The sequence below is a fragment of the Oncorhynchus kisutch genome, linkage group LG6 (genome assembly GCF_002021735.2).
Source record: "Oncorhynchus kisutch isolate 150728-3 linkage group LG6, Okis_V2, whole genome shotgun sequence".
In the NCBI taxonomy this organism is placed as follows: domain Eukaryota; kingdom Metazoa; phylum Chordata; class Actinopteri; order Salmoniformes; family Salmonidae; genus Oncorhynchus; species Oncorhynchus kisutch.
The window spans coordinates 54018988-54163166 of NC_034179.2; the positions used below are offsets into that span (position 1 = coordinate 54018988).

General features: G+C 42.3%; 4 protein-coding genes across 6 annotated transcripts; 2 read left to right on the plus strand and 2 right to left on the minus strand.

Annotated features, from left to right (window-relative positions):
- The first annotated feature begins 10152 nt into the window (after positions 1-10152).
- Positions 10153-12062, plus strand: LOC109892174 (POU class 4 homeobox 3). Its single transcript, XM_020484613.2, has 2 exons — positions 10153-10272; positions 10563-12062. Exons 1-2 carry the CDS (start codon positions 10153-10155, stop codon positions 11457-11459), a joined length of 1017 nt encoding a protein of 338 aa, XP_020340202.1. The 3' UTR covers positions 11460-12062.
- Positions 12063-19186: 7124 nt separating this feature from the next.
- Positions 19187-20416, minus strand: LOC109892987 (uncharacterized). The gene is made up of 4 exons (XM_020485937.1): positions 20159-20416; positions 19939-20001; positions 19664-19765; positions 19187-19518 (listed from the first exon to the last, which is right to left on the minus strand). Exons 1-4 carry the CDS (start codon positions 20315-20317, stop codon positions 19417-19419), a joined length of 426 nt encoding a protein of 141 aa, XP_020341526.1. The 5' UTR covers positions 20318-20416; the 3' UTR covers positions 19187-19416.
- A 44-nt stretch (positions 20417-20460) lies between these two features.
- Positions 20461-69336, minus strand: LOC109892985 (RAD50 homolog, double strand break repair protein). 3 transcript variants are annotated; one of them, XM_031826939.1, is made up of 27 exons: positions 62135-62251; positions 61567-61788; positions 59079-59230; positions 58716-58799; positions 58332-58483; positions 51960-52145; positions 51017-51221; positions 50398-50526; positions 49859-50024; positions 47795-47988; positions 47423-47629; positions 46982-47164; positions 46275-46432; positions 45995-46170; positions 45643-45880; positions 45046-45235; positions 39284-39410; positions 36890-37083; positions 36563-36673; positions 35921-36013; positions 35718-35831; positions 35421-35548; positions 33430-33654; positions 24044-24129; positions 23488-23633; positions 23215-23348; positions 20461-21096 (listed from the first exon to the last, which is right to left on the minus strand). In XM_031826939.1, the coding sequence occupies exons 3-27, from the start codon at positions 59205-59207 to the stop codon at positions 20910-20912; spliced, it is 3942 nt and encodes a 1313-aa protein (XP_031682799.1). In that variant the 5' UTR covers positions 59208-59230; positions 61567-61788; positions 62135-62251; the 3' UTR covers positions 20461-20909. The 3 variants fall into 3 exon arrangements, with proteins under 3 accessions (XP_031682799.1, XP_020341525.1, XP_020341523.1); XM_020485936.2 differs by lacking the exons at positions 61567-61788; positions 62135-62251 and adding an exon at positions 69318-69336; XM_020485934.2 differs by lacking the exon at positions 61567-61788 and having other exon boundaries at positions 62135-62268.
- A 39261-nt stretch (positions 69337-108597) lies between these two features.
- Positions 108598-111804, plus strand: LOC109892175 (D(1)-like dopamine receptor). The gene has a single exon (XM_020484614.2). It carries the CDS (start codon positions 110025-110027, stop codon positions 111342-111344), a length of 1320 nt encoding a protein of 439 aa, XP_020340203.1. The 5' UTR covers positions 108598-110024; the 3' UTR covers positions 111345-111804.
- The last annotated feature ends 32375 nt before the right edge of the window (positions 111805-144179 follow it).

Genomic DNA, 144179 nt, shown 5'->3' on the forward strand with positions numbered 1-144179 from the left:
GATTATTTCACTTACAATTCACTGTATCACAATTCCTGTGGGTCAGAAGTTTACAAACACTAAGTTGACTGTGCCTTGATACAGATTAGAAAATTATGTCATGGCTTTAGAAGCTTCTGATATGCTAATTGACATCATTTGAGTCAATTGGAGGTGTACCTGTGGATGTATTTCAGGGCCAACCTTCAAAGTCAGTGACTGCTTGACATGATGGGAAAATCAAAAGAAATCAGCTGAAACCTCCAAAATGTAGACCTCCACAAGTCTGGTTCATCCTTGGGAGCAATTTCCAAATTGAAGGTACCACATTCATCTGTATAAACAATAGTATGCAAGTATAAACACCATGGGACCATGCAGCTGTCATACCGCTCAGGAAGGAGATGCGTTCAGTTTCCTAGAGATGAACGTACTTTGGTGCGAAAAGTACAAATTAATCCCAGAACAACAGCAAAGGACCTTGAGAAGATCCTGGAGGAAATATGTACAAAAGTATCTATATCCACAGTAAAACTAGTCCTATATCGACATAACCTGAAAGACCGCTCAGCAAGGAAGAAGCCACTGTCCAATACCGCCCTAAAAAAGACTATGGTTTGCAACTGCACATGGGGACACTTTTTGTAGAAATGTCCTCTGGTCTGATGAAACAAAAATAGAACTGTTTGGCTATAATGACCATCGTTATGTTTGGAGGGAAAAAGGGGGAGGCTTGAAGGCGAAGAACACCATCCCAACCATGAAGAACGGGGGTGGCAGCATCATGTTGTGGGGGTGCTTTTCTGCAGGAGGGACTGGTGCACTTCACAAAATAGATGGCATCATGAGGCAGGAAAATTATGTTGATATATTGAAGCAACATCTCAAGACATCAGTTAAAGTTTCGTCGCAAATGGGTCTTCCAAATGGATAATGACCCCAAGCATACTTCCAAAGTTGTGGCAAAATGGCTTAAGGACAACAAAGTCAAGGTATTGGAGTGGCCATCACAAAGCCCTAACCTCAATCCTATAGAAAATTTGTGGGCAGAACTGAAAAATTGTGTGTGAACAAGGCCTACAAACCTGACTCAGTTACACCAGCTTTGTCAGGAGGAATGGGCCAAAATTCATCCAACTTATTGTGGGAAGCTTGTGGAAGGCTACCCGAAACGTTTGACCCAAGTTAAACAATTTAAAGGCAATGCTACCAAATACTAATTGAGTGTATGTAAACTTCTGACCCACTGGGAATGTGATGAACGAAATAAAAGCTTAAACAAATCACTCTCTCTACTATTATTCTGACATTTCACATTCATAAAATAAAAGTGCTGATCCTAATTGACATAAAACAGGGAATTTCTACTAGGATTAAATGTCAGGAATTGTGAAAAACAGAGTTTAAATGTATTTGGCTAAGACGCATGTAAACTTCTGACATCAACCGTGTCACTGATAATCAGTGGTTCTACATGTCACTAAACTACTACAATAATTTCCATACTGGTACAGCAATTATGTCTGTTTAGACTGGCATCTAACACTGTCAGGTCCCTAATGCCTTAGTCCTACTTGTCTTACACTGGCACAATATTACTTATTTACTTACTCTTAACACCTTTAAGTAACAAGGAGGGACTTATTTTGTCAGAATACCTCCTACTGGCACCTAGTGACAGCTAGATTTGACACATTTGTGTTATCACATGGATTTCATGCTATTTTCTGTTGAGCAATGTTGTACATCTTTCTATATATGACAGCCTACCGACTCCTGATTGTTATAGCTCTGTTATAGTCATGTTTTGGTACTGAATAAGCAGGTTTGAGATTACTGAGCACCATATCCACACTAAGTATACAAAACAAACACTTTCCATGACAGACTGACCAGATGAAAATTATTGATTTCACCTGTTAAAACCCTTTTCAGTGTAGATGAAAGGGATTTCTAAGCCTTGAGTCAATTGAGATTGAATGGCACGCATACACAATCCGAGGGTGAATGGGCAAGATGTTTAAGTGCCTTTGAACGGGGTATGGTAGTAGGTGCCAGGCGCACTGGTTTGAGTGTGTCAAGAACTGCAACGCTGCTGGGTTTCTCACACTCAACAGTTTCCCATGTGTATCAAGAATGGTTCACCACCAAAAGGACATCCAGCCAACTTGACACTCCTGTGGGAAGCAATGGAGTCAACATGGGCCAGCATTCCTGTGGAACACTTTCGACACCTTGTACACGGTGTATATAACCACATTATAAACTGGGTGGTTCGAGCCCTGATTGCTGATTGGCTGACAGCCATGATATATCAGACCGTATCCCACTGGTATGACAAAACATTACTTTTTACTGTTCTAATTACATTGGTAACCAGTTTATAATAGCAATAAGGCACCTCGGGTATGTGGTATATGGCCAAATTACTACGGATAAGGGCTGTATCCAGGCACTCCGCGTTGCGTCATGCATAAGGACTGCCCATAGCCATGGTATATTGGCAATATACCACACCCCCTCGGGCCTTATTGCTTAATTATAGATGTATTTGTATGACAATGGGAGAACAGGTTATTCCATGACACCCACCCAAACAGAATTCCAACACAGGGAGAACTTAACTTTGCTTCAGTGACATTGACATATTCAAATGTTAATGAATAATGCATGAACATTCCTTACTTTAGGAAGTCAAGTGAAAACACTCAGAGTCTATTTGATTTAATGCAAGCACTGTTGGGTTCCCCGTGGGACGGAACGTCAACCACCAACCTCAGCCACTCGTCATCCTCACATCCCCTGTCGCCCGGGCGATGAGCACTCTACACGCACGTGCCAAAGAGTCCAAAGTGGAGACAGACTAGGAGACCGGAGAGGCAGACAACAATTGGAGGGTCATTTGGAGGAGGAAATCTTTAGAGCTTTACAAGGGAGAGGAATGCTGCTTTCACATCTCACCACAAACAAATCCATAAAACATGTCAGATACAATTTTCAGAATGGGAATGCACACAGATGACAAGCCAACAATACACCACAATGACTACTGAATTATGCATACGGTTATTAAGAAGTCAAAGAATAAGAGTTCATGTGATGTGAGAGAAGGACATTATACTTCATTCAGGGTAACATCTTGAATAACACGGCATGCACAAGACGTCGGCTGGGAAAGCGTCAAGATAACATCAAGTGGGCCAGAATGAAGATAAAACCATGCAAGTCAAGAAGCATCTCCGTCACCAAAGGTAAACTATCTGACAAAAGATTATTCATCGATGATGAACCAATACCAACGGTGTCTGAGCAGCCCATCAAAAGCTTTGGAAGATGGTATGATGCAAGCCTCAAGGACACAGACCAAGTCCAGGTGCTAAGGCAGGAGACCGTCAGAGGCCTCGAGAGCATTGACGAATCCATGCTTCCTGGTAAGCTGAGGCTTTGGTGCCTGCAGTTTGGACTGTTACCCCGTCTAATGTGGCTGCTAACTGTGTACGACATTGCCATCACAGAGGTTGAGAAGATGGGGAGGATGAATTGCTCCTACACGAGGAAATAGTTAGGAGCTCCACAATGCCTCAGCAACATTGGCCTCTAAGTCCTTGAGCTGCTTCTCTCTGGTCTGGTAGAGTTCAAATGCACTAAAGTAAGACTAGAGATGACACTGGCCGTCTCAGGAAACAGCATCGAGAGATGCTTCACCAACCTTGTCAATGGGACAGAAGTGGATTCCAAGGGAAGCAGTTCAGCAAGCAAAAGCAGCCCTCTGACACGGGGACAACGTAGGGCAAGTGCAACAGAGAAGTGGAGGCTTCGGTCTCAGAGAAAGTCGGCCCTACTGGCACAAGGCAACATCTCCAGAGAGGCGGAAGCTAGTTAGGTATGAAGTGCGCCATCAGGAATAAGCAGCAAGGTGTGCCAATGCTTTCTCACAAGCAGGGGCAGTGGATGAGGTGGGAGAACATGGAGGGCATAATCCTTGACAGATCGACATAATGTGCTTCCGTCACCCCAAAATCCCAACCAGTGGTTGGGTAAAGATCCATCATGCCCCCTGTGTTCAACACCAGCAACCCTCAGACACCTGACTGGAAGCAAAGTGAGCCTCTCCCAAGAAAGGTACTCCAGGAGGCACAGTAAAGCCCTGAAGTGCCTGGCAGCATTTTTTTATTTTACCTTTATTTAACTAGGCAAGTCAGTTAAGAACCAATTCTTATTTTACAATGGTGGCCTACCCTAGCCAAACCCTCCCCTAACCTGGACGACGCTGGGCCAATTGTGCTCCCCATATGACCCTGTGCAACGAAAAGCATTTGTCCATAGAGGGCAAAAACAAAGGAAGCTCTCTCCAAGGACAAAGGCTGGACAGCTGAATGCGACCCGAGACTGGAAAATCTGTCAGATTCATCAGGCATACAGTGGCAAGAAAAAGTATGTGAAACCTTCGGAATTACCTGGATTTCTGCATAAATTGGTTATAAATTGTGATTTTATCTTCATCTAAGTCACAACAATAGACAAACACTGTGCTTAAACTAATAACACTCAAGTGATTGTATTTTTCTTGTCTATATTGAATACACCATTTAAACATTCACAGTGTAGGTTGGAAAAAGTATGTGAACCCCTAGGCGAATGACTTCTCCAAAAGCTAATTGGAGTCAGGAGTCAGCTAACCTGGAGTCCGATCAATGAGACGAGATTGGAGATGTTGGTTAGAGCTGCCCTGCGTATAAAAAAACACTCACAAAATTTGAGTTTGCTATTCACAAGAAGCATTTTCTGATGTGAACCATACCTCGAACAAATGAGATCTCGTAAGAGCTAATTTGAAGATTTGTAGACTTGTATAAAGCTGGAAAGGGTTACAAAACGATCTCTAAAAGTCAGTCCACATTAAGACAAATTGTCTATAAATGGAGAAAGTTCAGCACTGTTGCTATTCTCCCTAGGAGTGGCTGTCCTGCAAAGATGAGTGCAAGAGCACACTGTAGAAGGCTCAATGAGGTTTAGAAGAATCCTGGAGTGTCAGCTAAAGACTTACAGAAATCTCTGTTAACTTGCTAACATCTCTGTTGACAAGTCTAGGATATGTAAAACACTAAACAAGAATGATGTTCATGGGAGGACACCACGGAAGAAGCCACTGCTGTCCAAAAAAAGATATTGCTGCACATCTGAAGTTCGCAAAAGAGCACCCGGATGTTCCACAGCGCTACTGGTAAAATATTCTTTGAACAGATGAAACTAAAGTTGAGTTGTTTGGAAGAAACACACAACACTATGTGTGGAGAAAAAAAGACACTGTACAACAACATCAAAACCTCATCCCAACTGTAAAGTATGATGGAGGGAGCATCATGGTTTAGGGCTGCTTTGCTGCCTCAGGGCCTGGACAGCTTAGTATCATCGACAGAAAAATGAATTCTCAAGTTCATCAAGACATTTTGAAGGAGAATGTTGGGCTATCTGTCCACCTATTGAAGCTCAACAGAAGTTGGGTGATGCAACAGGACAATGACCCAAAACACATAAGTAAATCAACAACAGAATGGCTTCAACAGAGGAAAATATGCCTTCTGGAGTGGCCCAGTCAGAGTCCTGACCTCAACCTGATTGAGATGCTGTGACATGATCTCAAGAGAGCGGTTCACACCAGACATCCCAAAAATATTGAAACAGTGTTGTAAAGAGGAAAATTTAAAAATTCCTCCTGACTGTTGTGCAGGTCTGTTCCACAACTACATAACATGTTTGGTTGAGGTTATTGCTGCCAAAGGAGGGTTAACCAGTTATTAAATCCAAGGGTTCGCATACTTTTTCCACCCAGCACTGTGATTGTTTTCACGGTGTTAAATAAAGACATGAAAATGTATAATTGTTTGTGTTTTATTAGTTTAAGCACATTGTGTTTGTCTATTGTAGTGACTTTGATGAAGATCAGATCAAATTTTATGACAAATTTATGCAGAAATCCAGGTAATTCCAAAGGGTTCACATACTTTTTCCTGCCACTGTAACTGCTACCCACCTAAGACCAGACCTGGTACTATGGTCCAACTCTGTGCATGCTGTCTGCTTAGTGGAGTTAACAGTGCCTTGGGAGGATAAAATGGACGAGGTATACGAGAGGAAGAGGCTGCAGTATGCTAAGCTTGCAGCAGATGCCGAACAGGGAGACTAGACTGGAAAGTAAGGCTTTGCCCAGTGGAGGTTGTCTGTTGTGGATTTGTGGCAACATCTACCACCAGGTTGCTGAAGGACCTTGGTTTCCACGGCCAAGCCTTACGCCAAGACATCAATTCAACGTCAGAGGCTGCTGAAAGGGATAGCCAGTGGCTCTGGCTGAAGAGAAAATACCCCAGCTGGGTCCCAAAGTAAGCGGGAAGGAGACTGGGTAGGTATAGAGGGGGGTGGTTCTGGGACGCCAGAATTAACTGTTGAACCCCAATGAAATATCTTCCCTATCCCCATCCCCGTCTCAACAACATCAAGCAAGTTTTAGGAAGGTGCTCTTTTGACACAATGGATTTATAACACAATGTACTGTGTATTCAGAACTAATCTCTGAACATCTTTGCACCTCAGCTTGACAATGATACAAGTATAAAGGGGAGTTCGAGGAGTCTGACTTCCCTTAAAGTAGGCCTACTGTATACAAAAAGACTATGTACCCTGCCAAGGTGCTCTCTCTCTCTCTCTCTCTCTCTCGCAACAGGTCCTTGTGAGAAAAGACCTTGCCTGTTTTAATCTCTATAATGAATAAGAACATGCCAATGTGGTAATGGATGCCTGCCACTGTGCTGCTGAATTATTCACTGTCTGGGGAACCGGAGGAAAGGTGGCTCGGATCAGATGGAAGCACTGTGTCACTGGCCTGCCTGGCTCTTCTTTCTACTGCTGGGAGAGACAGTCAGCCTGCCACATGAGATATAATGCACTAAGAACAGGTGTTCACCTGGATGGGGGATAGAGAGCAGAGCAAGGTACTGCCCAGCCAACATTGCTGTTGTGTGTAGGTGCCTTATGTATCTACAAGATCCAGTAATCAGATTTAGCCAATGTAGATAATCATGAACTGACACTATCCCAATGCAATGAAGAGGATTAAGACCAGACATATCTGTAAATAACAAGTGTGTGTCCTATTGGATGATCAGCATAAAAGTTATCACTATTTGGGTCAGTCCAATAATTTTGGCTTTAGCCTGTTGGCTATCTGGGAAATACAGGTAGCTGCCAAAATAAAGGCAACACCAGTAAATTAGGTATACAAGTATACTGAAAGCAGGTGCTTCCACACAGGTGTGGTTCCTGCGTTAATTAAAGGGATACTTCAGGATTTTGGCAATGTCCTTATCTACATCCCAGAGTCAGATGAACTTGTGGATATCGATTGTATGTCTCTATGTCGAGTATGAAGGAATTAGGTGTAGTTTCGCAAGCCAAAGCTAAGTAACTTTAGCATAATGACTGGAAGTCCATGGGTATCTGCTAGCATGCAGATAACCATAGACTTCCAGTCATTGCGCTAACGCTAGTTAGCATTGCACTAGCACTAGTTAGCAACTTCCTTCAAACCCCACACAGACATACAAATGGTATCCACGAGTTCATCTGACTGCAGGGAAGTACATAAAGAGCCTCTTTGCCAAAATACAGAAGTATCCCTTTAATTAACTCAGGAACCACACCTGTGTGGAAGCACCTGCTTTCAGTATACTTGTATACCAAATCAAATCAAATCAAATGTATTTATATAGCCCTTCGTACATCAGCTGATATCTCAAAGTGCTGTACAGAAACCCAGCCTAAAACCCCAAACAGCAAGCAATGCAGGTGTAGAAGCACGGTGGCTAGGAAAAACTCCCTAGAAAGGCCAATACCTAGGAAGAAACCTAGAGAGGAACCAGGCTATGTGGGGTGGCCAGTCCTCTTCTGGCTGTGCCGGGTGGAGATTATAACAGAACATGGCCAAGATGTTCAAATGTTCATAAATGACCAGCATGGTCGAATAATAATAAGGCAGAACAGTTGAAACTGGAGCAGCAGCACAGTCAGGTGGAAGTTGAAACTGGAGCAGCAGCATGGCCAGGTGGACTGGGGACAGCAAGGAGTCATCATGTCAGGTAGTCCTGGGGCATGGTCCTAGGGCTCAGGTCAGTTGAAACTGGAAAAGCAGCATGGCCAGGATATATACCTAATTTACTGGTGTTGCCTTTATTTTGGCAGCTACCTGTATTTCCCAGATAGCCAACAGGCTAAAGCCAAAAGTATTGTAGTAGCAATTAACATTAACAATTAACAGCCTAATTCTGATATTTTTTTCACTCATTGGTTTTTTGACCAATCAGATCAGCTCTGAAAAAGCGCTGAGGTAAAAAGATCTAACGTGTCAAAAGATCAATTAGTGGAAAAAAATATCAGAATTGGGCCTTTGCCTTTGGTAACTCAGCCAAATGAGCATAAGGGGTATAAAGTGTGTGTCTCACCAGATCTCAACCTAATTGAAGACATATGGGAGATTATTTTCCACCAACAAACACCAAATTATGGTATTTCTCATGGAAGAATGATGTTACATCCCTCTAATAGAGTTCCAGACACTTGTAAAAGCTATGCCAAGGCACTCTGAAGCTGTTCTGGTGGGTCGTGGTGGCCCAACGCCCTTATTAACACACTTTATGTTGGTGTTTCTTTAACTTTTGGCAGTTACCTGTATGAGCAAATAGGAGAGGGCTGTAGTTTCAGAATAATTGTTAAAGTAACTGGCCAGTGAAAATCAAACTTTAAACTTTATATTCTGTTAACTCATATCCAAATAATGTCGTTAACATCAATTTACCAGCTGTTGCTTGAGAGATAGTCATGGGATTTATACATAAACCAAATCATATTTACAAGCGAAATAGATTGCTCTTTCGTTTTTGAAAAAGTATGTAGTGTGAAGTACAATTGTTCTTCATCTATAATTAGAAAGTTTGATCAATGAAGAAAAGTGTGACAATGTTTTTCTGTTTCTTTTAATGTATTTTAATGTTTTAATGTATTTCTGTTTCTTTTAATGTTTTGAAAAAGGTTTAGTACATAAATTGCATTTTGCACAGTTTCACATTCTCAGCATAAATTCCATTTTGCACAGTTTCACATTCTCAGCATAAATTGCATTTTGCACAGTTTCACATTCTCAGCATAAATTCCATTTTGCACAGTTTCAGATTCTCAGCATAAATTCCATTTTGCACAGTTTCAGATTCTCAGCATAAATTGCATTTTGCACAGTTTCAGATTCTCAGCATAAATTGATTGGGTAAGGGAATTCTATTTGTGTTGGCTATTTCATCTACACACTTCAAAATGTCATTTTTGTTACACAACTTGTGTGGTATTAATTTGCCTCACCCTCCGATTGTTGAAGACTGGATGGGGCAGGTAGCCTAGCGTTTAAGAGCGTTGGGCTAGTAACTGAAAGGTCACTGGTTCGAATCCCGGAACCCACTAGATGGAACGTATGTCGATGTGCCCATGAGCAAGGCACTTAACTCTAATTGCTCCATGGTCGCGGTCAACAATTGTTGAGCCCTGTCCGTGACCTCACTCTCAATGGAAGGGGGATATACAACAACAACAAAAACGAATTTACAATGTAAGCGTGTGGAATATGTGAACGCCCATGTTCCCTCATTTAACTGTGGGAATCACGAGACTGGTGCTTGAAGGTAACAACTCTCCTGTTTTATCCTTGATGCAAAGAGAGAAGAAACATGACACAATTAAGAAAAATAGACTGCTTATATTCTCTGTGTTCATTACATTAAGCCTGGAACCACAAGTTAATGTAGACATACAGAGGCCTAGATACAGTAAGGTATTGAGATTATTGAAATGACGTCTGCGCCCAGTGGGACATGCCTAATAGGCCCAAACGTTTTGTTTCATGGGCCATTTAATTGCGTTCACTTCCAAGCGCGCATCACGCTTGCGCGCAGTGCCTAGGCCATTCCCATGATTTGTAACTTGTAAGTTGAGTGAAGGGGCAGGTGGGGGGAGAGAGAGAGAGAGACAAACCGGGAGGTTCTGCCAATTGAAATAGCTCAGTAACAGCAGCGAGCCAGAGAACCGAGCCTGCCTCTATGTCAGGGCCACTTACCTGCAAGGTGCGCAACGAAGATGATGACCATGAACGGCAAGCAGCATTTCTCTATGCACCCGGTGCTGCAGGAGCCCAAATACTCTGGCCTGCACGCGAGTTCGGAAGGCATGCGCAGGGTGTGTCTGCCTGCCCCGCAGGTATGTTAGTCATTTATTTGAGGCACAAATGTATAATAAAAAATAGACATTTAAAAGGTTTTAAGTGGATCAGAAGGACTTTATTATCCACTACCGTCCTTGTTCTTTCTCTCTCCCTCACAACCCCTCCCTCTCTCTCATCCACATGTCTATTTAAGCAAAGCTGCTACGTTCATATAAATTTTTATGACCTGTGCTTTGAAGAGGGTTCTCCCTGTTCCTGAAATGTTTTTTAATCTTGAGTTGACAGAATTCCCCACTGACTTCAATATGCGCACTCTTGCTTGCAGCTTCAGGGCAATATATTCGGTTGCTTTGATGAGAGTTCACTGGCACGCGCGGAAGCTCTGGCGGCTGCTGACATTGTCTCTCACGGCAAGAGTCACCCTTTCAAGCCTGACGTGACTTACCATACCATGAGTAGTGTCCCCTGCACCCCCAACTCCTCTACGGTGCCCATCACCCACTCCACTACCCTGACCCCTCACCACCACCACCACCACCTCAACCAGAGCTTGGAGGGGGATCTCCTGGATCACATCTCGTCCAGTCTCTCTGTGAGCGGGATGGGGGCTCCGGATTCCTCTATGATGGCCACTCAAGCCCACCAGCACCACCTCCAGACCATGGGTCACCTTCACCAAGCTATGGGCATTGGTCATCCGCACTCCTTGTCTGTGCACAACGGAATGTCGTGTGTCAACGACGTGGAGTCGGATCCTAGGGAGCTGGAAGCCTTCGCCGAGCGGTTCAAACAACGGAGGATAAAGCTTGGGGTGACCCAGGCGGACGTTGGCTCAGCTCTCGCTAACCTGAAGATACCTGGGGTGGGCTCTCTCAGCCAGAGCACTATCTGCAGGTTCGAGTCCCTCACCCTCTCTCACAATAATATGATTGCGCTAAAACCTGTCCTCCAAGCCTGGCTCGAGGAGGCTGAGGCTGCTTACCGGGAGAAAAACAGCAAGCCAGATCTTTTCAATGGCAACGAACGCAAACGAAAACGCACGTCGATAGCCGCACCTGAGAAACGATCTTTGGAGGCATATTTTGCTATCCAGCCCCGTCCCTCTTCGGAAAAAATAGCTGCAATTGCTGAAAAACTGGACCTTAAAAAGAACGTGGTTCGTGTGTGGTTTTGCAACCAACGGCAAAAACAGAAAAGGATGAAATATTCTGCTGTGCATTAGTTCAAATAATGCCTAAAATACGACATTTTGAAGAGATAACGGGGATCTATCAACATCTCATGCCTGACTGGAATTTACTACTGAGACTCTATAGGATTTATTTAAATTTCAATTATTTCGTTCACTTTTTTTGTCCTGTTGTTTAGTTTGGAATTAAACGTATCGTGCTAAAGGTCTCTTGGAGGAAATGTTCGTTGTTGATTATATGACTGCCTATAACACCTCTTCAATCACATAACTAAACTATAGGGCCTAACAAATAGAGGAAGAACATGACTTCTCTCTCGTGTGATATGTCCTGTTGAATGCTCATAAAACCTGTTAGTTGTTTGGACAATTTAATCAATTACACTAACCATTTTGACGTTTAGGATTCATATTTAAGATGGAATGAATGTGTGTTCACTGCATAGGGGTAACACAACCACCAAAAAAATGCTAATAAATGTGCTCTCTTTGTGAACTAGCTGAACTTTATTTAGCGTTGTGTGTAAACGAGGCAAATACTATTCACATTATTTATGACGCAACACGAGTAGATTTTTTTTAATAGGCTAATTTTTAATAAGGCATGTCGAACCGGCATATTTTGTCATGGACTATTTTGATGTGAAAAATGTAAAACAGTTTGGAGTATCACTGAAATACTATGAGTATTTTTCTTCACTCTTGGATTTCACTTGACAAAATGAGTGACGTTCAAACTTCATTAATAAATCATTGAATATTTTCTCAAATTCCATTGAATCAGCAATTTATTATTTCGATAAAATTTTGCATGATTATTTTGTGTTTTAGTCCAACTGTAGAGAATTAGACATTTGCAGGCTATTACCACTATTACAACAGGCTATTACCAATTTAAAAACATTTAGGTTGAGCTTAAAGTAATTTTGCCATTTGTGTGAGGTTATGATAGTTAAATACAATACTATCTATTTTGTTTCTCGGGTTGGACTAGGGGAGTATTAACTCAGGGTTTGTTCCTGGTCTGAATAAATCCTGCCTCAAGATACAGGCGATACAATCATTGTAAAACCATGAGTTTCACAGAGAACATGACTTGTTTAATTTAGGAATTCCCAATTCTCTGCTGCGATTAAACACGACTCATATAGCACATAAATATGATTGAAAAAAAGTACATATTTCATTGCTGAATGATAAACCAAAGTCAAAAACAATGCAACAATTATATGCACATATCATTTATGTTTTCCTTTCATTGACGCACTGTTACCAGGACATTGGTCCTAATTAGATTGGTTAATAATTAATGCCCTTGTGTCACTGGGTAATATCGTGGGGTTTGAAATTATTAAGTAATGATGATGCAATATTAATTATATATTGGTATAAAACGAAGCTTGGAGCTGTGTGGAGGGCTGACAGTGTATGGGAGCTCGTGACTCGAGGGATAGAGGGGACTCTCACAATGCCAGGTAAGGATTTGAAGATTTCAATGTATCTTTTAAACCAGTACGAAAGTCAAGAGAATTTTCCACGGTTTTTTATCTGTGTGTCGTTCCCCCTGCCCCTTTATATTCTGAGTTTTTGTACTCAAGTTAAATATATTATTATACTAATAACAATACAACAGGAGTTTGAAATAGTATGTGAAACTACTATTATTGTTTGAACTTGTAATAATACCAACTCACTTCATTATATTTGTCTTTATTCTCTTCCTGATGAATAAGTGCAGTTGTATGAGTCATTTAGTATTGGATATTTTTTCTGTAAAAGTGGAACAGCAGGTCGAGACTTTAAATAAAATCATTATTTGATTCAATTTGTGCAAATTCGATGTATATATTCATTTTAAGTAAAAACAAAAATAACATATTGTTAAATATACTGTAAGTTATTCACTATAACCTGAAGTTACAGGCCACGCACGGTATTCTCCCAAGTGTAATAGGCTCTCTTGGATATTTTAACCAGAGGATCAATATTTTGCATTTGAAAATAAAATCTGTGGATTTGTAATGTTCTCTTTGATCTTAAAATGTGATTAATTGCTTAGGCAATGCGTAACTTATTTTAATAAAGGAGAATTTGAAGGAGGGGCAAAAGCAACATAATAGATCGTATACTTGCTCATGAGGATAACCTAATGGACATTTTCTCTCTTGTTCTGTGTCTTGGGAACATGTGATATGTGGCTGCAGCTTATTTATCCTGGTTTTAAATCAGGATAAATAAGCTTCACCAAAAAGTGAAATGCTTATATTGTTCAATCTAACTGTTTTGTTATAATTGTTTTCATGTGTTTCTGTTTTTTTTATTTTTACAAACTTTAAAGAATTTCAGAATATATTTCATCTTCCAATGTCTGAAGATGTACCATATTAATGTTAAAGAAATGACTTGGAGAGGAAGGTTAAATATTTTTTGGGCTAGGAAGCGTGTGTAAATTATTGATCGCTGTAATACCCCTATTGATATCATAAACCTCTTGCTATGAGGTAAGTTGAGCTGAAGGTTAGCAAAGACAGGGAGCATGTGGCGAGTGAGGCCCGTTCTATTATTCATTCCCAGTTGGAAAGTATTGCAATTTCTCATGCAATAATTGAGCTGCACTACCCCCGCATATTTATTTATTAAACATTCCTATGTGCATTTTCACTTGGGTTCAATTGAAAATTTTGCTGCGAAATATAACTTAAATAAGACTCTGAAATCTTAAGAGTATTTTTACAAAGTCAAGGAACAATATTTTTTTATGAAAAATTTAAGGTATTGCATAATTAATAACTTAGATAACTTTAGAACTTCATAAGTTGACTTATAAATATATATTTGGACCACATCAATTGAATCATCAAATATTACATTTTGATGTGGTGGGTGGTGGGCTTGTTATGTCTGCATTTGTGGGTGTGAGTGAGTGAGTGTTTGAGAGAAAGAGAGACGGGGGGGAGAGAGAGAGAGTTAAGGTTGCTTGGGATGTTTTCATGGACTGGTGAGAGACGGTGCTCGACAGAATGGGGATGAGAGCACTGTTTAATTGCGGCAGACTGACTCCCGGACGGTGTTCTGCACTGTACACCCCTCCTCTCCCTCTTAGCCTATCCTGGTTGGTTAAGTCTTCGGCAGTCCCTGTGAGGAGAGCGAGTGGGGTAGGTAGGGGCGATGGCAGAACCAAGACACCGCCATCTCAATTATTCATAAAGTGCCAGTAGCAACAAATGAGAATGTGACTAATTTGGAGGCAGACAGCTACCTCTGTGCATTTTATTAGCCTTCTCCTACTTTTATCACATGCCAAGCCATTCCAGGAATCAGCCCACAGCTCTTCCCAAGCATGTCATCGAGTCATCCAGAGGGATTCTGTTACTAGGAAACACGAGGCTGCCCTTCAAATGTGAACTTCGTGCGTCCTCTATTCCTTCCATGTCCTCCCTCTCTCTACCCCCCACTTTTCTTTGACTTGCCTTTTCCCTCAGCCTGGGTTTTTCATGAACCTTTCTCTCTGGTTAATGCATTTAATTGAGATGTTTCAACAAAGGTGACAAAGGTGTGTATGTATGACCGTGGATACTTGCCATGGCCACTGTATAATTTACCAACATTATCAAAAACAATCCTTCCCACCTTGGCTACCATCATATCCGTGTACATTCATACATATTGTACAGTACTAACCAGTTGCATACAGTACATATGACACCCAGGCGGGGATTGTTTTTGTCACTTTTAGAATCTCTACATGTGAGGAACCTTGTTACATAACTATTTCAAAGGTTCTTCTACTGGGAAATAAATTGTAAAAAATTCCATTCAATCTATATTTGGGTATTTGTTTCATTAGTCCACTGTTGATACAGTCCCAAACTGTTTTGCATGTCAGCAATCAAGTTTTCAAGATATAGAACTTTCAAAACACAGAAAGTGTCACAGTATGATGCATTTTGCAACATATGATATCTTTTTTTTAAGCACACTGAAATATTAACTGGGCTACATGGAACCTCTTCCTCTCTCTTAATACTAAACAATACAGCTAGCTGCCCAGAATTGTCTCTCTCCATAGGCTCTTGAATGGCCTCTACATTATGCATGGTGCATTGGTTATATCAGGCAATTTGTCCCCTGACCTCCCACACAGATACTCTGTTCTTCATTTCAGCACCAGCACAACAGAGACTCACAACAGTCCAGACTACAATCTATGGTTACCCTTGGACCGAACACCTAAATTCTAAAATTTGACAGTATGCAAATGTGTGCTGCTGCATGTGTGCAATTCGCTATCTGTAGTTACCATCACTGTTTGGATACAATTTGTTACTAGGGAAAACACAGTACTGAAGATACACATTTAAATCTGTTCTTATAGCTCACATGAAATGATAAATATGTGCAAAGCCAAGAGCATAAGTATATTTTCTTTCTCTATTTTGTAGTTTTGTTTTACAGTCAAGTGTATGAAACAATGCTTGAATGTCTTCTTTCACTGTGCCACCCAATTTAAACAGTCAGAGGAGAGGGGGCTTCTGAGAGGACATATAGCCTGGGATACCACCTGCTTAATTCACCGCCCCCAATAACAGTATTATACACCGCATGCATAATTTAACAGCGCTCCATTATAAAAGTGCCCTGAGAAATGAGATTAACCCACTCAGAAATAACTCACACTGGCGTGATTTCCTCAGAAAAGCACTTGAAAGAGCTCATGAAAGCAGAAACCAGATGAACACATCTCTTCACAGTCTTTAGAAATCTTATCCAAAAAGTGAACCGAGAGAGGGAGAAAGGTAAGAAGCTTTCAAAATAGCACGGCCATCTTGTCACGCCTCTACTTCTCCAAGTCGATCACATCAGATGGGTTCACTTTGTGACCTGTGGAGTTTGACAGTAAGGTCTTGTGACAACAGGCGCCCATAGAAAGCGTCCAAACCAAAGCACTAGAGTGGGCTGCAGGCACATTATTGTCAGGAGTTCATGCTGTCACTCTCCATGGACCGACTTTTGAAGAGACATGAAAACAGTGCGAGTCCATAGAGGGGCCCCGGGTTATCCTACAGCAGATGCAGTCATTGGTCCCCTGCTCCCCAGGCCTGAAGGCTGCCCTGGGGCTAAACTCCCCAAAGCACAAGATGAAAAACCCTGCCAATGAATCAGGGTGAGGCGTACAAATAGCTAGTATTCCTGAGCTCAATTATGTGGGGCTTTTATATGTGGTTCTACCTGCACAGATCAGAATCGATCTGGGAAGCCTGTGTGATCAAATTGAACCGAAGGGCAGATTCCATAGCCTCTGGGCACCAGCTCATTACTGTTTTATCAGGGATTCCCTGTGGGATTGTGATCCTAACTGTACTATAGAAAGATAGATAGGGAGAGGGAAACCTTCCTTCATATTCAGTTAACACCTTATTTGGATAGTTCATCTGTAGATGTTGTAAAGCTACAACCACATTCAGCTGCGGGCCAATTTTTTCTCGAGCGGATGGTCAGGGGGCCGGAACACAATTACAGATCATTTCTAGACTGCAAATTGACCGCAAGAAGCCCAAACAGATAACATTGGACTAAAACATCATTTTAAACCTTGCTTAAATTTGTATTAGATCACATCTCTATTATGTGTGGGAATACTTTGTAATAGATTTCCAAAATTAAAATGTATTGGAGTGGATTTTCGGGTGTTTTTAGTCTTTTATGTCAAAAAATAAATATATTTTAACATAATCTTTGTTTTCTTGCTCAATTGTTTTTGGGGGGGGCCAAATAAAATCACCTGCGGGTAAATTGGCCGGCAGTTGGGGAACACTGCTCTATAGACTATCAGTAACATTTCAACTATCTACTAACCATAACCTTAACGCTTACCCTTATTCTAAACCTAACCCTAGCAAGCAGTTGCTTGTCAACAGACAGTTTGTTGATAGTGTGACCATCTGTAGAGCATTTACAGATGGACTATCCAAATTAAGTGTGACCTCTGCAGCTAAGCCAAAGAGGTTTCCTTGAGACATACAAATAAGGGCAGGCAAGGATGCTCAACACTCCAGAATATATCAAACTAAATGTATCTCACCCATGTTTACCTTTAACAAATGATGAAATATTAAGCAAAGCTGAATAATTTAGTATCTCCATGAATAGTCATATTCTCTCTGCCTCAATGAGTTCATAGGTCAGTGAGAAGCACCACCAGCAGGCCGCAGTGTTGCACTGTAAAAAGTGGCAGTGACAACAGAGGGAGGAAGCTGTTGGTTTTATTTATACTGAACAAAAATATAAAACACAACATATAACAATTTCAAAGATTTCACTGAGTTCCAGCTCATATGAGGAAATCAGTCAATTTAAATTCATTAGGCCCTAATCTATGGATTTCACATGACTGGAAATACAGATATGCATCTGTTGGTCACAAATACCTTTAAAAAATGTAGGAGCGGAGCAGAAAATCAGTTAGTATCTAGTGTGACCACCATTTACCTCATGCAGCACGACACTTAAGTTGATCAGGCTGTTGATTGTGGTCTGTGGAATGTTGTCCCACTCCTCTTCAATGGCCGTGTGAAGTTGCTGGATATAGGAGGAAACTGGAACACGCTGTCGTACATGACGATCCAGAGCATCCCACACATGCTCAACGGGTGACATGTCTGGTGAGTATGTAGGCCATGGACGAACTGGGACATTTTCAGCTTCCAAGAATTGTGTACAGATCATGCTGAAACATGAGGTGATGGCAGAGGATGAATGGCACGACAATGGGTCTCAGGATCTGTCACTGTATCTCTGTGCTTTCAAAGTGCCATTGATAAAGTGCAATTGTGTTCGTTGTCTGTAGCTTATGCCTGCCCATACCATAACCCCACCGGCACTATTGGGCATGCTGTTCACAACGTTGACATCAGCAATCCGTTCGCACACGCAGTGCACGGTTGAGGCCGGTTGGATGCACTGCCAAATTCTCTAAAACGACGTTGGAGGCAGCTTACGGTAGAGAAATTAACATTAAATTCCCTTGCGGACATTTCTGCCATTTGCATGCTCCCTCAAAACTTGAGACATCTGTGGCATTTTGTTTGTGTGACAAAACAGCACATTTGAGTGGCATTTTATTGTACACAGCACAAGGTGCACCTGTGTAATGAGGTGTAATCAGTTTCTTGATCGTCCATCCACCTGACAGGTGTGGCATATCTTGGCAAAGGAAAAATGCTCACTAACAGGGAAGAAAACAAATCTGTTCACATTTGCGAGAACTTGAGCGTATGGAACATTTCTGGGATATTTTATTTCAGCTCATGAAACCAACACTTTACATGTGGCATTTATATTTTTGTTCAGTGTAGTAATGAGATAACACATGAATGGTTGCATGCCAGTAGTGAAGCTCCTGCTGCCTCTACTGTATGGCCTCCCTTCAGAGCTCACTTTGCATCAATTCAGTGATCATTGTCCAGGGAAGGAAGGGAGTGGCAAAGTGCATTCACTTCAAAAGCTCTTCAGTCCCAGCATTTACAGTATGCCCCACCAGATAGATGTAGAGCATCTCACATCAAATCATGGCTAGCAAACACAAAGTAATGGCGATTTCAAGGGCCATGAGAATACAGTTGAGTAAGATGTTAGTAAGTTTAGCTACTGTTTCACACCAGCCCTGCCATTTCAGTGGAAATTAATGACCAGTCTAACCTGACCATTGACAATTCATGGAAATCCTGGAAAATGTGTAAGTTAAAAACAAGACTTTGAACTTTAGTCATGAAAAACCTTTATTTCAGTACAAATATTGTAATATAAAATGATGCATATTATTAACAGGTGTGCATTAGATTATCAATATGCTACTCAGGTAAAATAAAAAAACATTATATAATTAAAATACTTCCCTTGGTAAAGTCATTTAACGCCACTTTAAACTTAAATAAAACGGTCAACAAACAATAAATAAGCAGATTAGCATTGTGTTGAGATGGTGTAGATCTCATGGTTTGGAGTTGATTTTTTGGCCACATTCTTTTAGGTCGAGGAGAAGTCTCCTCAGCTCCACCTGGTTGTCTTGGCTCTTCACAACGGTGCACTTCTGCTGTAATAAGAGAGCATCATCAAACGTCAACACCAAAGACACTCTCTCACCCAGCGCATGTGCCTTCATTTGGTCACGTCTTAAGAGGGAGAAACCACTGCAGGTCAATGAGCTGCTTTATTAATAGAACACTTTAGTAACTTACAAGTTTGTTGTAAACCCTCAGATGTCGGACAATCTTTCCCTCCTCACCAAACACATCATTTTTCACGGAGGCCAAGATTGTCTCAGCTTCGCAGAAGAACTCCTGTAAAATAACATTTGTTTCGTTCACGAAAGTTTCCACATATTCAAGCGCCATACATAAACATATATATTTTTTACATTTTTTTTTTTACATCAACTAAATATTTTTCAATTATACATATGATCTTATTAACACCAAAATGTCTAAGGGGGCAGAACATTTAGTCACATCACCTTGCACTTTGTGGTGGTCGCAGTCAAATGTGTTACATCTACGAGTAATGTTTCCAGAAGTTCCTGGAGTAAAAGACAACTGTGAGAGGTTTGTTGCACACTTTTAAAATGACAAAACAACAAGACAGAGGAATCCTATAGAATATAAGAACAGCGTGGCTCTTTGCCATTGTCAACAAGCTAACCCAAAGTTTGTTGTAGCTGTTTGATCAGCTCTTACCTCTGACAGAGTGTGTGTGTATTGTCCGGCCAGGCTAATAATTGCCTCTAAATTGGAATCGTGACTTCTATGCTGCCGGTGCGCTGCAGCGTTGGCCGGCAGAGTTCCAGAGTCAAATAGCACCATCGCAACAGAGAGGAGAAGGATCGCCGTCTTCATCTTTGGTTGGGTTGATTTGCCAAAGCTAAGTAGTACTAAAGAAGTCCTTGTACTTCAGAGAAGTTGAGGTGCAGCAGGTAATAATTTAATGCCAAATGTGAGGACTACTCAGTGAACAGATTATTTATACACAGGACCCAGGATATTTTCCCCCCACACATTTTATTGCAGTGTCAGCTGATACAGACTCAAATATACAGTTTGAGACACATTATGAATATCTTGATTGAGATGTGGTTGATTAGCAAGCGTCACCAAGACCAGAGGCGTTTCGCCGAATACCGGATAAAAGTGGTAATCAACGACAGGGCCTCAAGGTCTTATCTACCAATTAACTTCATCCTGCCAAAGAACAGAAATCCCTCCTAAATCAAAGGAAGCGAACAGAAACTACTATGGTCTTCTTTAGGCACAGATCCCAACGCCAACTGGAGTACAGTACTGTAGTGCAGCTTTTTTTTGCTCTCAAGTCAACTAAGGCATTTTATATATATTTTTTTTAAAATAAAAATGTGTAGTGCCATGTGCCTATTATAACAATCATGGCCTTGATAGACTAGTATCAATCAAGTCTTTGGATGGTGTCTGACACTCAGTGCAGGTAGGAGGTGAGGGAGGAGACACTGCACTTGGTGATCTCAGAGCACTGGTCCATGTTCTTCCTGATACGGTAGAAGTGTTCCACGTAGTTGGAGCGCCCCAGGAGCTCCACAAAGTCCTCGTCATGGGTGATGATGAGCAGCTGGAAGTTGCGCTGGCGTGAGCGGCTCTTGATGATTCTGAGCAGAGAAAAGTAGTGTCAAAATATTTGTACAATAGTATTCCTATACTATTAACGTACTTTTCTTCAATGACAACACCCACTGCACGAATCAACACCCACTAAAAGGGGGCCGAGCGCTAGAATGAAACTACTCTGGTCTTTAGGAGGGCCAAGTCATTGAGAGGTGTAGAAGAGTCATTATAGACATACTGCATCTTCCAGCGGGCTGGATATAAGGGCTGGTAGAGCCCCAGACTAGACTGGATTTGAGATGATGAAAAGACCGTACGCTAACTGCAGAGAGGGGGAGGGAATCGATATTAGATACATCAATAGATATTACTTTTGTGGTCAGAGAGCCCAATGTCTGAACCAGTCAGGTTGTCTATGGTAATACCGATGGGCTATACCAGGTCTAGCGTGTGACCACGATTATGTGTGCAAAGTCAATAAGCTGGGTCAAGCCAAGGGAGTCAAACAGGACAAGGAATTCAGTGGCAAAACTGTCATTGCCAGAGTCAACATGTATGTTGAAGTCCCCCAACAGCACTAAGGAGGAGCACAGAGTGGTGATGAGTTCAGTTAGAAACCCTGGGTTAGATTTGAATCAGACAGTTCAGTCAGAAACTCTGGGTTAGGTTTGAATCAGACAGTTCAGTCAGAAACTCTGGGTTAGGTTTGGGACAGCGGTAGATGAGATGATACAAAAATTGCTGGGGTGATACGTTTCCAGATTGCAAAGGACTTGGCCCAGCAAAATTAGATGACAACTAGAATTAATGTGCGTGTCCTATGCTGAACTATACAGCTGAAATCTGGAATTGTGAAAGCTTCCCATAATGTTTCTACATGAAGATACAGTGAGCTCCAAAAGTATTGGGACAGTGACAAATATTTTGTTTTGAAATTATATAATGACTGAGGTTAAAGTGCAGACTGTCAGCTTTAATTAGAGTTTTTTTTCATCCTTATCGGGTAAACCATTTAGAAATGACAGCACTTTTTGTATATAGTCCTGCCATTTTAGGGGACCAAAAGTATTGGGCCACATTTACTTACATGTGTATTAAAGTAGTCAAAAGTTAAGCATTTGGTCCCATATTCATAGCACGCAATGACTACATCATGCTTGGATGCATTTTCTGCTCGTTTTGGTTGTGTTTGAGACTATTTTGTGCCCAATAGAAATTAATGGTAAATAATGTGTCATTTTGGAGTCAACTTTAATTGTAAATAAGAGAATATGTTTCTTAATGCTTCTACATTCAAGTGGATGCTACTACCATGATTACAGACAATCCTGAATGAACAGTGAATAATGAAGAGTGAGAAAGTTGGAGGCATAAATATCACCCCCCCCCCCCCAAAAAAAAAAATGCTAACCTCCCCCTTATTGTAATGGTGAGAGGTCAGCATGTCCTGGGCATATGATATTTGTGAATCTAACTTTCTCATTCATCATTATTCATCACTCTGGACTATCCATAATCATGGTAGCATCCACATTAAAAGTGTTTAGTAACATATTCTATTCTTATTCACAATAAGGCTACCTGGGGCGTTAAGACTAGTAACTGAAAGGTTGCAAGTTCGAATCCCTGAGCTGACAAGGTGAAAATCTGTCGTTACCATTCATTTCTATTGGGTGCAAAATAATCTGAAACACAAACAGCAAATGCATCCAACAAGTTTGTAGAGTCACATTGTGTGCTTGGAATATGGAAGTGAATTTGTCCTAATACCTTCATTCCCTAAAATGGGGGAGAGGACTATGTACAAAAAGTTGCTGTAATTTCTAAACCGTTCACCCGATATGAATGAAAGTACCCTCAAACTAAAGCTGAAAGTACCCTCAAACTAAAGCTGAAAGTACCCTCAAACTAAAGCTGAAAGTACCCTCAAACTAAAGCTGAAAGTACCCTCAAACTAAAGCTGACAGTCCGCACTGTAACCTCAGTCATTATATAATTTCAAATCCAAAGTGCTGGAGTACAGAGCCAAATCAAAAAAAGTGTCACTGTCCCAATACTTTGAGCTCACTGTAGTTGAGCTTTACTTGGAGTGCATAAGTTTGCTCAAAGCAGGGGAAATGTTGCCATTCAGATGTAGCAGGCTATTGGACAAATGGACTCACTCCACAAGGGCGTGTGCGAGGGACTCGATGTTCTCCCTGTCTAGGTTGGTTGTGGGCTCGTCCAGGGCCAGGATGCCACAGTTCAGACAGAAGGTCTCAGCCAGAGCCAGACGGATGATGAGGGAGGCCAGGACCTAAACATACATGCACACTGACACGTCATCAAATTTACCAACACACTGCCACCCCAATATCCATAAGGGGATAATTAATGCCCTCTCTTATAGCTATCTCATGAGCTATAGGAAGTAGGTAAAGCATCCAGCACTGCACCTTCTGGCCGGCACTGCAGCGACCCCTCATGTCCAGCGCCGTGTCTCCCTTCACCATCACCACACGGTAGTTATAGGTCCTCCTCTTCACTCCCGCCCCAGAAGAATTCTCATCCACATCAGAGCGGATCTCCACATACTCGATGTCTGGAGAAGAGCAAGGGAGGAAGAACATTTAGACTAAAAATCGATAATAACATGATGAATTGATACAGTATGGGGTGACAACACAGCCGCAAAGAGTGGTCATTATGCAGCAGGGCTGCCCAACCCTGTTCCCGGAGAGCTACCGCTCTTTAGGGTCTCACTCCTAATCTAGCACACCTGATTATAAAAACAAGTTGGTTGACAAACTGAATCAGGTTAGTTACAATTTCTATTGGGCAGTCCTGTTAAAACAGCATACTGCTACACCCTGCTAAAGTGATACAAGATGGATGGGGGTTGGAGATAATGTTATAACTTCAATAAAAGTATCCAATTTATGAAATATATATTTCACGCAGGCACATTATTTCAGTTGAGCACTTAAACTAAAACCACACTCGCTCAGAGACCTTGTCCTCGGTATGTGCTGCGCCAGAGGTCCCGGATGATTTTGTTGATCTCCTCCATCTTCATACTGTGAAACTTCATTATGGTTCTGTAGAAGAGGACAGTGGGTACAACTGAAAATGGGCAAAACTCTGGATAAGATGACATTGGCATTGATGCCTTTCAACAGGATTAGACATAGGCCTACCAGTAAGTGATAGAAAAACTTCAAATAAAGATTAAGAGAGGGATACAGATTTTAAGACTGGGTGGGTGTAGAGCTGGGCCAATGAACCGTAAAACATAGACACCGACCACTTAAAAAGGACCTTTCACTGACAGTTATTTACGATGAGTAGCCTATACTAGAAACAATTTGAAGTTTGAAATTAAATAAGTCTGCCAATATGGGTGACTGCTAACAGGACATTTAAAGCTACAAATTTCAAAGTGGTAGTAGTAGATTTAAGGGTATCATAAAATAGTAACTGTTGTGGATATTAATGTTAAACGTATCATTCCATTTCTAGTTTGTGACAATTCAGTCAATTTATCAAGATATGGATTATTGTCCGCGTCACCCAGTTCTAGGTGGGTGCAAATAAAAAAAGATTACCAGGCGTTACGGTTTCTCTTGAAATCCCGGCGACATTTGGTATGCCCAGAAATACACTATTATTCTGCTTACTAAATTAAATCTACAGGATGTGACCATATCTGTAAATTTCTTAGAAAGCTGTGATTACCATCACCATGAGAAGCTCATTGGGCTTGGTTTAGGTAACATAATGGGACAAGAGCTCCTTCGTATCAATCTATTACTTTTCATGTTCAATTGGCCAAATAAGAAAATGGCTCACTAAATGTTAGTCAATGACTTCTCCAGTCTCAACGTCAACAGTGAAGAGGCGACTCCGGGATACTGGCCTTCTAGGTAGAGTTGCAAATAAAAAGCCATATCTCAGACTGGCCAATAAAAAGAAAAGACAGACAAAAGAACACAGATACTGACAGAGGAACTCTGCCTAAAAGGCCAGCATCCCAGAGTCGCCTCTTCACTGTTGACGTTGAGACTGGTGTTTTGCGGGTACTATTTAATGAAGCTGCCAGTTGAGGACTTGTGAGTCATCGGTTTCTCAAACTAGACTTGTACTCTTGCTCGGTTGTGCACCGGGGTCTCCCACTCCTCTTTCTATTCTGGTTAGGGACAGTTTGCGCTGCTCTGTGAAGGGAGTAGTAGACAGCATTGTACGAGATCTTCAGTTTCTTGGCAATTTCTCACATGGAATAGGCTTAATTGCTGATGCTCCAGATACTCAACTAGTCTAAATAAGGCCAGTTTTATTGCTTCTAATCAGGACAACAGTTTTCAGCTGTGCTAACATAATTGCAAAAGGGTTTTCTAATGATCAATTAGCCTTTTAAAATGATAAACTTGGATTAGCTAACACAACGTTGCCATTGGAACACAGGAGTGATAGTTGCTGATAATGGGTCTCTGTAGATATTCCATAAAAATATAGTCATTTGTATTTCTGATCAATTTGATGTTATTTTTAATGGACAAAAATTTGATTTCTTTCAAAAACAATGAAATATCAAAGTGACCCCAAACCTTTGAACGGTAGCATATATATATATTTTAAATAGTATCATGGACAAAAGACAATGGCATTCATTCACTTCCAACTAAATGCAAACTCACAGGGTTGACTCACACTGATTTCATGGGCTCTACTGTATGCTCTGCATGGGATACATGATAAGAACCAGAGAGCTGATCCTCCCTACCACCGCTGTGCTGCTGGCTTGCCTGCTGATGGCACTAAGCCAACGAAGATGATATCTCAGTGAGAGAGTTGAGCTGTCACTTCCTCTCAAGACCTGCATTTATGCAGGCTACTCATTCAGTCTACCATCGATAAGGCAATAGAATGTTAATATATGCACTGTACTTGCACTGTGTATTCGGAAAGTATTCAGTTGCCATCCCCTTTTCCAAATGTTACGTTACAAACTTATTCGAAAATGTATTAAATACACACCCCCCTCATCCACACACACACACACACACAATACCCCATAATGACAAAGCAAAAACAGGTTTTTGCAAATTTACTAAAAAACATAAACAGAAATACCTTATTTACATAAGTATTCAGACATTTTTTTTTGAGACTCGAAATTGAGCTCAGGTGCATCCTGTTTCCACTGACCATCCTTGAAATGATTGAACAAGGTAACCAAGAAGCCAATGGTCACTGTGACAGAGCTCCAGAGTTCCTCTGCAGAGATGGGAAAACCTTCCAAAAGGACAACCATCTCTGCAGCACTCTACCAATCAGGCCTTTATGGTAGAGTGGCCAGGAGGAAGCCACTCTTCAGTAAAAAGCACATGATAGCCCGCTTGGAGTTCACCAAAAGGCACCTAAAAGACTCTCAGACAATGAAATACAAGATTCTCTGGTCTGATAAAACCAAGATTGAACTCTTTGGCCTGAATGCAAAGAGTCATGTCTAGAGAAAACCTGGCACCATTCATACGATGAAGCATGGTGGTGGCAGCATCATGCTTTGGGGATGTTTTTCAGTGGCAGGGACTGGGAGACTAGTCAGGATCGAGGGAAAGATGAACGAAGCAAAGTAGAGAGAGATCCTTGATAAAAACCTGCTCCAGAGCACTCAGCACCTCAGACTGGGCCGAAGGTTCACCTCCAATAGGACCCTAAGCACACAGCCAAGACAACACAGTGGTGTCTTCGGGACAAGTCTCTGAATGTTCTTGAGTGACCCAGCCAGAGCTTGGACTTAAACCCGATCGAACATCTCCAGAGACCTGAAAATAGCTGTGCAGCGACTCTCCCTATCCAACCTGACAGAGCTTGAGGGAATCTGCAGAGAATGGTAGAAACTCCCCAAATACAGATTTGCCAAGCTTGTAGCGTCATATCCCCCATAAAACTTGAGCACCAAATGGTGCTTCAACAAAGTACTGAGTAAAGGGTCTGAACACTTGTGTAAATGTGATATCCTTTTTATATAAATTTGCAACAATTCCTAAAAAACTATTTTTGCTATGTCAGTCTGGGGTATTGTGTGTAGATTAATTATGGGGGGAAAAAACACCTAAATCCATTTTAGTACGCTGTAACGTAAGAAAATGTGGATAAAGGGGTCTGAATACTTTCCAAATGCACTGTATTACTGTCATTGTGCAGATATGTATTTGGTATTTTATTAAGATCCCCATTAGCTGTTGCAAAAGCAGCAGCTACTCTTCCTGGGGTCCACACAAAACATAATACAGAACATCATTAGACAAGAACAGCTCAAGGACAAAACTACATACATTTAAAAAAAAGGCACACAGCCTACATATCAATGCATATACGAACTATCTAGGTCAAATAGGGGAGAGGCGTTGCTTTATCTGTTTTCTGAAACCAGGTTTGCTGTTTATTTGATCAATGAGATGGAAGTTCCATGCAATAAGGGCACTAAATAATACTGTACGTTTTCTTGACTTTGTTCTGGATTTGGGGACTATGAAAAGACCCCTGGTGACAAGTCTGGTGGGATAAGTGTGTGTCAGAGCTGTGTGTAAGTTGACTATGCAAACAATGGGATTTTCAACACATTTGTGTTTCTTATAAAAAATAAGTGATTCAGTTAGTCTCTACTCAACTCTCAAGCCAAGAGAGACAGGCATGCATAGTATTTATATCAGCCCTTTGATTACAATTAAGAGCAAAACGTGCCACTCTGTTCTGGGCCAGCTGCAGCTTAACTTAAGTCTTTCCTTGCAGCACTGGACAAAACTAGAGCCTGCACAACTTGCTTTGTGGAGTGTGGTGTCAAAAAAAAGCAGAGCATCTCTTTATTACGGCTAGACCTCTTCCACCTTCGCAACCATTGAATCTATATGTTTTGACATTGACAGTTTACAATCTAAGGTAACGCCAAGTAATTTAGTCTCAACTTGTTCAACAGCCACACCATTCATTACCAGATTCATCTGAGGTCTAGCACTTAAGGAATGATTTATACCAAATACAATGCTCTTAGTTTTAGAGATGTTCAGGACCAGTTTATTACTGGCCACCCATTCCAAAACAGACTGCAACTAAGGGTTTCAGTGACTTGTTGGGGATAGGGGGCAGTATTTTCACTTTGGATGAATTGCGTGCCCATAGTGAACTGCATCCTACTCTGTCCTAGATTGCTAATATATGCATATTATTATTACTATTGGATAGAAAACACTGAAGTTTCTAAAACTGTTTGAATTATGTCTGTGAGTATAACATAACTCATAGGGCAGGCAATCTTCCAAACAGGAAGTGAAATTCTGAATACATGTCTAATTTCAAGTCATCGCCTCTTCACTTCCAAATAAGATATGGATCTGGTAGCACTTCCTACGCCTTCCACTAGATGTCCTCATTCAGTAGAACTTGGAATGGAGCTTCTGGTGTGAACATTCACCGAATGGGAGGGGAAATAGTCACTGTCTTGGCAGAATGCAATTTCCCTGTGGCGCATGTCTGTTGATGTCACCATCGTTCCATTTGGCTGCAGATGAAAATGTATGATCCAGTTGGAACGTTATTGGATATATATGAAAATAACATCCCGAAGATTGATTCTATACTTAGTTTGACCAGTTTATTCGACCTGGAATATATATTTTTGAAGTTTCGTCTGAGTTCTCCTGGACCAGATTCAGCTTTTGGGCACGTGAGCTGAAAGTGCTAGCAATTGCAGCTAATTGGACACTATGGAACAAAACAACGATTTATTGTGGAACTAGGACTCCTTGCACTGCATTCTGATGAAAGATCAAAGGTATGGGAATATTTATGATGTAATTTCATATTTCTGTTGACTCCAACATGGTGGAGAAATATATTTACGTCTGAGCGCTGTCTCAGATTATTGCATGGTAGGCTTTTTTCACAACGTTTAAAAAAAAAATCTGACACAGCGGTTGCATTAAAACCTCTTAAGTCGACCCCCTCCTTTTTCGAAAATTCTGTTAAAAATCGCGCAACATTTCAGCGCCCTGCTACTCATGCCAGGAATATAGTATATGCATATGATTAGTATGTGTGTATAGAAAACACTGTGTGTATTCTAAAACTGCTTAAATCACGGCTTTGACTTGAACAGAGCGTGTGTTTCAGCGAAAAGCGCAAGAAAATCTGGTCACTGAAAAAAGTATCAATCCGCCACTTGCACCTATTGTTGAATGGAAACTAAATTACATAGGGCAGAGATTGCAATTCCTACAGCTTCCACACGATGTCGCCAGTCTCGTCATTTCTGGGGTCTTTATTTCTTGGTCAAACCAACCTGAGAGATCACTTTCCATCCGGTCTCCGACTGGAAGGTATGGAAGAGAGATTTTGGAAGATGATTTGAAATCGTCGAGCTATTGAATACACATCGCCCCGTGATCATTTTGATAGATTATTAACGTTTACTGATAACTAAAGTTGGATTAGAAAAGTATTTCGAAGTGTTTTGTGAAAGTTTATCGACGACTTTAATTTTAAAAAATGACGTAGCGTTTTCAAACTGTTTTTTTCTGAATCACACAGTTTCCATAGATGGCTATTTTAGGTATATATGGACCAATTTAATCGAAAAAAAGACCCAATAGTGATGTTTATGGAGCATATAGGAGTGCCAACAAAGAAGATCGTCAAAGGTAATGAAAGTTTTATATTTTATTTATGCTATTTGGGTAGCGCCGGCTACGCGAAATCTTTTGTTTACGTAGCATTCAGGTATTTCGGGGTGTTGCATGCTCTCTTATAATAGCTTCTCATGCTTTCGCCGAAAAGCATTTTAAAAATCTGACTTGTTGCCTGGATTCACAACGAGTGTAGCTTTAATTCAATACCCTGCATGTGTATTTTAATGAACGTTTGAGTTTTAACGAGTGCTATTAGCATGTAGCGTAGTGCATTTGCATTTCCAGATGTCTAGGTGGGACGTTTTCGTCTCAGGTAGGAGCAAGAGGTTAAGAACCAGTGTATCTTTAATTATATGAAGAACATGTATCTTCAGTCAAAGTTTATGATGAGTATTTCTGTTATCTGGCGTAGCTTTCTATAATTCCTCCGGATATTTTGGAGGCATTTCTGAACATGGCGTCAATGTAAACCGATATTTGTGGATATAAATATGCATATTATTGAACAAAACATAAATGTATTGTGTAACATGTCATATGAGTGTCATCTGATGAAGATCTTCAAAAGGTTAGTGATTAATTTTATCTCTAATCCTGCTTTTGTGACTCTTTCGCTGGGAAAAATGGCTGTGTATCTTTTTTGATTTGGTGGTGGTCTAACATAAATGTTGTATTTTCGCTGTAAAACATTTTAAAAAAATCGGACATGATGGGTAAATGAACAAGATGTTTATCTTTCATTTGCTGTATTTGACTTGTTATTGTGTGAAAGTTAAATATATCTAAAGAATATTTTTTAATTCCACCTTTTCAGCTGAATGGGGGGGGGGGGGGGGTCCCCTCGGGGAACGCCTTGCCATAACAGGTTTTAACTGTGGTTGCTGGTGCGTATTTGGTTGAATCATCAGCATACATGGACACACATGCTTTGTTTAATACCAGTGGCAGGTCATTGGTAAAAATAGAAAAGAGTATAGGGCCTAGAGCGCTGCCCTGCAGTACACCACACTTTACATGTTTGACATTAGAGACGCTTCTATTTAAGAAAACCCTTTGAGTTTTATTAGATAGATTGCCATAGTGTAGATTCAGAGTTGAGGTTGAAAAGCCATAGCACTTAAGTTCTCAACAACAGGTTATGGTCAATAACATCAAAGGCCGCACTGAAATCTAACAGTACAGCTCCCACAATCTTATTAACAATTTCTTTCAACCAGTCAGTCACTTGTGTCAGTGCAGTCAGTACATGTTGAGTGCCCTTGTCTGTAAGCATGCTGAAAATCTGTTAATTTGTTTACAGAGAAATATCATTGTATTTGGTGAAACTATTTTTTCAAACAGCTTGCTAAAGCTGGCAGCAAGCTTATAGGTCTGCTGTTAGAACCAGTAAAGGCCTCTTTACCACCATTGGGTATCGGAATTACTTTGGCTTCCCTCCAGGCCTGAGGACAAAGATTTTGATCTAGGCTAATTACCCCGTTGCACAGAGTGAAAACTTGTAAACTCAAGTATTATCTTGAAGGGCAGAGAAACAGTTTCATGTAATGACTCACTTAATGTCAAAAGATCTTCTGTACATTTTGTGGTAGGATAATTCACCCACATAAGCATGACTAGTGAGTCCTGATTAGTGTCACATATCCTGGCATCAACACCTAAACTATTGAAAACAGGAGCATTACGCACAGCAGTTGACCTTTCTTTTCCTTTATTGGATTTTAAGAGTGGTTACCAAGTGTTGGACACACCTACTCATTCCAGGGTTTTTCTCTCTCTCTCTCTCTATATATATATATCTATATATATATATCTATATATATCTATATATATCTATATATATATATATATATAGAGGGCTATATATATATATAGAAAAACCCCAGAATGAGTAGTCCATTACTATATATATATATATATTTTTAAACTATTTTCTACATTGTACACATATGGAATCATGTAGTAACCTAAAAAAGTGTTAAACAAATCAAATTATATTTTATATTTGTGATTGATTTGTGATACAGTTTTGCACACTCTTGGCATTCTCTAAACCAGCTTCATGAGGTAGTCACCTGGAATGCATTTCAATTAACAGGTGTGCCTTGTTAATTTGTGGAATGTCTTTCCTTCCTGATACGTTTGAGCCAATCAGTTGTGTTGTGACAAGGTAGGGGTGGTATTCAGAAGATAGCCCAATTTGGTAACTGACCAAGCCCATATTAGTGCAAGAACAGCTCAAATATGCAAAGAGAAACGATAGTCCATTACTTCAAGACATTAAGGTCAGTCAATCTGAAAAATTTAGTGAATGGGTAAGTGAATGGCCAAATTGTTGCAAAGAAACCACTACTAAAGGACAACAATAAGAAGAAGAGACTTCCTTGGGCCAAGAAACACAAGCAATGGACATTAGACTGATGGAAATCTGTCTTTTGGTCTGATGAGTCCAAATTGGAGATTTTAACAGCCATGTCTTTGTGAGACGCAGAGTATGTATGGTTCCCACTGTGAAAAATGGAGGTGTGATGTGTGGAGGTGCTTTGATTGTGATACAGTCTGATTTATTTCGAATTCAAGACACACTTAACCTGCATGGCTACCACAGCATTCTGCAGGTATACGCCATACCATCTGGTTTGCGCTTAGTGGGACTATCATTTGTTTTTCAACAGGACAATAACCCAAGACACACCTCCAGGCTGTGTAAGGGCTATTTGACTAAGGAGAGTGATGGAGTGCTGAATCAGATGACCTGGCATCCACAAGTACCCTATCTCAACCCAATTGTGAAGGATTGGGATGAGTTGGAGTGAAGGAAAAGCAGCCAACAAGTGCTCAGCATATGTGGGAACTCCTTCAAGACTGTTGGAAAAGCATTCCAGGTGAAGCTGGTTGAGAGAATGCCAAGAGTGTGCAAAGCTGTCATCAAGACAAAGGGTGGCTACTTTGAAGAACCTAAAATATATATTTTGATTTGTTTAAGACTTTTTTGGTTACAACATGATTCCATATATGTTATTTCATAGTTTTGAGGTCTTCACTATTATTCTACAATGTAGTAGGTGTGTCCAAACTTAGTTTTTTGTTAGAATTTTACCCCATTTTTGTGGTATCCAATTGTTTAGTAGCTACTATCTTGTCTCATCGCTACAACTCCCGTACGGGCTCAGGAGAGACGAAGGTTGAAAGTCATGCGCCCTCCGATACACAACCCAACCAAGCCGCACTGCTTCTTAACATAGCACGCATCCAACCCGGAAGCCAGCCGCACTAATGTGTCGGAGGAAACACCGTGCACCTGACACCGCGGCGGGCCGGACACTACGCGCGTCCCGCCACAGGAGTCGCTGGTACGCGATGAGACAAGGATATCCCTACCTGCCAACCCCTCCCTAACCCGGACGAGGCTAGGCCAATTGTGCGTCGCCCCACGGACCTCCCGGTCGCGGTCGGTTACGACAGAGCCTGGGCGCAAAACCAGTCTCTGGTGGCACAGCTGGCGCTGCAGTACAGTGCTCTTAACCAATGCGCCACCCGGGAGGCCCTGTGTCTTTTAACTGGTACTGTATATGATCAGAATAAATTTTATGGTTACACACCCTGTAAGTCAAACACACATGACTGCGTCTACAACCATGAGTCTTAGTGGAAATGGAACTATCACCACCACCGAACCACCCTCCTCCCTACCCATCCCCGTCAACAACTCACTGGTCCAGGGCCTTGTAGTAGATGTCCAGGTCCTTGTTGGCCAGCTCTGTGGTCCTCATGACGATCATCCTGTCCCGAAAGCGTTCGTCAGCCTTGCCGTACTGGTCCTCGCGGAGCTCCTTGCGGAAGCGGATGATCTCCTCCTCAAAGCCCTTCTGTCGGCCCAATGCTACGCTGCGGTTCTTCTTCAGGTCGTCCACGCGCTGCTCAGACTCCCTGCGCTCGCTGAGAACCAGGGGAGAACTTTTAAGTTCCATGCTCAGAACATATGAAAGCTGGTGTTTCCTTTTAACTGGTTGTTCCTTTCAATATTCCCAGGTAAGAAGTTTTAGGTTGTAATTATTCTAGGAATTATAGGACTCTCTCTCTCTCTATACCATTTGTATTTCATATACCTTTGACTTGGATGTTCCTATAGGCACTATAGTATTGCCAGACTAATCTCGGGAGTTGATAGGTTTGAAGTCATAAACAGCGCAATGCTTGAAGCACAGCGAAGAGCTGCTGGCAAATGCAGGAAAGTGCTGTTTGAATGAATGGTTACGAGCCTGCTGCTGCCTACCACTGCTCAGTCGGACCGCTCTATCAAATCATAGACTTAATTATAATCTAATAAAACACAGAAATAGGTCATTAATATGGTCAAATCCGGAAACTATAATTTCGAAAACAAAACATTTATTATTTCAGTGAAATACGGAACCGTTCCATATTTTACCTAACGGGTGGTGGCAACCCTAAGTCTAAATAGTGCTGTTACATTGCACAACCTTCAATGTTATGTCATAATTATGCGTAATTCTGGCAAATAAATTATGGTCTTTGTTAGAAAGAAATGATCTTCACACAGTTCGCAACGAGCCAGGCGGCTCAAACTGCTGCATATGCCCTGACTCTGCTTGCACAGAACGCAAGAGAAGTGACAATTTCCCTAGTTAAAATAAAATCATGTTAGCAGGCAATATTAACTAAATATACAGGTTTAAAAATATATACTTGCGTATTGATTTTAAGAAAGGCATTGATGTTTATGGTTAGGTACACATTGGTGCAACGACAGTGCTTTTTTCGTGAATCCGCTTGTTAAATCATCACCCGTTTGGCGAAGTAGGCTGTGATTCAATGATAAATTAACAGGAACTGCAACAATTATATGCAACGCAGGACAAGCTAGATAAACCAGTAATGTCATAAACCATGTGTAGTTAACTAGCGATTATGTTAAGTTTAAAAAATCAATCACAAGTTTAATGCTAGCTAGCAACTTACCTTGGCTCAAATCAAATAAAAGTTTGTCATGTGCACAGAATACAACAGGTATAGCAGACCTTACAGTGAAATGCTTACTTACAGGCTCTAACCAATAATGCGGAGGGGAAAAAAAGTGTGTGTAGGTAAGTAAAGAAATAAAACAGGTAGCCAGCCTGCCATGCAGTCCCCTCGTGGAGTGCAATGTAATCGGCCATAATCTGTGTCCAAAAATGCTGATTACCGATTGTTATGAAATCGGCCTTAATTAAATCAGCCATTCCCGATTAATCAGTCGACCTCTAAAAGGGACTGGTGTCCCCAGAGATTCTGTGTAAAAAAGGTTGTATGAGCTGACACCACCACCTCTCTGACTCTGTATTCTCACTAGTAACCAGGGATGAAGGCACACGTACAGCCTTATGTGTTGGCCTAGGGTATATTCTGGAGGTATTTCAGATGGGTCACTTTGTAACAGGAGTCCTACAAGGGTTGCATCTCCACCCAGAAGGACTAGGTCATATGAACCGACACCACCAACATGAATCTTTTAAGACACAATCCAAATTCCAGCATCTGATTATTAGTTCAAAATTCAGGCAGGTATAATACAATCAATTCCATATTATCTTATGGAACCTGGGAGGCATGGATTAGCATCAGAAGCATACGTGGGTTTGAACATGTTGCGTTTTGGGACCACTCCCGGGTGCAGGTGAGCATGGTCAAGGAGGCGTTCTTACTTGCGTAGTTGCAGGACCTGCATGTTCCCCATATCCTTCGCCACAGCCTCTCGTTTCTTGGTCACGTCCTTCAGCTCCTCGATGCGCTTCCTCAACGTCAGGTTGTCCTGCAGCCAACGCTCTTGGACCTTCAATCATATCACACGGTCACCCAGATCTCAAGTTCACAGATTTCACCCAACACTACCACTTGTTTTCTTTGCTCCTTCATAAAAGCACACTGGTAACTTACTGAATGGGGGAGCAAAAGGAGAGACAGACATAATTAGGGAAAATATATATGCCACCTGAGCTCACCTTCTGAGTGTCTATGTCTTGCCTGATGTTTCCACTGTCTTTGTTAATCTTCTCCCGTTGCTTCTCTGCCTCATGGACCTGAGTGTTGGTCTCTCGGAGCTCCCCCTCTTTTTGCTTCAAAAGAAACACATGACAAAATGTGTCAAAAGAAATTGAGACAATGCTTATGACAGGATGAGGAACAGAACCGAACCAATGTTTACCTCTTTGTAATCATCCTTGCCCTCTTCTGTGTATCCGGTAATCTCTCTTTCAAAGGCGGCCATGCTTTTAACTTTGTCTTTGATGCTATTTATCTGGGATGGAGGGAATGAACAGGTGGTTAGAAGTGCTACTTTGAAATAAATAATAACGATCTTGGCATGATTGAGACATGGTATGCAATTAAACCTGTTCCCAGACACTTCCGTGAAGAGTGTGAAGAGTCTGGTGGACAAACACGTCAAACTTGGCCTTTGTTAGCCAATAGAGAAATACCGGGAAAAATTCCTGCCGCATAGGCATTAGTTTAATCTACCAACCAATCATCTCCCACAACACCTCCCCCCGAACCCTCCCCATACGCGAGCACAACCACAAGTACAGCGGCATGCCTCGCAGTTGTGCGATGTCACTCAAATTAAATAACATACTTTGTTCACTATCACACTCACTATGGCCAACTTTGAATCGTTGATGTACCAGGCTTATATGCGCAATAGCCTGGGGACGAGGTTAGTAGGAGAGACATGAAGTGACTGGAGAAACACTGTTATCAGACTTAATATGCAGTCCTCCATTAGCACTTTGAAAGGCAAGACATGTTGGACAGTTAAATAATACAAACGAGAAAGAGGTGGTGGTACCTTCTCTTGTCCCTCCTCCTGCCTCTGCTTCCTGCGCTCCATCAAATCCAGCCTCTCCTGCTGCAGCTTCTCCAGGGTGGTGGCCAGAGGGGACACCTGCTCCTTAGCTTCCTGAACACAGGGAGCAGATAACCTTGATACACTGATAAAGCGATACACCATGACCTTCTCTTATTACTAAGACTACAAAACATCACAGCCAATACAGAAGAAAACATGTTATAACCGTCAAACCACCTGCTGCTAGACAGTTCTACCAACACTGAGGTTTTAGTAGGATTCCAGATAGTTTCCTCAGACAGGTCACTGCTCTGAGTGGAGTTTTACCTTGATCTCTCTGTGCAGAGCCTGAATCTCAGTGGTGTACTCCACACACTGCTCCTCCAGCTGCTGCTGCTTCTGCATGTTACTGGAGATCTGCAGCTTCTCCGCCCGGGTCTCGTTCATGCTGCTCTTCAGGCTCTGGATCTGCTCCTGCTGGTCCTGGATGAGTTTACGCTTCAGCTCCATCTTGCTGGATGCTGCAATGAATCAAATAACATTGGAATTCTTTGTAATACAGTATAAGGGTGGAATAGATTGGTACAGTAAGGGGAAAAAGTATTTGATCCCCTGCTGATTTTGTACGTTTGCACACTGACAAAGAAATTATCAGTCTATAATTTTAATGGTAGGTTTATTTGAACAGTGAGACACAGAACAACAACAAAATCCAGAAAAAAGCATGTCAAAAATGTTATATATTGATTTGCATTTTAAATGGGGGAAATAAGTATTTGTTGTACCCCTCTCAATCAGAAAGATTTCTGGCTCCCAGGTGTCTTTTATACAGGTAACGAGATGAGATTAGGAGCACACTCTTCAAGGGAGTACTCCTAATCTCAGTCCACAGAAGCAATCAATCAGATTCCAACCTCTCCACCCTGGCCAAGACCGAAGAGCTCTCCAAGGATGTCAGGCACAAGATTGTAGACCTACACAAGGCTGGAAATGGACCAAGACCATCGCCAAGCAGCTGGGTGAGAAGGTGACAACAGTTGGTGCAATTATTCGCAAATGGAAGAAACACAAAATAACTGTCAATCTCCCTCGGCCTGGGGCTCCATGCAAGATCTCAATTGGTAACACACTATGCCGTGAAGGACTGAAATCCTGCAGTGCCCGCAAGGTCCCCCTGCTCAAGAAAGCACATATACATGCCCGTCTGAAGTCTGCCAATGAACATCTGAATGATTCAGACGACGACTGGGTGAAAAGTGTTGTGGTCAGATGAGACCAAAATGGAGCTCTTTGGCATCAACTCAACTCGCTAAGGGGACAGGACAACTTCACCGCATCAAAGAGATGATGGACGGGGCCTTGTACTGTTAAATATTGGGTGAGAACCTTCTTCCCTCAGCCAGGGCATTGTGGATGGGTATTCCATAATGACAATGACCCAAAACACACAGCCAAGGTAACAAAGGAGTGGCTCAAGAAGAAGCACATTAAGGTCCTGGAGTGGCCTAGCCAGTCTCCAGACCTGAATCCCATAGAAAATCTGTGGAGTGAGCTGAAGGTTCGAGTTGCCAAACGTCTGCCTCGAAACCTTAATGACTTGGAGAAGATCTGCAAAGAGGAGTGGGACAAAATCCCTCCTGAGATGTGTGCAAACCTGATGGCCAACTACAAGAAACGTCTGACCTCGTGATTGCCAACAAGGGGTTTGCCACCAAGTACTAAGTCATGTTTTGCAGAGAGGTCAATACTTATTTCCCCCATTAAAATGCAAATCAATTTATTAACATTTTTGACATGTGTTTTTCTGGATTTTTTTGTTGTTATTCTCTCACTGTTCAAATAAACCTACCATTAAAATTATAGTCTGATCATTTCTTTGTCAGTGGGAAAATGTACAAAATCAGCAGGGGATCAAATACAACTTATACTTCACTACATTCCTAAAGAAAATCAGGTACTTTTTAAATCGATACATTTTCCCTGACACCCAAAAGCAGTCCTTACATTTTGAATGTTTAGCCGGACAGGAAAATGGTTAAATTCACACACTTCAAGAGAACATCCCAGGTCATCCCTACTGCCTCTGACCTGGTGGACTCACTAAACACACATGCTTAATTTGAAAATTATGTCTGAGTGTTGGAGTGTGCCCTTGGCTATCGGTAAATTTTAAAAATGAAGGAAATGGTGATGTCTGGTTTGCTTAATATAAGACATTTGAAATGATTTATACTTTTACTTTTGAAATTAAGTATATTTTAGCAATTATATTTACTTTTGATATTTAAAACCAAATACTTTTATAACTCAAATAAAATTTTACTGAGCCACTTTCACTTGAGTCATTTCCTATTAAGGTATCTTTACGTTTACTCAAGTATGACAATTTGGTACTTGTTCCACAATTGCCGAAGTCTAAGACCAAGAAGAAATTCCCTCTTGGGCCGAGGGCAGACACTGGTTTTGAAGATTGCACGGGGGGCTACTTCATCACGTGACCATGACCGACTGATGTCAGCTTCACCTACACTGAATTGATCTATAGGCTACTGTATGTCATCAGAGATGTAATATGTACATGAAGAAACAACAATTCCCTTCACTAACAGCTACAGTAGATTTACTATAAGGAAATCCAACTTCCAGTCTGGCATTTTACAGTTGCTCAACAGGTCTTGCGGAGGAGGCCCCAGTGTAACATTATCCCCAGGCAGCTCGTACTTGTGTCCAGGCGATGCTGGGTCTCCTGTTTCTCCTGGTTGACCTGCTGAATGGTGCGGCTCAGGTCCACTCCCTGCAGCTTGGCAGCTTGCTGGGCTATCTTCCTCTCCACATCCTTCAGGTCCAGCTAGAGACCAAGGACACACACAGACAGAGGAGGTTACCACAACAGTCAAGGATGGAATGAAGGAGGGTAAAGAGAGATGCACAGAAAGAAACTAGGGATGGCCATTTGAAACGATTTCGCTATTTGAATAGCCCCCCCAGTAGTCGAGATGTATTAACTTTAAAAATAAAATAAAATGGGGACTTGCTTGCTCGACTCGGGAGAGCCGGTGCGCTGCTTGTTTCAGCAGAAGGGTGGGGGAGCGGCGGGAGAGGAGCAGGTGTGTGTGTTGCACGGACGGAGACAGAGGGAGATGAAGTAGCCAAACAAAAACGCGCTTGTTAGAACAAGTTGTTGCTGCCATAGGTTATGTATCATACCATCTGGTAGTGCCTTGTCTTGACCACATCAGATTGATGTAAAGAAGCTAGCTAGCTAGCTACAGTAGCCAGCTAAGTTAGCAGTACGTCTCATTTTTAAATGGGACGCAGTTATAAAAATTGTCATAAAACTGTTATTTTATTCAAATGTCAAATGCAAATGGATCTATCCTTATAGGCTACATAGCAATGTCACAGATGTATTATTTTATACAAAGCCTTTTCATTGTTAAAGGTGCAAAATGCAGTAGTGCTGAGCAATTAGTGCTTTTCTAGGTCGGTTCGGTTTCAGTTATAAAAACAATACATGGTTTTCGATTGAAGTTATATTTTTTGCTTTACATGAAATGTATTATGAAATAATGACAATTATCTTAGAGCTTTTTAAATGGAAATTCCAAAGCCAAACATAGTGAACATCCAATAAGGACTGGGCCGTATACAGTATTTTACAGGTTTGGGTTTTTGCTTTACCTTCTATAATGATATTCGAATGTTTGGTTTGTTTAATGTGATACGCTGTGTAACGTCTGTTTTTATAGCTTACTCCGCTACTTGAGTCTTTTCTCTCCACTCTCCATACTGTTTTCCACACAGACCAAGCCCCACCCCCTGGCACTCAAGGAGCGCATTTGTTGTTGCTCGACCACGAGACACTTGCTTTCAGTCTGCGTGGTCAATGCACCACATGCAACAATGTTGATGACTACAATGCGGTTTCCACTTTGATTCTTAATATAAATCCACAAGTGTAGCTAGCAAGCTGGCGAACTAGCTAGCAAGCTAATAAATATACTGAGTCAGACTAAACATAGCTAGCTATACAGCCGGATACAATGATTGTCTAGGCCTAAATCAGCATGTTTGTGCAACAATATCAAGATCAAAAAGGAATTATAAAAAATATTTAACTAGGCAAGCCAGTTAAGAACAAATTCTTATTTACAACACGACAACACTGGGTCAATTGTGTGTCGCCCTATGGGCCTCCCAATTAAGGACTGTAGTGATAACTCTTGCACTGAGATGCAGTGCCTTAGACCGCTGTGCCACTCAGGAGCCCTGGAAGCCTGAATATGTTAGCTACATGAAGTAGTTAAGATTATTATTATTATATATTTTTTTACATAGCCAAAGATGATAGGGTCCCCTAGGAAACCCTGACCAACACTTTGGTTCCTACCCTGTCACAACAACTCCTCCCTGGCATTTTCATTCGTTGTAATGTCAAACACTGTATTCAAAGTGCCCACTGTGATATAGATTTTTTTTTACACCTTTTTCTCCTCAATTTCACGGTATCCAATTGGTAGTTAAAGTCTTGTCCTATCACTGCAACTCCTGTACAGATTCGGGAGAGGCGAAGGTCGAGAGCCATGCGTCCTCCGAAACACAACCCTGCCAAGCCGCACTGCTTCTTGACACACTGCTCGCTTAACCCGGAAGCACCAATATATCGGAGGAAACACCGTACACCTGCCGACCGAAGTCAGCGTGCATGCGCCTGGCCGGCCACAAGGAGTCGCTAGAGTGCGACAAGGACATCCTGGCCGGGCAAACCCTACCCTAACCCGGATGACACTGGTCCAATTGTGCGCTGTCTAATAGGTCTCCCGGTCGTGGCAGGCTGCGACACCGCCTGGGATCAAATCTGGGTCTGTAGTGATGCCTCTAGCACTGCGAAGCAGTGCCTTAGTCCGCTGCCATGCAGTACCTTAGTCCGCTGTGCCACTTGAGGCCGGACCACTTATCTTCTAACTATAGAATTAGAAATAATTATTTTTTCCATAATTCCAACAGTTCACCCAAGTGTTTCGATCTAAATGGCAATTGCAACAAAATCGGTTAAAAATAAGTTCTAGATTCTTTCCCCATATCGTTCAGCCCTATGAGGCAGTGTGGAAATGATCTCAAATGAGTGCAGGAAATGCAGAAATTGATGAAGGCAGAATTTTGTTGTATACCGTTCAATTAAATGTCAACCAATCAGAATGGAGAGAGACCCCTTGAAATACTCACCCAGCCCTCTCTCTCTCCATTCGTCTCTGTCAGGCCCACATGGGTAGACATCAATAGAAAAATAGGAAATTACTATGAATCTCTCTTTTCTTCAATTTTGTATATCTTATCCTTTTTAATTCCTTAAAGTCATCATGTCATCTATGCTCAAGCAGTAGCAGCCAGATAACGTCTCTGTACTTCCCACACGGTTCTGTCTTTAGTCATCCTATTTCACTAGACTAGCTGCAGAGCTGTCTAACGAAATCATTTTACTAGTTCATCAAATCGAAAGCATACTTTCATGAACTATCTAGGCCTGAGCCGGAAAAAACAGGCGTAACAGATTCCGGTCATTTCAGTAAATTACCACATTTCTGCTCTGAACTACCGTAATTTCCGGACTAAAAGCCGTTACTTTATTCCCACACTTTGAACCTCGCGGTTTACACAATGACACGGCTAATTTATGGATTTTTCCCGCTTTCACAAGATTCATGCCGCCAAAAAACTGAGCACCGTCACATAATGTGACGTAAATCGAGCGCGCTCAAACTTCCCATCATTCTGATTACAGTAGTAATTTTGTCACCCTCATCATGGCAAAGACACGGAGAAATGCATATGATGCAGCTTTCAAGTTGAAGGTGATCGATTTGGCTGTTGGAAAAGGAAATAGAGCTGCTGCACGGGAGCTTGGCCTTAATGAGTCGATGATAAGACGTTGGAAACAGCAGCGTGAGGAACTAACTCAGTGCAAAAATACAACAAAAGCTTTCAGAGGGAAGAAAAGCAGATGGCCCAAAGTATTTGCAGCCACTCGACATCAGTGTAAATCGTGCATTTAAGGTGGCGCTCCTTGTTCAGTGGGAGGCTTGGATGACAAGTGGGGAGAAATCCTTCACTAAAACGGGCCGCAGGCGAAGAGCATCTTATGGTCAAGTATGCCAGTGGGTCCTGACAGCGTGGAGCATTGTCAAAAAATCCACTATCATCAACGGGTTTCGAAAGGCTGGAATGCTGCGTGTTGAAGGGGCAGCATGAGCTCAGCGGGGAATTTGCCTCCGGATGAAAGTGACGAGAGCAACAATGAAAACGATCCAACATCGGATGAAGCAATTCTGAGGCTATTCAACTCCGACACCGAAGGAGATGACTTCAGTGGTTTCAGTGCACAGACTTTCTTGGTAGGCTACTGTTTTAATTTTTGTTACAAGCCGTGTTTCATTTAAAGGCTGTGTAAAGTTAATTTGTTTCAATGTACCGGTAGGCACCTGCGGCTTATAGACATGTGCGGCTTATTTATGTACAAAATATATATTTTTTAATAATTCAGTGGGTGCGGTTTATATTCAGGTGCGCTTAATAGTCCAGCAATTACGGTAGGTTGAATATTTGCTTAATGAAAACTACAACTCCTTTCAGCCCCAAAAAATCAGAGCATAAATGGAATTCCAAGTAATTTAACCAATGTTGGTCAATTAGTGGATTTTATAAGCACAAGAAAATTTTTACAAAAAGTATTATATTTGCTTTGTTGTCAAACTGAAATGAGGCAATGTATACTAAGTGTACAAAAATAATATATCCTAATATTGAGTTGCACCCCCTATGAACCTCTGAACAGCCTCAATTTGTCGGGGCATAGATTATGTGTCGAAAGCCTTCCACAGGGTCGGCGGCCCACAGTTGTGTCAAGATGACTGGATGTCCTTTGGGTGGTGGACCATTATTGATACACACGGGACAATTGTGTGGAAAAACCCAGCAGCGTTGCAGTTCTTGACACACTCAAACTGGTACACATGACACCAGACCCTCAGTACTTTACTCAGTACTTTGTTGAAGCACCTTTGACCGCAATTACAGCCTTGAGTCTTCTTTGGTATGACGCTACAATCTTGGCACACCTGTATTTGAGGAGTTGTTCCCATTCTTCTCTGCAGATCCTCTCAAGCTCAGTCAGGATGGATGGGGAGCCTCGCTGCACAGCTATTTTCAGATCTCTCCAGAGATGTTCAAATCGGGTTCAAGTCCAGACTCTGGCTGGGCCACTCAAGGACATTCAGAGAATCGTCCCAAAGCCACTCTCCTTTGTTGTCTTGGCTGTGTGCTTAGAGTCGTTGTCCTGTTGGAAGGTGAACCGTCGCCCCAGTCTGAGGTCCTGACCAGGTTTTCATCAATAGCTCTCTGTACTTTGCTCCGTTCATCTTTCCCTCAATCCATCCACACAGCATGATGCTGCCACCACGCTTCATTGTAGGGATGGTGCCAGGTTTCTTATAGACATGACACTTGGCTTTCAGGCCAAAGAGTTCAATCTTGGTTTCATCTGACAAGAGAATCTTGTTTCTCATGGTCAGAGTCCTTTAGGTGCCTTTTCGCAAACTCCAAGCGGCCTGTCATGTGTCTTTTGCTGAGGAGTGGCTTCTGTCTGGCCATTCTACCATAAAGGCCTGATCGGTGGAGTGCGGCAGAGATGGTTTTCCTTCTGGAAGGTTCTCCCATCTCCACAGAGGAGAACCATCAGGTTCTTGGTCACCTCCCTGACCAAGGCCCTTCTCCCGATTGCTCAGTTTGGCCAGGCGGACAGCTCTAGGAAGAGTCTTGGTATTTCCAAACCTCTTCCATTTATGAAAGATGGAGGCCACTGTGTTCTTGGGGACTTTCAATGCTGCAGAAATGTTTTGGTACCCTTCCCCAGATCTGTGCCTCAACACAATCCTGTCTCGGAGCTCTTTGGACAATTCCTTTAATCTCATGGCTTGGTTTTTTGCTCTGACATGCACTGTCAACTGTGTGACCTTGTATAGACATGTGTGTGCCTTTCCAAATCAATTGAATTTACCACCAGTGGACTCCAATCAAGTTGTAGAAACAGCTCAAGGATGATCAATAGAAACAGGATGCACCTGAGCTCAATTTTGAGTCTCATAGCAAAGGGTCTGAAAAACAAAAATAAGGTATCTGTATTTTCTCTCTCGCTTTGACAGAACTTTTTTGTATTTAATCCATAATAGAATAAGGATGTAACGTAACAAAATGTGGAAAAAGTACAGGCTTCTGAAAACTTTCCGAATGCACTGCATATCATTAAACAAAAAAATAAATAATAATACTCTCACAAGAAATCGAATACTACCACCGTTTGGATATTCGAATAACCTAGCCCATCCCTGAAAGAAACACAGAAATCATTGACATCTCTATATGGTGACTTTCACATTAAGAATGAAGATCACACAGGCCGTGTTATGTTAATCGTTATGTGGTCTGACCTGGTATCTGTCCATGAGGGAGATGTCCTGCAGGCAGGCCTTGGCTGTGTCCTCCTCTGACATCAGAGTGGACAGCAGGGTCTCCTGCTCCTCCACATCCCCCTTCAGCCTCTCAATGTCCCGGTTCACGTTCTGCAGCCGGTTCCTCAGCTCAGGAAGCTCCTTCTCCTGCAGCTCAGCAATAGACTGCCTGGTGGTTACCACAGCACAGAACAGGGCCTGGGTCAGCAACTCATGTGGATCAACTGAGATGAGAGTAGGATATGGCTTAGGTGGAGAAAGGGTCAAGAGAATGGGACATGAGCAGTGGAGCAGGACATTTACAACAGTTCTGAGTGATAATTCTTCTGCCCCAGTCAAACAGCAGCAAGCCATACAAAATGACATATGTTTTTTCTTTCACATCCATCTATTATGAAGTACCAGAACATGATCCTCTCTCACAGGTTATGTGCAGCGGCTGCCTGATCAAGATGTGTGCCTCTGCATTGTACAGGCATCCACTACCATCTAGTGGAAGAAATGCAACCTAATCCAAAAGCCTATCGTCTACAATGAAAATACACAAGCAGTAAGTACTCCCCGATCCGTTCTAACCTGACAGGTTTGAGAGCCATCATGTCGTCCTTCCTCCTCTCCTTCCTCTTCAGGTCCTGCTCGGTGTTCTTCAGCTTGTCAGGGACCAGGCGCAGCTTGGACTGCATGTCGTTGATGACGTCCTGGAGCTCAGCCTCCGAGGGGAAGATGCGCTGGCACACGGGGCAACAGGGCTCGCCCTCCTCTGTCAGCTGACTGATGAACTGAGTGTACACGGCTGTGGCTCCCGCCAGCATGGCTGAGCACGCACACACACACAGGGTTAATAAGATCTGACATTATTTAAAACAGATCAGAAAATATACCGTACCAGGCAAAAGCCTCATATTCAACTCGTGGGCCTGTTAGTTACCTCTCTGCTTGGAGGTCTTCTCCAGGTCGTCCTGCAGCTTGCCCAGGTCCTGCTGGAAGTCCTGACTGCCACACACGTTGAACATCTTCTCCTCATAGCTGGCCAGCTGCTGCTCCTTCCTCCTGATCTCTGCTGTGATGTGGCTCTTATTCTGCTCCCCCGACGCCAGCTCCTTACTGCAAGCACAGAATCACATAGACCTCAGCAACTTCTTACTGTAACAACACGAAGACAGAGCAGATACTATATTAATTTGGCCATGTTTGACAGAAGCACTCACTTGAGCTTGGCTAGTTTCTCCCTGGTGGAGTTGATCTCTTTGGACTTGGCGTGGATCCAGTCCTCCAGCTCCCTCTTCTTAGGGAAGTGACCCAGCAGGGACACCAGATCCTCACTGTGCCTTGACTTGATCTTCCTCACCTGATCTTCTTTATCTGTCTGAGGGAAGAAGAGAGACCCACAGGCTCATGTTACCCCTGGCCAGGTTGAGAGTGACCTCTTGTTCCTCGTCATGGGTCAGGTTTGGGCCACAAACTAAACAACGAAGCGTACATCTTGTATACATCTTGTATACTCAGGTAGTTGTGTGTATACTGAATATATATATAATATATATATAATATATATATATATATATATATATATATATATATATATATATAATATATATATATATATATATATATAATATATATAATATATAATATATATATAATATATATAATATATATATATAATATAATATATATATAATATAATATATATATAATATAATATAATATATATATAATATAATATAATATAATATATATATATATAATATAATATAATATATATATATATAATTTTTTAAATCAACAATGCAGACCTGCACAAGGCTCACTACATTTCTCACATCTCAATTGTGTAGATTGACAATCTTTTAAGCTGTATAATGTCATTTAGCATATGCCGGTATCTTTAATTCTTCTTCTGAGCTGACACTACCTTATCCTTCTTGAGCATGTCCATCTGTGTGCGTGTGGTGGTGTGTGTGTTAAGGGTCTCCATTTCACGGTCCAGCCGACGCTGTGTGCGGTCCAGCTCAGCTTTGTCCTTCTGGAGCTCCAGCACCTCGGCCTTCAGCCCATCCACATTGGAGCTCTGCACCGCGCTCTCCAGCTCACGCTCCTGCAGAGAGACACCACAGATACACACAGGAATATCATGAACTTCAGTTTCCCCCAACTACTACTTAGAGGCAGGACTACTATTCAACATGTAGTCGTTTGCAGCTCTGGATGTTCCTTCGGTTGTCTAAGAAAATCTACGGGGACACTAATTTAAACCCAGGCGTAAACCACATCTAGTAAATACTCCGGAACTTTATCTAAGGGATAAACAACACATTCACAGATAAAAATCGCAGACAATGTGTTGTGCGCCTACCGCTTTGGTGAGCTCTGTCTCCAGTTCCTGCAGCCGGGAGGAGGAGCCCTCCAGTCTCTGTAGGTCAGACTTGACGTTCCTCAGTTCCTGCTGCTTCTTAACCTGCAGGTCTTTCTTCAGCTCCATGGTCCTCTCCAGACCAGTCTTTTTGTCTCTTATCTCATCGATGCTCTGCTGCTTCATGGCCTCCTTCTCTTGTATATCCCTCTGGAACACAGTTTGGAATACAGATGAATGGCTTGGAAGAACAAAGTTATACAACATGAATAAGGCCAGGAGTCAGTTTAGGTTCCGTTTCCTGACCGTTAAAACTAGATCAATGGAACAAAGCTGCATCTTTCCAAACTTCGTGTGGACGGGACTTTCTCTTACCATGACCTGGTTGGCGGCCTCAGTCTCCTGGTCGAGTCTTTCTTTGACCTGGCGGTTGAAGCTCTGCAGCTGTCTGTCATTGAAAGGGGACCGGTCGTAGCCCTCCATCTCCAGATAGGCTGCCAGGGCTCTCACCTGGGAGTCACGAGCCTTCATGTTCTGGGCATGGCGATCAGCCTCCAGCTGGAGACGACCTTAACGGAGGAGAGAAACACAACACGATCAATATCAGAGTAGCACCACTAACGATATTCAACATGATCTATTAGGTTTATTGGTTGCGTGTGTAGACCAACCAATACACATCAGTCTCGTGCAGGGTTTTCCCAAACTCGGTCTTGGGGCCCCGCTGGCTGCACCTTTTGGTTTTTGCCCGAGCACTGCACAGCTGATTCAAATAACCAAAGTTTGAGGAGTCAGTTATTCAAAACAGCTGTGTAGTGCTAGGGCAAAAACCAAAACATGCACCCAGTAGAGGCCCCAGGTCAGAGTTTGGAAAAACCTGGTTTAGTGCAGGGGTCTCCAACAGGTAGATCATAGCCCACCTATGAGTTGCTTGCCAATTCATTCTGAAAGTACATGCATTTTTTCACATGTTGCATGTAAACTGTGATAAACCTTCTGGCAAGTGTAGTCCCGTGTGGCTCACTTGGTAGAGCATGGCGCTTGCAACACCAGGGTTGTGGGTTCGATTCCCAAGGGGGACCAGTATGAAAATGTATGCTCTCACTACTGTAAGGTGCTCTGGATAAGAGTGTCTGCTATATTACTAAATGTAATGTAAAATGTACTAACCAATCAAAGCCACATTGACATTATTCTACCCCTGGTTAGCCACCATGTATCAATATCTCCAATTAATTTCCAGCAATATTGCACATCTGTCTGCCTGTATGGTGCTCGTGCCTCACACACACAAACTATGAAATAACACATGTAGTAACCAAAAGTGTTATCTTCCATCTTCATGAGGAATGCTTTTCAACAGTTTCCACATATGCTGGCTGCTTTTCCTTCACTCTGTGGTCCAACTCATCCTAAACCATCTCAAATGGGTTGAGGTCAGGTGATCGTGGAGGTCAGGTCATCTGATGCAGCACTCCACCACTCTCCTTGGTCAAATAGCCCTTACACAGCCTGGGGGTATGTTTTGGGTCACTGTCCTGTTGAATAAAAAATGGTAGTCCCACTAAGCACAAACCATGCGGTAGCCATGCTGATTAAGTGTGCTTTGAATTCTAAATAAATCATTGCTAGTGTCACCATCCCCACACCATAACACTTCATCATCCATGGTTCACAGTGGGAACTACACATGCGGATATCATCTGTTCACCTACACTGCATCTCACAAAGACACATCGGTTGGAACCAAAAATCTCCAATTTGGACCCCAAACCAAAGGATAGATTTCCACTGGTCTAATGTCCATTGCTCCCGGTTCTTGGCTCAAGCAAATCTCTTCTTATTGGTGGTTCACACAGTCTCCTCTGAACACTTGATGTTGAGATGTATCGGTTTCTTGAACTCTGTGAAGCATTTATTTGGGCTGCAATCTGAGGTGAAGTTAACTCTCAAACTTATCCTCTGCAGCAGAGGTAACTCTGGGTCTTCCTTTCCATCTTGTGGGTGGTACAGACTTCCCCCAAAAACCGTGTCATATTAAAAATGTTTTGCATGTCAGAAATCAAGTTCAAGATTTATAACTTTCAAAATAAATCTGGAATTTATCTTTAAGCAATGAAATGGACTCTTCCACCTTTCGCTTTTGTTGTTTCTCTATGAATAATTGTAATATTGAGAATACAACAGAAAAAAAAACATGTCTTATACACCAAGGACCGGGAAAGAGCTGCAGGGTAAAGAAAATAAAAATGTGCCGATTTGAAAGCTCGCAATAAGTATTTTTACATTTTAGTAGCTCACATACTAGAAAAGGTTGGAGACCCCTGGTCTAGCGCATCGATAAAGCAAATAAACACTGACAAACTAAAATATAACATGACTTATATGCACCAACATAGAACTCTTCATGGTTATAGTGTAGTCACTCCAATGTCACACCTTGTTCTACTAGAAGGTCGGACTGGAGGCGGTTGAGTCTCTGGCACTCTCTCACGGCTCGTTCCATCTCCCTCTGGCACTCTGTAAACCTCTTCTCCTTCTCCTTCACTGTCCTCTGGTGATTTTGGTACATCTCCTGCAGCTGCTCATCTGAGCCCTGGAACACCTGAGTTCGGCCACACAACAAGGCTTTAGTTACACAGGCCACACAGATGGATTGGAACAGGTCTTGGAAATGCCAGACACAACCATTAAGGAAAGATGCATGAAAGGGAGAGAGTTCCAAAATGTTACAAGATATTGTCTGAATAAAGATCTGTACTGTACCGACTTGTCATCTGTAAATTTAAAGCTGCAGAGTCCAATTCGTTATCTAATAGCACTGAGATTATAGTGCTTTTCCTATACGCTAATTAAGCTCTTCTCAAAATGGACAATTGGTTCTTTGTTAGCAGGTGTTGGGCTCACAAACACACTTATAAAGGTGTTCTCCATTGATGTGAATGGAATAGTGTTCTGGTGAAATGCGTCTGTCACACCTGCTCCATTTTCTCCTCCAGTTCCTGGTTGTCTTCCTCCATCTGCTTCTTCCTGCTGTCTAAAGCCTTGATGTCGTTGTCGAGTTTCATCACTTTTCCCAGATTCTCATCAATGTCAACCAGTCGGTTCTGAAATAAAACAGGTAGAAATACTTAAAAAGCGGTATAAATCTAGACCTTTTCCATTGCATGCCTACATTTAAAATGGATAAATTGGCTTCTAAATAACGATCTATAAAACACTTACTTTTCTGCTCTTCTGCACACCAATATCTCTACCTGTACATGACCATCTGATCTTTTATCACTCCAGTGTTAATCTGCAAAATTGTAATTATTTGCCTACCTCCTCATGCCTTTTGCACACATTGTATATAGACCCCCCCTTCGTTTTCTACTGTGTTATTGACTTGTTAATTGTTTACTCCATGTGTAACTCTTTGTTGTATGCTCACACTGCTATGCTTTATCTTGGCCAGGTCGCAGTTGCAAATGAGAACTTGTTCTCAACTAGCCTACCTGGTTAAATAAAGGTGAAATAAAAAAAATAAAAAAATAAAAATAAAGATGTAAACCATTCATCTTGTCTAGAACTAATTATCTATGGAAGAGGTCACACCTCCAGGGGTTCGATCTGGCCCTCTATCTTCTGTACGGCATCTTTGGAGGAGGCCAGCTGGGTCTCCTTGCTGGCAAGCAGCTCCCTGATCTCGAGGGCTTTCTCCTTGTTCAGCTTCAGGAACTTCAGCTCCACCTGGCACTCTCTCACCTCGTTAGACTGCTTGAGCATCAGCTGCCTCAGCGTCTCCAGCACCTTGATGTACCTGACAAGGGGAGGGAGGGAAAATTGTTGGTTCACAGCTAAATCCTTTATATCCATCAGGGTTGGAGTTAATTCCACAAATTCCTAATCTATTTAAAATACCTCTCGCTATAAATTCCATTTAATTCAAATTCCTCTCAATTCCATAAATTCCATTCCCAATTCAATACGATCCCCAACAATTCCACTAATTCCAATTTAATTCCCTTAGGCTTTCAGGCTGATCATGTCACGCTTGAAACAGCTTTGCTATACTGGAAATATAGATACAAGTGGAAACAAACCGTGGAGTAAATTTTTGATAATATTGAATCCCAATTCAATTAATTTCCAAATATTCATATTTTTACAAATCAATTCAACTGTCTAATTCAAATTCAAGAATTGAATAAGAATTTCAAATTAAATTCCCTGGTGAAATCAAAAGTTTATTTGTCAGGTGCGCCGAATACAACAAGTGTAGATAGGTAAGTAAAGAAACAAACAGTAAAAAGACAGGCTATATACAGTAGCGAGGCTATAAAATGTAGCGAGGCTACATACAGACACCAGATAGTCAGGTTGATTGAGGTAGTATGTACATGTAGATATGATTAAAGTGGCTATGCATATATGATGAACAGAGAGTAGCAGTAGCTAACATGCTGTTGTGAGTAAAGCAATACTAACCACAGAAAAGACAGCTAAGTTCCAATAAAATGGGCAGAAGTGTGACTGAACAACACTACTCTAAGAGTACCTTGTGGCTGAGAAGATAGCATCAAATTTGTTCTTGAGGGGCTTCCCTTCTCCCAGGGGCCAGTTGGACTCCTCTTGGTGACAAAAGATGACATGGTCGAGGACAGCTTTAGACACACCCAGGGCTGAGATCATCTCTCTGTCCAGCTCTGCACATTTGGAGCTCAGGCTCACCTTCTCTCCATGCCTGGGAAAGCATCAACGTTTAAAAAAGGTCCAGTGCATTCAAAAACACACACCTTCAAAAGTTTGGGGTAACTTAGAAATGTACTTGTTTTTAAAAGAAAGGCACATTTTTTGTTCATTAAAATAACAAAATGATCAGAAATACAATTTAGACATTGTTAATTTTGTAAATTACTATTGTAGCTGGAAATGGCTGATTTTAATGGGATATATACATACGTGTACAGAGGCCCATTATCAGAAACCATCACTCCTGTGTTCCAATGGCACGCTGTGTTAGCTAATACAAGTTTATAATTTTAAAAGGCTAATTGGTCATTAGAAAACACTTTTGCAATTATGTTAGCTTAGCTGAAAACCGTTGTGGCGATTTAAAGCAGCAATAAAACTGGCTTTCTTTAGACTAGTTGAGTATCTGGAGCATCAGTATTTGTTTGTTTGATTATAGGCTCAAAATGTCCAGAAACAGAACTTTCTTCTGAAACTCCATCAGTCTATTGTTGTTCTGAGAAATGAAGGCTATTCAATGCGAGAAATTGCCAAGAAACTGAAGTTTTCATACAACACTGGACTACTCCCTTCACAGAACAGCGCAAGCGGTCTCTAACCAGAATAGAAAGAGTGGGAGTCCCCAGTGTACAACTGAGCAAAAGACAAGTACATCAGTGTGCTTTTCTTTAAAAAAAGAAGACATTTCTAAGTGACCCCAAACTTTTGAACGGTAGTGTATATAGAGTACTATGGATGCACGATATATCGGTGAACATATCGGAATCGGACGATATTAGATAAAAATGCCAATGTCTAGTATGACGCCCGATGTGCAAAACCGATTTCAAAGCTGACGTGCATACCTATATAACGTAGGTACATGATGTAATGACGCCATGTAAAATATTGCGCTATATCTGCAACACAGCATTCCTAAACTAGCTCACAATGTCTGCTGTGTGGATCGAGCAGTCATTTGAAAGAGTAATAATTTCAGCGAGACAACTCAAAGGCGAAATCCATTAAAGCCAAGATAATGGAATTCATTGCCCTTGACAATCAACTGTTCTCTGTCGTGGGTGATGTTGGCTTTCGCTGACTGGTCGAGCCCCAGTACACACTACCAAGTGCTCCATTTTTTCACAGTAATAGCGTCACTGCTATTAGCGCCACGACATATATACTATGGAACGCCATTTGGGTCTTTGCATGTCAAAAAAGATACAGTAGCACTGTCAAAGCTGTACAGAAAAGTCTGCAAACAAGCAAACACCGGCTATGAACGATGCGTTTACAATAGTGTTGGCAATAAAGCATAATTTGTTCAACCGCAACTTCTGGGGTAGCTTGCTATCTAGCTAGCACCAATACAAACAGCCTGAAAACAATGACCAGTAGAAACTGCAGTCATTTTCATTATTCTTAGCAATGATTCAGGAATCCTTGTGATGAAGTATTAGCTAGTTTGCCACTTGTTGTTCGCCTATTGAAATTGAACTTCTGTTCATGAAAATAAATAGCCAGTCAGCAACTTAACCCTGTTGCCCAAAGCTAACTTTATAAGCTGCCAGCTAGTTTCATCTGGCTAGTGAGGCTCGACCGCACCAGGTTGAGTTGTGAAGCTAGCCACAATAAGGATTAGGCACAATAGTGGAATTTGCAGTTTGCCTTCAAAATAAAATAGTGTGTAATTTACAGTAACGCAAATGAATACAAATAGTACAATTATGCCATACTTCTATTTTGAAGGCTAACCACAAAGTCCACTATTGTGGCTAGTCCTTATTGTTGCTAGCTTTACATAGATGGTCCGACCACCATTAATCAAATAACGGTCTTATAAATTAGGGTTATTTTAGATGATACCTAGCTAGCTACTGAAACAAGTGTCATGTATCTTTTCTCACACGCAATGACCCAAACGGCTTTCCATAGAAATCCTGGTTGAAAATGAAACGACTGAACAAAGTAACAGCACAGCAAGTAAGTGAAATAAATAGGTTTTGATTATGTTTCTGTTAATGGGGACATACGTCAATGCCAATAAAATTACTTTTTGGCCAGGGTGTGTGTAACCTTTATTTAACTAGACAAGTCAGTTAAGAACAAATTCATACTTACAATGACGGCCCGGACAACACTGGGCCAATTGTGCGCCGCACTATGGGACTCCCAATCCCGGCCGGATGTGATACTCTTGCACAGACGCAGTGCCTTAGACCGCTGCGTCCATGTGTGTGTTTTAACTATTTAACTGTTCTAGAATGCTTAAAAAGGCAACTAACATTGTAAATATCGGTATTGGCTTTATTTTATTTATTTATATCGGAAAAGACCAAAAATGTCATATTGGTGCATCACTATACAGTACCAGTCAAAAGTTGACACACCTACTCATTCAAGGTTTATCTTTATTTTTCACATTGTAGAATAATAGGGAAGACATCAAAACTATGAAATAACACATATGGAATCATGTACAGTCGTGGCCAAAAGTTGAGGACAAATTTTAATTTCCAAAGTTTGCTGCTTCAGTATCTTTAGATATTTTTGTCAGATGTTACTATGGAATACTGAAGTATAATTACAAGTATTTCATAAGTGTCAAATACTTTTGACCATTACATGAAGTTGATGCAAAGAGTCAATATTTACAGTGTTGACCCTTCTTTTTCAAGACCTCTGCAATCCGCCCTGGCATGCTGTCAATTAACTTCTGGGCCACAACCTGAATGATGGCAGCCCTTTCTTGCATAATCAATGCTTGGAGTTTGTCAGATGTTTGTCCTCCCGCCTCTTGAGGATTGACCACAAATTCTCAATGAGATTAAGGTCTGGGGAGTTTCCTGGCCATGGACCCAAAATATCGATGTTTTGTTCCCCGAGCCACGTAGTTTTCACTTTTGCCTTACGGCAAGGTGCTCCACCATGCTGGAAAAGGCATTCGTCACCAAACTGTTCCTGGATGGTTGGGAGAAGTTGCTCTCGGAGGATGTGTTGGTACCATTCTTTATTCATGGCTGTGTTCTTAGGCAAAATTGTGAGCGAGCCCACTCCCTTGGCTGAAAAGAAACCCCACACATGAATAGTCTCAGAATGCTTTACTGTTGGCATGACACAGGACTGATGGTAGCACTCACCTCGTCTTCTCCGGACAATATTTTTTCCGGATGCCCCAAACAATCGGAAAGGGGATTCAGAGAAAATTACTACCTCAGTCCGCAGCAGTCCAATCCCTGTACCTTCTGCAGAATATCAGTACTGATGTGTCCTGATGTTTTTCCTGGAGAGAAGTGGCTTCTTTGCTGCCCTTCTTGACACCAGGCCATCTTCCAAAAAGTCTTCGTCTCACTGTGCGTGCAGATTAGAGGTCGACCGATTAATCGGAATGGCCGATTACTTGGGGGCCGATTTCAAGTTTTCATAATAATCGGACATCGGTATTTTTGGGCACAAAAAAAAACTTTATTTAACTAGGCAAGTCAGTTAAAAACATATTCTTATTTTCAATGACGGCCTAGGAACGGTGGGTTAACTGCCTCGTTCAGGGGCAGAAAGACAGATTTTCACCTTGTCATTTCGGGGGATCCAATCTTGCAACCTTACAGTTAACTAGTCCAACGCAATAACGACCTGCTTCTCTTTCGTTGCACTCCACAAGGAGACTGACTGCCTGTTACGCAAATGCAGTAAGCCAAGGTAAGTTGCTAGCTAGCATTAAACTTCTTATAAAAAACAATCATAATCACTAGTTAACTACACATGGTTGATCATATTACCTAGTGTGTCCTGTGTTGCATATAATCTGACTGAGCATACAAGCATACAAGTATCTAAGTATCTGACTGAGCGGTGGTAGGCAGAAGCAGGTGCGTAAACATTCATTCAAACAGCACTTTCGTGCGTTTTGCCTGCAGCTCTTCGTTGTGCGTCAAGCATTGCGCTGTTTATGACTCCTGAGATGAGGCTGGTGTGACCGAAGTGAAATGGCTGGCTAGTTAGCGCGCTCCAATAGCGTTTCAAACTTCACTCGCTCTGAGCCCTGGGGTGGTTGTTTCCCTTGCACTGCATGGGTAACGCTGCTTCGATGTGGTGGCTGTTGTCGTTGTGTTGCTGGTTCGAGCCCAGGGAGGAGTGAGGAGAGGGACGAAGCTATACTGTTACACTGTTACATTTCCAGTGAACAGAAATCTTAACACTACAGCATACAATGACATTCTAGATGATTATGTGCTTCCTACTCTGTGGCAACAGTTTGGGAATGGCCCTTTCCTTTTTCAGCATGACAATGCCCCAGAGATCGGTGTGGAAGAACTTGACAGAGTCCTGACATCAACATGTAGGGCTGCATGATATGAGCAAAAAAAAAACTTAATATTTTGATTTGACTTGCGAAATTGAACAAAACACTTGGGGGAAATTGTTGGAATCATGGAAATAATTATTGGGCACCTAAAAAAAAAACGGTCAATTTTACCTTCTTTTCGTGGTATCCAATTGTTAGTAGTTACTATCTTGTCTCATCGCTACAACTCCCATACGGGCTCGGGAGAGACGAAGGTCGAAAGCCACGTATCTAAACTTCCGACGTCAACTGTATATTGGTTGTCACGCTCAACTAATAAAGCTTAACTTTGCGCAAGCCATTTTATAAACATTTGAATGCCGAAGGTGACGCTCTCGATGGTCACCAATCGAAGCAAGCTGTTCGACTAGGCTACTAATATTGCCTGGGATTTTTCAGCATGAAAAATGACTTGTAGATCAATGACTGTCAACATAATTATGCGATAAGTTCAACACTGATGGAAAGGACAGCTGTATTTTCGGAAGGAAGAAATAAATACATTTGAGCCCCAATAAAAATTGGTGAATGGGCGATTCGTAACATTTGAATAGATTTTCTGACCAATGCATGTTGCATTTGGATTGGTTTGGGGCTCTCACGGACCAATGTACTCCCATCTTACACATCTGAACCGGGACTGTTGCGTAGCGGTGAATCGTTACAACCCTAATATGTGTGATGTAAAGAAAATACAAAAATAAATGTCTGTCTCATAACATTGTCATAAATACGGTCTCCAGTCTATAGGCTACAGAAAAAACACATAATAAAGACTAGCCTGTAGGCTACATGACTTTAGATAGAGTCCCGTGTGGCTCAGTTGGTAAAGCATGGCTCTTGCAATGTCAGGGTTGTGGGCTCGATTCCTATGGGCGACCAGTACGAAAAAAGTAAGAAAATGTATTAACTCACTAGTGTAAGTCGCTCTGGATAAGAGCGTCTGCTAAATGACAAAAATGTAAATGTAAAAATAGAGAACAAGCATGGTTTAGGTGTGGCAGGTACCCTAGCGGTTAAGAGTGTTGGGCCAATAACCTAAGGGTTGCCAATTCGAATACCTAAGCCGACTAGGTGAAATATATGTTGATGTGCCCTTGAGAAAGAGGAGAAATTAGGGTTAAGTGCCTAAGTCGCTCTGGATAAGAGCATCTACTAAATGCCTAAAATGTTGTGTCACATATGGAACTGCTTATATTAGGTACGCTGTTTAGAACTGTGTTTTCCACTAATTGCATTTTATTAGTTGCTTCATTACAGTAGTTGCATGTTCAATAATAGGTTATATCCTTTTGACTAAGACGATAGGCTTGCTATTGTTTCCATTAAGCTCTTAACAAAAAATGTCCGGTCCTTGTATGCATGCATCGTATCAGAGGCGAAGCAAGAGTCCAAAATAAGCCCAATGTGTTTCTATGGGCTTATTTTGGGCCTAAGCTTGTTGCCTGCCATCCCGCCTTGGGAAGACTTACATTGCTAGGGCGGAAATATAAGCATCTCGTCATTATATACAGATCTCTGATAGTATGTTCTGTTGGTCACGTCATTTTACTGTAAGGACTTCTTTTTTTACCGTTTGTTTGACGGGTTGAGGGTCAATTAGTCGGCGGCAAAATTGACAAAAATGTATATCCCTAGTCCATATAATGTGTATATGTTTTCGGAGAAAATTATGTGTCGCGTTGTGTTGTTGGAGGTGTGTCAATCAGCTTAGCTCGGAAAATGTCCCCCTCGTCAACTTTCGACCCTAGGCACCTGCCAAATGGGTGGGCCGGTCCTGTGTATAATATAGTGCCTACCACTTCTCTTTAACATATTCTGTGGTTAAGGTAGAGTAACACTTAAACTCACTTGATCCTGGTGATGACCCCCTCCAGACTTCTGAACTCAGTCTTCTTGCCCTTCTGTGTTGCCTGCATGGACCTTTGAACTGCCACCTTCTCTCCATTTAGATCGGTGAACTGCAGTCGGATCTGAGCTCGCACGTCAGTCTCATGAGCATCCTAACACACCAAAGGCAATATTAGGTACATCTTATGCATGACAACCAGGGCCTAGGAACTGTGTATGCCACGGAGGATGCTATAAAAACGAGTCCTGGGTTTTCGCTGACGAGAAAAAACCTCCAGGCCTTTGTTATGAATAATGTTGACAAACATTCATATTTCTCTGCTTTGCATTGATGTATAAACAAACTCACTTGCAATGCCAACCAAGACAGACAGAGGTCCTCACCTTTGGATCATGAACAAATGTATTCCCTTTGCTTCCTGGGGGAAATTCACCAGCTGTTACATACTTCAGACACTCAATGATAGTCTGTGGCCAGAGGAGGAAAAAAAGAGGATTAAAATAAGTCCTTGAATCTACCAGCATAGCTAACTGTCTGCAATGCACACCAACCAATAGAAGCAGGCTAGGTCAAAAATCATGCAATACTGTGCATCTCGCACCCACTATACCATCAAGAAGTGTGATAAGGTTTTGCATTTATTGGCTAATGATCCCTTTCTATGGTAATGTCAATTAATGTAATGTTATACTAACTTTTTTTGTTGCAGGGCAGCATACAAGTTGTATAAATCTCATGCAACCTACCGTTTTACCAGCACCATTGGGTCCCACTAACACAGTCAAGGGATTAAAGAATGATATGACTTGTTTGTCTTTGTCTTCCACTCCAAAGCTCCTCACACCGAGGATGCTCATCTTCTCAATTCTGGACATCTTTGCACCTTTATTGGGTTCAGCTGGGGAACAAGAGCTTAAATGAGCATTCTCAGCAGATGCCAACTTCTAATAGCAAAAGTAATTTAATTACCGAATGGGTGAAAACACCCCCTAGTCTCGTGTGACCCCACTGACAGTTTGGGTCAAATCTTTGTGGAACGTTCGCTATCTAACCTATCCTGCGGTGTAATGTGTTTAGCTCCACCCAGTGTACAAAACATTAAGAACACCTGCCCTTTCCATGACAGACTGACCAGGAGAAAGCTATGACCCCTTATTGATGTCCACTTCAATCAGTGTAGATGATGGAGGAGACAGGTGAAAGCTGCACTATGCAGAAATCGCTCCGCCATTTCCTAAAATTCTAGTGTCTAATTTCAAATGACAAAACAAGCATGTACAGTGCCTTCAGAAAGTATTCAGACCCCTTGCCCTTTTCCACTTTGTTTTGGTTCCTCTAAAATGGATGAAAGAATAACATATTAAAAAATTATGAAATTTAAATGTAAAAAAAAAAGCTCAGGAATCTACACACAATACCCCATAATGACAAAGTAAAAGCAGGTTCAAACATTGTTGAAAATGTATTTTTTTAAAACCAACAGAAATACCTTATATACAGAAGTATTCAGACCCTTTGCTATGCGACAAAATTGAGCTCAGGTGCATGTTGTTTCCATTGATCATCCATGAAAATGTTTGTACCTTTTCATTGGGGTCCAATTATGGTAAAGCCAAAAGATTGGACATGATTTGGAAAGGCACACACGTCTATATAAGGTCCCACAGTTTACAGTGCATGTCAGAGCAAAAACCAAGCCATGAGGTTGAAGTACTTGTCCGTAGTGGTCGAGACAGGATTGTGTTGAGGCACAGATCTGGGGAAGGGTACCAAAAAATGTCTGCAGCATTGAAGGTCCCTAGGAACACAGTGGCCTCCATTCTTAAATGGAAGAAGTTTGGAACCCCCAAGACACTTCCTGGCTGCCTAGCCAAACTGAGCAATTGGGGGAGAAGGGCCTTGGTCAGGGAGGTGACCAAGAACCCAATATTCCCTCTGACAGAGCTCCAGAGTTCCTCTGTGAAGATGGGAGAACCTTCCAAAAGGACAACCATCTCTACAGCGCTCCACCAATCAAGCCTTTATAGTAGAGTGGCCCAAAGGAAGACACTCTTCAGTAAAAGGGACATGACAGCCCACTTGGAGTTTGCCAGAAGGCACCTAAAGACACTCAGACCATGAGAAACGTGATCATCTTTGGCCTGAATGCCAACCGTCATGTATGGAGGAAACCAAGCACCATCCCTATGGTGACACATGGTGGTGGCAGCATCATGCTGTGGGGATGTTTTTCACGGCAGTGACTGGAAGACGAGTCAGTATCGGGCAAAGATGAACAGAGCAAAGTACAGAGAGATCCTTGACGAAAACCTGCTCAGGACCTCAGACTGGAGTGAAGGTTCACCTTCCAACAGGACAACGACACTAAGCACACAGCCAAGACACAACAGGAGTGGCTTCAGGACAAGTATCTGAATGTCCTTGAGTGACCCAGCCAGAGCCCGGACTTGAACCTGTTCGAGCATCTCTTTGGAGAGAACTGAAAATAGCTGTACAGCCACGAACCCCATCCAACCTGACAGAGCTTGAGAGGATCTGCAGAGAAGAATGCAAGAAACTCCCCAAATACAAGTGTGCCAAGCTTGTAGTGTCCTAACCAAGAACACTCAAGGCTGTAATCACTGCCAAAGGTACTTCAACAAATTACTGAGTAAAGGGCCTGAATAATTTTAATACATTTGTAAAAACCTGTTTTTGCTTTGTCATTACAGGGTATTTGTGTGTAGATTGTTTTTTTTCATCAATTTTAAAATAAGGCTGTAACCTAACAATGTGGAAAAAGTCAAGGGTCTGAATACTTTCCAAAGACACTATTTTTCACTTTAGAAAAATAAGTGTTAACTGCATTGTTGGTTAATGTCTTGTAAGTAAGCATTTCACTGTAAGGTTGTATTCAGCACATGTGACAAATACAACTTGTTTTGCATAGTGTAGATTATCATTGTACAATCCAAACAGCTGTGAAATATATTTTCCATAACCTAAAATATTGTATTTTCTACTGTTTAAGGTTGGTGTAAAAAAAAAAGAGAAAAAAAGAACGCAAATAGCGAACAGAACACACCTACCCTTTCCTAGACTTAACTTCAATTAAAATAAAAAACATCTAGAACTCACCTTCCTATGTGAATTTGGTCGGGTTGGCCAAAAAGTTAAAACTTCATACAATTGAGACATGGATTGCGTGTGTGTTTCATTCAGACGTTGAACGGGCAAGACAACATATCTTAGTACCTTATAATGGATTATGGTAGTAGCTGCCATGCACTCCGGCTTGTGTCAAGAAATGCAACGCTGCTGGGTTTCTCACGCTCAACAGTTTTCAGTGTGTATTAAGAATGGTCTTCCACCCAAAGGACATCCAGACATCTTGACACAACCGTGGGAAGCATTGGAGTCAACCTGGGCCAGCATCCCTGTGGAACGCTTTCGACACCTTGACACCTGTGAGGGCACCTGTGAGGGCAAACTCAATAGTAGGGAGGTGTTCTTAAATGTTTTGTACACTGTATATTGTAACCTAGAAGCTAGCTATTCATTTGGAAACATTGCAAAAGCACAGTATCGTTTTGGACTACACGGGCATATGTGATTTATCAACAGCAATGGCCAGATAATGTCTAACAAGCTAACGTTACTGGTAGCTAGCTAGCAAGCAAACTTCGAAAGCTAACGTTAGCTTAGAGACCAACAGCGAATTACTTTTCACTATTTAACATTTGTGAACAGAAAGACCAACAATTGCAATGAGAAGAATGTACGGAGGCATCTTGAGACAATAAAGCATGTCGAAAAAAATTACCTTATTTTTTTAGCAGCGAAAGTTCTTACTAGACTTGCCGCGCTGACCAAAACCGTGACGTCGCAGCATCCGCTCATCAAACGCAACTACCGGTGTTATTACTTTTTTTGTCCAGTAGAGGGCAGGAAAAAACTGTGGGAAGATGTGTTGTGGCCTAGGAAGAAAAAAATACTTGATATTTTCGTCTTTGAGATTTGATTGGCAGATCGCATCCAACTTTTAGGTGCGTACTGCACTGGTGTGTGAGGCCATTCAGAGCCTACCTACATTATATTATTTGATACAATAATAACTAATAAATAAAATGAAAATTGCCCTCTCTCTAAAAAACACACCACCCATTCCAATATTTAACTATGACTAGTCCTACTCCAGACCAACGGTGTGAGAGGGCATATCACTACCACTCAACACCCCTTACAACTGTTCTGCAGTAAATCCTTCCAATCCCAAGTAATTCCTGTTTGTCCTATATTTTATTTATTTTTAATCCCAGCCCCTATCCCCGCAGGAGGCCTTTTGCCTTTTGGTAGGCCATCATTGTAAAAAATAATTAGTTCTAAACTGACTTGCCTCGTTAATTAAAGGTTTAATAAAAAATAATTATCGGCCGCTGCCACCACAACCTCTATTTTCTGTGACTTTCGAGCCATCCATTTCTGCAGTACAATTCACAACCATGTCTATGAATGTTAAAAAGCCCACTTTACTGAAGCACATAATGTATACTTCCCATCAGTCTCTCTTCATCTCTGCCTACTCACAGGAATCCTGTACTACTCTAACACTGGCAACCTCAATCTGCCTCTCTCACCAGACACATCCAATCTCCAGCCCCATGATTACCCCCAAAACGAACACACACAACTTTCTCCACCGATACCACACATTCGGTAGTCTCATGCCCTCCTGCACACTTCTCACATCTAGGCATCTCCCTTCTACATACTGCTGCAATATTTTTCGGAACATAAGCTCTCAGGGTATAACTGACTACCTTGACCTTATCTGGTGACGACTCAGCATGACAGATAATGTCTTCTCTATTTCCCCACCGGATCGACGTCTCACCAAACAGCAGGTGTTACAAACACCGTGAATCTTCCATTTCAACTGCTCCTCCTCAACACTTAATGCCACCCCCGTTATCACCCTGCACCGTTATCACCCTGCACCGGAGAGAATTCACATCACAATTCTTGTACCTAATCTCACAATCTCACAAAATCTCACAATTCCTCCCTCTGGGAGGAAACACAATAAATCATCACAAGTCCACTCTGAGTTACTTCACCAACTCAACAGTCCCCAACCTCTCCTCCACCTAACCTTACACCACATATGGATCAATCAAAAGGCAAGGAATCATTCTCTCTACAAATCTCACTCCCACTGGGACAAAATCATCCTTATCATCCTTGGCCTCGCCGTAGGTACTTCACCCTCAATCTCAACAAGTTCCATCACTGAACTACTGGAGATCGTATCCCTGTTTTTGCACTTGATGCCCACCTTCCTCACCTCACTGCTTCCCTCTACACTCAACTTATTCTCAGCAGTCATCACTGCACCTGCCACCACATTTAATTCATCCTCACTCTCGTCATGTTCCATTTCCTCCTCAAACTTTTCCAAAAGTTCTGTGCGATCCTCCATTCCATATTCACTCAAACATTTTCAATGTTTCTCCTTTTTTTCTTATCCATCATCTTTTCCTTCACCAGATCTTTCAGAAGGCCCCACTCCATGTTTATTCATGATATGCTGTACTTTCTTGGTATCTTCAACCTAGGGTGGCAGGTAGCCTATTGGTTAGAGTGTTGGACTTATAACCCAAAGTGAAAATCTGTTGTTCTTCTCCTGAACAAGACAGTTAACCCACTGCTTGTAGAATAATAATTTGTTCTCAACTGACTTGCCTAGTAAAATAAATAAAAGGTCAGAGATCATCAAATAGATTCAGCTGCTGCCTGATTTGTTGTTGAGGGACCAGAACACAATTACAGTCAAATAAATAAAAGGTCAGAGATCATCAAATAGATTCAGCCGCCGGCTGATTTTTTTGTTGAGGGACCAGAACACAATTACAAATAATTTGTAGACTGCAAATTCACCACAAGAAGCCCAAACAGATACAATATTTGACTAAAACATCATCATTTCAAAAATTGCTTACATTTGTATACGATCACGTGTATCTCTCTATTATGTGTGGGAATACTTGGGAACAGATTTCTTAAATAAAAATAACTTGGAGCTGATTTCCTGGTGTTTTTATAGTCTTATGTCTGACAATTATACCTTTTTTTTTGCTCAGAAATAGGGGGACGAATAAAACCACCCGCAGGCCGTAAATTGAGGAACCCTGACATAGGTTGTGGCCACTGGCCAGAGGGGTATACTACAAAGTAGGTTCAATGTGTTTTTGGTTGCTGAGTCAATTCGACCATGCCCATTTCAAGCTAATCATCAAAAAATAAATAGCTACATAACCACCGGCTGTAGCTGTTTACAACACACGTTACCTTCTTACATGTAAAAAGAACACCAGCATAATGACTTTTTTTATTGACGTCTTTAAGCTAGCCAGCTAGTTAACGTTAGCTCATGGTTTGTGTAGTCATACTTTTTCATGTGATGACATGCTAGCTAGCATTAGCCCATCAGGGAAGGGATATTTAGCTAACGTTAGCTAGTTAACATTAACTCACCGTTTGTGCAGTCAGAAGTTGACTAGCTTAGCCCACAAAGGACTTATGGGCTCAATATTATCCCCATACAAAACACAGAAATGGTTTTGTTCCATGAGTGCATCTGTTGTACATGACTAATCAAATGACCTGTGAAGTCAGTTAGAAATGTCAGCAGGGATGGAAATTAAGCTAGCCTGAGGAAAGTACTTTTCAAAATGGGCTAGTGGACAAGGTGCCAAACTAGCCGGACACAGCACACCATCTACTGCATCTTGCCTATGCCGTTTGGCCATCGCTCATCCATATATTTATATGTACATATTCTTATTCATTCCTTTACACTTGTGTGTAAAAGGTAGTTGTTGTGAAATTGTTAGATTACTTGTTAGATATTACTGCATGGTCGGAACTAAAAGCACAAACATTTCGCTACACTCGCACTAACATCTGCTAACCATGTGTATGTGATCAATAAAGTTTGATTTGAAATGACTAGTAGAAAATATGCCCAACTAGCCTGACACAGCAGTGAAATGGCTAGTAGAAAATATGCCAAACTAGCCTGACAGCAGTGAAATTTTGCATTTGCAAACATCGCATGCCACAGATTTAGGACCTGAATGTTACCTGGGCTGGTAGAATTTGTGGTCTGCTGGCTAGTGCCCAAAATCGTTTTGTTCCATCCCTACATGTCACTCCTTTTCTTTGACCTCACAGCTGAGGGTTTTAACTTTCCTCTTGAGAATTAGAATCACAAGTACAGCCTTATAGCTCATCACAATACTTCACCTCTTCGGGCAAATTGTACCCTAGACTGTCCTGATCATCTAGTTGAGCATTCCAGATAATTCCTCCATTCCAGCAGAAATGTCCCATCCACATAGTAGGATTTTAGATGTGCAGATAGACCAAAGCACAGTCTATTGTATCGTTACTATAGTCAAGTCTGTGGGTTATGGTATTTAAATATCGATGTTAACATTTTAGTAATCAACCTAGCTAGCTAGTAAAAGTAACTTTTTTTTGTCTTTCAGCCGGCCATACCGGAAACCCAGTGACAAAACAAGGGCCTTCAGCTGCCAAATTCCGTTAGAAGAAGGTAGCTCATCCACCATGTCAGAACAGGAAGATCCAAACACATCCACTATGGCAGAAGAGAAAGATCCAGACTCATCTACCATGGCAGACGATGAAGTAACAGGCCCCACGGCCACTAAAGAACGTAAGAAACTGCTTGTCTGCACAGTTGGGAAAGAGAGATGGCCCTGTATTTACCAGAAAAGGAAGCTCATCCACCATGGCAGAAGAGGAAGATCTAGACTCATCCACCATGGTAGAAGAGGAAGATCCAGACATTGTTCTCATGATGTTGCTTGCAAGCAAGATGAAACATCACAGAGGACCACTGTATGAGTCATAAACTCAGCAAAAAAAGGAAAGTCCTCTCACTGTCAACTGCATTTATTTTCAGCAAACTTAACATGTGTAAATATTTGTATGAACATAACAAGATTCAACAACTGAGACATAAACTGAACAAGTTCCACAGATGTGACTAACAGAAATTGAATAATGTGTCCCTGAACAAAGGTGGGTTCAAAATCAAAAGTAACAGTCAGTATCTGGTGTGGCCACCAGCTGCATTAAGTACTGCAGTGCATCTCCTCCTTATGGACTGCACCAGATTTGCCAGTTCTTGCCGTGAGGTGTTACCACACTCTTCCACCAAGGCACCTGCAAGTTCCCGGACATTTCTGGGGGAAATGGCCCTAGCCCTCACCCTCCGATCCAACAGGTCCCAGACATGCTCAATGGGATTGAGATCCAGGCTCTTTGCTGGCCATGGCAAAACACTAACATTCCTGTCTTGCAGGAAATCACACACAGAACAAGCAGTATGGCAGGTGGCATTGTCATGCTGGAGGGTCATGTCAGGATGAGCCTGCAGGAAGGGTACCACATGAGGGAGGAGGATGTCTTCCCTGTAACGCACAGCGTTGGGATTGCCTGCAATGACAACAAGCTCAGCCTGATGATGCTGTAGCACACCTCCCCAGACCATGATGGACCCTCCACCTCCAAATCAATCCCGCTCCAGAGTACAGGCCTCGGTGTAACGGTCATTCCTTCGACAATAAACACTCACCCCTGGTGAGACAAAACCACGACTCGTCAGTGAAGAGCACTTTTTGCCAGTCCTGTCTGGTCCAGCAACGGTGGGTTTGTGCCCATAGGGGACGTTGTTGCCGGTGATGTCTGGTGAGAACCTGCCTTACAACAGGTCTAAAAGCCCTCAATCCAGCCTCTTTCAGCCTATTGCGGACAGTCTGAGCACTGATGGAGGGATTGTGCGTTGCTGGTGTAACTCGGACAGTTGGTACCTGTCCCGCAGGTGTGATGTTCAGATGTACCGATCCTGTGCAGGTGTTGTTACACGTGGTCTACCACTGCGAGGACGATCAGCTGTCCACCCTGTCTCCCTGTAGCGCTGACGCTTAGGCGTCTCACAGTACGGACAGTGCAATTTATTGCCATGGCCACATCTGCAGTCCTCATGCCTCCTTGCGGCATGCCTACGGCACATTCACGCAGATGAGCAGGGACCCTGGGCATCTATCTTTCTTTTGGTGTTTTTCAGAGTCAGTAGAAAGGCCTCTTTAGTGTCCTAAGTTTTCGTAACTGTGCCTACCGTCTGTAAGCTGTTAGTGTCTTAACGACCATTCCACAGGTGCATGTTCGTTAATTGTTTATGGTTCATTGAACAAGCATGGCTGTTTCGAGTACGCTTACACTGGCATGATGTTTTGATAACCGTGTAAAACTCTAGGATAAGGGAACTTTTATCAATATATTCACTTGTATTTACCCCCCAAAATGAAATGCTAATTAGCTGCTAAAATGTTCAAAAGGAGGCCTTCACAGGGTTCCTACTACTGTATCTGTCTAGATGGGAGGGCGAAGTTTGAGAGAGTGGAAGTGTGTATGTGTTTGTATTTATCTTTTGATATACTGGTCAGTATCATAATCCATATTTCATCAATTTACAGTTATATTTTCATTATTATTCTTAATTTTAACTAGTTGTGTGAATGAGAGTATGTGATGTCATTTTGCTGTATTATCATTTTGTTCTCTTTATGTTCCCTCTATCTCTGATCACAGATTTGCACCTGTGACAGAGGGGAAGTGTATTTATTTGGGCGCTATGGGGAGGGGCTACAAGTCTACTCAGTTCTGGGCCTGGGAGAGCCCTTCTGTATTGCCATCTGTACTATGATTTGTTTGTTATTTTTAGCCTGAGGGATGTAAGAATATACATTAAATCTCCCTTTACTTTTCGCATGATACAACATGATCCTGAGTTTCATTCAATACATTCCAGGCAACGGCCGGTCTGTGACAATGTAGCTATCATAAAGAACTACAAATGCCATGATGATCTGGACAAGACTGCCGAATAGAGGCAAAGTTAAGAATCCCTCTGGATTAACTATCTAATGTTAGCTAAATGTAGTAATGAATAAATTGGCAACATTTCTTTAAATAAACAATTCTGGGAACTGTCTTGTGCAAGTTTTAAATTGACACAATACCTGTTAGCAAATGTGTCAGCTAGAGATGATGTGCAGGAGCCTGCAGGGATTTGTAGTCTCGCATGTTTAAAAAAAAACTTTGATGCTAATTAACATTTTCAAATTTGAGAGTAAATAGAGGCAAATATATTTATAAAATTCACATTGTGTGAGAGAAATTTGCATGGTTATCAAAACATCACACCTGGGTAAGCCTACAGTACAATCCCCTATGTGAAAAATATATGGTGGGGAAATGATTGGAACCATTTCCCTGCTTGACCTAGGTTTTGTGGGTATTATGACACCTCCAATGTGGGGCTCTATTACATGAGCAAACCGTGAGTAGAGACAGAAGTAATGTGGTCGAGCGAGCATTGGACGGGTCCTGTGAGCGCACAGGCCAGTCGAGAGTGAAAATTGAACTTGAGAGCTTGCAAGAATAATTTTGAGTGAGAAGAACATAATTGTCACGATTTTTTTTAAAAGTCTTAAACAGAACATATAGAACTGTAAGCAAAGAAACGTGTAAAACATTTATTTGAACACATTCAATTGTCCACCAGCAAGTCACTTGTCAATGTCAAGTTTTCGCTCTCAAATTCTCAATTTGTTCTCTTCTGAAGTCTTGGAACCTTTGTGGTTAGGATTTCAGGCGGGTGGGGGGCTTAAAGGCGGGTGCTTGTATAAAAACCTTAGATTGGTCACTTTCACTGGAGTGATGGACCAACTAAACAAATTCATGCCATTGCCCAGTCCAGTGTTGTGATTGGCTATTACGAGCCTTCTGTTTGTGATGCATTGCGGAGTTACTGTTTAGCAAGCTAGCCGACTTGAGTAAGATAGCGCCAAACGACTTGGGAAACCCAGCAGCTTAATAACCAAATCATTTGGGAAATTTGAATAGGTATACTATACCTTGAGTTGAGTGGAATCTACTTGCTAAAGTTAGCTAGGTAATTAGTTGTTAGCCAGGAACGTTTCTCTGTAAAACGAAAAGCAGACAGTCAGCTTTAGCAAACACCAAAAAGAGTCCAATAACTGCAGGCAGGAACCAATATTTAGGGTATTAAGCCCAAGGACGGACGGACGCACGCACGCACACACACACACACAGGGCCTTTTTATTATGTGACGACATGAAAGAAAGAACCTGCTACAGTTCATACAGTACATATCCAGTACAAAATAATATAATGTAAACTGATAAACCAGCTAAACTCAGGTTAACATGTCAAAATCAGCTTTCTTCACCAAATACATTTGCATGTACAGGAATTTGACTCTGTAAAATGGTGCTGTCACAAACAGAATTTACAGACAATTAGCACAAACAAAAAACTTATGCAGAATTTCCACAGATCCATATACACAGTACACTAAGCTACATTATAAATCACAAAGGAAGTCTCATCAGATCAGATATTATCAGCAAGCCAGAGCAAAGATAAGTGATAAATGTATCATTCAATTTAAGTTTCCACTGAAAAACAATGACATGAGCTCTGTCCCAATTAATCTCTGTTCAGCTCCTCGCTTCCGCTCTACTTGTATCCTTCTCAAAACCCATTGGAATTGGTCTGAGGTAAGGAACCTTGGGTTGTCTCATCCAATGGAGTTTTAGTAGGTGCTATGGTCAGTCCTGCATCCTTAGCTCTGTCTATGAATTTGAGTGGTTCAATTTCTCCGGCCCCATCCCTCAGGTTTCTACCGAAACAGGGGCGGGGAGTGTGCTTTGTTGTTTCAACTCCTGATTGCCACTTTAAGAAACACATAAATGAGCATACAAGTATGTTTAAGCATACATGACTTAAGAGTGCAGTGCCATACCTTTAGCTCCCAGGTGCGCCAGAGCTGACACACTAAAGATGAAGTTGCATCAGATGTCTTGACCACCCTCTGGCTGTTCTCCAGAGGTGTCCCAGGAACTGTTTGTGGCCACGTCACCTCCCTCAGAACTAGGGAAGATCTTCTTTAAAAAAAAGAGTCAAAGTCCCAACTTAAAATTGTTGTACAATCCATATACATTGGTAAAAATGTAAACAAAAGTAGGGCACTAGAGTTTGTGGAAGGTGGAGGAATACATAATATATGTGCTAAGTTGTGTAAGTCATAAAATGAGTTGGTGACTCACTGGTCCAAATTTGGCTCCCTCTGTCTCATTGGTGTAGTGGTCTATGGCGTTGGAGTAGAAGCCTGACTCCACCTAGTCAAACATGTTCTCTCTACACACACTGACCTGTCTCCTGAGAACAACTGCAGTGCGAGAAATGTCAGAGTTCACTTGGAGTTTAAATGTTTTAAAATCTTAATGTTGCATTTAAAGTAACAGTCCATTTAACGATTGCTGTGGTTGTATCAAAAGAGGCAACTAAGGACAATTTAGCCAAATGAGTGATAACACAAGATGTGGGACTGAGCCAAACTGTAGGGCAATTCCACATTAACAGAGTGATGCTGACAGATTTTTAAAAACACTTGAAAAAAAAAACACTTTAAAAAGTGTATGTCAAACACAAACCAATGATTTTAAAGTGAAACATACCCGCAAAACACCAGTCTCAATGTCAACAGTGAAGAGGCGACTACGGGATGCTGGCATTCTAGGCAGAATTCCTCTGTCCAGTGTCTGTGTTCTTTTATTGGCCAGTCTGAGATTTGGCTTTTCTTTGCAACTCTGCCTAGAAGGCCAGCATACCGGAGTCGCCTCTTCACTGTTGACGTTGAGACTGGTGTTTTGCGGGTACTATTTAATGAAGCTGCCAGTTGAGGACTTGTGAGGCATCTGTTTCTCAAACTAGACACTCTAATGCACTTGTCCTCTTGCTCAGTTGTGCACTGGGGCCTCCCACTCCTCTTTCTATTCTGGTTGGAGATAGTTTGCCCTGTTCTGTGAAGGGGTAGTACACAGCGTTGTATGAGATCTTCAGTTTCTTGGCAATTTATCACATGGAAGAGCCTTAACTTCACAGAACAAGAATAGACTGTCAAGTTTCAGAAGAAAGTTCTTTGTTTCTGGCCATTTTGAGCCTGAAATCAAACCAACAAATGTTGATGCTCCAGATACTCAACTAGTCTAAAGAAGGCCAGTTTTATTGCTTCTTTAATCAGAACATCAGATTTCAACTGTGCTAACATAATTGCAAAAGGGTTTTCTAATGATCAATTAGCATTTAAAATGATTAACTTGGATGAGCTAGCACAACGTGCCATTGGAACACAGGAGTGATGGTTGCTGGTAATGGGCCTCTGTAAGTCTATGTCATTTTTTAAATGTTTTTTTTTTAAATCAGCCGTTTCCAGCTACAATAGTCATTTACAACATTAACAATGTCTACACTGTATTTCTGACCAATTTTATGTTATTTTATTGGACAACATTTTTTGCTTTTCTATCAAAAACAAGGACATTTCTAAGTGACCCCAAACTTTTGAATGGTAGTGTGTGTACATTATATACACTGCTCAAAAATAACACATCCTAGATCTGAATTAATGAAATATTCTTATTAAATACTTTTTTCTTTACATAGTTGAATGTGCTGACAACAGAATCACACAAAAATTATCAATGGAAATCAAATGTATCAACCCATGGAGGTCTGGATTTGGAGTCACACTCAAAATTAAAGTGGAAAGCCACACTACATGCTGATCCAACTCTGATGTAATGTCCTTAAAACAAGTCAAAATGAGGCTCAGTAGTGTGTGTGGCCTCCACTTGCCTGTATGACCTCCCTACAACGCCTGGGCATGCTCCTGATGAGGTGACGGATGGTCTCCTGAGGGATCTCCTCCCAGACCTGGACTAAAGCATCCGCCAACTCCTGGACAGTTTGTGGACGTTGGTTGGCGTTGGTGGATGGAGCGAGACATGATGTCCCAGATGTGCTCAATTGGATTCAAGTCTGGAGAATGGGCATAGTCCATAGCATCAATGCCTTCCTCTTGCAGGAACTGCTGACACACTCCAGCCACATGAGGTCTAGCATTGTCTTGCATTAGAAGGAACCCAGGGCCAACCGCACCAGCATATGGTCTCACAAGGGGTCTGAGGATCTCATCTCGGTACCTAATGGCAGTCAGGCTACCTCTGGCGAGCACATGGAGGGCTGTGCGGCCCCCCAAAGAAATGCCACCCCACACCATGACTGACCCACCGCCAAACCGGTCATGCTGGAGGATGTTGCAGGCAGCAGAATGTTCTCCACGGCGTCTCCAGACTCTGTCACGTCTGTCACATGTGCTCAGTGTGAACCTGCTTTCATCTGTGAAGAGCACAGGGCGCCAGTGGTGAATTTGCATATCTTGGTGTTCTCTGGCAAATCCCAAACGTCCTGCACGGTGTTGGGCTGTAAGCACAACCCCCACCTGTGGATGTCGGGCCCTCATACCACCCACATGGAGTCTGTTTCTGACCGTTTGAGAAGACACATGCACATTTGTGGCCTGCTGGAGGTCATTTTGCAGGGCTCTGGCAGTGCTCCTCCTGCTCGTCCTTCCACAAACACGGAGGTAGCGGTCCTGCTGCTGGGTTGTTGCCCTCCTACGGCCTCCTCCACGTCTACTGATGTACTGGCCTGTCTCCTGGTAGCGCCTCCATGCTCTGGACACTGCGCTGACAGACACAGCAAACCTTCTTGCCACAGCTCGCATTGATGTGCCATCCTGGATGAGCATTTGTGTGGGTTGTAGACTCCGTCTCATGCTACCACTAGAGTGAAAGCACCGCCAGCATTCAAAAGTGACCAAAACATCAGCCAGGAAGCATAGGAACTGAGAAGTGGTCTGTGGTCACCACCTGCAGAACCACTCCTTTATTGGGGGTGTCTTGCTAATTGCCTATAATTTCCATCTGTTGTCTATTCCATTTGCACAACAGCATGTGAAATGTATTGTCAATCAGTGTTGCTTCCTAAGTGGACAGTTTGATTTCACAGAAGTGTGATTGACTTGGAGTTACATTGTGTTGTTTAAGTGTTCCCTTTATTTTTTTGAGCAGTTTATATATATATATAAAAAATACTTCACTCATATGAGGAGTTGAGAAGCCTGTCTACTCCTTGAGTAACTCCTTGTCAATGAGACTCAGAGGGTTTGGAAGGAGGCCCTGGGCCAATGGGAAGTCAAGGGTGAGAGTGTAACGGCGTTCGTCTGTTGAAAGAGGAGCGGACCAAAATGCAGCGTGGTGGTTACTCATGTTCTTTAATGAAAATGAACAAACGAACAATACAAAACAACAAACGTAACGCGAAAACCTATACAGCCTATCTCGTGACAACTAACACAGAGACAGGAACAATCACCCACAAACACACAGTGAAACCCAGGCTACCTAAATATGGTTCCCAATCAGAGACAACGAGAATCACCTGACTCTGATTGAGAACCTCCTCAGGCAGCCATAGAGTATGCTAGACACCCCCCAAAAAAACAAGACAAAAACGCACCACAAAAACCCATGTTACACCCTGGCCTGAACAAATAAATGAAGACAAACATAATATACTACGACCAAGGCATGACAGAACCCCCCCCCCCCCCTAAGGTGCGGACTCCCGGACGCACATCAAAACAATAGGGAGGGTCCGGGTGGGCGTCTGTCCATGGTGGCGGCTCCGGTGCGGGACGTTGACCCCACTCAATCAATGTCTTAGTCCCCTCTCCTCGCGTCCCTGGATAGTCCACCCTCGCCGCCGACCATGGCCAAGTAGTCCTCACCCAGAACCCCACTGGACTGAGGGGCAGCTCGGGACTGAGGCAGCTCGGGACTGAGGGGAAGCTCAGGAGTGAGAGGAAGCTCGGGAGTGAGAGGAAGCTCGGGAGTGAGAGGAAGCTCAGGAGTGAGAGGAAGCTCAGGAGTGAGAGGAAGCTCAGGAGTGAGAGGAAGCTCGGGAGTGAGAGGAAGCACAGGAGTGAGAGGAAGCTCGGGAGTGAGAGGAAGCTCGGGAGTGAGAGGAAGCTCGGGAGTGAGAGGAAGATCAGGAGTGAGAGGAAGCTCGGGAGTGAGAGGAAGATCAGGAGTGAGAGGAAGCTCAGGAGTGAGAGGAAGCTCAGGAGTGAGAGGAAGCTCAGGCAGGTTGATGGATCTACCAGATCCTGGCTGGCTGGTGGTTTCGGCAGATCCTGGCTGACTGGCAGATCCTGGCTGACTGGCGGATCCTGGCTGACTGGCGGATCCTGGCTGACTGGCGGATCCTGGCCGACTGGCGGATCCTGGCCGACTGGCAGTTCTGGCAGATCCCGGCTGACTGGCGGATCTGGAAGAGTCTGGTTGACTGGCAGATCTGGAAGAGTCTGGTTGACTGGCAGATCTGGAAGAGTCTGGTTGACTGGCAGATCTGGAAGAGTCTGGTTGACTGGCAGATCTGGAAGAGTCTGGTTGACTGGCAGATCTGGAAGAGTCTGGCTGACTGGCGGATCTGGAAGAGTCTGGCTGACTGGCGGATCTGGAAGAGTCTGGCTGACTGGCGGATCTGGAAGAGTCTGGCTGACTGGCGGATCCTGGCAGACTGAAAGATCTGGCTGCTCCATGCTGACTGGCGGCTCTGGCTGCTCCACGCTGACTGGCGGCTTTGGCTGCTCCATGTAGGCTGACAACTCTGGGGGCTTCTTACAGACTGGCAGCTCTGGCGGCTCCGTGCAGACTGGCAGCTCCTTGCAGACTGGCAGCTCCTTACAGGCTGGCAGCTCCTTGCAGACTGACAGCTCCTTGCAGACTGACAGCTCCGTGCAGACTGGCAGCTCCTTGCAGACTGGCAGCTCCTTGCAGACTGACAGCTCTGGCAGCTCCATGCAGACTGACAGCTATGGCTGCTTCATGCAGACTGACAGCTCTGGCTGCTCCATACAGACTGGCAGCTCTGGCTGCTTCATGCAGACTGACAGTTCTGGCTGCTCCATGCAGACTGACAGCTCTGGCTGCTCCATGCAGGCTGGCACCTCTGGCTGCGCTGAACAGGCAGGAGACTCCAGCAGCGCTGTAGAGGAGGAAGGCTCTGGCAGCGCTGAACAGGCGGGAGACTCCAGCAGCGCTGTAGAGGAGGAAGGCTCTGGCTGCGCTGAACAGGCGGGAGACTCCGGCAGCGCAGGAGAGGAGAAAGGCTCCGACAGCGCTAGATAGACAGGAGACTCCGACAGCGCTGGAGAGGTGAGGCGCACTGTAGGCCTGATGCGTGGTGCTGGCACTGGTGGTACTGGACCGAGGACATGCACAGGAAGCCTGGTGCGGGGAGCTGCCACCGGAGGGCTGGTGTGTGGAGGTGGTACTGGATAGACCGGACCGTGCAGGCGCACTGGAGGTCTTGAGCACCTCAAGACCTTACCTGGTTGAATGCTCTCGGTCGCCCTGCCAGCCCGCACTGGGCTATGCAGGCGAACCGGAGACACCGAGCGCAAGGCTGGTGCCATGTAAGCCGGCCCAAGGAGACGCACTGGGGACCAGATACGTAGAGCCGGCTTCATGGCATTTGGCTCGACGCTCAATCTAGCCCGGCCGATACGCGGAGCTGGAATATACCGCACCGGGCTATGCACCCGCACTGGGGACACCGTGTGCACCACTGCATAACACGGTGCCTGCCCGGTCTCTCTAGCCCCCCAGTAAGCACAGGGAGTTTGCGCAGGTCTCCTACCTGGCGTACCCATACTCCCTGTGAGCCTCCCCCCAATACATTTTTGGGGCTGACTCCCGGGCTTCCTTGCCAACCGTGTTCCCTCACATCGCCGGCTCCTCTCTCCGGCTGCCTCTACTCTCCTCGCTGCCTCCACCTGTTCCCATGGAAGGCGATCCCTTCCCGCCAGGATCTCCTCCCATGTGTAGCAACCCTTGCCATCCAATATATCGTCCCATGTCCAATCCTCATTGCGCCGCTGTTGCTGTTGCCTGTTGTCACGCTGCTCCTGTTGCTGCTGTTGCCTGTTACCACGCCACTTGGTCCTGTTGTGGTAGGTGATTCTGTAACGGTTCTCTTGTGGTGAAGGAGAGTCGGACCAAAATGCAGCGTGTAGATTGCGATCCATGTTTATTCAACAAACGTAACACAAATCTAAATACAAACACTACAAAACAATAAACGTAACAAAAACCGAAACAGCCTAATACTGGTGCACATACACACAGAACAAGGACATCAAGACACTAAGGACAATCACCCACGACACACTCAATGAATATGGCTGCCTAAATATGGTTCCCAATCAGAGACAACGATAAACACCTGCCTCTGATTGAGAACCACTTCAGGCAGCCATAGACTTAACTAGAACACCCCACTAAGCTACAATCCCAATACATACAAAAACCCATGCCACACCCTGGCCTGACCAAATAAATGAAGATAAACACAAAATACTTCGACCAGGGTGTGACACATGCATCCTTTTTGCAACAAGGCACTTAAGTAATACTGCAAAAAAAATGTGGCAAAGAAATCACCTTGATGTCCTGAATACAAAGAGTTACGTTTGGGGAAAATCCAACACATCACTGAGTACCATTCATATTTTCAAGCATGGTGGTGGCTGCATCATGTTATGGGTATGCTTGTCACCGGCAAGGACTAGGGAGTTTTTGGGGATAAAAAGGGAACCAACTTCTGGTGGGCCAGATGGTGACCAGGACAACACCAATGTTAGTGGTTTTATGACTCACACATAAAAAAAAACATTGGTACCAAGTATACTGTGTTTTTATTTTATTTCACCTTTATTTAACCAGGTAGGCAAGTTGAGAACAAGTTCATTTAAAATTGCGACCTGGCCAAGATAAAGCAAAATAGTTGGACACATACACAGAGTTACACATGGACAGTTACACATAAAACAGTCAATAATACAGTAGAAAAATAAGTCTATATACAACGTGAGGTGAGATAAGGGAGGTAAATGCAAAAAAGGCCATGGTGGCGAAGTAAATACAATATAGCAAGTAAAACACTGGAATGGTTGATTTGCAGTGGAAGAATGTGCAAAGTAGAGATAGAAATAATGGGGTGCAAAGGAGCAAAATATATACAGTAGGGAAAGAGGTAGTTGTTTGGGCTAAATTATAGATGGGCTATGTACAGGTGCAGTAATCTGTGAGCTGCTCTGACAGCTACTCCTTAAAGCTAGTGAGGGAGATAAGTGTTTCCAGTTTGAGATTTTTCTAGTTCATTCCAGTCATTGGCAGCAGAGAACTGGAAGGAGAGGCGGCCAAAGGAAGAATTGGTTTTGGGGGTGACCAGAGAGATATACCTGCTGGAGTGCGTGCTACAGGTGCGTGCCGCTATGGTGACCAGTGAGCTGAGATAAGGGAGGACTTTACCTAGCAGGGTCTTGTAGATGACCTGGAGCAAATGGGTTTGGCGACGAGTATGAAGTGAGGGCCAGCCAACGAGAGCGTGTAGGTCGCAGTGGTGGGTAGTATATGGGGCTTTGGTGACAAAACGGATGGCACTGTGATAGACTGCATCCAATTTATTGAGTAGGGTATTGGAAGCTATTTTGTAAATGACATCGCCGAAGTCGAGGAATGGTAGGATGGTCAGTTTTACACGGGTATGTTTGGTAGCATGAATGAAGGATGCATTGTTGCGAAGTAGGAAGCTAATTCTAGATTTAACTTTGGACTGGAGAGGTTTGGTGTGAGTCTGGAAGGAAAGCTTAGTCTAACCAGACACCTAGGTATTTGTAGTCGTCCACATATTCTAAGTCAGAGCCGACCAGAGTAGTGATGTTGGACAGGCGGGCAGGTGCAGGCAGCGATCGGTTGAAGAGCATGCATTTAGTTTTACTTGTATTTAAGAACAATTGGAGGCCACAGAAGGAGAGTTGTTTGGCATTGAAGCTCACCTGGAGGGTTGTTAACACAGTGTCCATAGAGCCAGAAGTATACAGAATGGTGACGTCTGCGTAGAGGTGGATCAGAGACTCACCAGCAGCAAGAGCAACATCATTGATGTATACAGAGAAGAGTCGGTCCAAGAATAGAACCCTGTGGCACCCCCATAGAGACTGCCAGAGGCCTGGACAACACTCTCTGATTTGACACATTGAACTCTCAGAGAAGTAGTTGGTGAACCAGGCGAGGCAATCAGAGAAACCAAGGCTGTCGAGTCATGCTGATGAGGATGTGGTGATTGACAGAGTCAAAAGCCTTGGCCAGGTCAATGAATACAGCTGCACAGTATTGTTTCTTATCATTTAGGACCTTGAGCGTGGTTGAGGTGCACCCATGACCAGCTCTGAAACCAGATTGCATAGCGGAGAAGGTATGGTGGGATTCAAAATGGTCGGTAATCTGTTGACTTGGCTTTCGAAGAACTTAGAAAGGCAGGATAGACATAGGTCTGTAGCAGTTTGGGTCAAGAGTGTCCCCCCCCCATTGGAAGAGGGGGATGTGTTACGCACACCTCTATGAAGAGGGAACGCAACACCCTGCTACAACTCAACTCTCCGTGAAGTGAAAGAGGTATGGACTGTAGGTGCGAGTAAGGATGACAAAAGGCAGAGAATTTACCGTTTACTAGGAATTTATTCCTTCACACGGTAATATAGGGAAAAGGGGCTGGACAGAACCAAAGCAAATAAAGTAAATATTCAGCCCCCCTCTCCTACCTACCCACCCACTACTTACCTAATTTAGCACCACCTGGTGCACTAACCAAAAATACAGGGGGTGGTCCGCCCAGGTCTTACCTAGTGTGCCTAGACAGTGAATATACTACGAGTATATGTATGCCCGTGGGCATCTTGTCTAAGCACTCCCTAGGTGCCTTCCCCTTTCCCCCCTGGGAACAACTGAACCAATCCACTTCACAACAAAACTGAGCAAAAATGAACTCAGGCCATTAAAGAAGCTCTGACAAAGCAACAAACTCAGAACATACCAAAGCTGCTACCAACAACAACATATTACATAACATCGACCAACATGCTATACCCCTCAGCCATCAACCTCTCTCAGCAATGATCTATATCACAATCAATCTCTCCCCTGAACAACAGAACACTGGCTTTTATAGCTTCAGAAGGCATTGGAAATTGGAGACAGCTGCGTCCTGACGAGGTGGCGGGGTCAGCTCTCCAATTAATCATGGAGTCGACCAATCAGCTGCTGGGGGATTTCAGGAAGCCATCTCCTGAAACACACTCAAATACACAATCTACAACACAGAAACTGGGGAATGTAACAGATGACCGCAGCTGCTTTCCAATCTTTGGGAATCTCAGACGACACGAAATAGAGGTTGAACAGGCTAGTAATAGGGGTGGCAACAATTTCGGCAGATCATTTTAGAAAGAAAGGGTCCAGATTGTCTAGCCCGGATGATTTGTAGGGGTCCAGATTTTGCAGCTCTTTCAGAACATCAGCTGACAGGATTTGTGAGAAGGAGAAATGGGAAAGGCTTGGGCGAGTTGCTGTGGGGGGTGCGTTGCTGTTGACCGGGGTAGGAGTAGCCAGGTGGAAAGCATGATCAGCCGTAGAAAAATGCTTACTGAAATTCTCAATTATAGTGAATTTATCGGTGGTGACAGTGTTTCCTATCTTCAGTGCAGTGGGCAGCTGGGAGGAGGTGTTATTATTCTCCATGGACTTTACAGTGTCCCATAACCTTTTTGAGTTTGTGTTGCAGGAAGCACATTTCTGCTTGAAAAATCTAGCCTTGGCTTTTCTAACTGCCTGTGCATATTGGTTTCTAGCTTCCCTGAGAAGTTGCATATCACGGGGGCTGTTCGATGCTAATGCAGAACGCCATAGGCTGTTTTTGTGTTGGTTAAGGGCAGTCAGGTCTGGAGAGAACCAAGGGCTATATCTGTTCCTGGTTCTAAATTTCTTGAATGGGGCATGCTTATTTAAGATGGTGAGGAAGGCATTTAAAAAAAACAACCAGGCATCCTCTACTGACGGGATGAGATCAATATCCTTCCAGGATACCCCGGCCAGGTCGCTTAGAAAGGCCTGCTCACTGAAGTGTTTCAGGGAGTGTTTGACAGTGATGAGTGGAGGTCGTTTGACCTCTGACCCATTACGGATGCAGGCAATAAGGCAGTGATCGCTGAGATCTTGGTTGAAAACAGCAGAGGTGTATTTAGAGGGCAAGTTGGTTATGATGATATCTATGAGGGTGCCTGTGTTTACGGCTTTGGGGTGGTACCTGGTAGGTTCATTGATAATTTGTGTGAGATGGAGGGCATCAAGCCTAGATTGTAGGATGGCTGGGGTGTTCAGCATATTCCAGTTTAGGTCGCCTAGCAGCACGAGCTCTGAAGATAGATGGGGGGCAATCAGTTCACATATGGTGTCCAGAGCACAGCTGGGGGCAGAGGGTGGTCTATAGCAGGCGGCAACGGTGAGAGACTTGTTTTTAGAGAGGTGGATTTTTAAAAGTAGAAGTTCAAATTGTTTGGGTACAGACCTAAATAGTAGGACAGAACTCTGCAGGCTATCTTTGCAGTAGATAGCAACACCGCCCCCTTTGGCCGTTCTATCTTGTCTGAAAATGTAGTTAGGGATGAACATTTCAGAATTTTTGGTTTAACGGAGATCAACAAATAAAAGTAAATAAATGTAAATACTTTCTACATTGAAATCTGTATTTTTTTTAGTCCACTGCTTAACATTGTGTGTGACTAGAGGGAAATCAATATTTAAAGAAAGTGTAACGATTCTTTGTATAACGCTCAGCCCTGCTATAGTAGTTCACTAAACTACAGAGTATGTTGTCTATTGAAGTAGTTGTCTTTGGCTCTTTTGACATCAGATTCAGAATGAATAATAGCAAGGTTTGTGGTAGTTTGAAAGGGTTTGTTCCACTGTAGGCCAGGAGTGTTTCCAATTCACATGATCTGTCAAGAAAAACCCCAGCCCTATAGTCATAGCACAGATGGAAGTGAAGCTATCTATAATAATAATAATATTTTGTTATAGCCTATGAATAGGACCCCAAGTTTTATTCAAGGCCATGAGATCAGGAAAAAGTCCAGGTCCCAGAAAAGACGTACAAATTCTGCCACAAAACTTTTGAACCTGTTGTGCCACCTCTGATTTCATGTATGGATTATAGATTTCTCTGACCTATTTGAAAAGCAGTTATCAAGAAATCACACATTAAAACATTTAAGTTAATCACAGTTTGAAGTGATCTCATCACTGAGCTGGAAAGTGAGATCTTCCAGTATCACTGCTCGACTTCTCGAGGCCATCCAGTGTTGTTGCATTTCACAGCACAACTCTTCCTCCTGGAGTCGTCCAACACCTTCCCATTTGTAAGCAAATCAACAGATTCTGTAATTCATTAAAGAATGAATTAGTATTCAGTATTAGTATTCAGTTGATTCTACCAAGGTAAATGTAATAGCCAATGACAACAGAACAGGATTAATATAAGACCCCGTTTTTGTAGATCGTAGTCTTCTACAGCCAACTGGGTATTCAGGGCTTGATGGCTGTCCTGATCATGTAGATCCTTGTGTCTGAGGATCAGATACAAAGGAGGGACGTTGAGAGTAAAAATTTCAAGACACATTCTATAAGATGTGCATACAATACAGTGGGCCTCCAGAAATGTAAACAATCTGAGGAAAGGACATTAGAATATGGAAATAGAATTAGGTTTATACGTACTGTGAAATTACTTAAACATTAATTTAATTTATACATAGTTTGTTTGCATACTGTCCTTAAGACAAGTGTTTGAGTATTGATCAGTAATTTTCATTTTCATTTTCAGTTGAGATAAATTTAAATCAATGGAATTCTTCAGGCAGATACATTGATATTATACATTAGACAGCTAATTAGTGTCCGGCCTACCATAATCAATATCAATTATACATAGAGGATTATATCTTCCGGTATCTTTGTGCTAAAGTATGGCCCATGTTCTGCAGCTTCCTGTTACAACCCATCAGCAGGGTCAGCATGTCTGTGTGGGCTTGAAAAATGCAATATAAACTGGACCATCAATCCAATCTTAATAGATGGTGTAAAAACACTTTAAATCTGCTTTTGACATGTACTTGGTAGTAATAGCAATCCTTGACAGGAAGCTATTGATTGACTTGCCCCACCTCGACTTTGTCGGATCTGGTTCCTTCCTGATATGACCCACCACATTTGACCTAGATTAAACAGGGAATTAATGAAACCCTTTAAAGTATTAAAAAAACTTGCATGCACTTGACGAACATAACATTATCAACAAACTTATGTCAATTCAAAAAAGCATTTTCACTATGAAGGAAGAAATGTTATTTTATTACATGCCCACTTGTAAGAAAAAGTATTTTGACTGCAGTTTCTCACATATCTCACATATGTGCTTTGGAATGCATGATGGACAAGGGCTGCATATTTTGATGGTCCTGCAGCTTTGGATACCTTTGGGCTACCTTCTGGACATAGGAGAAATACTTGCATGCCACAACTGAACACAGAAATGTGATGTTCCCATCAAATATGGCGGCAAGATTTTGTTGGAGGAACAGTGGGTGAGCGTAGATCTCCCTCCTGTTCAATGGACCAAGGAGAAGTCTGTGTTGGCAGACTGCCAGCTCGAGTCCCTCTTCATCAAGCTTGCTGCTGGATTTTTTTTCACACTCCGAGCGCCACACCCCCCCTTTCCAGATGCCTATAAAGATCCCCCAGACCCCCCAAGCAACCCCAACCAATCAACTCTAACCAGCACTCCGGCATTTCCATAGGACCCCACTCTTCCACGCGCCTCAGACTACCCTACCCACCCCAAATCCTCAGAACCCTGCCAGCCCACACCCCACCTTGCCGCCTCCAAGCAACCCCAACCATCATTCAATTCCAATTTTTGGGGAAATTCCAATTCAATTCTTGAATTCAACCATCTTCAAGTTATGGAATTGGATCTGAATTGGAATTGGACGGTTTGGACTTTGGAATCATTTCATCTTTAGAATAAAATATACATTTTGTATTTTTACATTTCCCAGTTAAAGGAATTAATGCACATAGTATCTAATATTGACTGCAGGATATGTTAAAAAAATAAATCAACTTGTATTTCAATATATCCTGTATAGCTAGGCTGTCTGAACAGTAACACGATCAGCCTGAGGGAATTTACTTTGAATTTTGGGAATTGATTGGGATAATATTGTTTTGGGAATTGATTTCTTGGACATTGGACATGAGAGGAATTGAAGTATCTGAATTCAAAGACTGACCTGAAATTTGAATTGAATTAAATGGAATTTACAGGGCAGTGGAACCAGAACGATATGTGACCACTTAGTTACAGCAACACTGTTCTACCAAGGACACCCAAACCAGAGTGGCCATTGCAAAGCCCAATGAACTTGATCCTTACTGTAGCCCTGCTTGGGATATTTAGCCTATATTGGCTATTGGTATGTCAGGGTTGGCAGTTGGAAATGTGAATTGGGACAAGTTGGAAGTAATTATGTATTTAGGCTACAGTTTATAGAGATACAGTACACCTCTCTGTTTTCTTTTATTCTGTAATATGGTATATTGTAACCATGTGGTTAAGCTAATCAAATCAAAGTTTATTAATGATAAACAGATAGAGTTCAGTGTGTCAAATCGGGGGGCCTGTTGTCCAGACATCTGGCAGTCTCTATGGGGGTGCCACAGGGTTCAATTCTCAGGTTGACTCTTTTCTCTGTATATATCAACAATGTCGCTTTTGCTGCGGGTGATTCTTTGATCCACCTCTACGCAGATGACACCATTCTGTATACATCTGGCCCTTCTTTGGACACTGTGTAACAAACCTCCAAACAAGCTTCAATGCCATACAACACTCCTTCCGTGGCCTCCAACTGCTCTTAAACGCTAGGAAAATGAAATGCATGCTCTTCAACCGATCGCTGCCTGCACCCACCCGCCCGACTAGCATCACTACTCTGGACGGTTCTGACTTAGAATATGTGGACAAATATAAATACCTAGGTGTCGGCTAGACTGTAAACTCTCCTTCCAGACTCACATTAAGCATCTCCAATCCAAAGTTAAATCTAGAATTGGCTTCCTATTTCGCAACAAAGCATCCTTCACTCATGCTGCCAAACTTACCCTTGTAAAACTGAAAACCCTACCTATCCTTGACTTTGGTGATGTCATTTACAAATTATCTTCCAACACTCTACTCAACAAATTGGATGCAGTCTATCACAGTGCCATCTGTTTTGTCACCAAAGCCCCATATACTACCCACCACTGCGACCTGTATGCTCTCGTTGGCTGGTCCTCGCTACATATTCGCCGCCAAGCCCACTGGCTCCAGGTCATCTATAAGTCTTTGCTAGATATAGCTCCGGACCATCATTCTCCACTCCACAGCATCTCCACCCCCACTTGTCTCCAATTCCACATCCCAACCCTCAGCTTCCCTCAGCCCATCCCATCGATCTCTGCTGGCCACCCTCTTCGGGTTTCTATACAACACATATCTTTCAACTATGCTGTGATGTTTAACATACAATTTCAATCTAATCGGATAGAATCCACAGATTGCGAGTTGAAGATAAATACTTTTACTACGAGTTTTAGTAGATTAGTAATTGACTGACCTGGTCTCTCCAGATCTCCTAACAGTACTATTATCTAAGCATTTTTAGCCATTCCTGAACCTGAGACCAGAAACAGGCTACCTGAGGGCAATACCAAAATAAATGGTCTATTGATTCTGTATCCTCACAACAAAATCTGCAGAGCTTCGATGATTTTATACCCCAAATATTCAACATTTTGTTGGTGGCAAGAATTTTATATAATAATTTTAGCTGAAAAGCAAGAAGTCTTGAATCTTGCACTGTTTTTTATATCAACTCATACACCCCCTGTACCATGGAATCGGTACATCAAAAATCTCTTCCCAACTATTTTGCAATCTGTATGGCACAGTTGTCAACATCCTGGTCCTCAAATGATACTTTCCTATTTATGCTATTTTTTTATTCTTCCACCAGTTTTAATCCTTTATATTGCGCAGACAGACCAGTTCCCTACCTCCTCCCACTGCCACCTGCCTCCTCCATTTTTGGGGTAATGCTGTAATCAATTGGTTGTGCTCTTGGATTGAGCAGACCTTCCTGTACAATTCTGATACCTCCATTGAAGGACATAACTTTACCATTCCAATTTACAATATAATTTAAGAACAAAATACCCTTTTCAAACATCTTTCCCATACATACAGGTATTTCATCAACCAGCACATTTGAGTCCAGCCGTAATATTTGTTCTATCTTTCAGGGGGATGAAATTGAAATTGTAGACAGCTCTGCAATGCTTGTTGTAAAAAGAGAGATACTTTGAAAAAAATATAATTATCAATTAATCGAAAATGAGACATGGCAATCTGCACAAAGGCAAAAAGGCAGTGGTGTTTGTTTACCTGCACTCTGTGGTTTGAGATTTAATGAGCTAGTGTAGTTTAGTGGTCTCCTGTCACATGAATCGCAATGCCAATATTTCATTTCAAACTAATGGTATGGTGGATGACACATGAGTGCTGCAACACTGAAGAGCCTCCGTTAGAGAAAGTAGTATTGACTTCTGCACCAGAAATAGTTATTTTCGGTCTCCAAGAGTGCTGCCTGTCGAGGGTTCACTGCTTCCAAGTTAGGGTGAATACATCTGATAGCACTTAGAAGAAATCATCCTCAACAACCGTGGCAGTCCTCACAAATACCATAAAAAATATGCAACAGAGTGCTTTCAGCTTTCATACAATGTTCTCTCTCTCTCTCTCTCTCTCTCTCTCTCTCTCTCTCTCTCTCTCTCTCTCTCTCTCTCTCTCTCAATAAATCACACAAAATGGTTTACTTCATATAGAGCACTGAGTGGTATTAGTTTTGTTTTGTGGCCTTTGATGAATTTTGGGAGCCAGATACAGAAAAGGAAATAGATTCTGACACTTGCAGTATGGGTGAAAGCCAGCTCATTGCTTCTGCTTCTGTGATGAACAATGGGCTGTCATTCCCTCATCATTACCAATCCTAATGTCATGCTCTCTTCAGACAGTCAGCCTATACATTTGCCAGTGGCAGAGCTGTATCTGCATCAATAATGGCATTTTGCAATACAATAATTGTTGATTGTTGAAGACCCACTGCAGCAATTAAAAATAAAAAAAACCTGTTGAAAAACAATATCCCACCTACAAATACAATAATATACACACAGTTAAGGTTAAAAAAAAAAACTGTGTTTTTTTAAACACAAATGCAAACTTGAAGGAGTAGGTCATTCAAGGAGTTGGTCTGATGGTGCCCTCTGATGTCATCGGCCTCTTCCATTGCTTGCGGGATCAATAGAGGAGCAATAGATTTGTGCCATTTCATAAGGATACCTGGACCACATTGAGATGTGCCTTTTGTTAAAGGGAAATTCCATCCTGGCTCTGCAACAGCATTACTATATTAACAACATTACATTTTTGTAATAAACATCAAAATGATCCAAACCACAAGCTATAAAGAGTGCATTGTCATTTCACTGGTAGAATCGGGAAGTTTCAACTACCTGTGTATTTATCTGCTCATAGTGAACCACAAAGTCCGGCATTCATAGCGAATGCAGAAAACGTCCACTAGGTAGATGGGGCGTGCCCACAAACTTGGATGAGGGTGTTGTTTACTTCAAACAAACAACACAGAGTCATCTCATAACTTCTGTAGGCAAGATTTTTTGTTTGTTATTCACTAACATTTGACATCATGTGCCTGGCTTTGTTAATTACAAACAAGCGCGAAAAGGAGTTCTCTTTTTCCATTCTACCTACCAGAGATGTACCCCTATGCTGCCATTGGCTTGTGACTATCAAGAATGATGCTTACGGTGACCAAAGATTATCAGAGGGATTATTGGGGAATCCATTAATGTTTTCCTTCACAACAAAATGGAAGATTCCCAATAATAATGGTGCCGGGATGGCTTCTATTTTATGGGCTCCTAACCAACTGTGCTATTTTGTGTGTTTTTTTCTCATTGTTTCTAACTTATATACTGTTGCTGCTACCGTCTCTTATGACCGAAAAGAGCTTCTGGATATCAGAACATCGATTACTCACCTCGAACTGGATGAAGATATACTGCTTCTCCGAGACCAGGCCCAAATCACAGTCATTCGCGTGAAGAAAAGACTGAAATATAGGGGACGGAGATTGGGGTGCCTTGTGAGAATTAGTTGGCGAATGGGTAACCCGCCTCTACCATCCGTTCTATTGGCCAACGTGCAATCACTGAAGAATAAACTTGAAGATCTCCATTTGAGACTATCCCACCAACGAGACATTAAAATCTGTAATACCTTATGGCTGTACCGTTGTGGCTGAACGACGACACAGATAATATAGGGTTGCCTGGGTTTTGGTGCATCGGCAGGACAGAACAGTTACATCTGGTATGACGAGGGGTAGGGGTGTGTGTTTATTTGTCAATAACAGCTGGTGCGCGACGTCTAATATTAAGGAAGTCTCGAGGTAGTGCTCGCCTAAGGTAGAGTACCTGATGATAAGCTGTAGACCACCCTATCTACCGAGAGAGTTTTCTTCTGTATGTATCTTAGCCGTCTACTTGCTGGCACTAAGACCACACTCAACGAGCTGTATAAGGCAATAAGCAAACAAGAAAATGCTCATCCAGAATCAGAGCAAACTTAAATCTGTTTAACCAAAATTCTACCAGCATGTGATATGTGCATCCAGACGGGAAAAAAACTCTAGACCACCTTTACTCCACGCACAGAGACACATACAAATCTCTCCACCGCCCTCCATTTGGCAAATCTGACCATAATTATATCCTCCCGATTCCTGCTTACAAGCTAAAACTAAAGCAGGAAGTATCAGTGACTCGCTCAACACAGAAGTGGACAGATGATGCGGATGCTACGCTACAGGACTGTTTTGCTAGCACAGAGTGGAATATGTTATGGGATTCTTCCAAGGGCATTGAGGAGTATACCACACCAGTCACCGGCTTCATCAATAAGTGCATCGAAACGTCCCCCCCACCGTGACCGTATGTACATTTCCCAACCAGAAGCCATGGATTATAGGCAACATCCTCACTGAGCTAAAGGCTAGAGCTAGCGCTTTCAAGGCGCGGGACAATAATCGGGACGCTTATAAGAAATTGAGCTATGCCCTCAGACAAACCATTAAACAGGCAAGGCGTCAATACAGGACTAAGATTGAATCCTACTACACCGGCTCTGACACTCGTCGGATGTGGCAGGGCATGCAAAGGGAAACCCAGCTGTGAGCTGCCCAGTGACCCGAGCTTACCAGGCGAGCTAAATGTCTTTTATGCTCGCCTTGAGGCAAACAACACTGAAGCGTGCATGCGAGCAACAGCTGTTCCGTACGACTGTGTGATCATGCTCTCCTTAACCAATGTGAGCAAGACCTTTAAACAGGTCAACATTCACAAGGCCTCAGGGCTAGACGGATTACCAGGATGTGTACTCAGAGCATGCACAGACCAACTGGCAAATGTCTTCACTGACATTTTTAATCTCACCTTGACCGAGTCTGTAATACATACAGTGGGGCAAAAAAAGTATTTAGTCAGCCACGAATTGTGCAAGTTCTCCCACTTAAAAACATGAGAGAGGCCTATAATTTTCATCATAGGTACACTTCAACATTGACAGACAAAATTTGAAAAAAATCCAGAAAATCACATTGTAGGATTTTTAATGAATTTATTTGCAAATTATGTCATTTTAAGGTAAACCCTGTTACGTGAAACTATTTTCTTCCTTTTTTTTCTTCGGAAAGTATTCAGACCCCTTGACTTTTTCCACATTTTGTTATGTTACAGCTTTACTCTAAAATTGATTTTAAAAAAAATCCTCTCATCAATAAACACACAATACATCATCATGACAGAGCAAAAACAGCTCATAAAAATGGAAATATCAAATTTACATAAGTATTAAGACCCTCCCCTAAATTGGACAACGCTGGGCCAATTGTGCTCCGCCTCATGGTTCTCCGGCCGGCTGTGTCACGGCCGGCTGTGTCACAGCCTGGAATCGAACCAGGATCTGTAGTGACAAAGCGATGCAGTGCCTTAGACCGCTGCACCACTCGGGAGGCACAATATGTAACTTTTTGGGCTACCCTACAAAATTAACAGAAATGTAAGTTATAGATCTGTCATTCTCTTTGAAAGCAAGTCTAAGAAGAGGTAAATATGTTCTATGTGTGCTATTTCTGTGATTCCCGTTCTTATGTTTAGTTTTAGCATCTTTTACTGTAGGTTTTGTACACCAGCTTCAAACAGCTAAAAATACAAGTTTTTGGTTAAGGAAAATATATTTCACAGCGGTTTAGATGGTACAATGATTCTCTGTATTATACTTGCTTGTTTTGTCACATAAACTGAAATTAGGCAAACTATTCGAATTTTAGCAACCAGGAAATGGCGGAATTTCTTCCTGCTTAGTGCACCTTTAAAAACTGGAAATCAAACATTCTTCCATATTTCACATTGATTACTTGATTCCTGATACTGTATCATTTAGGAATGGAGCAATGGTTTAAAATCAGCAATACCATTTGCACTTTGGGTGCATGTGAGAGATATCTGAAAGCATATAGTGTTACCATCAAATGACGTTTCCGCCATATTAGTTGAAATGTAAGTCATACAGCATACAGGTCATTCAGAAAGTATAGTGCAGTATTCAAATTGTGTTTTTTATTGGATTGGATAAAATCAGAGACTCAGAGCTACAAAATGGTATATCATACATTGCATTTGAGGAACAATGGGAAAGTAATTTTGCTTTGAAAGTTGATAAACTTGTAACCTCACTTTTGAGAAAATGGCCTTTGAATATTTTTGGTACCTACTGGAGAGCTCCTCTTTGTCTACACCTATTCGGCATCGTTCACAACCTCTTAAGCTTTACTCCCCACCCAAACTCTGACCATTTTACTCGCCCTAGCAGAGCTGGTTAGGCTGTTTTCATGTTATCCAGAGCGTTGGTGACTGTAACTGTGCTGTTGGCAACAATTTAATTATGATTTTTTTGGCGACTTTCAGGCTGGCCAGACTGACACCAGCCATAATCAACAGGTGTTGAGCGTTTGTAAATTCATCAGTTTTTCTACGCTCTGGCCCACTCAGATGAGAGTGCTCTGAAATCTGAGTAGTTGGCCAGCCTGAATATACGAATGAATCCTAAATGGTTACTTGTGTAGTGGAATCTTTTGTTAAGACATGTATCTAACTAGCTAGCTAAACAATGAACCATAATCCCAACTCATGACATTACAACCCTGCATGAATCTGCAGGTAGCTAACCAACCAGGTTCAATGTTAGCTAGCCAAGCAAATGGCTCTGAGATACCAATAGTAAGGTCATACACGTAACGTTTTCTAGCAAGCCAGCCAGCTAACATTGTCTAGCTAGCTAACTATTAGGGCACAAGGCAAGACCCATATGCAGACACAGGAGACAGATGGTTGAGCTCCGATATTTATTATCACACAAAGGGTAGAACAAATTCAGGTCGGGTACAGGCGAGAGTTCATAAACCAGGTCCAAGTCCAAACAGTACAAGGCGTTAGGCAGGTTCGGTGTCAGGACAGGCAAGGGTCAAAACCAGGAGGACTAGGAATAAACAGAGACTGGTAAAAATAGGAGCTACGTGAAAAACGCTGGTTGACTTGGCAAACAAGACGAATTGGCACAGAGAGACAGAAAACACAGGTATAACTACACCAGGGATAATGAGTGGCACCTGGAGGGTGTGGAGACAAGCACAAGGACAGGTGAAACAGATCAGGGCGTGACACGAACAGTACACATTAATTTGAAATGAAAAGACTTTGTCAAAATTAGAAATGTTTAATATCCGAAAATGTAGCCATCTTGACCATCTTAGATGGACGCGTCTCCTGTCATGGATGCCATGGTTGCCGTTAGTTTGAAGATGTAAATCCTGAGACAGATGTTTTCTCCATCTCCTTAGCTATCATACTCAAATTCAAGTAATTTAAAAACTTGGTCACCCAGAAAGTGGAGAACAACACTTATGCAGTTTTACTACGCAATACATTTTTCAAAAATACGTGTTAGAAAGGATTACCTACATATACCGAATAGCTCAAATAGACAGAAACATGTTATATGGCAGACCAATCCAAACTCATCTCTCAGCATGCCCAGCCCAATCATTATCTCAGCCAATCATGGCTAGCGGGAAGGTTGCTGACTTTTCTGTGGCTAAATCAACCCGGCTTGTAATTGAACAATTTTATTCGTATTTACATATGGCATACAAGTTTGTTATTAGGGCACATGAAAGTTCACATGTTCAATAAGGCATTTCTGAAAAAGCCAATTTTTACATTCAAATGGCTCTCCTGTGAAGTAGTGACCTGCGGCATATGCCTAGTTTCCAAAAACGGGCCACATATAAGTCCCACATTTGACAGTGCATGTCAGAGCAAAAACCAAGCCATGTGGTCAAAGAAATTGTCCATAGAGCTCCGAGGCTGGATTCTGTTGAGGCACAGATCTGGGGAAGGGTACCAAAAAAATTCTACAGCATTGAAGGTCCTCAAGAACACAGTGGCCTCCATCATTCTTAACTGGAAGAAGTTTGAAACCACCAAGACTCTTCCTAGAGCTGGCCGCCCGGACAAACTGAGCAATCGGGGGAGAAGGGATTTGGTTAGGCAGGTGATCAAGAACCCAATGCTCACTCTGACAGAACTCCAGAGTTATTCTGTGGAGATGGGAGAACCTTCCAGAAGGACAACCATCTCTGCAGCCCTCCACCAATCAGGCCTTTATAGTAGAGTTGCGGAAGGCATTCCTCAGTAAATGTCACATGACAGCCCACTTGGAGTTAGCCAACAGGCACCTAAAGGACACTCAGACCATGATAAACAAGATTGAACTATTTTGCCTGAATGTCAAAGCGCCATGTCTGGAGGAAACCTGGCACCATCCCTACGGGGAAGCATGGTGGTGGCAGTATCATATTGTGGGGATGTTTTCTTTAGCAGCAGGGACAGGGAGACATGTCAGGATTCAGAGAAAGATGAACGGAGCAAAGTACAGAGAGATCCATAAAGAAATCTGCTCCAGAGCGCTCAGGATCTCAGACTGGGTCAAAGGTTCATCTTCCAACAAGATAACAACCCTAAGCATACCGCCAAAACAACGCAGGAGTGGCTTCGAGACAAGTCTCTGGCCCAGTCAAAGCTCGGACTTCAACCTGATATAGAGACCTGAAAATAGCTGTGTAGCGACACTCCCCATCCAACCTGACAGAGCTTGAGAGAATCTGCAGAGAACAGTGAAATAAATCCCCTAAATACAGTTGTGCCAAGCTTGAAGTGTCATACGCAAGAAGACTCAAGGTTGTAATCGCAGCCAAAGGTAAATGTCTGAATACTTACAGTACCCGTCAAAAGTTTGGATACACCCACTCATTCAATGGTTTTCCTATATTTCTTTTAACGATTTTCTACATTGTAGAATAATAGTGAATACATCAATACTATGAAATAACATACATGTAGTCAAGTAGTAACCAAAACAAGTGTTAAACAAATCAAAATATATTTTATATTTGAGATTCTTGAAAGTAGCCACCATTTTCCTTGATGACAGCTTTGCACACTCTTGGCATTCTCTCAACCAGCTTCATGTGGTAGTCACCTGGAATGCTTTTCCATCGGTCTTGAAGGAGTTCCCACATATCCTGAGTACGTGTTGACTGTTTTTCCTTCACCCTACGGTCCAACTCATCCGAAACCATCTCAATTGTGTTGAGGTTGGGTGATTATGGAGGCCAGGTCATCTGATTTAGCACTCCATCACTCTCTTTCTTTGTCAAATAGCCCAGAATCGCTGCAGAATGCTGTGGTAGCCATGCTGGTTTATTGTGCCTTGAATTCTAAATTAATCACTGACAGTATCACAAGCAAAGTCACCCCACAACTTCACACCTCCTCCTCCATGATTCACAGTGGAAACCACACACTCTGAGTGGCTACTCTGCGTCTCACAAAAACACAGTTGTTGGAACAAAAAATCTCCAAAAGGACAGATTTCCACCGGTCTAATGTCCATTGCTCGTTTTTCTTGCCCCAAGCAAGTCTCTTCTTATTATTGGTGTCCTTTAGCAGTGGTTTCTTTTCAGCAATTCGACCATGAAGGCCTGGTTCACGCAGTCTCCTCTGAATAGTTGATATTGAGATGTGTCTGTTACTTGAACTCTGTGAAGCATTTATTTTCGCTGCAATCTGAGGTGCAGTTAATTGCCGATTTCTGAGGCTGGTAACTCTAATGAACTTATCCTCTGCAGCAGAGGTAACTCTGGGTCTTCTTTTCCTGTGGCGGTCCCCATGAGAGCCAGTTTCATCATAGAGCTTTTCCCTAATTGACTGACCCTCATGTCTTAATGATGGACTGTCTCTTTACTTAATTGAGCTGTTCTTGACATAATATTGACTTGGTGTTTTACCAAATAGGGATATATTCCGTATATCAACCCTACCTTGTCACAACACGACTGATTGGCTTACACGCTACACGCTTCGGCACTAGACGTTCCAGTTCTGTGAGCTTGTGTGGCCTACCACTTTGCAGCTGAGCTGTTGCTTCTAGTCGTTTCCACTTCACAATAACAGCACTTACAGTTGACCCGGGCAGCTCTAGCAGGGAAGAAATAGGATGAACTGACTTGGTGGAAAAGTGGCATGCTATGACGCTGCCACGTTGAAAGTCACAGAGAGCTCTTCAATGAGGGCATTCTACTGCCAATGTCTGTCTATGATGATTGCATGACTGTGTACTCGATTATATACACCTGTCAGCAACGGGTTTGGCTGAATTAGCCAAATCCACAATTTGAAGGGGTGTCCATATACTTGTGTGTATATTGAAAAAAACAATTCCAAAACAGTCACATTGTTGTAATAGTGTGATGTGCAACTTCAGACACACTCTATGCTCAGTAATGTTTTTCTTCCAAAAATGCTAACCTCAGCGTTTCTTGGCAGTGACTTTTCTATGGAAACCAAAGTGTGGATTGCAGTCACTCCTTAGAGCAGGTGCAATAAAAGTGACACTAAACAAAGCAAAGTGTGAAAATAGTCTGAAGCACTGGAAGCATGTACATTTATATATCTGTCTTTCGGATGGGACGCTTAATGGGTGGGCTCTCTGTGGTCACTAAAGATCCAATGGCACTTATCGTAAGAGTAGGGGTTTTAACCCCAGTGTCCTTGCTAAATTCCCAATCTGGCCTCATACCATCATGGTCACCGAATCATCCCCAGTTTACAATTGGCTCATTCATCCCCTGTAACGGTTCTCTTGTGGTGAAGTAGAGTCGGACCAAAATGCGGCGTGTAGATTGCGATCCATGTTTAATAAACAAACGTAAAACACGAATCAATACAAACACTACAAAAACAAACGTGGAAACGTAACGAAAACCGAAACAGCCCTATCTGGTGCAAACACAGAGACAGGAACAATCACCCACAAACACACAGTGAAACCCAGGCTACCTAAATATGGTTCCCAATCAGAGACAATGACTAACACCTGCCTCTGATTGAGAACCATATCAGGCCAGACATAGAAATAGACAAACTAGACAATGAAACATAGAATGCCCACTCAGCTCACACCCTGACCAACCAAAACATAGAAATATACAAAGTAAACTATGGTCAGGGTGTGACATCACCTCTCCCCTGTAACTATTTCCCAGGTCGTTGCTGTAAATGAGAATGTGTTCTCAGTCAACTTACCTGGTAAAATAAGGGTAAAATAAAAAAATACATCTAATATTTCTACATGCAATCATGCATGTAACATTTCTATCTCAATCACATATCAATAGTAAAGAAAGAATAAAAATCCACTACAGAAAAAACTGTCTGGTGTGGCCAGCTGTTCTGTGTGAAGGTTTACAGTACATTTCCCCGTTTTATGATTGGTTTGCATTCACGAGGTTGACATTCTAACATTCTAAAAACATTTGTATTATAACTCTTCCCTACATCCATGCAGCAGTTGTTTTACAAACAGTTTTTGTGAATAATTTTTAAAATATATTTTTTTCCGGAAACATCCTCTGTTTTGTGCTTAGTCTCTTACCATGTTGAGATCTTTTTAAGGAACATCAGGTACTGCTGGAATGTCTACCATTGACATGTCCATCTTTTTGTGAGAAATTACACTGGTCACTTTAAACATTTATAAAGTATTTATAAAGTATAAATAGATCATACTTTAGATTAGGCCACACAAAAAGACTGGAGGACACACTCATTTCTTACTCTGAAATGGATACATAATTCCTTTGGCTGTTACAGACTGAACCAGAGGAACATTTACAAAAACACTTGTAAATGGTTTACAAAGACCTATAATTAAACATCTTATGAAGGATCGTAAGAATCATTATTACTTTATACTTTAAAAGTTGTTTAAAAATCTGTGAATAACTAGCTTACTAACATGAACAAATGTGGGAGTAATGATTAATACATTATGAATAAACAATTTACTAATCATTATAAATCCTTTATTACGTGGAGTTATTATGAAGTGCTACCAGTATTGGTATATCTTTGGTATATCTTTATATTATGTTAGCACAGTAAAATTCTGGATATGACTCACAAGTGAGATCTCACAAGTGAGATCAATAATAGCTATTAGAAGCATCATCTCCAGACAATGATTATTGTAGCAGAGATTTGAATCAGACAGAAGGAGTAGCGGAGAGAAAATTTGGTCACTAAGCTCTTCACATTCCAAGAGTCTACATATTATTGTTTGCCTTGGGCTTCAGGGCTTCCGTATGTCCAAATGATTGACATCACTAAAGATTCTTATAAATAAAGTAGTCAAAAGTTTAGTATTTGGTACCATATTCCTAGCACGCAATGAATTCATCAAGCTTGCGACTCTACAAACTTATTGAATGCATTTGCAGTTAGTTTTGGTTATGTTTCAGATTTAATATTGCTCACTTTTATTGTAAATAAGAATAGAATATGTTTTTAAACACTTCTACATTAATGGGGATGCTACCATGATTACAGATAATCCTGAATGAATCGTGAATAATGATGAGTGAGAAAGTTTCAGAGAATCAAAGATCATACCTCCAAGATATGGTAACCTCTCGCCATTACCAGTAGCAGGGGAGGTTAGCATATTTTGGGGGTATGATATTTTGTGCTCTGAAACATTCTCACTCATGGATTCCCCTGCCCATGGTGTTGGAAGAGGCTGTATTGGGAGGAGAATGCATGGAAATATGCATTTTTTGTGTGAATCGTCTTCACGATTGATAAGGTAAGTAAATGCATGTGTTCTCATAAATGTAGCCCATACAGTCATTCTTTGTATCAATTAGATATTTAATTGCTTTAAACTAGTAGCTAGCTCATCTTGATCATGTGTTGTTCCTACTCTCTTTCTAGAAGCAATCAGTTACATGGTAAAAATACAGATTGAGGCCTTCAGTCAAATGGAGGACAAAGAAATATGTGTGCACCAGACAGGTCAAGGATGTAAATTACAAAAAAGGAAACTGGTTGTTTGGATGACCCGATTGCTAGGATGCAGGCATTGGGTCAATAGTTGTTTTTGTTGTTGTTGTAAAAACAGCAATATTGGGTTGTTGGTGGTGGGTTATTAAGGTCAGGTTATCGATATTTGACCTAGCCAGTGGGTTAATTCTCCCGTGTGAAGTCCACCAGAATGTGAGCAAGTGTCGAGACATGCGACTGGGTGACTGACTGAGTGGAATACAGCTAATGTTATTTCGACAGACTAAGGATGTTTTGGCTGACTGTAAACCATGAAAACAAAGGTTATGTATGTAACCACGGTTGTGTGAGCTATATGATTCACTCCAATATATTGGTAACACTCCGCAGCAGAGGGATGCATCCAAGGTGAGGATTTACAGATTTACTCCTGTGTACACCTATGTCACGGTTGGGGTCCGCCCTTATATATAGACCACATGGCCGCGACACATGTTCTCTACATCAGTTTTGAGGTGCCTCTAGCACCGTAGAGGATTGAAATGATCCATATAGCTCACATAACCGTGGTTACATAAGTAACCTTCATTATGTTTCACTATATTGGATTACTCCAATATTTTGGTATACCCGTATGATATTAGTCGGTGCTAGAGGGACCTGTCCAGCCAGCCGTGAAGTCCCAGCGCGGGATCGAGACGAAGGGGGGGGTCGCGGCACAGTCCCCGGAAGGGGAGGCGACGCCCAGGACCGCTGAAACAACCGTAGAGGGAGGTTCCACATTTACCCGATAGTACCTAGCAAAGGTGCAAGAGGAAGCCCAGCTGGCCACAGCACAGATATCAGCGAGGGGCACTCCTCCCAGTAGAGCCAAGGACGCAGCCACACCTCGTGTTGAATGTGCCACCACAGATCCCGGCACTGGCCTGCCAGCCAGGCGGTATGCTGACGTAATCGTTTCCACGATCCAGTGAGAGCCTCTGCTTTGATAGTCCAGCCCCCAGGACTCTCTTACCATAGCAGACAAAGAGCTGGTCTGTTGTTCTCACTGACCATGTCCGCTCCACATAGGCAGCCAGTGCCCTCACAGGGCACAGCATGCCTGAGGGAGGCCCAGACTCCCCTGCAACTGCCGAGGGGTTGTAAGCAGACAGGATAAAAGGGATGTTCACATGCCTGTCTAACAGAACCTTCGGGAAGAATGAGGGGTTGGGGCGGAGAGATATACTCCTCCCCCCGGGGTCCATCCGGTAGCACTCAGAATTTACCGAAAAAGCATGGAGCTCAACCACCATTAAACATGAAAGTAATCGCTACAAGAAAACTTCCTTCATAGAGAGGTGTTTCGGGGAGGCAGACTCCAACGGTTCGAAAGGGGGCTTTGCCAAAGCTGCTAAGACCACATCCAGATCCCAGCTTGCCATTGAGCGGGTCCTAGCTGGACACAGGTGACAAACCCGCGTCATAAACCTGGAGACCAAGGGATGGCGCCCCACTGGCCTGTCCATCTACCATACATGGCAGGCCGATATTGCTGCCAAATATGCTCTCAGTGTAGAGGCTGCCAAGTCCTCATCCAAGCGAGACTGCAGGTATTGGATGACATACTGCACCCTGCATGACTCGGGAACAACCCCATTACCAGTGCACCAAGAGCAGAACAACCGCCAGCGCAACTGATATGCCACGGTTGTAGCCGGCACACTTGCGCTCTGCATGGTGTTCATTACACCCTCCTGTAGTCCTAACATGGACCATTGGTGCCGTTCAGTGGCCAAGCCCACAGACTGAGGTGGTGTGGCCTCAGATGTCACAGAGTTCCCCTAGCCTGAGACAGCAAGTCTGGTCTCAGGGAAATTTGCCAAGGTGTCTCACACAACAGAGACAGAAGAACACTGAACCAGGGTCTCCTGGGCCAGTATGGGGCCACCAGAAGCAGACAATGCTCTGCCACCCTGGTCCTGTCCAGCACAGCCTGGATTAGGGGAAAAGGGGGAAATGCGTAAAGCTCCAGCCTTGGCCAATCGTTAGCCAGAGCATCATAGCCCAGAAGCCCTGGTGGCTCAAACATGGAGTACCACAGGGGGCAGTGTGCATTGTCCAGGGAGGCTAACAGGTCCACCTGCGCCCTCCCGAACTTGTCCCACAGGTGCTGCACCACCTGGGGATGTAGGCTCCAGTCCCAAGGTAGCGGGTCCTCCCTCAAAAGCATATACACTGCCACACTCAGGATGTCAGGTACGTGCGCTGTGTGTAGAGATGCTAGACGTCCCTGAGCCACGTACCTAGACGTCCCTGAGAAGGAGATCCCGTGCTATGAGACTGAGGCGGTGGTGCTGTCCGTTCTCACCAGGATATGTCTTCCTTTCAGATGTGAAAGGAAAGACTGCAGGGCCAGCAGTACAGCTCAGAGCTCTAGTGTATTGATGTGCCTGCTGCAGCAAGGGCGTAGCCAACAGCCGCTAGCCGACCTGCCTTTGGTCACACCCCACCAGCCGATGGGAGGCGTCTGTGCTGACCAGCTCCAGGCGGCACCTCCTCAGAATCTGCACCCCACCTGAGAGAAAGGAGCGACAGCGCCACCTCAACAATGCCCTGAGGCCCTTTGTTGTCACCTGCAGCCAGGTGATGGTGGCACTTCGGGTGCAGCCGGTGGGAGTTGAACCACCTTTGAAGAGGCCGGAGATGGAGCAGGCCTAGAGGAATCAGCAACGAGACCACCGTCAGCAAGCCCAAAAGGCGCTGGCAGGTCAGGGCGGATACCACTCGGCCCTGCCGAATGTGGTCGAGGCAAGATAAGATTGCCTGAACCCTTCTAGTGGATAGGCGTGCTCTCATGAGGACTGTCCAGTTCCATGCCAATGAAGGCCACGCTCTGGGTGTGTGTCAGATGAATCTTCTTGTCGTTTACAGTAATGCTCAGCCTGCCGATGTGGGTTAGGAGCATGTCTCTGTCTGACAGGACCTGTGTTCTGGTCGGCGCACAAATCAGCCAATCGTCCAGGTAATTGAGGATCAACAATCCTCGGGATGTGAGAGGTGCCAGGACAGCATCCATGCACTTTGTGAAAATACGGGGTGCCAAGGAGAGGCCGAAGGGAAGAACCATGAATTTGTAAGCCGTCCCTTCGAAAGTGAATTGGAGGTACTGCCAATGAGCTGGGTGAACAGGAACATGGAAGTACGCATCCCTCAGGTCCAGCGTCACAAACCACTGGTCCCTGGACATGGCCTGCAACATGCTGAGCATGTGGAACCTCAGTATCTTCAAGTACTCATTGAGGTTGCAGTGGTCCAGAATCGGTCGAAACTCTCCGTCTCTTTATGGGACCACAAAATAAGTGGAGTAAAACCCACCTAGCCGTTCTGACGTCTCGATCCTGCAGATGGCACCCTTGTTCAAGAGTGGGGAGATCTCCAGCCGCAGGGCTTTCAGGGGGTCGGCCACCGTCGTGACACGAAGGCCCCTGAAGGATGGGGGCCGGCACTGGAATTGGATTCGGTACCCCTCGAGCATTGTGGACAACACCCAGGGGGACTCCACGCCCTTCTCCCACCTTCTCCCACTTTGCCCTTCCTGGCTGAGGCCAGGGAAGGGTGTGTCAGTGGTCCTGCCCGGGGCTTGCCTCTCTTCTGGCGCCCGGGCGCCTGGGAACGTCCCTATGGCTGTGACGGTTGGCACCATCACACCTGTCACAAAGGGAAGCCATAAGCTCAACCAAGCCAACAAGGCCATGGGGCGCCCTAGGAGAGCTTATGTCGTGACCCCCTTGGAGAAATAGGAATCAGGTGAGGGATAAATTACCCAGTACCTCTTCCAAAACCGGGGAAAACCTGTGTTGCTTCACCTCTGTGCTCCTCCCTGCTGTCGTCCCTTAGCATGAGGCGATGTGGCAGGAGAGGGACCCCACTGTTGTTTGGGTGCAGGTGGGTGGCGATGGTCTGTCTGCCTTGGACCCGGGGCCTGAAGAGACGACATGAACCATCTCCCGGTCCATACAAACCTTATCGGTCTGCTCTAGAATGTCATCAACCCCTGGGCCAAATGTCAGGCCTGAGGTGATGGGGTGAGTGGCAAATGGGGGGCGATGAAGCCCCGCTGGCAGCTTATGATGGCCTGTCATTCTGGTAGCCTCGCACACTGTGGTGAACAGTGCCAGCATCCGTCCCCCAGGTACAGCCTATCACTGGCCAACAGGGAACAGCTGTCATCGCCATCGAAACTATCAACCTCCTGACGCAGTGCCTGCGCCCTCCATTCAAGGTGGTCCCAGTGCCCCTGTCCAGGACTGGCAGCAGATGGGCTCTGCCTGCGGTGGCTCCGGCCACTCTTCCTGGGAGGGGTACTGGGTCCAGTAGAGGGACTACTGGGTCCAGTAGAGGGACTAACGGCTCACTGCCGCACCACTCCTGAGACGGGGAGCTCGTCCCGAGCATGGCCGACCCACCCGAGCCTGGCCGACCCACCAACCCAATCGTGCCAGGTGCAGGCGTTCTGAGAAAACCACACAAAACAAGCATCCAGTAGGGTGCTTCACCGCCCTCTCTGTGTGGCTCAAACCCAGTCAGTGCATACACAAGGTATGCGGATCCCCAGGGGGGATGCCACCATCACGCCTGTCACAAAGGGAAGCCATAAGCTCAGCCAAGCCAACAAGGCCACGGAGCAGGGGTCTGACACCCTGGGAGAGCTATGTCATGACCCGCTTGGAGGATAGGAACCCGATGAGGGATAAATTACCCAGTACTTCTGCAAACACAGGGGAAGACCCCTGTGGGAAAAACAGGCAGACAAAAAAACAGCAACCAGGTAATGGATATTGATTTATTTTAAATTTTTTGTTTTACGCCAACTGCAATATTACCTACAGGTTTAATGTCCAAGCAGTAAAACAGCACTGTACAGAGTAACGCCCGTTAATAACCTCTTGTGCCTAGGGGGAATTATTTTCATTTTTGGGAAAATAACGTTCCCAAAGTTTGCCATGTTTCTGTCGATATTATGGAGCTAATTTGGAATATTTGTTGGCGTTGTCGTGACCGAAATTTCCAGTCGATTTCTCACCCGAAAGTGAAGAACAAATGGAGCTATTTCCCCTACAAAAATAATATTTTTGGAAAAAGGGAACATTGGCTATCTAACTGGGAGTCTCGTGAGTGAAAACATCCGAAGCTCATCGAAGGTAAACGATTTAATTTGATTGTTTTTCTGATTTTCGTGACCAAGTTACCTGCTGCTAGCTGGACATAATGCTATGCTAGGCTATCGATAAACTTACACAAATCAGACAACAAAACAAGCCATACAGATATCCGCCATGTTGTGGAGTCAACAGAAGTCAGAAATAGCATTATAAATATTCACTTACCTTTGATGATCTTCATCAGAATGCTCTCCCAGGAATCCCAGTTCCACAACAAATGTTTGATTTGTTCGATAAAGTCCATCAATTATGTCCAAATACCTACTTTTTGTTCTCACGTTTAGTACACAATCCAAACTCACGACAGGCGGGCAGGTCCAGGCGTAAGTTCAGAAGAAAAGTCTTATTACAGTTCCTAGAAACATGTCAAACGAAGTATAGAATCAATCTTTAGGATGTTTTTATCATAAATCTTCAATAATGTTCCAACCGGAGAATTCCTTTGTCTGTAGAAATGCAATGGAACGCATGAGCGCGCGTGATCAGCTCATGCCACTCTGGCAGACCTCTGACTCATTCAGCTCCCATTCCCCCCTCCTTCACAGTAGAAGCATCAAACAAGGTTCTAAAGACTGTTGACATCTAGTGGAAGTCTTAGGAAGTGCAATATGACCCCATAGACACTGTATATTCGATAGGCAATGACTTGAAAAACTACAAACCTCACATTTCCCACTTCCTGGTTGGATTTGTTCTCAGGTTTTTGCCTGCCACATGAGTTATGTTATACTCACAGACATCATTCAAACAGTTTTGAAAACTTCAGAGTGTTTTCTATCCAAATCCATATATATTAGCAACTGGGCCTGAGTAGCAGGCAGTTTACTCTGGGCCCCTTATTCATCCAAACTACTCAATACTGCCCCCAGCCATAACAAGTTATAGCAATTCACAACACACATAGAACAAGCCAGTCGGCAAGTTCTGTAAGGTAAATTACAGTTTGTGGCAGCAAGAGCCCCCAATATATTAATGCACACGGAGTCGTAGTGTAATGCTAACGAAACACAAGCACAACAAACCACGGGCGGAAGATACAGATAAACTGAACGCAGTGAGTGGAGCACTCAAGAGGAAGGGCCATGTGGCCAGCTGCTCCAGGCTGCAAACAGCAGTGAGTATACTTCCACACAAGATATTACACTTACCAGTGACTTAACAAACAAAGTTCAGAAACTTTGTGCGTACAACCATATGGATGTCCGCCGAGAAAATGAAAGAATTTGATTCGCAGCCATGGGTTCTATATATCGGGGTGGACCCCAGTCGTGACACAGTTGTACACGGGAGAAAAATCTGTAAATCCTCACCTCGGATGTATCCCTCCCCCTCGGAGTGATACCAATTCAGTTGTTGTCGGAAGTTTACATACACCTTAGCCAAAAACATTTAATCTCAGTTTTTCACAATTCCTGACATTTAATCCTAGTATCTTGTCTTAGGCCAGTTAGGATCACCACTTTATTTTAAGAACGTGAAATGTCAGAATAATAGTAGAGAGAATGATTTATTTCATCACATTCCCAGTAGGTCAGAAGTTTACATACCCTCAATTAGTATTTGGTAGCATTGCCTTTAAATTGTTAAACTTGGGTCAAACGTTTCGGGTAGCCTTCCACAAGCTTCCCACAATAAGTTGGATGAATTTTGGCCCATTCTTCCTGACAGAGCTGGTGTAACTGAACCAGGTTTATAGGCCTCCTTGCTTGCACACACTTTTTCAGTTCTGCCCACAAATGTTCTATGGGATTGAGGTCAGGGCTTTGTGATGGCCACTCCAATACCTTGACTTTGTTGTCCTTAAGCCATTTTGCCACAACTTTGGAAGTATGCTTGGGGTCATTGTCCATTTGGAAGACCCATTTGCGACCAAGCTTTAACTTCCTGACTGATGTCTTGAGATGTTGCTTCAATATATCCACATAATTTTCTTTCTTCATGATGCCATCTATTTTGTGAAGTGCACCAGTCCCTCCTGCAGCAAAGCACCCCCACAACATGATGCTGCCACCCCAGTGCTTCACGGTTGGGATGGTGTTCTTCGGCATGCAAGCCTCCCCCTTTTTCCTACAAACATAACAATGGTCATTATAGCCAAACAGTTATATTTTTGTTTCATCAGACCATAGGGCATTTTCCAAAAATTACTATCTTTGTCCCCATGTGCAGTGGCAAACCGTAGTCTGGCTTTTTCATGGCGGTTTTGGAGCAGTGGCTTCTTCCCTGCTGAGCGGGCTTTCAGGTTATGTCGATATATGACTCGTTTTCCTGTGGATATAGGTACGTTCATCTCTAGGAGACAGAACAAATCTCCTTCCTGAGCTGTATGACGGCTGCGTGGTCCCATGGTGTTTATACTTGCATACTATTGTTTGTACAGATGAACGTGGTACCTTCAGGCGTTTGGAAATTGCTCCCAAGGATGAACCAGACTTATGGAGGTCTACATTTATTTTCTGAGGTCTTGGCTGATTTCTTTTGATTTTCCCATGATGTCAAGCAAAGAAGCACTGGGTTTGAAGGTAGGCCTTGAAATACATCCACAGGTACACAATTGACTCAAATGATGTCAATTAGCCTATCAGCAGCTTCTAAAGCCTTGACATCATTTTCTGGAATTTTCCAAGTTGTTTAAAGGCACAGTCAACTTAGTGTATGTGAATTTCTGACCCACTGGAATTGTGATACGGTGAATTATAAATGAAATAATCTGCCTGTAAACAATTGTTGGAATAATTACTTGTCATGCACAAAGTAGATGTCCTAACCGACTTGCCAAAACTATAGTTTGTTAAAAAGAAATTTGTGGAGTGTTTGAAAAACAAGTTTTAATGATTCCAACCTAAGTGTATGTAAACTTCCGACTTCAACTGTAAGCATTGAGACCCTTTGCTATGAGACTCGAAATTGACCTCAGGTGCATCCTGCTTCCATTTATCACCCTTGACATTTTTCTACAACTGGATTGTAGTCCATAAGTGGTAAATTCAATTGATTGGGCATGATTTGGAAAGGCACACATCTGTCTATGTAAGGTCCCACAGTTGACAGTGCATGTCAAAGCAATGACCAAGCCACGAGGTCAAAGGAATTTTCTGTAGAGCTCCGAGACAGGATTGTGTGGAGGGACAGATCTGAGGAAGGGTACCAAAATATTTCTGCAGCATTGAAGGTCCCTAAGAACACAGTTTCCTCCATCATTCTTAAATGGAAGAAGTTGGAACCACCAGCTCTTGTAGGGGAGGGCCTTGGTCAGGGTGGTGACCAAGAACCCAATGTTCACTCTGAAAGAGCTTCAGATTTCCGTTGTGGAGATTGGAGAACCTTCCAGATGGTAGGGCTGAGCGATATGACGATATATATTGTGTGACTGTATAAAAACGTCTATTGTTTCATATTATGCCCGTTTATTTCGTTGTGTCGCAAATCACACTCTTTATGGCAATATTTGCAACACAAACAAACATGGAGGAGAGTGAACGTGACACAGAGCACGGAGACACGGAGCTCATACCTAAAAGAGGGGCTACTTCAGTCGCATGGACGTGGTTTAGGTATGAAAAGTCTGACACAGACCAGAAAACCGTCCTCTGCAAAATATGCCGCAGGCCTGTCCCGACAACAGGCTCAAACACCACTAACCTCTTTTACCACCTACGCAAGAATCATGTGAAACAGTACAGAGAGTGTCTATGGATGAGACCCAAGAAAGTACAGCCGAGTGCTCAAAACAAACCCCTGACTTAGATGTTGCAAGAGGCGTCTGCCCGCGACACACCATGTGGCAAAGAATCACGAAGATGGAAGGAGATAACAGCTGCCGTTACAACTTACATCTACAAAGACATGGCCCCAATTTACACGGTTGAGACGCGGGGGCTTTGTGAGTTGGTGCTAACACTCGACCCAAGGTACCAAATGCAAATTTATGTGACACGTATTAATGCTAAAATAACATGCAAAACTGGTGTAGGGGATGGGTCCCAGGGACCCTGCGAGGCCATTATGGATTAAGGGGACCTTAAGATTCATATGTTTTGCTGCAGCCCTTATAATAGATACTGTTGCTATGTGCCTAAAAACTCTGCCACAATCCTGTCTTGGAGCAAGCCATCTATATTAGTATTTCTGGTTAAGCCCTAGCTGTTGCAAGAGTGTGCTTGCAGGCTAGATCTGAGTCAAACCGAAACTAGATAAAGAGAAACTAGATAAAGAGAAGTTACCACTGTCTGGTTTTGACATTTTGATCTAGTGTGACAGTGGACAATGCTAATAAATTCAGAGAAGCTACTGTACTAGCTTGCCTTATTATAAGGTAACCTCGGCTTGTTGATACACACGTATTGACGTAGGTGATCATACCACTAGGGATTGATCACATGTATTAAATCAGCTGCTCATGTTTCCATTGTCATTTTCTGTCTGCAATTGCATTAATAAAGATTCAATTGGTTTACTTAAAGAAGATATTGTCTGATTGCTCATTTCCCCAATAAGCCAATGATTGACAAGTAACAAGGAACCTACCCCGACACAGGCAAGCCCCCCAAAATATATATGTTTATTTTAGGCCTATATTTATTTTGTTTGCAACTATAGTTGAAGTGTTCTCTATTTACCTTTTTAGATTTTATACATTAATATTTTATATTTTGTTACATGCTTAACTGAAAATTTGCACAAAGGTTCTAAATTAAAGGAGAAATAATCAAATACGAGTAAGTACCTTTTATTTGTTGAGTATAATTCAACATGTAATAAGAAATAGGCCTTTACAATGTGGTCATTTTATATAAACTATTTATTAATTGAATTGATAGAAAATGTGCTATATCGTGAAATGTATCGTTATCGGGATATGAAATTACCTATATCGGGATTTTGGCCATATCGCCCAGCCCTACAAGAAGGACAGCCATATCTGCAGCACACCACAAAACAGGCCTTTATGGTAGAGTGGCCAGACGAAAGTCACTCCTCAGTAAAAGGCACGACAGCCCCCTTGGAGTTGGCCAAAAGGTACCTAAAGGACTCAGACCATGAGAAACAAGATTCTCCGGTCTGATGAAAGCAAAATTGAACTCTTTGGCCTGAATGCCAAGCGCCACATCTGGGGGAAACATGGCACCATCTCTACAGTGAAGCGTTGTGGTGGCAGCATCATGCTGTGGGAATGTTTTTCAAGGCAGTGACTGGGAGACTAGTCAGGATCGAGGGAAAGATGGACTGAGAAAAGTACAGAGAGATCATTGATGAAAACTTGCTCCAGAGCGCTTAGGACCTCAGACTGGGGTGAAGGTTCACTTTCCAACAGGACAAAGACCCTAAGCACACTGCCAAGACAACACAGGAGTGGCTTCGGGACAAGTCTCTGAATGTCCTTGAGTGGCCCAGCCAGAGCCTGGACTTGAACGTGATCGAACATCTCTGGAGAGACCTGAAAATAGCTGGGCAGCAACGCTCCCCATCCAACCTGACAGAGCTTGAGAGGATCTGCAGAGAAGAATGGGATAAACTCCCCAAATACAGGTAGGCCAAGCTTGTAGTTTCATACCCAAGAAGACTCAAGGCTGTAATCGCTGCTAAAGGTGCTTCAACAAAGTACTGAGTAAAGGGTCTGAATACTTATGTAAATGTGATATTTCTGTTTTTTATTCTTAATACATTTGCACACATTTCTAAAAACCTGTTTTTTCTTTGTCATTATGGGGTATTGTGTGTAGATTGATGAGGAAAAACAATAATTGAGTACATTTTGGAAGGCTGTAATGTAACAAAATGTGGAAAAAGTCAAGGGGTCTGAATACTTTCAGAATGCACTGTACATGCAGAAAGATTTGATGTCTGCCTTGACTCTGAAATTCACAGTAAATATGAAGAAAACAGAGCACTGGTCAGGGGTTTTATTGATCTATCCATTTCTCATAGTTTCTCTATATATTGTGTTGGTGTATTAATAATGTAATTACTAAAACATCTTGTTTCTTGTTCTGTCATTTAAGCTTGCAGCATATCATATTTTCATGATTACTTAATATGGGCTCCAGTAGATGGCCTCATTGTGCCTCACTGCAAAAATATTCTCTTCATGTTCAACTTCAAGACAATTTCACCATAAGATATTTGAATAATTCCATGGTTCGTTTTATTTTAAGTTTCATCAAATCCCTTGTATGACATACTGTGGTCAATGCGTTTGATAGTAGGCCTAGCTGTAATATTAGGCTACTGTATAATGAATTATATAATTATACATCTAATATCAATATCGAATATATTAGGCTACTGTATAAATAACTTTGTAATTATACATCTAATATCAATATAGAAGAGTGGGTGGGCTTTAATAGGATCAAATAAGCACATTTCACCATGCTGAAGTATGAGCTGATTTTCTTAATGAGCTGGAGGAAAGCAGATGGGGACGTTTCCGACACCCTCTCATCTTCCCTCAATCTACAAGTGAGAGACTTCACTTCAGACACGTCATTGCTGGATGAGGAGACTAAAACGGAATCGGGATCTCTTCACAATAACTTCAAAATAAGAAGAAAGTAACAAAACAAAAGAGGCACGACATCCAGTGCGTAACGTTTAGGAAAACTCGTAAGCTACTCTTATTGTTGTTGATTTGGAGCTTGTGAGAAGATAAACGAGTTGAATCAATTCTATCGGACGGTATTTGCACCTTCTCTGGATGTGGTCGCACGGTTTTTCACGTGAAAGTAGAGTGAATTTCGAAAGGACTTAATTTAATGTTAATTACACATTGCTGGCGGTACTGGGGCTGCATCCAGAACACACGCGAAGAGAGGAGGAGAGCAGAGAGGCGTGCGCTTCTGTTGTATAGATGGGGGGAAGGAGAATAAGTAGAGCCTACTATTTCCATGTAAATAATGGCTTACCATTGAGCTTTCTTTGAGGATTTAACGGCATCTGCAAAAAAAAAACGTTTGTTTGAAAAAAGTTGACAGCTCATCTTCCATGGAGGTTCATTGCAATTTTGGAGACTTGATGTGTGACAAAAACGGACCGCACAAACGGATTGAGCTCCAGGATTACGGTTATGTGTTGCTCCACCGTAAAATGTAGCCTGACATGTTTTATTGGTGCTTATGGAAACTTGAATGCACATTTTTCATAAAACAAAGGCAGAAGCCACATTTCATGTGTAAAGACACAGACAATGTATTTATTTTGTTGTTATGATGCGAATGCATTTCTATTCAGCAATGTTTTGGGAGGAGTCGTGATTATGTCTACATTTCTATCACAGTCCAAATCGTAATGCGGTAGGTCCAGTGCATGTGCATTGCAGTTACAAAGTCTAATGCTTGTCCTAGATGGAGTGTCAATAGGAGCACGAATATAATCAGATGGACACGCCTTGTCAGTCATTAAACAAATCAGATAAATGCAGTGCAAATATGATCAATAGACTGTATTGATGAGCCCATATATAAGGCAAATGATTGGCCCAGCCTCTGTTTACATAACATGCCTGCGAGAATATGGTGTGAACGTTTCAGATGACTGCTGACAGCTCATTGAATTAGACATAACATCAAATAAAAAATCAAGTTTAGATTGGTAGCATACATCATATTCAACTCTTCAATAACGGCTGGAAAACTGCTGCTCTAACATTAGAATGTCTTCGAGAATTCATGAACAGGATGATTTTTTTGGCTAATTTCTAACGATTGCTTTTTAAAATATTTATAGACACTATTCTGCAAGATGATCGTTGTGATGAGCATGGTGACCCAACCTCCAAATGAGCTTGTCCCCAGGCAAGAGGCCAAGGCTACATTTTCCATCTAATTGTCCTGACTTCAGGTGATTGGAATTATGGGGTGATTTCCATCTCTACAAGCTGACAGAAACATGGATTTGAACTTCTCCATGGTCCGTGATAGCGATAATTTGCCAGAGAGAAACTCATCCAAGCGTGTTCTGACAGGCTGTTTTCTCTTTGCGCTCATCCTGACCACACTGCTAGGGAACACACTGGTATGTGTTGCCGTCACCAAGTTCCGCCACCTGCGTTCAAAGGTCACCAACTTCTTTGTGATCTCTTTGGCCATCTCAGACCTGCTGGTGGCCATCTTGGTGATGCCATGGAAGGCAGCGACGGAGATCGTGGGCTTCTGGCCCTTCGGAGCCTTCTGCAACATCTGGGTGGCATTCGACATCATGTGCTCCACAGCGTCCATTTTGAACTTATGTGTCATCAGCGTGGACAGATATTGGGCGATCTCAAGCCCGTTCCGCTATGAGAGGAAGATGACACCCAAGGTGGCATTTATTATGATCAGTGTGGCATGGACTCTGTCCGTGCTTATCTCCTTCATACCTGTGCAGTTGAACTGGCACAAGGCTGCAGTGTTGGAGCTCAACAGCACTTACGGGGAGCTGCCTCCGGACAATTGCGACTCCAGCCTTAACAGGACTTATGCCATCTCCTCCTCCCTCATCAGCTTCTACATCCCTGTGGCAATCATGATCGTGACTTACACCCGGATTTACAGAATTGCCCAGATACAAATCAGGAGAATCTCAGCCCTGGAGAGGGCTGCGGAGAGTGCCAAGAACCGCCACAGCAGTATGGGGAACAACTCCAACATGGAGACGGAGAGCTCCTTCAAAATGTCTTTCAAAAGAGAAACCAAAGTCCTAAAGACCCTCTCTGTCATAATGGGGGTGTTTGTATGCTGCTGGCTGCCCTTCTTTATCCTCAACTGCATGGTGCCCTTCTGTGAGGCCAACAGCACCTCTGATTTCTTCTGCATTAGCCCTGCTACATTTGACGTGTTCGTCTGGTTCGGCTGGGCCAACTCCTCACTCAACCCCATCATATATGCCTTCAACGCGGACTTCCGCAAAGCATTCTCCATCCTGCTGGGCTGCCACAGACTCTGCCCGGGCAGCAATGCCATAGAGATAGTGAGCATCAACAACAATGGAGCTCAGCCACCTGCGTCCCAGTATCAGCCTAAAGGGCACATTCCCAAGGAGAGAAACAATGCCACCTATGTGATTCCCCACAGCATCCTATGTCAGGAGGAGGAGCTGCAGAAGAAGAATGAGGTTGGGATTAAGTCCTTGGAGAAACTGTCCCCGCCTCTTTCTGAAAACTTGGACAGCGATGCAGATGTGATTAATCCTATAACTCAGAACGGCCAACACAAAACTGTGAGATGTTGATTGGTGTATGTATTGGTATACAAAAATAGAAGGAACCCACAGAGGGAGAGACCAGGCAGAATGCCTAAGCAAAGGTGTGGGGTATACAAACTGAGCTTCACTGCAAACCTTAAATCTCTAATCACTATGGAAATCTACAGAATGTTTCAAATGAAGGCACTTTATCCTGGTTAACTATCTGCAAAACACCTTCAGCATTTATTAATGAAGTATAGACAGATTTGTTGATAAATGTTCCATAACTTGAATAAAGAAAAAAGAAATACACACATGTATACATGTGTTGTATTTATAAATACGTATACATTTGCATATATGTACAGTAGTGATGTTACAAATATCCTGGATGCCATTATAACATGTAGAAATATTAGCTAAATGTCTTGTAAGTGCTTTACATTTATGTATACAGTGTGTTTCATATTCTCCATTGAACTATAAAGATAATTGATTTTGCTAAAAAAAACATTATGTCAACCGCAGTGTGTAATTAATTTGTTTTTATTTATATTATTTATCATAATATATCGGCGAGTTGAAGACACTTCGGTGGTAATGACAATTGAGTCAAATAATATGACCATAGGATGGTGTAAATAATTCAAAACAACCCTCATCAACTCTTGCACTTACATTCTTGTGACAAAGTGGTAAGCCTCAGAGTGGTAGGGTGTTAGTAAGGTATGATGTATACACATGTATGCATTTGACATTTAGAGCACTGTGTCAATAACTGAGGCATGCTTTAAAAGCCTTTTCATTTTCACAGTTACAACATCTTATGCCAAGTATGCCATATTTCTAAATATTTCAGTTGTATTCCCCTTTAGTAGTAAATGCATTTTCCAACTTGTGTAGATGGAGCTCATTCTGATTGTCCCTATTACTCACTCCCACAAGACACTCTCCTCTTGAAAAGTGTTACCTCTTCACACTTAGGGCATCAGTGATCCTGTTGGCAAGTCAGGCCTCATGAGACACTCCTTCAGGTGTGCATCTCCTATTCCTTATATAGTGCACTACTTTTGACCAGATCCTAAAAGGCTTCTGTCAAAAGTAGAGCACTAAATATGAAATAGAATTCCATTTTGGACACACCCTTTTACTGTACTAATGCAGAGAGCTGATTCTGATTCTATTAACGTTCTGTTGGCTTGAAGAGAAAAAAACCCAGCTTAGTGTGCAGCAGTAAATGCCATCAATGCATAAAAGAAAAATGTCAATCCTGTACCTTATGCAAGTCACTGGTCACCCAACCGGAACACAATTGACACTTTGTGACCTTTGGTAAACCGCTGAAATCACATATTGTGAATGGCTTAAGCTAGTGCTGTGATGTTTTAGGTAACAGTGGGACTATTGTTGTGCTTATTACAATCCTCCCCTGCTGTTTCCCCCTGTGGTTCTATCACAACAACACAACATGCACACCTGGCCCTACGACTAGGTAATTCGGCCTGCATAAAGATGCCCAAAATAAACAAATGTCTATTCAGCTTTTGCTGTGATGTTTTAGGTAACAGTGGGACTATTGTTGTGCTTATAGCTGCCAGATTGAAGCCACCCCACTGTATGCTTTGGTCCTTTGACTCGTCTGATCAATTCTCTAATTTGTACCTCTGACTGTTAAGTTGTTCTCTCTGCAGTATTGAAATTTATATTGAATTTGACAGATGGCGAACAATTATATAGAGCTTGTGTGGTGAAGGCCTTCAACTAGTTCATAAAGTTGTTAATTTCAGAAGGCATTGCATGAATCTACATTGGATGTAATTTCACAGTGTGAATTTGGTGCAGAACATATTTTCACACTCTTTACAGAAGTGTGGCAACACTAATTTATCATAGTTCCATGATGGGAAGTCCCATGGCCAGGGGTTTGATGTAAACATTAACTAGAGTTAATGCATTGTGGTTTAGTTGTTTCCAGATGTCAACCTTGTTCTCGTATCTCCAGCTGTAAAAGCATAGAGTTGTCATACATTGAATAGGGTAAGTCATTTAGTGGTATTGGTCTCACATTCATTATTATATTTTGTTGTTCTGGAAGGAAGAACATTTGTGGATCAACATGTTACTTATGAGTTGCCTAGCTCCATCCACTCCTGTATTGCTCTCCTATTGAGTTTTTATGGCCTAATTGTATTAGCCTGACCCTGGATTCTTAATTAGAGTGTATGTCCATCTATGACAAGTCTTGTTTGACAAGTGTCAAAATATGAACTCCCTCTGAGAAGACCTTTGTCTATGTCATTTTGTAGATAATGGTGGAATGTGCTCACAGTTCAGCTCCACTCTAATTGTCACAGGGTGCTATCTAGAACCTAAACGGGTTCTTCGGCTGTCCCCATAGGTGAACTCTTTGAAAAACAATTTTTGTTTTCCAGGTAGAATCCTTTTGGCTTCCATGTAGAACCCTTTCCACAGAGGGAAAGCCAGAACCAAAAAGGGTTCTACCTTGAACTAAAAAGGGTTATTCTATGGGGACAGCCGAAGAACCCCTTTGGAACCCTTTTTTAAAAAGAGCGTAGAAGGGACCAGAGCCATGTTTAAATTCATGGCTCTGGAAGCCACCAATCCCATAATATTGAAGTAAAAACAGTGCTGACTTGATATAGTAGCATCTGATATTTTGTAAATGTTTTTTCAAAGGTATTATGTCATTGACGAAGGCAAAACTGCAGCAACTACATGCAACTATGTCCAGTGAAGGTTGGCCTTCTTTCATTTTCTACCATAACAGCAGCGGTGGAAAAAGTACCCAATTGTCATATTTGAGTAAAAGTAAAGATACCTTAATAGAAAATGACTCAAGTAAAAGTGAAAGTCACCCAGTAAAATACTACTTGAGTAAAAATCGAAAAGTATTTGGTTTTAAATATACTTAAGTATCAAAAGTAAATGTAATTGCTAAAATATACTTAAGTTATCAAGAATAATAGTAAAAGTATAAATAATTTAAAATGTCTTATATTAAGCAAACCAGACGGCACAATCTTTTTACATTTATTTTACGGATAGCCAGGAGCATACTCCAACACTCAGACATCATTTACAAATGAAGCATGTGTGTTTAATGAGTCCACCAGATCAGAGACTGTAGGGATGCGCAGGGATCTTCTCTTGATTAAGTGCGTGAATTGGACCATTTTCCTGTGCTGCTAAGCATTCAAAATGTAATGAGTGCTTTTGGGTGTCAGGGAAAATGTATGGAGTAAAAAGTACATTATTTTCTTTAGGATAAAAAGTACATTATTTTCTTTAGTAATGTACAGATACCCATAGAAACTAGTTCAGTACTTTAATACTTTACACCACTGCATAGCCTGTATCACAACCAGGCGTGATTGGGAGTACCATAGGGTGGCACAGAATTGGCCCAGCGCTGTCCGGGTTTTGCCGGTGTAGGCCGTCATTGTAAATATTAAACAACTGTCTTGCCTAGTTAAATAAAGGTTAAATACAAAATAAAAATAACAGTTGTTGACCAATATTGACCTGTCTCTCCATTATAAACTATATTCTTTGCTGATCATTTTTTTTCTAGCTATCTTCAAACATGAGTCCACTCAAATATACAATTAAAAAATAACTCCACATAATCTGAGTTGCTATGGGAAATATTCCAGAAGACTGTCTTTGTCTGCTCAGCGCTCAGCTCGTCAGGCCCTGTCTACTCAGTGGAGAAGCTGTTATTCAGTTTCATTAGTAAACAATCCTCCCCTGCTGTTTCCCCCTGTGGTTCTATCACAACAACACAACATGCACACCTGGCCCTACGACTAGGTAATTCGGCCTGCATAAAGATGCCCAAAATAAACAAATGTCTATTCAGCTTTTGTTTCCAACGATTTTGCTGAGTGTGACGTCCAATGCTGTGAGAAGACAATGTTTTATAAAGTTGATATGCTTAGCCATATGAACAAGTGTGCCACTGGCATGGCTCTTTGAAGTATCTAAGGCTTGTCCAGATGTTTTTGGTTTTATACACTTATACAGATCAATATATATTTTCTGTTCAGATGGTTTAACTATCTTGCTTGTTGCTGTATCTGTATCATTCCTGAGATCTGAGCCTGCCAAGTTTACCAGTCATGTTCAACTCTACTCACCACAGTAAACTGCCACTTTATGATTTGGGGGCATTGCATTGCTAAATGACAAAAGGAAAATGCCTTGCTTGCTCAAATGTCTTTCCTAGGGGTACCCCACAGGTTATGAGAAAGAACTTGTGACAGCTTCATGTTCTGTCTAGATGTTTGTTGTGACATCACATGTAACAGTGCTTTTGTTAACCTATCCGACAGCAAAGCGTTCCTTTGCATCAAATGACAAACAGGACAAGATAACCGTCGCTGTCCTCCTATGACATTAAACACTATCCTTTTTGGATGGGTCCAATTACAGGGGTGTTGTTGTCAAGCTCATTTTATGAAGATGCGTTTATTAACGATGGCATCCCTACCTCGACATTCAACAACACTTCATGGACATAAAATGAAAAACATTATTGTACAATGTTCAAATGTAGATGTGAACACAAGTGCTTTTTTAAATTTATTTTGGAATCCTTAATTGTGAGTAATTGCATGTGCTGTTTTTCAGTGTGGGTTTATTGGAAGGTCAAGGCACTCGTCAGTCAGATGTTCTGCATTTGTCAAGGTTTTGAAAAATAGTTTATTAGAGTACCTAGTTTACGGTTCTAACAAAATGTGCCCTACACTACTTGCAAAATAAAAGTACATATACGTTTAAAAAAATATATTATTTGAATTTATTTAGAGGAGGTTTGGCTGGTGTGGTAATGTAGTTTGGGTCCAACTGTTTATTGGAAGATCATGTCTTTGTGGAGGATCGATATGAATTGATTTCTGTCTAACAATGACGCACATTTTCAGCTTTGATGGCCTCACTCTGTTCATATCCCACATCATTTACATAACTAGATGAGGATGAACGAGTTGAAATAGCCTTTCAAAAGCAAAACAAACAGCGAAGCAGTCAGTGTCTGGTATGTCAAAGTCAATGTCACTCTGATCTGATGGTATTACAAGTACAACTGCTCTTTTCATAGTTTGTTTGATGCTGATGTAACAGTCGGCCTTACCATTGAGCGAGATGCTCTACTGTGGCATATGTCATTTATTATTTAATGTTTCTATTTAAGAATAAGATTGTTACAGTTACAGGCTAAAAAAAGGTATCTGTCCACATTGTGTATTGGTGTGGGTGCCATGAAGGCCCTGGGTGACCACTCTGTGTACAGCTGTTCACATTCAATTAGTAGCTCTTTTAAAAAGCATGTAAACATCCTCATCTCAGTCAACCAGGTAATGTGACTCAACACAGAGCCATTCAGTGGCGCTCAACTGTGAAATCAGTGGCTGTTGTGGAGAAGGAGATACTGTACCACAGCCCCATTTAGCTCTGTGTCTGTAAGTGACTCGCTGGGCTGCAGCCACAAACGCAACGCTCTCATTCTGACTGACTTAGATCCGAACAAGACAGCAGTTGTCTAGAAATCCAACAATGTGAGGGGGTTCAAAAACATTAGGACCAGAAAGACTGCATGGTTTGGATACAGTAAAATACATTAATATTGGAGATGTTATGACCATTAGTGTAAACTCAATGCCTGGCGGGTTGACACATCCCGTAAGCGATGCATAAATCACATGGATGGTTGAGCTGCACTTTCCCCGTAGATCAACACAGGCAGAAATTGAAGGGGGCCACAGTGGAAACACAGTCAAGGTTAATGACAGGCCCGCGGGGCAGCGCTTGCCTTGGTGAGAGGAGGTGGCCATGAACGACTGCTGTAATGTGCTTATGTAACCAACATGCAGCTTCTTATTTCTCCACCAAGCACAGCATCAGCACCACTGCTTGCAGTTCAAACTGGAAAAAAAATGGAGATTTAATATTACAGTACATGTCTGAACAGGCACTAGGAGCTAGGCTGGGATATTATGTCTAAGCTACTGAAACCCATGGGGTGAGGATTTGTTTGCAGGGGGAACCAATAATCATGAGGTCAGTCTGCATTAGTGGACAGAAAGGAAAAGCCTTTATAGTGCCAGATGAGGGGTTTAAATACTTTACTTGAACTAAATTCAGTCTTTACCCAAATCCCTTCTTCTGTATAGCCAGGATATCTATAGAGAGAGTACATCTTTAACATTTCCTGGTAGAGATACATGAAATGTTTTTTTGGTTGAAAGGGCAAAAGAGCAGTTGAAAGGGTCAAATTCCTTTAGTCCCCAAAATGTGTCGATATATCAAACAGAAAAAAATCAAGTGTGTTCTCTTGATCAAAGTCAATGTAGCGACAGTATTTTCCAAAGACGATGATTCAAAACCTTGCAATATGCATTGCTGTTATAGATTGTAGGGGGTGACAATGACACTATGTCTTAGTTAAGATGTTCACAGTTCTGCTGCGAATGCAACAGCTTGACATTGCTTTGATTTGGAGTTCTGACGTACAGCAGCACGTAAGTTCACAAACTGGGAGCTACAAGGGAGGAAAGTTTCCTTCATTCACCTCTTTGTACCTCCTTCATGTCACATGCTATTACTCTTATCCAACAGGCAGGCTAGTGAAGGCAGACTTCCCTACTGCTTTCTAATTCTGTCCCTGACTCATGGCATCTGTTCAGCACTTATGCAGTGACGTGATTTGTTCTCTTGCTCCTCTGATACTAAAAGGCTTCGAAGTTGGATAAATCGTATTCATTACAACATGCCCATGGCTGTTCACCTGATGGATAACTAACTGTCAACCCTTCTCTGTCTCCACCTGGCTTTGATCTAGCAATCATGTCAAGAGTTTTCCACAAATGTAGCATTCTGCTGCCTGTCTGCGGAGAAAACATTCATCTGGTCTGGCAAAGTCTATCGGATTCCTGCTGAGTAGTTCAATTCAGCTCATTTACAGGTTTCTCTGCCCATCGAGCAACTGCCTGGTCCACATAATCAACAAATGTGGTGCTTCAACAGTCTGATCAGATACAATTTCTGATCAATGACCAACTCCCAAGAGAAATAAGTCAATTGCATCATCCCTACCATCACCGTCAAATCGTACTCTTCAAAATGAGGGGGAAATTTGAATTATTTAACATTCTGTTAACCAACATTATGGCTGAACAGTCTAGTATTTATTTGTATTTGTATTTATTAAGGATCCCCTCTTCCTGGGGTCCAGCAACATAAAGGCAGTTATATACAATTAAAAATATTAGATGACATTACATTTCATAACACTTTTCACAACACATTAAGTGTGTGCCCTCGGGCCACTAGTCTACTACCACATAGCTACGATACAAAATCCATGTGTATGTGTGTGTAGAGTGTGTGTGTTAGCATGTGTATGTGTGTGTAGAGTGCTTGTGTTAGCATGTGTATGTGTGTGTAGAGTGCTTGTGTTAGCATGTGTATGTGTGTGTAGAGTGCTTGTGTTAGCATGTGTATGTGTGTGTAGAGTGCTTGTGTTAGCATGTGTATCTGGGTGTAGAGTGCTTGTGTTAGCATGTGTATCTGGGTGTAGAGTGCGTGTGTTAGCATGTGTATGTGTGTGTAGAGTGCGTGTGTTAGCATGTGTATGTGTGTGTAGAGTGCGTGTGTTAGCATGTGTATGTGTGTGTAGAGTGCGTGTGTTAGCATGTGTATGTGTGTGTAGAGTGCGTGTGTTAGCATGTGTATGTGTGTGTAGAGTGCGTGTGTTAGCATGTGTATGTGCGTGTAGAGTGCTTGTGTTAGCATGTGTATGTGCGTGTCTGTGCCTTTATGTGTCTTCTCACAGTCCCCGCTGTTACATGTATCTGTTTTTAAAATCTGATTCTACTGCTTGCATCATTTACCTGATGTGGAATAGAGTTCCTTGTAGCCATGGCTCTACAGTATGTAGTACTGTGTGCCTCCCATAGTCTGTTTTGGATTTGGGGATTGTGAAGAGACCTCTGGTGACATGTCTTGTGTTCTTGTGTATGCATGGGTGTTCGAGCTGTGTGCTAGTAGTTTAAACAGACAGCGCCCCATCTTAGCTACTGTTGCATCAACATGTTTTGTCCATGACCTCAACTTGCTCAATTTCCTCATTATTCATTACAAGATTTGATTGAGGTTTAGGGTTTAGTGAATGATTTGTCCCAAATACAATGCTTTTAGTTTTAGAAATATTTAGGGCTAACTTATTTCTTTCTTGCCACCCATTCTTCTAACTGACTGCAGCTCTGTTGCGGTGATTTCACTCACTGTAGTAGCTGACTAGTGTTAAAGTCACCCGCACACTGGCTATGTATAAATATTTAAATTCCTCGTCAATCCACGGGGATTTAAGAGTTTTTACAGTCACTTTCTTAATGGGTGTGTGCTTATTAGTAACAAAAAGCAATTTCATAAATGTGTCAAGTGCACAGACCAGCAAATATTCTTTACATCAGCAACATAGGAATAACTACAAAATGTATTGCATGATACACTTCACTACATTAGACCCAGCCTTTGGAACGTTGGTTTTCCTAGGTATGGCTACTATACAGTATTGTGATCACTACATCCAATGGATTTGGATACTGCTTTAAAGCAGATATACCTCTCTGTTGATATCACCTACATTATCAAGCATTTCACAACATATTATCCAGATGCTGACCACCTGGTGGTCTATAGCAGCTTCCCACAAGAATGGGTTTTAGGTGAGGCAGGTGAACCTGTAGCCATATTACTTCAACAGTATTTAACATGAGATCCTCTCTAAGCTTTACAGGAATGTGGCTCTGAATATAGACTACAACATCGCAGCTATTGGCATTTCTGTTTTTTCTGTAGATGTTATAACCCTGTATTGTTACCACTGTATCATCAAAGGTATTATCTAACTGATTTTTAGAGTCCGAATATTAATGTAATCTGTTACTAGCAAGTTATCTATTTTATGAACCTTGTTTCTTAAGCTACATATGTTAATGTGGGCTATTTTTACAACTTTTCTGGGATGGTTGATTGTTTTTATTGCTTTACTGGGAAGCTTATCAGAAGGAGACATGGCAAAGTTATTTATGTTTGAGCTGATAGTGCAGGGTGAAGTGCACTCAGTGGACCTCGTACTGGGGCCCACCGCCTTAGTACTAACAGTATAACTCTGGTTCAGAGTGTCCAGGAGCCAACATGATTGACTTCGTCATTCCTGTAGAGCATCTTCTGTTTCCAGTGCAAAGTTATCTATAAAAGTTGTTCCAACAGAGCTACAGTAATATTTTAGCCAGGTATGTAATGCCAGTAGACTGCTGAATATTTCACACCCAACGATGGTACCGGACCTGAAATAATTGGCCGCTTTTTGGAATCTTTCAGAACTAGAATCAGTTCTTTAAAATCAATTTTCAGCAGTTCCCAGCTAGCTCTCCTATTGTCGTTTGACCTCACATGGACTACGACAGCGTCGGATCCCGGCAGCTGTCGTAGAACGGTCGGAAGCAGCCTTTTAAGTCCTGTACTCATGCTTCAGGATAGCACAGGGTTTTTAACCAAGATGTTTCTCACCATAGAACTGCCGATGTTGACAGATGGTGTAATGGATGAGGAGGTGTGGACATTCTTTCACCTCGAGTGGTTTTGCAAAGCCCTCAAGGACTGAAGGGTCCAATGGACCTGAGCCATCTGTAGAGTCCATCGTTGATGATGAAGAGGCCGGAGTCTAAGACAACCTCACGGTCTGATGAGGGGGAGCTCTGAGGATCTGAACCAGAGGTAGAAGCCACCTGAGAGGGAGACAGAACAGAGAATGAATGCGCAGGTACCTCCGGATCTGATCTCGAATCGGAAGCCCCCAGGGAAGAAGGCCCCGGAACCTATGGATCCAGGGTGGCGAAGCAGTTTCTAGTCTGTCTCCGGGCTTACCATCGCCAAGGAGGCCCCGAGGATTGGTAGGTTTAGAGACATTATTTTCTACAGTCGGAATTAGAGAACTCACTACACCCTTACATATCCCCATCATTTAGAGGGCAGTTGCAACCTCCCAGAACTGACTTACTGTCAGAGGGCTTACAACAGGAAGGTTTCTCTATTCCTTGCTGTCTGCAATTTGTGCCAATCTAAACATCAGAAATTGCGTTCTAGTGTTGGACCACTAATGATGGACTACTGATGTACATGGTCTGTTTCACCTCAATCCTTTTCCAGGAACCAATAACTTTGAACAAAAACCCTATTCTGGGACTGGCTGCCAAAAGTGTCAATCCTGCAGATCAGAAATCTGAAGGTCCAGGTGTAGTCCATGACTGCCACACACACACACCTTCTCATATTTTAATGTGACGTTAAATGCAGTCAGGTTACAAATAGCCTATAGTTAGCCTGTTTATCCTATACATTAGCAAGTAGTAGTTGGGGAAGGGGTAGCGTAGGCAGTTTGTTATTAGGTCATTTTTATAAAAACAGTACAGTATTAAATAGAAAAATATTAACACAAAGTAACCATGTTAACTTACAACAACTCAATAAAACTAACACTGGTTGCATCATCAGTTAGGTTTCATCAGTGTGCTAATAATCTTCAGAGGCATGTCACTGATCATTTTTAAAAGCATGTCCCTGACTGAATACTGGAGAGTAAATCAAACATCTCAAAGAGTCCCGTGTCTGACAGGAAATACACTATTTTGACTCTTCAGTCCTCACTATGCTTTGGGTCTTATTTCTTTAAAAGCATCTGAAGACATAGAGTTAAGGATAAACTCCGTATGTATCCCCTCAAGACTCCCCTACTCCACATCCAGGCATGTATTTACCAAATCCACAAGGTAGATTATAATACAGCACAATTACTGGAACATCCATTCATACTTATGTGCCAAGGTGCGAGAGATAGGATCAAACGCTTCCACCCAAGAATAACTGCCTTTACCAAAAGGCCTATTTATAATCATGCACACAAAGAGACAAAACAAAGCTTAGTGCAGTATTTCCACATTCTTCCTTAATAGAGGGTTTGTCTGTGACGTGCACTAGTAAACAGTGCACTATTTCTTTGGGTCATTCTAATGGCTCTGGGAGAGAGCTGGAGGAAATGTTTACACTGAAGGATGAATCGAGGAATTCAGTCTAGATGAGACGGTGGTATATGAAAGTTTTACATGTACGCACAACATGGCCGGCAGCCTAAATGGACCTGCAATTTCACTCAATGAGGCTTGAGCCCCAATGTCTTGTCATATTTGCTTTGGGGAGCTCTGCGATCTGGCCTGAATAACTTCCCCCCTGGAATACCATGTTCTGTCTTTTTGCCAATGGCTTATCAACTTAATGAATGTGACAAACTTCCGACTTCAACTGTATATGTTCCGATTTTTGGATGTTTTATTGAATATGTTATTGTATGGAGCCATCCCTTGTATCATTTTCTAGGCCTCCCAGGTATTTGCATTTAAGGTAATGTATATGATTACTGTCGCTAGGGGGAGCTGTGACGTCAATGGGGAGCGTTAGTGGGATTGTGAGGTTTTGGAGGTTTCTTATTCAATCTTGGAGAATGCCTACTACTAAACACTACTAACGTTTCTCTGTCTCATAATTTCACCCTGTCAATTCAGGTATGTAATTTGCAAAAGTGCAATATGACTCACAAAATATTAAGATAACATGGTAAACTACATAGTCCACGAGTTTGGTGATGTTTGAATGCAATTAAAGGGAGTTTTAACAGAGTGCAAAACTTGTTGGTATTTTCTCCTTTGTAAGTATTGGAGGTTGGCTAGGTTACAGTGGTAAACAATGAAATAGTTTATTTATATTGTACGGAATGTTTGTCAATAGAGTCTGTTCAAAAACATTAAGTTCCAATTACAGTACCAACTGCAGGTTTAACATATCTTGAAAGACTTTGGTTGCAAGCAGGAGTAACACCGACAACATCTTTAAGGGAGTGGTAATGAGGTGACCAATAACGGATGCAATTGAGATCAGCTGTGCGGATGAATTTAGCCCATATTGAATGTTTAACGAGACATCAACTGCCAATAATCTAGTGCCATCGATTGTTCAAATCAAATCAAACTTTATTCGTCACATGTGTAGACCTTAAGGTGAAATGCTTACTTACAAGCCCTAACCAACAGTGTAGTTCAAGAAAGAGTTCTAAAAATATTTACCAAATAAACTAAAGTAAAAAATTATTTTAAAAAGTAACACAATAAAATAAATGAATAAAATAACAATAACGAGGCTATATACAGGGGTTACCGAGTTATGCTGTTAGTACCGAGTCAATGTGCGGGGTACAGGTTAGTCGAGGTAATTTGTACATGTAGGTAGTGGTAAAGTGAATATATATAGATAATAAATAGTGGGTAGCAGCAGTGTAAAAATCAAATGGAGGGGGGTGTCAATGTAAATAATCCGGTGGCCATTTGATTAATTGTTCAGCAGTCTTATGGCTTGGAGGTAGAAGCTGTTAAGGAGCCTTTTGTTCCTAGACTTGGCGATCTGGTACCTCTTGCTGTGTGGTAGCAGAAAAAACAATCTATGACTTGGGTGATTGGAGTCTGACACCGCCGAGTATATAGGTCCTAGATGGCAGGAAACTTGGCCCCCGTGATGTACTGGGCCGTACGCACTACCCTCTGTTGCGCCTTACGGTCAGATGCCGAGCAGTTGCCATACCAGGCTGTGATGCAACCGGTCAGGATGCTCTTGATGGTGCAGCTGTGGAACTTTGAGGATCTGGGAACCCATGCCTGTTCGGCCCTTTAAAAATTAAAGGAGAGCCGCACACTCTAGGAGCTCAGATGCAATACTTTAATAACCTAATAACCAATGTTTCAACAGTCAAGCTGTCTTCATCAGGATTCAATTACAAACACTGCGGGGTGACTAGTTTATATAGTGTCAGAAGACACAGACGGGTGTCTGTAATCACGGCCGGGTGTGGCCTGATATTATTGGTTAATTCTCAGATATAAAAATAACATACCAATAAATGGATAGCATACGGTCATAGATACAATTAGGCTACATAGGCCTACAAACGTTTAAAATACAAAATCACAATAATCACAAGAATGGCTTAAAGTCTACGTTGAGACCGAATTGAGCAAGAATCTTTTAATAAAAAATCCAGGCAGCCTCTTGTTTTAACAAGAAACTGTCGGGGTCACCCCCTCTCCTAGGGAGGGTGACATGTTCGATGCAGTTATAACGTAGGGGAGAAATCGACTGGTTAGCTTCCAAAAAGTGGGTTGTTACTGGGTAAGTCGAGTTTTTGCACCTAATGGTGCTATGACGCTCAGAGATTCGTAGTTTTAATTTGCGTTTTGTTTTACCCACATTATTTTTACCACAAGGACAAGTTATAAGATAAATAACTGCCTTAGTGGAGCAAGTGATAACACCTTTGTTTGGGATCTGTTTCCCTGTTTGGGGGTATTTTAAAGTATCTACATTTATAAATGCCATCGCATTGAGCACAGCCTGTTCGGACCGACTTTTCCTGTCGTCCACGATCAGCTCCTTTGTTTCCCTCACATTGAGGGAGAAGTTGTTGTCCTGGCACCGCTCTGCCAAGTCTATGACCTCTCTATAGGCTGTCTCATCGTTGTTGGTGATCAGGCCTAACACGGTTGTGTCGTCAGCAAACCTTTTATTTATTTAACTAGGCAAGTCAGTTAAGAACAAATTCTTATTTACAATGACAGCCTAAACCGGCCAAACCCGGATGATGCTGGGCCAATTGTGCGCAGCCCTATGGGACTCCCAATCATGTGATACAACCTGGATTCGAACCAGGGTGTCTGTAATGATGCCTCTAGCACTGAGATGCAGTGCCTTAGATGTAGGAGTCGTGTTTGGCTACGCAGTCATGGGTGAACAGGAAGTACAGGAGGGGACTAAGCACACACCCCTGAAGGGCCCCAGTGTTGAGGATCAGCATAGCAGACATGTTGTTGCCTACCCTTACCAACTCGGGGCGGCAATCCTAAGTCCAGGATCCAGTTGCAGAGGGAGGTGTTTAGTCCCAGGGTCCTTACCTTAGTGATGAGATTTGTGGGCACTATGGTGTTGAACGCTGAGCTTTAGTCAATGAACAGCATTCTCGCATAGGTGTTCCTTTTGCCTAGGTGGGAAAGTGCAGTGTCGAGTGAGATTGAGATTGCGTCATCTGTGGATCTGTTGGGGCAGTATGCGAAAGGTGGGTCTAGGGAATCCGGGAGGATGCTGTTGATGTGAGCCATGACCAGCCTTACAAAGCACTTCACGGCTACAGACGTCAGTGCTACAGGGCGGTAATCATTTAGACAGGTTACCTTTGCTTCCTTGGGCACAGGGACTATGGTGGTCTGCTTGAAACATGTAGGTATTACAGACTCGGTCAAGGAGAGGTTTAAAATATCAGTGAAGACACTTTCCAGTTGGTCCGCGCATGCTTTGAGTACACGTCCTGGTAATCCATCTGGCCTCGCGGCTTTGTGAATGTTGACCTGTTTAACTTCTTGGTGACAGGGGGCAGTATTTTCACGTCCGGATGAAATGCATGCCCATATTCAACTGCCTGCTACTCATCCCCGGAAGATAAGTATTGCATATCTGTTTGAATCATGTCTGTGAGTATAATTGAACTTATTTAGCAGGCGAAACCCCGAGGACAAACCATTCAGATTTTTTTTTAGGTCACTCTCTTTTCAATGCACTGTTCAGAACGAGGGTAACTTATAGTGTACTGTTAGACAGAGTCGCGTGACCAGAAAGCTAGCTACAGTTTGTTTTCCTCCTGTATTGAACACAGATCATCCCGTCTTCAATTTTATCGATTATTTGCATTAAAAATACCTAAAATTGTATTACAAAAGTAGTTTGAAATGTTTTGGCAAAGTTTAAGGGTAACTTTTGAGATCTTTTTTAAGTCACGTTGCGCAAGTTGGTTCCGGTTTTTCTGGATCAAACTTGCCAAATAAATTGACATTTTGGATATATATTGACGGAATTAATCGAACAAAAGGATAATTTGTGATGTTTATGGGACATATTGGAGTGCCAACAAAAGAAGCTCGTCAAAGGTAAGGCATGAATTACATTTGTAAAAGTTGAGTCATCCTACCATTAGCTTTTACCCCATAGCTTTTGGTTTTCTGGCCCTAGCCTGACCACCTCAAAATCAGTACATTCGATGGTAAAGCGAATTAATAATTTGTTAATATCTGCGTTTCACAGATGAAGAGTTGCACCAGGTTTGTTTAATTAAATATTTGCATGTGGATGGACAGGCAGATGCAATCAAATTATTTGTCCATGATAGTCAAATGATCAGCAAAAATAGCTTTCCCTCTGCTTGCCAGGTGTTCGTCTTATTACTAGAGGTCAGGGAAGTGTCAGCATAGCTTCGTTTTATTCATTAATTAGCTGGTTAATATTTTAAATTGGAATCAGGTTTTCAGTGTTGTTTTCAGCTGTTTCTGTGTTTATGCATTACTGGGCTCTACAGATATGTGGATTCATTTCTTGTGACAGAAAGCACAAATATTGTGGGCTACATGATACAAAACAGCTTCGTCATGCAGATTTCAATCCAGATTACAACCCAGATTTCAACCCCAAATCAAAGATAGGGTTTCAAGATATAGTTTATTTCAAGTTGAATTCACATTTTTTGACACCTCACTGTCAGCTATGACTATTGGATGTGAATTTGACTGGTGCTTTGTTCTGTGTTGAATTTGAGTGAAATAAAGTTTAGTCATGCCACCCACTATTTTTACTTATTTGTTTTTGTCAAGAACTGATTAAAGAGATTCTCTGGTACTTTGGGTGTACTTTTTAGCCAGTAGATCTGAAATTACAGCTCAGGAGCCAAAAGTGGTCCCCAAAAATTGCCCACTGTCATATATGTGCACCACGTCATGTGTGTGCATGCTAGCTGTCACTCATATGGTGATGGACTTAAGGTCATTGGTTTAACTCGAATTGGGGGAAAATGTTGGGAAAATGGCACAGCAGAGCTTCAAGAAAAAACAGTCACTTTCAAACTAGGGATTTAGTGGCTAATTGAGGTAAAACAGTAATTATGCATGTATGAACTACACATTGACACATCCAGGCCAAACATGGAAGTTTAAAAAATACTGAGTAGTCGACAAAGTTCTGGAGCATGTCTTTAAATATATTTATTTATGCTAATGAAAACCCCAGAGGTTTGTTTGGTAAGCCACATACCCTCCACATGTGGAAATATGTCACTGATAGCTACACAAAAATGAATTTCAAAGTTATTGGTGTTTTTACAAAGGGATGGTGAAACCTCCAAAGGATGCCTAATGAGATCTTAATCATCGTGAGAAGAAAAGACTCTCTCATGCAAATCTGTGCTTTTCAATATTCATCATATCAGTTGTGCCACAGGATTGAGCTTTCTGCATTTGACATCCCCTTCCAACACACATGCGCCAAAGCTACAGTAATATCTTAACGACCAATGAGTATAGTGTGACTCAGGAGGAGAATGACATTTGCGACGCTCCACAGCGTAGTCATTTGTGCATATGAGTTTGCCCAAGAGTATGGCTGATGTCAGAAGGAGGGATTATCAGATTGATTATCATCCGCCCAGACAGATTGTCATCCTCCCAGACAAAACATATTTTTGTTGTTGTTGTTGAATCACAGACAGTGACTTTATTTACAGTGTGGAGAGGAGAGAGCGCCGCTGCACCCCCTGGGCCCTACACTTCATTTGACATAATTAAGAAATCTCATGACATCACCACCCCAGAGGACTTTGTTATTATGTGTCCAATATCATTCCGATGGTCATTATGTTCTAAAGATGATGCCAACATGATCTGAAACTCTCGTTAAGTCAACAGTTTGTCGATGTCTGTGTGACTGCATGTCTTAAAAACACATTTAAAGAATGATGTCAGACAGGAAATGTTCCAGTCCTGTGTGAACCCTTGGTCAGGCTGACGTGGCACCTTGAGCATGCCTGTCGTGCATCACTCACATTGACTAAACTCAACTCAGGACTCCAGGCCCCAGACCTTTACACAAGCCTAGATGACCTTGTCAGCAAGTTCAAGTATGTTCGCTCCGCTCCTCCTGAGTGCTGTAAGTAAGTCCCTCATCAGGCGATACCTGATTCGTTCATGTGAATTTGAGATGAATAATTGAGCGTTGAAAGTGCATTCTCAGTATAACAACTATTTGACTCAGGGTGGGATGTTTGCTGTGTGACTGCACTCAAAACACTGCTGTTGTTTGAAATTAAATAGACATGATGACAAGATAATTGAATCATGCATAACCTTTTACAGCTTAATGGAATGTGAGCTGGAAAAAAGAGAAAGACCTGAAAGGATGTTGTGAACCTATTGTCTGGCCATGCATGGTAAAGAGACACTTTGAGGCTAAACTTCTAATTATATTAAATTATATTAAAACAACAGAAAATTATAAAACATGAAATATATTATACAAAATAACTGCTACACTGAGTGCACAAAACATTAGGAACACCTGCTCTTTCCATGACATAGACTGACCAGGTGAATCCAGGTGAACGCTATGATCCCTTATTGATGTCTTGTAGTTTGGATGAAGGGTAGAAGACTGGTTAAAGAAGGATTTTTAAGCCTTGAGACAATTGAGACATGGATTGTGCTTGCCCATTCAGAGGGTGAATGGGTAAGACAAATGATTTGTAGTGACTTTGAATGGGGTATGGTAGTAGGTGCCAGGCGCACCGGTTTGAGTGTGCCAAGAACTGCAACACTGATGGGTTTTTCACACTCAACAGTTTCCCTTGTGTATCAAGAATGCTCCACCCCCAATGGACAATCAGCAAACTTGACACAACTATGGGAAGCTTTCGATTCAGCATCCCTGTGGAACACTTTCAACATTTATTTTCATTGTTAAAGTGGCCTCTTGAGTATCTGGTGACACTCGATAACTCAAATGTGTTAGTCACGCGATAATGTCTTTACCAATTTGAATAAATAAATGCATTACATGTACAAATGTATTGTTTTTCTTACATTTAGATTGTAGGAAGAATGTCACTCTATATGTACACCAGAGTTGCCAGCTTAATGCTGTGATTTTGCTTTACAGCAGAAATACTGTAATATATTTCAAGGTACTATATTTTCTTAAATGTAGAGCAGGGATGCCGTAATATTTTTGACAGAAAATAGTACTGTAAAAATATCTTGCAGCAACTCTGCTGTAAAGCAACATTACAGTATTAAACTTGCAACTATGGTGCCAGTATAAAGCTGTGCATTTGCAGGGAAAAGTACTACAGTGGGCTACTTTTTTAGATACTTACTATTCGACACTTACCCATGCTTATCTACCCTTATCATAATCCATGTCTGATCTCCATCCATATAGCTGTATCATGATATACATACTGCAGCTGTAACTGACTCTACATAGACTTCAGTTGTCACTGACTAGTTATTCATTTCATTTCCCACTGAGCAAACCATTTTCGTACTTATAACATTCTTATAAATTCGTTTTTATCAGGTTTTTGCCTGGCGGAGCTTATTTCTTTATTGACATTTGCCAATGAACTGTTTATGTCCATTTGTTTTGTGTTCAGCCTTGGTTGTCTTGAAAAGTAAATGGTAAAACACTTCATTATGAACCTAAATATAAGGGCTGGACATGTAAATGAATGAAAGTAGTGAAGAAAAAATCATTTTTATGGGGTCTGGCCAGATGTGGTTAACATATTTTGAGGTGTGCCTTGTAATCAAATCAAAGTCAGGTCGCATGCACAGTCTAGCAGGTGTTTTAGTGGGTGATTATGTTACTAGCTCCTAACAATGCAGTAAAATGTCAAACAATTAAAATGTTAGAAAGTATATATATATATACAAAAAATACATGAAATCAAGACCGGTGGGACGATTCTGATTAATAACCAAAATAGCAATGTAGCAGTAATCAAATGCAATCTAAACGCATGAACACCAGGAGAATTTTACACAGATCAGCTAAGAATGATATTTACAGCAATAGATAAGCTATGTCAAGAATCCATAAATAAATGATGAGTCGGGGATACAGTATCACAGTTTGAAACGGAAGTGACCAGTAGTTCAATGCCTCTATAGCAAAGGGAAGCAGTGTTGGATGTGCGTACGTGCGTGTGTGTTTGTGAGTATGAGGTATGTGATAGTTTGTATGTATGTTTTGTATGAGTGTGCATCAATTGGTAGATGGCTGTTCAACCTTGTAGTAGAAGCAGTTTTTTAATCTCTCAGTCTTAGCTCTAATGCACCTGTACTGTCTCTGTATGTCGGACGGTATCCGGGTGAACAGTCCGTGGCTCAGGTGGTTGAGGTCCTTGATGATCTTCTTGGCCATCCTTTGACACCGGGTGATGTAGATGTCCTGGAAGGCAGGTAGTGTGCCTCCAATGATGTGTTGGGCTGCTCGCACAACCCTCTGGAGAGCCATGCGATTGAAGGAGGCGCAGCTGCCGTACCAGGTGACACTGTCTCAGGTTGCCGTACCAGAGGGGTTGGGGTCGACCCCGAGGTCGGACCGCCCAGATGACATATTTGGGCATCTAAACACGTCATGTTTAGAATTACAGGAAAAGAGCTTTAAAACTGCTAAAATGTATCTTATCCTCATGGCAAAATGTGTAGAATAGCAGGAAATTAGCTCAGAGATTCTTGAAAGTCGGGACGATCCTTATCAAGCAGGGCAACTTTATTTGTATAGTAAAAAAATATATATATACATTGTTGCATTAAAATGGTAATTTAGTTGGATTTTATAAGGGAAAGATTTGTTTGGGGAATTTTCTAAATATATTTTTAATTTCCGTGTCGGCTCTATGCCTGGATATGCTCTTGTTGGGGCAAAGGATCCTAATTTTGTCATGCCCTGACCATAGCGAGCCCTCGGGGTTCCCTATGGTATAATAGGTCAGGGTGTGACTAAGGGGGCTCTAGGTATTGTGTTTCTATGTTGGTGTGTGGGTATGGTTCCCAATTGGAGGCAGCTGATAATCGTTGCCTCTAATTGGGGATCATACTTAGTTTGTCCTTTTTCCCACCTGCGAAGTGGGATATTGTTTTGTTTTGTTTTGTTTGAGAGCCTATGTGCACCAGTTATTTCACGACCGTTATATCCTTGTTGTTTTTGGAAGTTTCACCATCATTAAAATGTGGAACTCTACTCACGCTGTGCCTTGGTCTAATTATTTAAACAACGATCGTGACAAATTTTAAACTCTCGTAAAATTCTAAAAACTGGCAATGGATATTATACAAATATATCATGGCTATAGCCTACCAATTAATGGGTTGTAATTTAGGCTGCATAGCCAATAGTCAGCAAAAAAAGAAAAGTCCTCTCACTGTGATTGAGAACCATACCAGGCCGAACTCAAAAACCAACATAGAAAAACAAACAGACTGCCCACCCCAACTCATGCCCTAACCATTCTAGAACAAAGACAAAAACAAAGGAACTAAGGTCAGAACATGACAGTCCCTGAACAAAGGAGGTGGGGGGGGGGGGGTCAAAATCAAAAGTAAGAGTCAGTATCTGGTGTGGCCACCAGCTGCATTATGTACTGCAGTGCATCTCCTCCTCATGGACTGCACCAGATTTGACAGTTCTTGCTCTGTGATGTTACCCCACTCTTCCACCAAGGCACCTGCAAGTTCCCGGACATTTCTGGGGGGAATGGCCCTAGCCCTCACCCTCCGATCCAACAGGTCCCAGACGTGCTCAATGAGATTGAGATCCGGGCTCTTTGCTGGCCATGGCAGAACACTGACATTCCTGTCTTGCAGGAAATCACGCACAGAAGAGCAGTATCCTGGTGGCATTGTCATGCTGGAGGGTCATGTCAGGATGAGCCTGCAGGAAGGGTACCACATGAGGGAGGAGGATGTTTTCCCTGTAACGCACAGCGTTGAGATTACCTGCAATGACAACAAGCTCAGTACGGTGATGCTGTGACACACCGCTCCAGACCATGACAGACCCTCCACCTCCAAATCGATCCCGCTCCAGAGTACAGGCCTCAGTGTAATGCTTATTCCTTTGACAATAAACGCGAATCCGACCATCACTGCTGGTGAGACAAAACCACGACTCGTCAGTGAAGAGCACTTTTTGCCAGTCCTGTCTGGTCCAGTAATGGTGGGTTTGTGCCCATAGGCGATGTTGTTGCCGGTGATTTCTGGTGAGGACCTGCCTTAAAACAAGCCTACAAGCCCTCAGTCAAGCCTCTCTCAGCCTATTGCGGACAGTGCATTCCTGGTGTAACTCGGGCAGTTGTTGTTGCCATCCTGTACCTGTCTCGCAGGTGTGATGTCCGGATGTACTGATCCTGTGCAGGTGTTGTTACACGTGGTCTGCCACTGCGAGGATGATCAGGCTGTCCATCCTGTCTACCTGTAGCGCTGTATTAGGCATCTCACAGTACGGACATTGTAATTTATCTGCAGTCCTTATGTTTCCTTGCAGCATGCCTACGGCACATTCACGCAGATGAGCAGGCATCTTTCTTTTGGTGTTTTTCAGAGTCAGTAGAAAGGCCTCTTTATAGTGTCCTAGGTTTTCATAACTGTGACCTTAATTGCCTACCGTCTGTAAGCTGTTTGTGTCTTAACGACTGTTCCACAGGTGCATGTTCATTCATTGTTATGGTTCATTGAACAAGCTTGGGAAACAGTTTAAACAGTTTAAACCCTTTACAATGAAGATCTGTGAAGTTATTTGGAATTTTTAAGAATTATCTTTGAAAGACATGTTCCTGAAAAAGGGCCATTTCTTTTTTTGCTGAGTATAGCATCATCATTTCGATATGACTATAGTAAATGCAGGTACACTGCATATACTTTGCTCATTATATCCTATGGTTGTAATGACAACTCAAACACTGGCTTATTTCTCCTCTTGGTTTTGCCACAAATTGGGTCTATTGGCTTCAGTTTATGCAACAACAACAAAAAGGCATTGCACTTCCTTACAGGCGGTTAAGTATTCATAGATGTATATATTCATCGAGTCTCACAAGCCTTCACAAGGCTCATTCATATTTTAAAAACAGTATATTAAGAGAGCATAATGCCTTTACAAACGTCCCTTCAACCTATCAAATAATGGTTCACAGCACCATACATACATTATACTGTATACACATTTAACACATGCAAAGACATTTCTAAAGCGTTTCACAACTCAACCTTCCCCACTGTGGTTCTGTCATACTGCAGAGAATGAGGCATCAAGTACCATTAACAGAGTTATACATACATGGCTGTATTGATCAATTACCTACTAGATACAAAGCCTCACTATCTCCATAGTAACCAGTGACTAAAGTTCACATTCAGAACGCCATCAAACCTGAGGATGACATCAGTAGCTTTCGTGGTGCACGGACTATGCAATGACGCATTTTACTTCTGCTATAAAGTGCTTCACCCGTTGCTAAAATCAATTACGAGTTTATCTCAAATGGGACCAGTCAGTTTGATTTGGCTTTAATGCACTGCATTTATAAACAATTCAGTGTGCTTGTTGACTAAACAAGGTTGAACAGTCCGTATACAGATAGTGACCACCCTTGAGGCCAGTGGACATGAAATGACAAAGCACATCACTCTCAGGATGGAACAGTAAAGCAACAGACGTGACAGAAGAAGAATCGGTGACACATAATGAAAAAAACTAGTTAAAAACGTCTGTTCAAGGCTAGAGAATGGGATGTAGCGCCACTGTCCACAGACTCCAGACCTTTCCTTTGGCTGGGCTCCTAAACACCATGCTAGTAGATCCACTGCCATAGTGCAGTGGAAAGGGCTCACATAACTGGAGGTGTGGATTGTTTTTCCCTGTCCAGCCCACTGATCACCCCAAAGGGGAAACTGGAGGAGGGGAGGGAAGCGAGAGAGTGGATGGAGAGGAGGAGGAGAGGGGGAGGGAGGAACTCGGGGCCAGATGCACCAGTTGAAGAGGCAGCGGCTGGGAGTCAGGAGGAAAGGAGAATGGAGCCGGCCGGTGAGTGTCATTCTCCTGCAGTGAGTCAGCGCCCACACATCGCCATCGCAGGGAGTCAGTGACGCACAATGACCTGAGGGCTGCTTTTTGGGGTTTTGTATTTTTAAAACCAATTAGAAGAAAGGAGGAACAAGAATATGCTAGCACTGTAGAACAAAGACATCAGCCACCATCTGGTTCTCCTAGCTAGATCCTAGTGGTGTGAGGACTATGCTATTCTTGCAACCCCAAAAACAGAACACTGCTTTGCCTTTGCTGATGCAGCTGCTGTTGCTTCTTGATGTTAGGGATAGAGCGGATGAGCACAGTTGGCCGGGAGACACTAGGCCGGGCCGAGGTGACTTAACGCTGGCTTCACAGCTGAGCTGTGCGACAGGCCCCTCACTGGCAGGTGCGTGGCACGCTTTCACACACCCTCCTGTGACCACAGAAGTCTGATGGGAAGTGGCAAGGATGGAGGTGTGAAGAGAAGGGAGGATGTTAGGGGGCAAGGATCTGATAGTAAGGGGAAGGGGTGATGATGGCACAGAAGTGTGAATATGTGATCGGACGATGGAGTTGCAGCTAGTGGAAAATGAGGGATGGGAAAGGGAAGGGAGGTGAGGTAAGGGTGACAGTACCACAGCTCCACAAGTTTGCCTGTAACTTGTATATTTGCAGCGTATCTGTCCAGACACAGATCAGGCAGGCCGTTATGTAAGATTCAGCACCAGCTCTGAAGTGACTAAGGCAGCCCAAGGGGATGACAAACTAGGGAATAAAATCAAAATCAAACATGCAGAAACTGAAATGCCCACGGTGTGTAAATAAAATTGCGTCAGGATGCTATTTTAGAGAGGCCCTCAAATTCCGCGGTCACCTTTCATTTTACCCCCAACCTGTTGGTTATGCTGTCATCTGCATATATTCAGCGAGTAAGCAGGATACTTTGGCTGTTATCATTTAATGTGGTGCTTCACAGAAAATCAACCAGAAAGAGTATTCAGCACAGAAATATGCATTTATGAATTTCTTAGCACAATGATGAGCTGAAGTCAAATCTGTGCCACTACATTATTCCAGTAAACTGAATAATTCCAATGATGTGGAATTTCCCTTTAACTCAATTTCAGTGAAATGAAATTCTGTTTGGTAAATCGACAGAGGCAATGCAACAGGATGAGGTGTCAACCAGCGGGGTAACCATGTAGCAGGTTTGAGGAGTTAATCAGGTAACTTTGGTCAACTCTGAGTTCAACTCGGGATAACCAGTCATACGAAAGTGTCTCACCTTTTAGCCAGGTACATTTCTATGGCAACAAATCCTTCAGAACTAACCTGTGCCGGTGTACCGGCTAACTCACGGATACATCCACTTATCCTGTGTCACAGATTCCCCCGGTACTGCTGCCCTTCCATGCACCAGTTCCGGAGGTCTATGTCACCGGCCTCTAGGCATCACTGAACTGTCTCATTACGCACACATGATTCAAAACCCCCTGGTTAGTAATTATATATATGTGCCCTCTGTTCACCATTGTCTGGTTGGTTATTGGTCCCATGTCCGTTGGTCTGTGAATACCTGTGCTTTGTTGTTTCAGCTTTCGTGCTGTGTGTATTGTGCACTTGTTATTAAACCCCCTATTATGAATTCCTGCGCCTGTCTCCAATCCTTTTTTACGACGTGACACCCTGAATGAAATGACTGAGCTGCGGGGTTGAGAACTTGTGAAATCAGATTCCTGCTCTGGAGCAAAGATTGCGTCATCATCATCACTTTAATTTGAGGAAGATGACTGATTAAATATTTTATTAATCAAATGTTTTCTGTGTGTTAAAAAAATTGTAATGTTAAAATAGATCACATTACACATTTAGTCATGGCAGGAAGCATTTTGAACGTCACAGTTTCACTTGTACGTCTTAACACAATTATTATATCGATAGGAGTGGGGAAAATGGTGGATTGATAAACACTCCATTGTTGGCATTGACGATACATAATAAAACAAAGACGGCACTTCTAAAAGCCTATTTCACGCCATAACCTGCTGAATTGTCAAGATAACTTTTCCTTCATTTTGATTTTGGCACAAATGAAAATGTGACACTGACTTTCCCACGGATTAATGTTTCAGCATTGTCTCAATGAAGAGTTCAGCGTTCAACAAGCCATGTGTGACATGCAAGCGCAGTTACAAGCCTGCTAGAGTTAGCGGCAGGTGGACTAGCAATATCCATCGTCATGTACAAATGAAACCTCAGCTGGAATGTGAAGCTAACTAAAGATGGTTAGCTTTAGAAAACCCGGAGTAGATCTAGCTTGGTTCGTAAGATACACCTTTGGTCCCTTGTTATTAAAGGAAATTTTCACCCTGGGGGGAATATGGGTTTGTTTTGATCATGTCCAAGACATTTCTAGGTCAGTGAGATGTGTAGTCCTGCACATTTTTTCCAGTCTCGCTTCCTGCTCTGGCCCCATCCGTCCCCAAGGCTGGCTTTTTTGAAAGGGAGGTGGAGGCAACACAAATCTTCTAGGACAAAACTGAAAGAACTGACCAGACTGCAATGGCTTCAAGTAATTCCTTTCATCAACACAAATTCAATGATGTGGCATTTTTTTATGTTCTTTAGCTAGCTACATGGTGACATGCAACCATATGTTTCAGACTGAATATAGCAAAGATGATTTAAAACAAAGAATTGGATTTAGTTACATGCTCAGTTACAGACGATGCCGGCACCGACAGGGCAGATGACAAATAGCTAGCTAAGTAAGTTATTTTTCATATAAGCCATTTAGCTAGAATATTTAGCTGAAACCCATATTGTGTAATGCTGGCTAACATACTACTTACTGTGTCACAGTGGGGGGACTGTTTGCTAACTTAGGTAGTTAAACAAAATGTATAGGAGGTAGATCACATTTAATATTACAAATTGATTGTGGCTTCCATCAATGTAATTGTCTGCATCATTTCCATTCCCGTGTACAACTTAAAAAAAAAAAAAATATATATATATATATATATATATATATATATATATACAGTACCAGTCAAAAGTTTGGACACAGTTACTCATTCAAGGGTTTTTCTTTATTTGTGCTATTTTCTACATTGTAATTGTAAAATAGTGAAGACATCAAAGCTATGAAGTAATACATATGGAATCATGTAGTAATCAAAAAAAGCTGGTTGAGAGAATGCCAAGAGTGTGCAAAGCTGTCATCAAGGCAAAGGGTGGCTACTTTGAAGAATCTCAAATATAAAATATATTTTGATTTGTTTAAACACGTTTTTTTTTTACTACATGATTTCATATATTTATGTTATTTCATAATTTTGATGTCTTCACTATTATTCTACAATGTAGAAAATAGTAAAAATAAAGAAACTCTGGAATGAGTAGGTGTGTCCAAACTTTTGAACGGTACTGTAGATATATTTTAATAAATGTTCCTTCATTATTTTCGCCTAACCTTACCACCCCTCACCTAATTGGAGTAAACTACTGGACAACAACACTTCTACTTCCAGCTTATACAGACACAGTATATTTTTGTTTTTAGTCCTTTCCTTCAGATACCCTCAACCCCTCCAATCTATTTCTAAAGAGAATCCAGTTTTTATTATGATTTGCCATATATTTTTCAACTGTGCTGTTTCACAAACATTCTGAACCTTTCTATTTTCATAGTTTCTACAGATTGTAAGTTAAAGATACAATTTTTGCTAAGAGAATAATGATATTATTGATCGATTGACTATGACTTTTAAATCACCCAGCAGTGCTATATGCAGAGTTGCAAATCTTCAGCCATTTCTGAACCTGCGACCAAAAACAAGCTACATACGAACGCACCAAAATAAATGATCTAATGAGTCTGTCTCTTCGCAGCAAAATATACAGAGCTGGGATGGTTGTATCTGCCATATATATACATGATATTGGTTGCAAGAATTTTGTAAGATAATTTAAATATAAAAACTCTGAGTTTGAATCCAGCTCTGCTTTGTGCTCCATTTCATAAAACATGTGCCATGGAATCGGTATATCGAAAAATCTCTCTTCCCAACTATTTTGCAGTTTATATGGCACAGCAGTCCATTTTTTGGTCCTGAAATGGAACTGTTATATGTTTTTATCCTAATTTTCTTTAGTCAATTTTGATCTTCAATGCAGAGATGATAGATAAGTTCCTTACTTTCTCCCCCTTCAACTTGCCTCTTCCATTTTTTGCGGTAAATGCTGCAATTAGTTGGTTGTAATTTTGAGTAGGGCAGACATTTCCATATTTTTTTTTTTAGGTGCATGTATGACATAACATCACCAGTCCTATGTATGATATAATTCAAAGATTATACCTATTTGTTGTATTTGTTCTGTCTTTTCTTGTGGATTAAACTGAAACAACTATGGCTGTTTTTTTTAAAGCGGATAACCGAAAGTGAGAGGTTGTAATCTGGATAAAGGGAAAAAGGCCATTCTTAAACAAGGGGTGAGACATTCTTACCAATCTGCTAGAGAACCAGTTCGGATTTAAGTATAACTTTTGTACGACAGAAGCCTTTAGTGAGAGATTTAATGCTTTAATATTTATACATTTCTGCCCTCCAAATTCTAATTCATTATGTAAATAAGTCAGTTTAATTTTGTCTAATTTTGAATGTTCCAAATAAAATGCAATTTTTTTTGCTCATATAAATGAAAAAACAAGGTGTAGTAAAGGCCATAAGCAAATAGTTAAACTGGGATATGAATAAAGAGTTTTTCCACAAATAGACAGGTATTTTCCTTTCCGTTGCTGCAAGAGCTTATCTATTTTTGCCTACTTTCTATCAAAATGTATTGTAGTGAGATCATTTCTTTCTTTTCAGATATGAATACCGAGTATGTCCACGTCACCGTTATACTATTTAATTAGTAAACTACACAGTAATGTAACATTTGTATTTTTTGATCCAATAAGTAATATAGTACTCATAATTTGGTTGTAATCCAGAGAGGTTAGAAAAAGTATCTAGATCCTCTATGAGGCTGTGGAGGGATCCAAATGGTGTATTATAAAGAAAAGATGAATCATCAGCATACAATTACACTTTTGTTTTAGGCCCTGGATTTCTAGCCCCTTGATATTATTGATGGATCTGATTTTAATATCGATGGCCATAATAAATAGATATGCTGATAGTGGAAAACCTTGATTTACCCTTCTTGACAGTTTAATACCTTCTGAGAAGTAGCCATTATTTAATATTTTACATATTCCAGCCATACTTTATTAAAAGCCTTTACATAGTCAGCTATGAATACCAGGCCTGGTTTCCTAGATAGTATTCTAGTATTCATTCATAGTATTCTATTGTTTCCAGTACTTGTCTTACATTATCTCCAATGTATTGTCCATGTAAAAAAACATGTCTGATTAGGATGAATAATATCCGACAATAACTTTTTTATTATAAGCGCTATGCATTTTGCTAGAATTTTAACATCACAACACTGAAATGTAAGGGGCCTCCAATTATTTTAATGGATTGGATCTTTATATTTACCACTTGAGTCCAGTTTCAGTAGTAATGAAATAATGCCTTGTTGTTTAGCTGATAATCTACTATTTTTATAGGAGTGATAAAAACAAGCTAATAACGGTCCTCTGAGTACATAAAAAAAAGGTTTGATATACCTCAACTGGTATGCCATCCATCCCTGGAGTTTTCCCGTACTTAAAGACTTTAATTGCATCAAGAAGTTCCTCGAGTCTTGTACTGCTTTAAGGCTTGATAAATTATTATATATATTTTCAAAGAAGCATGGATCATCATTATTTGGACCGTATAGATTAATGAGTTTTGTTGAGAACCTGTTTTGCTACCTGACAACTTTACGTTTTTCACTTTTTAATTACCGTTCATATATTTATTTATTTATTTTTTCCTCAACTTTTTCACTCCGGACGCTTTATCTGGACACGATTCGTCAGGACCTCCAACAGCCGAAGCTAAGTAGTAACATTAACATGATGCCTTCTAATTGCAGCCGCTGTACTCGCCTTACGGCGAGGAGAGCTGTGCTGCAAGCCCAGCTTCAGACGCAATCGTTAGGCAAGGGTAATTTCAGTGTAGGAAAGGATGAAACAGCGTCTGTGCCACCAGTAAGTACAGATAGTAGTATAAATCCCGTGGCACAGTCCCCGCAGCCGGACAACTTTCTCACGGTTTCTGGAAGGAAATGCTGTAGGAACGCTCAACCGGTGTCGCTCATTCAGCCGACAGAAACTTTCAACCGGTTTTCCCCATTAAGCAGCGGGTCGGAGTCAGAGGCCGATTCTTCTCTGGTCTCTACTCCTCCCGTTACGGGGTCTGAGACGCCGAAGCTTCCGACAAATTGAAAACTCTAGTCATTGGCGACTCCATTACCCGCAGTATTAGACTTAAAGCGAATCATCCAGCGATCATACACTGTTTACCCGGGGGCAGGGCTACCGACGTTAAGGCTAATCTGAAGATGGTGCTGGCTAAAGCTAAAACTGGCGAGTGTAGAGAGTATAGAGATATTGTTATCCACGTCGGCACCAACGATGTTAGGATGAAACAGTCAGAGATCACCAAGCGCAACCTAGCTTCTGCGTGCATATCAGCTAGAAAGATGTGTCGGCATCGAGTAATTGTCTCTGGCCCCCTCCCAGTTAGGGGGAGTGATGAGCTCTACAGCAGAGTCTCACAACTCAATCGCTGGTTGAAAACTGTTTTCTGCCCCTCCCAAAAGTTAGAATTTGTAGATAATTGGCCCTCTTTCTGGGACTCACCCACAAACAGGACCAAGCCTGACCTGCTGAGGAGTGACAGACTCCATCCTAGCTGGAGGGGTGCTCTCATCTTATCTACCAACATAGACAGGGCTCTAACTCCTCTAGCTCCACAATGAAATAGGGTGCAGGCCAGGCAGCAGGCTGTTAGCCAGCCTGCCAGCCTGCCAGCATAGTGGAGTCTGCCACTAGCACAGTCAGTGTAGTCAGCTCAGCTATCACCATTGAGACCGTGTCTGTGCCTCGACCTAGGTTGGGAAAAACTAAACATGGCGGTGTTCACCTTAGCAATCTCACTAGGATAAAGACCACCTCCATTCCTGTCATTACTGAAAGAGATCATGATACCTCACATCTCAAAATAGGGCTACTTAATTTTAGATCCCTTACTTCAAAGGCAATTATAGTCAATGAACTAATCACTGATCATAATCTTGATGTGATTGGCCTGACTGAAACATGGCTTAAGCCTGATGAATTTACTGTTTTAAATGAGGCCTCACCTCCTGGCTACACTAGTGACCATATCCCCCGTGCATCCCGCAAAGGCGGCGGTGTTGCTAACATTTACGATAGCAAATTTCAATTTACAAAAAAAAAAATGACGTTTTCGTCTTTTGAGCTTCTAGTCATGAAATCTATGCAGCCTACTCAATCACTTTTTATAGCTACTGTTTACAGGCCTCCTGGGCCATATACAGCGTTTCTCACTGAGTTCCCTGAATTCCTATCGGACCTTGTAGTCATAGCAGAAAATATTCTAATCTTTGGTGACTTTAATATTCACATGGAAAAGTCCACAGACCCACTCCAAAAGGCTTTCGGAGGCATCATCGACTCAGTGGGTTTTGTCCAACATGTCTCTGGACCCACTCACTGTCACAGTCATACGCTGGACCTAGTTTTGTCCCATGGAATAAATGTGGTGGATCTTAATGTTTTTCCTCATAATCCTGGACTATCGGACCACCATTTTATTACGTTTGCAATTGCAACAAATAATCTGCTCAGACCCCAACCAAGGAACATCAAAAGTCGTGCTATAAATTCACAGACAACACAAAGATTCCTTGATGCCCTTCCAGACTCCCTCTGCCTAACCAAGGACGCCAGAGGACAAAAATCAGTTAACCACCTAACTGAGGATCTCAATTTAACCTTGCGCAATACCCTAGATGCAGTTGCACCCCTAAAAACTAAAAAAATGTCTCATAAGAAACTAGCTCCCTGGTACACAGAAAATACCCGAGCTCTGAAGCAAGCTTCCAGAAAATTGGAACGGAAATGGCGCCACACCAAACTGGAAGTCTTCCGACTAGCTTGGAAGGACGGTACCATGCAGTACCGAAGAGCCCTTACTGCTGCTTGATCATCCTATTTTTCTAACTTAATTGAGGAAAATAAGAACAATCCGAAATTCCTTTTTGATACTGTCGCAAAGCTAACTAAAAAGCAGCATTCCCCAAGAGAGGATGACTTTCACTTTAGCAGTGATAAATTCATGAACTTCTTTGAGGAAAAGATTATGATTATTAGAAAGCAAATTACGGACTCCTCTTTAAACCTGCGTATTCCTCCAAACCTCAGTTGTCCTGAGTCTGCACAACTCTGCCAGGACCTAGGATCAAGAGAGACGCTCAAGTGTTTTAGTACTATATCTCTTGACATAATGATGAATATAATCATGGCCTCTAAACCTTCAAGCTGCATACTGGACCCTATTCCAACTAAACTACTGAAAGAGCTGCTTCCTGTGCTTGGCCCTCCTATGTTGAACATAATAAACGGCTCTCTATCCACTGGATGTGTACCAAACTCACTAAAAGTGGCAGTAATAAAGCCTCTCTTGAAAAAGCCAAACCTTGACCCAGAAAATATAAAAAACTATCGGCCTATATCGAATCTTCCATTCCTTTGAAATATTTTAGAGAGGGCTGTTGCGCAGCAACTCACTGCCTTCCTGAAGACAAACAATGTATACGAAATGCTTCAGTCTGGTTTTAGACGCCATCATAGCACCGAGACGGCACTTGTGAAGGTGGTAAATGACATTTTAATGGCATCGGACCGAGGCTCTGCATCTGTCCTCGTGCTCCTAGACCTTAGTGCTGCTTTTGATACCATCGATCACCACATTCTTTTGGAGAGATTGGAAACCCAAATTGGTCTACACGGACATGTTCTGGCCTGGTTTAGATCTTATCTGTCGGAAAGATATCAGTTTGTCTCTGTGAATGGTTTGTCCTCTGACAAATCAACTGTAAATTTCGGTGTTCCTCAAGGTTCCGTTTTAGGACCACTATTGTTTTCACTATATATTTTACCTCTTGGGGATGTTATTTGAAAACATAATGTTAACTTTCACTGCTATGCGGATGACACACAGCTGTACATTTCAATGAAACATGGTGAAGCCCCAAAATTGCCCTCGCTAGAAGCATGTGTTTCAGACATAAGGAAGTGGATGGCTGCAAACTTTCTACTATTAAACTCAGACAAAACAGAGATGCTTGTTCTAGGTCCCAAGAAACAAAGAGATCTTCTGTTGAATCTGACAATTAATCTTAATGGTTGTACAGTCGTCTCAAATAAAACTGTGAAGGACCTCGGCGTTACTCTGGACCCTGATCTCTCTTTTGAAGAACATATCAAGACCATTTCGAGGACAGCTTTTTTCCATCTACGTAACATTGCAAAAATCAGAAACTTTCTGTCCAAAAATGATGCAGAAAAATTAATCCATGCTTTTGTCACTTCTAGGTTAGACTACTGCAATGCTCTATTTTTTTTCAATTTTTTTTTCTATAAAGCACTAAATAAACTTCAGTTAGTGCTAAATACGGCTGCTAGAATCCTGACTAGAACCAAAAAATGTGATCATATTACTCCAGTGCTAGCCTCTCTACACTGGCTTCCTGTCAAAGCAAGGGCTGATTTCAAGGTTTTACTGCTAACCTACAAAGCATTACATGTGTAGTGGTGTGGGGGCTGTGCTTTGGCAAAGTGGGTGG

Excerpts from the sequence above, each read along its gene's own strand:
- LOC109892174 (XM_020484613.2), top strand. The coding sequence starts at position 10,153 with ATGATGACCATGAACGGCAAGCAGCATTTCTCTATGCACCCGGTGCTG. Across the intron at positions 10,273-10,562 it reads TGTGTCTGCCTGCCCCGCAG|CTTCAGGGCAATATATTCGG; the intron begins GTATGTTAGTCA and ends TCTTGCTTGCAG.
- LOC109892987 (XM_020485937.1), bottom strand. The coding sequence starts at position 20,317 with ATGAAGACGGCGATCCTTCTCCTCTCTGTTGCGATGGTGCTATTTGAC. Across the intron at positions 20,002-20,158 it reads ACACACACACTCTGTCAGAG|GAACTTCTGGAAACATTACT; the intron begins GTAAGAGCTGAT and ends CTTTTACTCCAG. Across the intron at positions 19,766-19,938 it reads CGACCACCACAAAGTGCAAG|GAGTTCTTCTGCGAAGCTGA; the intron begins GTGATGTGACTA and ends GTTATTTTACAG.
- LOC109892985 (XM_020485936.2), bottom strand. The coding sequence starts at position 59,207 with ATGTCCAGAATTGAGAAGATGAGCATCCTCGGTGTGAGGAGCTTTGGA. Across the intron at positions 46,433-46,981 it reads ACATGCTCAAGAAGGATAAG|ACAGATAAAGAAGATCAGGT; the intron begins GTAGTGTCAGCT and ends TTCTTCCCTCAG. Across the intron at positions 36,674-36,889 it reads CTCTGCACAGAGAGATCAAG|GAAGCTAAGGAGCAGGTGTC; the intron begins GTAAAACTCCAC and ends CCCTGTGTTCAG.
- LOC109892175 (XM_020484614.2), top strand. The coding sequence starts at position 110,025 with ATGGATTTGAACTTCTCCATGGTCCGTGATAGCGATAATTTGCCAGAG.